Source organism: Buteo buteo, chromosome 27 (assembly GCF_964188355.1).
Source record: "Buteo buteo chromosome 27, bButBut1.hap1.1, whole genome shotgun sequence".
Lineage (NCBI taxonomy): Eukaryota > Metazoa > Chordata > Aves > Accipitriformes > Accipitridae > Buteo > Buteo buteo.
The window spans coordinates 503,683-645,451 of NC_134197.1; the positions used below are offsets into that span (position 1 = coordinate 503,683).

The 141,769-nt window shown below is 54.5% G+C and overlaps 1 protein-coding gene across 1 annotated transcript; it reads right to left on the reverse strand.

The window, feature by feature from the left end:
• Nucleotides 1–4,926: 4,926 nt before the first annotated feature.
• Nucleotides 4,927–70,439, reverse strand: HS3ST4 (heparan sulfate-glucosamine 3-sulfotransferase 4). The gene is made up of 2 exons (XM_075058364.1): nt 69,781–70,439; nt 4,927–5,857 (listed from the first exon to the last, which is right to left on the reverse strand). The coding sequence occupies exons 1-2, from the start codon at nt 70,437–70,439 to the stop codon at nt 5,221–5,223; spliced, it is 1,296 nt and encodes a 431-aa protein (XP_074914465.1). The 3' UTR covers nt 4,927–5,220.
• Nucleotides 70,440–141,769: the final 71,330 nt, after the last annotated feature.

Genomic DNA, 141,769 nt, shown 5'->3' on the forward strand with positions numbered 1-141,769 from the left:
AGATAACAGCAGGAAAGTGGGAGCGGGTAGCAGCTTTGCAGCCAGCTTTCTGACAGCCGCCTGGCAATGTCCAATTAAGAGGCGTGCACCGCCGCTCAGCCCAGCGCGGAGCGCGTCCGGCGCCGGCACGAGGGGCGTCGTGATGCCGGCACCAGGGCAGCCTGGAGCACTGCGTTTGCAGCATGCGCTCCCAAAGGTGGAGGGAGCAGGCAAGCGCTTTGCAGAGCTGCGCCGGTCTTCTGGGGGAGCAAATCCATGGAGGCAGCGAAAGGTGCCCGACTACGGTGGTGGAGAGACAAAACAGCAGCGGATTGCCAGGAGGAGCGATGCTCGCTGGCCCAACATGAAGGGGTGTGCAAAGGGTGGTGGAGCCCTGCACGGAGCAGGGGAAGGAGACATTGCAAGAGACAGCTGGATCTGTCTCTTGCAATGCGGGACTCGCTTTCTCAGGGCTAGCAAGAGAGGAGCACATTGGCCCTGGCCCCGTGCAGGCACCCCTGGGCAGCTCCTCAGGGTTACAGTCCCTGCTCACAGAGGTGTTTTTTTCAAGGGCTGAATTATATCATGCCACAATTCAAATATTAGGAATCTGACTACATTTGAGGTGTAATTGATCTTCTGATGACTTTTTAAACATCTGGTAAGAGGGGACTGCTTTCCAAACAGCAAAATCTACACCAAAATGATCTTGATTTGAATAATAAGTATTCCATCCTTGTTTGGTAAATATACCCAGTGTTAATGGTGCTTAATGGTGCCTGTAATTGGTGTCTAAAGTTATTTAAAAGTAAATTTACTAGAAAATAATTAGCAATTTTATAGTTCACTACTTCCTAATTTTGTTGATAAAAGTTTTTCAGTGGTTTTTATCAGATGACACAATAGGGCCGTGCTGTGAAATAGGTTTTTTCAAACTAGCAGGAAATTATGCACACAAAATAAGATAAAAAATTTTTCCCCCTAATTTCTTTGCCTGGCAGCCAGCCCTCTCTCTCCTTTTATTACCCACTGATTTATCCTTAATCAGCAGCAAGTGAAACTTCCCAGGCATTGCTCAGGGATTTGTTCTTTGTGACCTTGGGAGGTGCAGCCCGAGCTGTGAGGCCAACGAGGAAAGCTGCCCCCCACCGCAGGGACAATCCTCCTGTCCCCCACCGGAGGGGCACATCCTGCTGCCCCCCCACCGCAGGAACAAGCCTGCTGTCCCCAGCTGAGGCAGTCCTGGGTCTGGGGGCCAGTGGCTGGTCGCTGCCTGCAGAGGAAAGCAGGGATTGTGCTCTCCATGGGTCCCTGACCTGATCTCATGCAGGACATCTCTGGGGATGCTGCCCAACGGGTTGGAAACTCCCCCATGCCTGCGACCCTGCAGGCTGGGTGCTGGCCCAGGCGGTCCTGGTCCTGGTCCTGGTCCTGGTCCCGGTCCCGGCTGTGGTATGTGCCTTCCCCTGGCCCTTTTGGCACCCATGGGGCCGCATCCTGCAGAGCAGGTCAGAGCAGCTGCTCAGGGCTGGGCTGGCTGGTGGCGGGTCATGGCCAGTGGCCGCCATGGGTCTGCCACTTGCTGGGTGTCGGTGCTGCTGGCGGGGCTGGGAGAAATGGAGCAGAGAAATGCAGCTGCTACAACGTTTTATTGTTAGTGCTGTGGGTTCAAGTGTTCAGTTCAGGATTTTCATACTGTTCAGGTACAGAGTGACACCGACAGACAGAGACGCGTTTGGGAGGAGGTGACAGCACAGCAGTTTGGTTTCAGAAAAGATTAACTCTCCATTTCCAGTCTCTGAACCATAAAGTACCAGCTTTTCCAGAACAATGAATCACCCAGTCTGTGTATAAAATTAAATATAATTTATGCTTTGTTAATTGAAATCAAATACAAAATTCAATTTCCTGTGTATTCTAATGCTGACATTTGAATAGTTTAAAAAAAAAGTGTTATTAACCTGACTCACTCTCATTTGGCAGGCCACTCTCCGGCCAGATAGAAAATAATTCCCCTGTCAAGCCCCTGCATTAGCACGGCAGACACGGGGCGCGTTTCAGAAAAACAGAAAAGAGAATAAACGACCCCAGAGGCCCCCCCTGTGCTGCCCGTGCCCCCCACCCGCCCCCAGGGTGGGGGGCTGGCGCGCCCCGCTCCCTTCCAGCGCTGCGAAGGGGCCGGTGGTGCCGCCGTGGCCCCTGGGGAGGCGAGGGGGTCCCGTCCCATCGTGCTGGGGCGGTCGGTGTCCGCGGGGCAGCCGCTCAGGGCTGGAAGAGTGGGGCCTCCTCTGCCGCCAGGCGCTCGGTGGCTCCTCCCGAGCTGGAGATTGCAGCCAATATCAAAAATAAACCTCTGAATATATGGCAGAACGAACGGGAGGGAGAGTCCGGGGCAGGCGCAGCACCTCCCACCACCCGTCCCGCTTCTGTAAACCGTCGGGTGGCCCCTCCTGGGGGGCCCGGGGGCCGGGGCCGGCTGCGTCGTGCTCTGGAGCCCAGCGCCGGGAGCCCTCCTGCAGGACCCTCCTCCGCATCCCTGCTCCAGGGCCTTGTTCCAGCTCCAGGACTGGGCCCCAGGCGCAACTGTGCTTCGCCCCAGCGCAGGACGGACGCTCCTGCCCGGCCCCGCCGCACGCCATGGCCTCCCTAAGGGGGCGCTTCACTGGGTCGTAATTCTCAGACAAACAGGCGTTTTCCGACCTCCTGTCCCTCCAGCGAGGGGCACGATGAGAAGAGTGACGGTGGCTTGATGGCAGTCGGGGACCGGAGGCTCTTCCCGGGAGAAGCCAGCCCGAGCCGCCCAGGGAGACAGACACAGGGCAGTGCCCGGGCCGGACCGGGCCAGACCAAGGCTGGGGTGGGCAGGGAGACCTGCTGGCTGGGGACAGGCGTTCTCAGGGGCTCTTTCAAGCTCAAGGAGACCTTGCGCGGTGAAGACCTGCTCCCGGTTAAGCCGTGGATGGGGGCCGAGAGAGTCCAAGCTTTCGCCACAAAGGCAATGCGCAGTGCCACGCTGATGGCCCCAACAGCTGGGGTTGCGCGCAGCCGCCAACCCGCCAGGTCCCGGCCAAGCCACGACCTGGGATGGCGTCCTGACGGAGCCAAGCCCCTCCGGCAGGGAGCCAGGGCCGCCCGTCCCGCCGTCTCCACCGGCAGGCTCCGCTCAGCACCGTCAGGGCCAGCCCGCTGCAGCGTCGGGGCTGCAGCATGATGGGAACAGGCAAAAATTTCTGGATATCCCTCCGGTGAGGAGCCTGGACACTGGGCCTCAATAAGCCCCTCATCCTCCAACTGAATCCATCGAGCTTGCACCAAATTGTGTAACAACAGTTCTCACTTAGGATCTGATCTGACATTTTAATAATGTGTGAAACACTGTAAAATTATTCCTATTACATACTTCCAATTTTCATGTAATAATTTCAGGATTTGTGGGACTGTGAAAAGCTATGTTATGTCAGGAGCTGTTTTTAAATCTAATCAGGCTAATGGGAACTGACGTGATGTTAGCAGGGACCTTGCGGTGCCCCTCCAGCATGGCCCATGGTGTAAATTTTCCAAATGGCTTCAGCTCTTTTTCATCCACTCCAAGGCACCAGCACCACTTCATGGCATAATGAACCACACAACAGGCCATGAAACTCAAAGCAGGTTCAGCTTGTTACCCAAAGTAACAGTGATTTCTTTTGGTTAGCTGGATCAGCAGGGATTTCTTGCCACCTTAATCAAAACTGAGTCTTGGTCCTCCCACAGCGATCTCACGCTGCATCTCTGCTGCTTTCCAACAGCCAGGGACCCACCTGGAAGGGGACAGGGGACTCACACACAGCTATGCTCCACCAGGGAGGCATTCTTACCACTCGTTAAAACAAAGAAAGCGGCCAGCAATATTTGAGTGCCCTTAGAAATCACCCATGCGAAGGGAACATTTCAGCAACAGGAGATCTGCATTCTTCCTTTTGTTCCCTCTCTTTCTGTTTTTCTCTCAGTAATGGAGATGGAAACAGCGCAGCTGTGTCAAAGTGCTGCTGGCCTGCTCTCCACTGGTTCCAGCATGCAGCTCTCATCACGTTGCTGGAGGATCCAGTTGGGATATGGGTTTATTCTACAGTTTCTACCAGGATTTGCAAATTTGGTTGACGTGGTCATTTCCACTAGAAAGCACACATTTTTTGCACAGAGCAGCACTCGCCCTGGGAATTAATTGCTCTTTTGTAATTCTGAAGTAAAGATGAAGGCTGCTTCCCCATTTCGCAAACCTGGCTGTCAACAGCAAGCAGCAGAGCTCTCATTTTCAAGGTGCAAATGAAGGGCAGTGCCAGGGGCTCCGACAGTCAGCCCTGCCCAGACCCTACGCTGGGGCTGTCCCCCATGCCTCTGCCCTACAGCCAGCCCCTCGGTTCCCACCAGGAACGCCTGGCTCCAAACCACGGAGCAGGGCACAGCATGGCCTTGCTGGGGGGTGCTGCATGGGCACACGTGGCTCTGCAACGCACCTCAGCAGCCTGGCTGGGCTGTGAGACCCCGGTTCTGATCTCACTGAGCAGCCCAGCAAAGCAGGAATGACTCTCTTCCAACAGTGGTGATACACCCATCAGTCAGAGGAGAATTGGGCCCATGTGTTTTGTGGCACTTGGTAAATACTAGTTTTAGTGCAACAAGTAATTGAAATGTCTGGTGCAAATGAAGTTTCTGTACATAGTTCCTTTGCAGCATAACTGGCTTTATTCCTTCCACACACAAATACCAGTGTGCATGTGAATGCACGTGTCCTGAATTTACCAGATCTGATGCTGCTGGGCAAAACTAACAGCCAGGGCAGGAGAAATCAAATCTATGGGTTTTTCCCGGTGTTGCGGGGTTTTGTGAGCCACCCTCCCGCTCAGCTAGCCATGGCAGGTGGTGCTGGTCCTGCCTGCCTGGCTCCAAGGGGGACATCAGCAGTGAAATGTTGACACGAAGCATCCTATCACCCTGAGGAACCCTGCTCCCTCTGCCTCCTCCTCCTCCCACCCACCCCCTAATCCCCCTCAGCATCACAGGGGGGACAGCCCAAATGCAACCCAAGGTGACGTGCCACTAAGGTTTCAGAGCTGGAAACGCGGGGCAGCTTTGGCTGCAACCCTGACAGCGCAAGAGTCTTGAGCTCACAAGGCTGAGCCTCTAGCCCCAGTGACTTTTGGGTCTCTAATGATGATTTCCATCTCAAAAGAAAATAACTTTTTTCCTGATTTCATGGTTCTACTTATCACTTTCTTCCTGCTCCCACTGGAAATCTTGGCCCGTCATTTGGTAAAACATGACATTGAAGGGTTTGTAAAACTTCCGCAGTCTGTGGATGACATCTGGGTCTATTTTGGGGTGAGTTCGACCCTTGGACTTGCCCAAGCACCGGGGAGCACTGCTGTCCTCTGGCTTCTTTAGACAGGGGAACCCCTTGGTTTTATTAAAATAAAAATGTTTCTCTGTCACAATCCTCTTGAGGCCTAAGAAGTCCTGGACCTTAGCCATTTCCCCAGCTGGGTCAGTGATGAGCCTCTCGCCACTGACAAAAAGGATTTGGGAGAGGGGGAAGTACTGGAGCCAGTTCTCCAAGTGCAGGGCATAGATCCCGATGCGGATTGCGCTCCAGGAGGCATCGATCAGCCCCAGGGTCCGGTTCTTGAAGGCCAGCACCTCAAAGGTGGGGATCTCTGGCTTCTTGGAGAGCGTCTGCGTGTAGTCCGAGATGGCCCGTGTGACCGGGTTCCTCACCACCACGATCAGCTTCGTGTCCTTGGCCATGGAGTGAATGCGCCTGGGGGCCTCGTTGGTCACGAAGTAGCTGGGGGTCTTCTCCATGGTGATCTGGCCGTCCAGCGTCTTGGGCATCACGTTCCTGCGCAGAAGCAGAGGACGGGTGGTTAGCAAGGTGCCAGGCATGGCCAGACACCTCAGTGTCCCTCCTGCCCCATGCAGGTGTTGTCGGGATGTTCAGAAGGAGGGATGCTGCCACACCTGTGGGCCCCAGGGACCAAAGCACTTCTGGCTTTGTTTCTTCTCGGACCCTGGACATGGTGGGCACCTGAAGTGTTAAATCAGCCTTGGTAACACATTATACAGTCAATTCGCCATAGGCATATGTAGACAAAAGTTAATTGACAATAAACCTGTACAATACCTGTCTGTTCAGCAAGCCATCTGCTTCCATTTGCTCAATTAAGCCTATTCACTTCAGAGCCTTGTACCAGAGTGGTGCAGTTAGGATTACACAAGACCTTTTTGTTATGATGACATGCTTTTAAATGTCTCAGCTAATAAAACTTAATACAGAATAAGATCCCTTGCTTCTAGTACAATAATTAAATTTATTTACTATCTTGTGTGTGAGAAAGAATGACTTTTCTTTTATCTCTAATTCACATGCTCTGTCAATAATTAATTGCTGCTGGGTTTTGAGCTTCCTGTGCAAGCACTTTTATTAGCCAAAAGGAATTTGCCTACTGGATAAATTAGCATGTAGCAAGACTTTCCTGGATAGCATATTACCATATTGTAAAATGAAACTGCAGCAAGATAGCATTTATATCTAAGAAAATGAAGAGGTAAATGCTTGTCCCAGCTGCCCCCAGTTAAAGATTATCATAGCAAGCCGGAAGGTATTAAATGATGTCCCTGCAAGAGCATTACAGCCTCTTTCACACCTCCTTGGCTGCTGAGTGCTGGAGAGGCTGGAGGACAGTGCCACGAGCCAGGCAGCTACCCATCTCCTGCTCCTGCACGCACCGTGGCCGTGGCCGTGGCCAGCCCTAGCCCTGCCGCCGTGCCCCCTGCCCCCAGGGCTCCGCTCCGGCACCCGCTATGTCACCTGCAATAGAGATGCCCGAGTGGGAAACCGGCTGGATCCCAAAAGCTGCGGAACACCCGCCTCGCCTGCCAGCAGTGACCCCGTGCAGGCGCTGACCCGGGCAGTGTGGGGGAAGCGCTGCCAGCCCCCCGCCACCCTTCCCAGCACCGGGTGAGGTGAGACAACGCAGGCGGCCACGGAGCTGCGGCGGCTGCGTGTACAGCCGCGTCTGTCAGAGCGCGCCCATGCAAGGCTTTCTGTACCCACAGTGTGCCTGTTCAAAGGTTTTACAGGCACAGTATTGGGTGCTTCTTAAGTGTGTTTTAACAATATTTTTATCTTAAGCTTCTCAAATACTTGTACCTAGGCACACCCACACGAAGCATAGTTTAACCCGTTGTTGACTAATGTGCCGTGAAGATGCGGTCCCTGATGGTGCTGCTGCCTGGGAGGCATGAGGAGGAGCGGGGTCACTAATCGCGGGAAGCACTGGCGGCAGTGGCCAGGTCTCCTGCAGCAGACACGGAGGATGGTGATGCTCAGGGTCTTACAGGATTATCCCTTCATATTGCAACTATTTTTAGTACCAACATATGGTGAGAAAACAATGTGAATAGGCTGGAAATGGTTCTGTAAGAGCACCTTGGGCACTGTCAACCGCAGCGATGCTGACGTCAAACCGCCGAGCCGCAGGAAACAGCCATTTCAGGAATTACGCAGCTGAAGTCTGCAAGCAGAAGTGGCTGTCAGGCAAGGCCCAGCTAGATTTGCCTGTCAGTGTTGCCTCGTCTTTGTGACTGCTAAATGCATCAGCCTGCTTTAAAGCTCTCCGTAATTTGTGTATTTACTGCTGGTGTAATCCATCCAGCTGGGCTTGTTTTGCCAAAGTGCTGCTGGAGGAGGTGCTGGGTCTCTGTCAAGGCAAGAGCAAAGGTGGGTTTGGTGCTGCCACAGGGCTGCTTGCGTCTTCACCATTCTTGGGTGAAGAGGCCGGTGGGTCCCATGGCTTCCCCTCTCCTGCAGTCAGCATCTTTCCTGTTGAAAAATCTCTAGCTGAGTCCTGGCAATGGGGGTTTGTGGGGAGCAGGGCTGCAGGACTCCAGCTCACCTGTTTCAGGGCCAGCATGCCGGTAGCCAGGCCCTGCCAGGGAGCTCGTCCCTCCAGCGTCGTGCCCTGCCAGAGCTGCCTTCCCAACATGGTGGGGCGTCTGCAGTCCTGCCTTCTGCCCGGAGCACTTTGGTGCTTTGTCCTTGCCTTGCATCAGCCATTTGAGCAGCAGTGATACACAAGGAGCACGGATCAGCTGCAACGATGCATGTTGAGGTATTTTTCCTTTAAGAAAAGCCTGAACAAATTAAGAGGGATGCAAGCACTTGGGGACTGCAGATGCTGCAGAATTACAGACTGGCTTTCCTGGGGGGGATCCAGCACCCGGATTTAACAGCCCTGTGGGAAGGAAGCATCTTTTATGGCTATCCACATCACAGCAAGGCCCACAGAGTCATCAGGGATTGAGTCCTCAGGTGCCCACTGCTGTACAAATAGGGTGCCCTTTGGCTGAGCCCTTTGGTTGTGTAAGGGAGTGATGCACGGGATGTGCACAGAAAATGAGACCGGGAGGTTGAGCACGTGGGCAGGCAGCACTTGCCCCAAGGACGGCTGGAGCAGAAGTGCTCCGGGCTGCTCTCCAAAAGTGTCTGACAGACAGGAGAGCATCACTGATGGCCAGACCAGGGTTTCCCCTCCCCAGCGCCACGCAGTACCCACGCTCCAGCTTGCCGCCATGGCCGGGGGCAGCAGCCAGCCGGGCACTGGCACCACTGGCCGCAGGGAGCAGTGGCTGGGGACCGACCCTGCAAGGGCATCCTGCCAAGCTCCCAGGGCTGCACCGGGGCTGACCTGACTGCTCAGTCTCTGCATGATTCTGACTGGTGTTTGTATTCCCATGGAAATTGCATTCACTCAGCAGCATGTCTTGAGAGCAACCGGCCAAAGATAACCCTCAATTTCAGGATATGACCCACTGCAGAAATCTCCCCGCTGCAGAGTCCCACTCACTGGCCTTGGCAGGCACTGCCTTCACATGCACAGCAAGCTTGCAGTGCACCAGTCCTTTCTGCATTGCCCACAAAATCCAAGCGTGGCTGTGTAAAATTTCCTGTTTGATTTTTTTATTTTTTAAATATCGCTTAACAAACTTGGAGCCAAAAGGCTAAAATTTCTGCATGGAAACTAGGTCTCGCTCTTGATGTGACAGAGTGGTGAAAGGAAGGAGGAGAGCTGGGGTCTGAACGGGAGGAGGGCTGGGGGCTGCTGGGGGTGGCTCCCGGCAGCACTGCTCTGTGCGACCGCTCTGCAGCCCGGGTGCTAACTGCCGGCAGTGGAGGAGGGGGAGCAATCCACCTCCAGCGAGGACGAGGGCCACGATCACAGGGCATCCGTTCCCCACAGCAGCACCAGACACCCCGGGCCCAGCATCGCAGCTGCGGCTCACTGGTGGGACCCAGCCCTGAGCCCGTGCCAGCAGCCAACGCGGCAAGCTAGACTATCTTGTAAAAGCTGTTTAGAGAAACGGCACCGAAGAGCAGGCCAGCAAGGACCTCTGAACAATGACTCCCTTTCCCTGCTACCAGGCTCTGTTTGGATCAGGTGTTTTGCTCCGAACACACTCAGCCGCAGGGGCTCAATCACTCCCCACTGTCACCACCCTCTGCTGCACTCACTCGCTTGCCTGGAGAGGCACGAGCAGCACAGTGATATTGCTGGCTGCGGTTCTCCCCCCACATCTGATCTAGCCCTAACCTGGCAGAGTTCTCGCAGCGCTGCCGCCTCCCTCCTGCTGCTGCGCCATCCATCATCCACCCGGATGCCAGGAGGCAATGCCACTCCTGGCTGTGCTGTCTGAGGTTTAGCCATTGCAGTCGTCTGCACGTTGCAACCTGCTCCTCCAGCGAGCGCCACTCAGGTGTGGTGCTACGTCGATCTCACCAGGGTCCACGCTCCAGCGCTTAGGGCAGCATCTGGCACTGGAAACCACTTTAGCAGTGGCTGGAGGCGGTTTCCAGCCCTGTTGGGATGAGCACTGCACACAGTCTGAGCCAAAATCTCTGCCCCAAAGACCTTCCAGAGAAAGAGTAGGAGCCTGCGAGGAGGAGCGGCAGCCGAGCTGCAGGAGCCAGTGCCTGTGGCTGTCCTCGGGGCTGTGCAATCAGCCTCGGAGAACACGTGGAGGAGTGAGGCAAAGAACAGACCAGGGAATAAAGGCGCTTCCAATCCAGTGACTTTGCCCAGGGCGTTCCTAGAACAGGTTTCTATTGAACCATTAATTACCAAAATCAATGTGTTACTCTTCTGTTCCTTGCTCCACAAAATAGTTATTTTATCATCAGTTATAGCTAGTAATTTGTATGCATTTCCTTTTTAACAGATTCTATCACAACCTAGCTGCAGACCACATTTTACCCTGCTGCTTGCTGTCCTGTGCTAACACCCAGAGCACCTCCAGAGTACCGGAGCTGCCAGCCCCCAGGGACAGAGGTACGGCAGCCTGGGTGGTGACTGGGAGTTTTCCTGCCAGGTCGCCTGTCTTTGACACCAGGCAGTAAATGGGAGCCCCCAAGGAAGGACGGAGAATCTCTCAACCAGCTATGGGATTACTCTGCCCATGCTCCTTTCCTCCTGATTGCTGTCAATCACTGAAGATTTAATGAGTCCTGAAGTAGAAAGTTTTAATATAGCTTTCCAATCTCTGTAGTTAGCGGCAACTCTAGATAAGGTTAATATGCACAGAGGTGTCCAGTCCCTCCTGTGTCTTGCTAAGTTCGCTGCTCAATGACATCAAGCAGCAACAGGGTCCATAGACTTGTTCCTCAGCACTTGGCCAGTGTTTATCCTTCGTGCCGGCTCTATATTCACTGCTGTCCTGCTCCGCAAGGGTGGGAGTACGGAGCTCTCCACCCCCTCCCTCTATCCCAACCTTCATTTTACACCATGGTAAAGCTTGAAGGGGCTGGACCAGCTCTGATGCTCCCTTTGCCAGCTCTCCACAGGAATACCTAAGGTCTCCATTCCCTGCAGGTTCTCCCAAAGCATCCCTTCCAGGCCAGGGGCATGTTTGATCCTGAGCTGGTAACGGAGGCAAAGCTCTGGGGAGGGCCGACCTGGGGCTGTCGTTACTGCTCCTGCGGCTGCTGCTGGGAGCTTGGATCAGTGCTTTGAGACAAGAGCATCAAACCAGACCAACAGGATTGCAGTGAACCTGTGGCGTGTGGCACTACGGGAAACGGGAGGAGGCAGCTCTGATATTTGAGTGAAGAGAGCATCAGCTGAGACAGCAGTGGACTGGATAACAGGAGAAGGAGCAGCGTGTAAAAGTCCTTCTACCTTGCAAATGGTGTTGGACTGTCAGGCAAGCACCAAACACCATTTCCCTGTGGTGTTCAATTACCCTGACACTGCGCATCAGCACCGCACATTTGTTTGTGCTGTCTCAGACAGGATAAGCTGGGTTTCCTATGCAATTGTCTGAGCAGAAGGAGGGACCAGCAAAGGCAGAATTGGCTGGTGTATGCTCCTGTTCTGGTTTTGGCTGGGGTAGAGTTCATTTTCTTTCTAGTAGCTGGTATAGTGTTGTGTTTTGGATACAGTATGAGAAGAACGTTGGTAACACATTGATGCTTTCAGTTGTTGCTAAGTAGTGTTTATACTAAGTCAAAGATTTTTCAGCTTCTCATGCCCAGCCAGCAAGAAGGCTGGAGGGGTGCAAGAAGTTGGGAGGGGACACAGCCGGGACAGATGACCCAAACTGGCCGATGGGGTATTCCATACCATGGGACGTCACGCCCAGTATATAAACTGGGGGGAGTTGGCCGGGGGGGGGCAGATTGCTGCTCAGAAACTAACTGGGCAAGTGGTAAGCAATTGCATTATGCATCACTTGTTTTGTATATTCCAATTATTTTATTATTATTATTGTCATTTTATTATTATTTTCTTCCTTTCTGTCCTATTAAACTCTCTTTATCTCAACCCACGAGTTTTACTTTCTTTTCCAATTCTCTCCCCAATCCCATTTGGAGGGGGAAGTGAGTGAGCGGCTGCGTGGTGCTTAGCTGCTGGCTGGGGTTAAACCATGACAGCTCCTCAGAATCAGACACCCTGGCAGCATGCAACAGGCTGTCAAATGTCAAAATATGGCAACTATGAGATGCTAAAAGCTCTGCTAGACTTCAAGCAATGGACTCTCAGGCAATAGGGCTCGAGGGGACCATTGCTGTTGTCTGCTCTGACCCTCTGCATCGCAGAGGCAGACCTGCCCCAGCCCACCCGGAGCATTGCCTCCACCAGCACATCTGCTCTGCAGCAAGGAGCTTGGGGAGCAGAGGGGCCGGGGGGAGCTCCCAGGCTTAGTTATCACCACTCGCTGCTACTTAGCACCTCAGCTGCAGTGTGAATTGGTCTAGCCACAGCCACTAGCTTATTTTTTTTTTGTAATACATCTTTGTATCTGGTCTCTCTCCTAGCTGACAAGATGCTGTTCTGCAAATAAGTGCCTGTGCAGTCTCAAACTAAAAGCTCAGAGCAAATGGGGGCTGGCTGGACCCTTGCCCCTTGTGCCAATGCTCTGGCTGTGCAATGAGACCGGAGGGTGTTACTGATGGTATTTGTAGTGCATTTGATCCGGCTCCCCCCAGCCAGCATCTCCCTGGCACTGCGAGCTGTCTGCAGCCCCTGGGACATTTGGGCAGGTACCCAGGGACCTGGTGCTTGCACAAGCCTTCCTTTGCTCTGTATTATGGATTGTGGCTGTGATTTGTGGGTTTTTAGACGACAATGCTTTAAAAGAGATAAAAATTAATCAGAATTCAGAGAAAATACTGCTGCTCTCCTTCACCCATGCCGCCGCGCCTGCCCATCCTGCTGCTCGCAGGGGCTGGGTGACAGCCAGGAGCGGGGCTCCCTCTCCTTCCAGGCACTGCCATGCCATGGCAATAGCTCCTTCACGGACAGTTTTGTAAACAAGGATTTTGGTCCCCTCTGTCTTGCCTTTAATATTATACTTACTTAGTCTTTACTTTAAATTATGGTTTCAATAAGCTGTTGCAAAAAAAACCCCAAACCTCTAAGCCTTTTCTCTGTGGTGGGGACACTTCAGACAATACACTGGAAGCAAGTGTTAGTGGCTGATGTTCAAGTATAAAACAAACACACCAGGGGTTTATAAAAGAAGCATGAACAAACTATTAATTACAACAGCCCCTTCAGATGATGTTATCACAATAAACAGGAGCCAAGAAATTGCAGAGCTAATAATCTGAAAGTGTTGCCACATTTAAGGACTGTTTAATTCCATGCACAATAAAGACAAATGGATAGATAGGTTGACACTGAGAAGAGACAGCAGGGAAGTAGCGATCAAGGAAAAGAGGAGGAAAAGCAGATTCAGCTTTTGCTGTACGGTTTTAAGGATAACATTGGGAGCTGCAGTGTGTCCTCGAGGCACCCCGGCCCTGCAGAGCACCAGAACTACTGCAGCTCTGGGATGCACGCACAGAAATGCTTTTTCCCAAATTCTGCCTTGTTTCAGAGTTACCTTCTGAGTGCTGCCTTTCCTAGGCAGGCATATGGACTGCCTTGCTGAGCTCCCACTGTGCAAAGGCAGCTGTGAAGGAGGCTTGAGCCTGTCAGCCCCAAGAACCAGCGCGCCCTGCACATGTCCTGCTGCACACAATAGCTGTTGCCAAGCGCGCAGCAGAGAACAATACACGGCACCACCGGCTCCTGTTGTCGAGAATAACAAGGGTGTTAAACCTGGAGCAGCCGAGTCTCTGGCACGGCACGAGTACTCCTCAGAGCAGTTAACCTTCACAGAGCTGCTGCCATGTGCTCTGGCCCTAATTGCGTGCGTGCCGACAGAATGCTAACCAGCTCCGCGTGCTTGGGCAGGATGCGACGCTCCGGATCGCTCTCCTCCGGTGGCTGCTGCAGAGCAATTTGCAGTGCTGCGCCAGGGCTCTGCTCCTGGAGAGGACTGCACAGCCTCTTGGACACGCTTTGGCTTTTCTTGCAGCGTTCCTTCCCCTTTCAATGCCAGGCTGGTTGATAAAGAGGCACCGCCACGCTGCTGACCACGCCTGACGCACCTCTGCAGAGCAGCCCTGGAGGTAAAGCGTTGGAATGGGACACGGCTACTCATGGCCCTGCCACTGGCCTCTACTCACCTCCCGCCCCTCCTCTGTCTCCATCGCTACCCATCTGAAAAAGGGGGGCAATGACAACAAGCCACTGGAAGGAGTTCCACCGCCATCCTGCGTTAACGACTCCTTTGCTCGGTTACAGGGATGGGCGTCATTTCTTCATGCTTGTTGGTAGCAGCATCTCTGTGCTGTGCAATGTCAAAATGAAACTTTTATTGCCATTCCTGGGCTTGGATCCAGGAATTACCTGGTCCTCCAAGCAGATGATCAAATATGTATTATTGGGTGCTTGCTTGGGCTTTTGATATTTCTCTCCTTTCCTGTTCATTCCTCAGTGCTGTGGCCTGGCGGCTAAGGAGGGCCACGCTGCTCTGCGTGCTCCCCAGCACCCCCACCGCTCCTGCAGCTCCCCAGTTGGACAGGGGACTCGCTGCGTCACTTCTTCAAGTTTTTTTCTCTGTGCATAAAACTGGCACCCAGCGGCTGTGCGGCGATGGGCAGGACATCTGGCTCCCACTCTCCTCCGGTTTGTGGCAAAGGCCAGCTCTAAGCCCTCATTGGGAAAATGTGCTGTAGTAATTGTTCTTAACTGCTGGCTTCAGACAAGCTCTTTATTTTCAAAGGATACATTTTATAAATTTGTGAATTTGCATGTTGCCAAAATCCCCTTGTGGTTTATTTAAATCCAGATTATCTTGTTTATTCCTTCAGTCACAGCTGTCATTTATCTCTGTGTAGGCAGCTTGTTCACGATGTTGCAGGTTTCCTGCAATCCCACTCAAAAGGAGTCTTTGTTAACTGTATTTTCATGTTCTCAACAAGAGAAAAAAAAGTTCACAGCAACTCCCAGGGCTTGGAGAACCGCAGAGAAGGACATGGATTTGCACGATTGCTATCCAAAAGAGGCAACGGCCAGGTGCTGCAACAGTGTCACCTGCCCATGGAGCTCATCTCTGCTGCTCCTCAGGGTAGAGCAAACATCTGCTTTTGTCTTCTGAAAAGACAAACATGAAGTCATTTTCCTTTTTATTATTAACACATTCTGGTATAATCGCTTGAGCTGTCAACTGTGACCTACCAGTAATTCAGCAGGCGTGGGACTTTCAAGGGGAGAATGGCATTGCAACCGAAGACTGCAATACGCATTAAAAGCAGAACCTATTTGCTGTAAGCCCCCAAGTCAAATCTCTCGTTGAATTTGTTCAAACATAAATTTACAGCTGAATTTACATAGGTTTAATGTTTTATAATCTTTTTGGTCTGTGAATCTATATTCAAGACTGAGTGCATTAGCTTAGAAATATTGTGCTTAACGCTGAAAATAATTTTAATCTCTCCAAAGTCCAATCCTTTGCACATCACTAAACCTCAGAATCCAATCCCTTCTAATAAGAGACACAAAACTTGCATCTGTCGCTGCCTAATAGATTCATACTGCTCTAATTCAAATGGCTTGCACATGTCGGTTAAAAAACATTAAACGCAAATTGTAAAGCACTTTCAGAAAAGTGGGTGCCAGTTCAGACTGGGGCTAAAGCAAAACAAATCTCCCCCAGGAGGCCCGCTGAAAGAGTTTAATGGTTTGGAGGTGGTGGCTGTGGGAGAAGGGCGTGAACCACCCTTCTCTGTGACTTGAGCTCTGCTCTTGCAGGACTTAATACCCCAAATTAAGGGCTGCCTGGGGACCATTGGTTTCCCTCTCCAAGATGAGCAGCTTTCCCTTGTCCCAAAGTTTGCAAAGCCATTTGGTGTCCACGCAAAACACTCTCATGAGGGGCAGTCTGAGACTGCACGGACACTTCCTTGCTCCGTGTCAGCCACGTCCCCGCTGAGCTTCTCCCCAGCGTCTCCCAGGCCGCTGCAGGACTCGGGAGCCCAGGACACTACGGCCGGAGCAGGGGGCAGCCCCGGCTCCCGCTGCAGCCAGGGGAATAAGGAGCAGCCCGGGCTTGGGAGCATCTCACCGCCCCGCAGCAGGGCCAACTGTGCCCCCAGCGCTGCCGCTGCCCTCGGGGGCCGCCTGGAGCCGTCCCTCCCGCAGCAGCTCAGCCAGGATGGAGAATGGTCCTGTGTTGCCATACCAACGCAGGTGCTAACGCGGTGTTGACTGACGGCGAGCTGATCTGATCAGAGAATGGCAGCATCGAGTTGCTACGGCAACCAAAACGCCAAATTGGAAATTGTGTCAATAGCAAAGTTATCCAAGAGGAGGCAAGCGTGCGTAGCGGGGCACAGCTCAGGACGCCGCAGAGGCTCGGCTGCATCCCAGGTCCAGCCTCGGGACCTCCATTTCATGGGACACGGCTCCCCAGCTCTCTCCTTCCCTCTCCTGCTCCTCCACCTCTGCCTGCCTCGCAGACAAGGCCAGAGGGGTCTGTGCCTCTCGTTGCAACAAACCGCAAAGGACAGGGCTCCCCTCCGGCGACGGTGCAGGCAGCCCGGGCTCGCAGGGCACCGCCGGCATTGGCTGGGCACCTGTCCGGAGGAAGGATGCCGCACCATTCGAGCCGCCCTCCCAGACGCTGAGGAAAATGCCATTGGAGTACAGTCTATTTCTAATGTGATTTTTCATCGTCTCGCCCAGTCTGGAGTCCAACAATCGCAATGAAAGGGATTCTGTGTCTCCACAAAATGCAAAATCTTTAACGACTCATTGGCATGTGCTTAAGTTGGCCTGGATAAGAAGTTACTCCTGAGAGCCTGCTATTGATTCTGTCAGGGATTCAGAGATTTTATAGGCATTGCTCAGGATCTCTTTAGTACTTGTACCTTCTTAATGGCTCTCATTGCCAATAGAACTGAAAACATCCCCGTGTGCACTGGGAAGCAGATGAATCCATGCCAGGAGACAGCGCTGCACTGCTGCCGTGGGAGCGTGGCTGCCCTCCACGGCCAGCCAGGCAAGCCTCCCAGGCAGCCCTGGGGAGAGAACCCTTCCGTGGTTCCTTCGATGCATTTTAGGAGGCGAGGGAGATACTGGGGCTAGGGAAAGAGGTGGGTGAACCTCACCCAGGAAGGCTCCTCTCCTCCTACCACTATGCAACAAAATCAGTGGGCAGCTGGCTGAGTAGCAGACAAAAATATAAATATGCTCTGATTTCACTGGGACCATCTGGCTCATGCATGATAGGCGGGTAAGAATGCTATAATCATGGAGCAGAGAACTAAGCTGATCCATTAAAGTCTTTTAGCAGAAGCAACTATGGAACCTGTATTAATCCAGCAATGCTTTGTGAACAGACATCACAAGGTTAGATCCATTCAGTTGCAATTAAAAATAACCCTCGCTGTTCAGGCTGGCTTGGATAGCTATTACAGCATTGTGTTCCCCAAAGACTCTCATGTATATAGATTGTTGATGCTCGCACAATGCAATCTGAAATTATGATCTTAATGCTAAATCTTGCTTTCTTCTGTTCTTTGCTCAAGTGGATCTCCTCTGGGATATGGCTGTTGCCTTGTGCCGAAATCCCTTGCCCATCTGACTGCACAGCTCACACACAAATTGGACAGCCTCAGATTAGACAGTGCTGCTATGATTTTACCGCTTTCCTAATGGGGGGTGCCCTTAACCACCGCCTTCCTCACCAGCAACCACGGTGAATGCATAGGGGTGTCCTGACTCCTGAGCTGCCTGGCCTGGTCCAGCAGCCTGCCTAGAAAGAGCCACCAGAGCTCTGCAAGCTTCTGGCACAGCTGGAAGTGCTCGGCACATCTGCACCGGCACACACCATCTCGGGTGGCTCACAAGCACGGCCCTCGGCACCACTTGGCTTCGACTGTGCAAAGCAATCTCAGTCCTGTGGATGGAGATGCGTGTTCGGTGTGACATTGGTTTTACCAGGCATAAATTTGGCCCAATCTCTCCAATTTTAGTGTAAGATTTATTGTTGGTCGGTGCTCACCCATGAAACAAGTTGTGAAAAAAGCTGGAAATGCATATTTCTAACACCACTGCAGTCAAAACTGTTTTGACGAAGCCTCACTACCGTTCTCTCCAGAAGCGCTGTGATCCTATTCACTGGGAATGTCTCAGTGTCATCTACCAGATTTAATTACTGTATTAATCACAGTTATAGCAAAGCAGCACTAGTCTGAGTGCCCTGCCTCTCACACACGTGCTGGAACCGGGGCTTGCTGACAGAGGCAGTGGTGAGTCCTGCCTCCTTTCACTGAGGATGTTCACGTCAAGGTAGGCTGTTCCGAGTCCAGGTTTCCCTTCAATGTATGGGTACATGTCCCTTGAGTGGTAGTTCATTCATTTTTCACTGTCATAGGAGGAAGGGAAAAGACCTGGACATCCATGACTTGGTATAAATCCTAGGGCTAAGAAAGCAAGCAGCCATCCCAAAAAGAAGCATGCCCACCCTCAGGACCGTGTGTAACCATGGCGAGCTCCACACTCAAGGGAGGCTTGGTCTTGCAGAAGGAGTTCAGATAGTTTGGGGAGCAAACAGCAGCTCTTTAATGAGCAAATAAATACAAACTAGCTCTGAAAAACTTGGGGCGTCCCAATACCACGTCTCAGTCACAGGCAGCTTGCTCTGCCAAGTGGGTCCTCCAAAGCACGGCGGTGCTCCTGTTTCTCCCCGCTCCCGTTCCCCTGCCTGCTCAGAAGACGTGGCCAACCCGAGGGTGTCACCTGCACCTCCAGGCTCTGGGAACGCACGTGCTAATGCTCAGTACGGGGCTGAGTGAGGACAGCAGCAGAGCAGAAGGGAGCAGGGTGGAGCGCCTTCCCTACACCTGCTTGGAAAGTACTAATACAGCTGGAGTGGGATGAAAACCTCCCGGGGGGGGGGAAAATCCCTGACACAAGCGAGCTAACCTCACTGCCTGTCTCTGAGATCAGCCGAACCTACTGTGTGCTGCAGAGCTGTCACCGCCTGGATCGGCCTGGAAAGCCGTCTGCAGCCCCCGCTCCCCGAGCTCGGGCAGGAGCAGCCCCTGCCAGGGGTCGGTACCCGGGGCTTGGCAGGGGCACGGGGCTCCCTCCGCCTTCCCCTTGCACGCTGGTGCCCAAGCAGGGCTGAGAGGCCAGCTAAGCTGAGGCACGTACAAGCACGCACGTGCTCCCCTGGCTGTCCCAGTCCGCTCCGCAACCTCGGGAAAGCCGCAGGACTGCAGCCGTGCCTGCCCACGTGCCAGTCCCCAGCACGCCCGCAGATAAAACGGGCGTGAACTACGTGAAATGCCGATAAACGTGTTGGCCTATGCCTGCAGGACAGAAATCCTCTCCGAAACACTAGATCCAGTGCACGCTGTTGGCAGCAGGCCATCGCAGACCTTCCCTTCCCACTTGCTTGGGAAGACCCATTCCCAAGGTGGGAACTCACCTCAGACGTGCAGCAGGAGCCCCGGTGCAGCTGGCCACGTCCTCCTGCCCCGAACGCGGCTGGCAGGCGTCTGTGCGGAACTGCGCAGGCACCCACGCAGAAGCATCTCCATCCAGCTTTGCCTTGCTGACTGCTAAGTAATATCTGTGGAAGTTTCAAGACTGTTGATAATACATGCTATTGATATTGCTGGCTGCGGTTCCTGGAAAAGCCAGTTTGATATGGAAAAGATACAGCTGAGGAAGAGAGTGCTATACACACAGCCCAGTTCACTTTAAATACTGATTTCACTCAACTGGGCAGATCAAACCACTCCTGTTTCCCAAAGATCGGCCCTTCCTGAGAAGGAAGGCCATGAAAATAGAATATTAAAATGTAGTAGTATGGAGCTATACATTGCGAGGAGTCCTTTTTCATCTTCTGGAAAATTTACTTCTACCAAGAAAAAAACCCTGACAATAACAGCTGCCTAAGTGAAAGTACTGCTGCTGTATCATGCTAAAAGCTTTTCAGGGAAAAACAGTAAATAAATTCCACACTTCAGATGTATCTGGATGTTATCCTAACACAGTGCCAGAGTAATAGGCGAGCCATCAACAGCTAAAAGGCTGGGAATTGTTACGGAGGGACAACAGAGGAACGATATCTGCAGAACAGGTTGAATAACAAAAGTAATTGTACACATCCCGCTGCTGAGCTCCTGCACCGCTGGCAGCCAGGGGAAGGAGAAGGACCCTCAGCCCACCAGCACAGAAAGGTCTGGCACAAAACCACCAGTAAAGGTGGCCATAGGAGCTCCTGGCCGGTCAGAAGCGCAGCCCCCCAGTCTTCAAACGTGTGCAACTACTTGTCTTACTTCTAGTTGTAGACAAGACGGGTCCGTGCAGGCCCACTGGTGCCACAGGCAGAGCGGCTGAACGCAGGGGCAGGCGGGGAGGAGGAGCGGGCTGAGGAGGACGGGCTCTGGCAGGGAGGCGACAGCAGATGCTGGAGGTAGCAAAGCCAGCCCCAAACCCCTCCACATAGACACTGGGGGCCAGGTCTTCCCGACTGCATTAACCTCCCAGCTGTCCAAAACACAGTATCCCGCTTTTTAATCTACAGCGGGGCAGCGTTCGCATCCAGCCCCAGGCGCCCAGCACATGCCCTGGGCAGAGCCCCGCTGCCCTCCCTCGCCATTACCAGGCAGCAGTGAACACCACCGCCCCGGCCCCCTTTACTGCCTCTTCCCTGCAGCCCCCGATCTCTCCCGCTCAGCACCCCAGGCAAGCTGGCTGTGTCAGTTCTGAGTCCCCAGAGCACCCTCGAGGCCTTGAGAGGTGACGCTGCACCACCTTGGTCCCAGCATCAGACAAGCCCCACGGTGGCCAAGGCATCCCCCAAAGTAACCACCAAGGACCGCACAGATCCGAGACTCCTCCGTTCCCATCCAGGAGCTGCTCTTCTGCCCCAGGAGGGAGCAATGCCAGCCAGGCTGTTGCCGAGGGCACAGCTATTTATTATTTGCTTCTGCCGATTATTTTGGGGTTTAAGTTCATTTATTATGTATGCAAAAATGGTAATACACTGGCATATGAATGTCTTTTAGGCATACAATATCCTTATTATTCAAAATGTTTTTTCCTCCATAATTGAACGGTTTACCTTATTATTACTTTATGTTAATGACCCAGCATTTCCATTTTTCTATAGGATGCTTAATTGTAAGCAAAGTGCAATCAGAATCAGAGATGCCAGCTGTAATTGACAGCATCATAATAACAGCCAGCATCGCAGGAACAAAGTACTAAAATAAATGGCAGTAGGGAGAAAGCCGCCTCTGAAAATACCCAGGAAGCTGTTCTGGGCTGGGACAGAGCCCCATCCACACAGGATCCTCTCCCCAAGCAGTGACAGTTTGGGCATTAACACAGATAGAGTGCTATTTATATCAGTTTGTACATTTAATCAGTTTTTTGCAGTTTTCAGCGAGATGTGAACTATATCCCTGTCCAAGGCATTTGGTTCAAATCAGCTGAGACAGAGAATAATCAAGATTTATGATTCTCATTCTGACTCGGATCACACAGTCAGTGCAATCGGTACAGCAGAGCTTCCTCTCCGAGCCCGAGTGACATCCCTTCACTCTCCCTCGCAGAAGTGATTTAACGTCCATCTCGGGAACTGTCAAAACGCTGCTGCAGCTCCAGATAACAGCGACTCTGGGCTTTCCCCCCCGTTCCCCCGCTGCACGTGGCCACACACTCCCCTCCCGGGCAGCAGCACTGGAGGGGCACCGTGACCGAATTAGGGGTTGTTTGGCAGAAATCAATAAAATAGCACTTTGCAAAATAAAAGGGATTTCATCTTGTTCTACCTCTCAGTACAGCTTAGAGCAGCCAGGAGAAGGAGTAGCCTGTGGCGCATGTGACCTTCCTCATACAGAGCATCCTTGCTGCAGGAACGACATCGCAGGCTCTGCACAAGCCACCAGCGTCTGTAAGTCATACCTGCCCCGCTGCAAGGGGAAGGGGTTTGGTAACAGAGCGAGCCCTGGGTCTGCAGCAGGGAAGGTCCCTGGGAATGGCTCAGGAGGCAGCTTCCAGCAACCCAGAAAGGGTTGTCAGCGCTTCCAGCAGACAGCTCTATTTCCAGGGGCTCAGAGCTGTGCTCTCCAAAACCTCAGCTGGGAAGCAAATGTTTAGATAAAAATTAAATGATCCAAAAGCAACTCTATTAAAAAAGAGCCAGGTGATGGGAACAGAGCAGCGGCAAGGCTGTTTCCAAACCATTTTGAAGGCAGCCATACCGTGCGCGCAGGCTGGCCATGGTGTGCTGCCACTGGCATCGGCTCTCAGGATGCTCCAGTGGGCTCTTCCCCAGACATCTGCTCCCGTCAGCGCGAGACGGACACGAGCCTGGGCCAGGCAGCTCAGCAACAACTGCGGAGGAGGATCCTGGCACATCATACGCTTTCGCGCCTGGGAGAGACCCCGCAGGCTACGTCCACACCACCTGGCAGACCTGGGCAGGAACCCTCCTTGGGCAGCACAGCCCGAGCATCTCAGCTGATAAACCCCATCTCCCATGTCTGGTTCATGAAAACAGAGCACTGTGACCCTGGTAATGAGGGCTTGGCAGGGTTGGTGGATTCATCCAATAAACGGGGTGACGGGAGCTCTGTCTTGATTGTAGCAGGCAGTGAGCTGGGAAGGGGAACACAGGCTCATCTTCCCTTATGCACACCCTCAAAATGAAGGTAGAGAAATATGCCAGCCACAAAGGGAAAATAAACCCATTTACTTGCAATACTGAAATCTCCATGTAGTGACTTCGTCCATATAGGTGCCTGTTAATGTTTTGTCTTCTTTAGGGTTTGTTTAGCCATCTTTTCCCCATACACACTATGCGCAGCATAGCTTAGGCTTAGCCAGGACTCTCCGTTAAATTCACACATGCGGTGTAACATTCAAGTAAGTGAAAAAACAGACTGATGCCACTCCAGTCAATAGAGTAAACAATTCATGGTTTGGATAAACAGAATTACTAGTGCTGAAGAGCCCTGGGCAGCACTGCACACTCTGATTAGTGTAAATGCTAAACACAAACCAATTAACACTCTCTAAGTCTGCTTATCTCATGTCACTTAGTGCTAAAATAAAGCCTAACACTAAATACACATATTGATTTAGCCATTAAATCTAGCATCACTCAAAATAGCTCATTATATTACTGAGAAACAAATAAAGTCACCTTAATTTTCAGAAGCTACTGTATTACGAACAATGACTTAATTGCTCCATCCAGCATCAGGGAGTTACTACTGGTGCTGAGAACAGACTGAGACTACTTAGGCTAAAAATTAAACCTAGTAGGACCACAGGCAGAGGTGGCAAGAGGGCATCCCTGTGTCACCTCAGGTAGCTTCACTGTGGAAGCACGTGGCATGCTGGCCTGATGCTGTGCCATCAGCTTACGGAACCAGGATATAAACATCCCCATTGCTAAGGATACTATTGCTCCACTGGTACCAGACACAAGTCAAGGGCACCAATTAGCTCCTCTAAGGAAGAGGACAAGACTTACCACACAGTCCTGGCAAACACTACCAACTACTGCTGCTGCCCTTTCCTAGAGTGCAATCAGCACTGACAAAACACCAATCTCAACCTTTGAAGAACTAAAGCTACTTTTGACTTGATTTGGGGTTTATATGCCTGTTAATTTAGAAACTACTGGAAGCTGGTGTGTAGGAAGTTGATAACGGGAAGAGCCCGGCTGGAGGTACCATGCCCTAACGAGCACCAGGAGAAGGCAGGGATGGGACATGGGGATGTTAGCAGGCAGTGTGTGATGTTTACATTCCTAATTACAAGAGCTAATTCTTCAGTTTGGCCAGGTGTCCCTTCTGCAGACAAGGTTAATGGGATGTGAGAGGCCACAGCTGCCACAGCACCAAGTGAGGAGGACAGGCAAGGGACAGCAGTATTAATCAGCCAGGAGCAATGCAAAAATGGTTATCTCAAGCTGTTTGGAGGCACGGATTAAAAATAAATCTCCCTGAGTTTAATATTCTGCCAGTCAGCTCCTTTTTGTAGGTGGAATCTATTAAAAAATTATCTTTCTGCTAAAATGCTAAAGTATTTCTGACATTTAACAGCTTGCTTCAAGCAAAAAAGTGCAATAAATACATGGGAGAGCTAATTGGCTCCAGTACACCCGATATCCAGTCCGTCATGAAGCAGCAATGCAGTGCCAGCTTTCTGATGGCTCCAGCAGACCCTGAACACCTCCTCCTGAGCAATGGCACATCTGCTCCAGTCTCCCCTGTTCACCCAGCATAACTGGGAAGTTCCCACCGTGATCCAGCAGCAGAACAAAACCAGCCACAAACTGAACTTTTAGACCCAAGGCTACTGGGGTGGGGGGGGGGGCACATGCTTTAATTTGGTCTTACCGAAGTCTAGGCTTTACGGTACTTAGTTTGCTGCAAGATGCAGAAGGAGCTGCTTGGCAATGTAGTCTTCTCAATAAAAATTAATGCTTTAACAAGAAGCCAAATAGCTACAGCTAATGTACTTCTGAATGAGATCTAAATTTTATTCATAAGCATCAGTGTCAGGACTAAAATAACAGTTTTATGGACACTATGAGCATAAACAGCTCTGCTGATTCAAAAACAGAAACTGCACTTCTGAATGAATCAACTCATTCATTTGGAACAAAAGCATCATTTTAAATGCATGCCTCGAATAAAAGAGAAAGCCAGAGACAATATTCTTCTTGTGAGCCTGCTTCCAAGAGATGCACTGCAGAGGAAAAGGGAGACTAGCTCCTGGCAAGGGAATGGTGATTGGGAATGTGCTGGGGAAAAGGAGCAGAGATCACTCAGATACTGCCTGGGACATGGCTGGAGGTAGGGTGGGATGGCAGTCCCACCTTCTGAATCATCTACCTGTGGAAAAGATTCCCAGATGGGAAAGAAGAGTTTTATGGTGCTGCGAAAATCCCCACTGAGCTCCAGCATTCAGGACATGCTGGCTCTGGTGCCTGTTGAAATGGCCTTCATTTATTTGGGATGGATTGCACCATGTTTAGATATTTTTCTGGACTCCTGAGTACCAGATATTGGGAAATCAGAAGAAATTTAAAGGAAAAAAAAATCTCAGGGCTGCGGATATCACTCACTGATATGTGAGAGGATGCACAGAGCCTTTGAATGTCCTTCCACATGGATTTGCATGGGTGCAAAAGCATCTGCATGGATGGCTGTATCCATGCTGCCATCATATGGGATGCAGCAGTGTATGATACAGCAGCAACTATGCTAAATTTATGTTGCTGGAGAAAAATAATATAAAGGAGATGACCCTGTTTCCTGCGGATGTTTCCAACAGTTACCGGTCCCTGGTCTTCATGCTCCACCTCTGCCTGTGCTGTTTTCCTCGCCCTCTCCCAGTGTAACATGTTGTGGTGGTTCCCAGGAGCTGCTGGCCATAGCACGTGCTGGAGGCAGGGCAGCTCAGGCACGTTCCTCAGTTTGGGACCCTTAGTGCTGCCTTACCTGTCATTTCCAGACATCCTTTAAATGGTGGTGGCCTGGGAAGGGCCCCATGGTACCCTGCATGAAGGTCTCTCCAGAAGCTTAGTCTGGATCTTGATGTGAATAATAACACACAGATATCCGTTGCTAGCCCAACAAAGCAGTTACAAATGCAAGTTAAAAACAGTGATAAAATTGGAAAATGTGGAGAGCTGTATAGCTAGCAGCTAACTGGTAAAAGATTTTTAGGCGAATACATCTTGGAGACTGCACTCATTACAGACAGAAAAGTCAGACAGATGTCAGGAAACCCTCTGACATAAAGAAAACTTTATAGGCATGCATGACAGAATGAGAAAATGACAGTCATCTGGACTGGTGGCAATTCTTGTGCCTCAAGGCCTGAAACGAGGAGCTGCGCAACACAGCCGGTTCTGCTGAGCGAGGGCAAGAGTGCCCGCAGGGCACGGCGAAGCCCGGGGCAGCAGAGGAGCCGCGGCTCGGAGATGGTCACCGGGGCGGTTTGGCTGGGCAAGGGAGACCGAAGAGGGACAGTGACACAGGGGATGGGGCTCACCGGGACGAAAGCCAAAGCCCTGAGTCCGCGCTGCCTCCTCCCCTCGCGGTGCCTCCAATGGACGTCTTTGCGGAGACGGGGCTTCTCCCGGCCACCTTCGCCAAGCCCCACCAGAGACGCCGACAGGCGTCAGGTCACATCTCCTGACGGTGCCTTTGCAGAGGATGCCGAGGGCACCTGCCCTCCCCTGGCACGCGCCGTGGCCTGCGTGCCCGCGCCGTGGCGCGACCATGCCAGCCAGAAAGACTCCAGAGCACAGCCGAAACACCTTGGGTATTCAGTGACGAGTCTGTTAAGTCGTCCGGCTCCTAATGAAACCGTAACAGCTCTGGACAGTTTGTTTATTTTACAAGGCCAATTACGGGCTGTGCAAGAGGAAAACTGCCAGCTCCCAGCACCCCCCCTGCTCTCACACGCTTTCTGCAAGTGCAAACAGGACCACGCAATTGCAGTCAATACTGAAACACCCCCGGCAAAGCGATCCTCGTCCACCCCTGAGCACCCAGAGCTCCCGGCTGGGACGAGGCTGAGCCGAACCCTCCTGCACCGGGCAGCTCCTGGTTCCCTGACAGAGCCCATCAGCTCGAGGCGCTGCGGGGCAGCTCGCCCCGTGCCGGGGCTGGGAGCGCAGGCAGCCCGGCTCTTGCCACTGCCGCGTTTCCCGTAACTGGGGTAATATATCTGTGGCCACAAATGAAAGATCAATATTTATTTAACACACACACACTACCCTTTAGAGGCCCTTAATTGTAAATTAATCATCATTAACTGACAGTAATTGAACATGCTGAAAGCTCCGATCACGGCTTTCCCCCGCAGCGGGAGCCCCTGGCAGCGGAGGGGAGCGGGACGGAGGTGGAGGCAGGAGAGGGATGCGGCAGGAGGCGCTGCCAGCCCCACGCACCCACCCTGCCCAGGCAGCAGAGATGCTCGGGGGACCGCTGCTGCTCAGGCAGCCGAAGCTTTGCTCAGCTCGTAGCAATCCTGCGCCGGAGGGACAGAGTTCTGGGCTGGGCTGAGGGACCCTCAGCAGACCGTGACAAAATGCGGGGTGCCCCCAGGAGCAGGCAGGCGCCCCTCACCCTGCTGCAGCCCCACAGCCCCTGGCAGGACACGCTTGCGCTTCAGCCCCAGTCTCACCTCCCACGGGGAAAGGCAGTGGCCTCCAGAGTGGACAAACCCCCACGGCCCGTGTGTCCAGCATGGGGGTCTGCGAAGACGCATGTGAGGAGTGATGCTCACATGGAGAACAAGTGCACCGGCTGCGCTCTGCCTGCTGCCCTGGGGCGGCAGATGGTCCCAGGACGGGGAAGCACCGTTACGTTAGGCAGCTCACCGGCTCACCGCGTGCTGTCCTGTCCGCCGGAGGCACAGCTAGTGACAGGCTCTAAGCCCAGGGGGGATGCCTTTCCCTTGGGAGGGAGAAGCCGCAGTTCGTTTCTTTCCAGAGTTTACAGAAATACAGACCAGAAGTGCAAGTGGCAGCTCTTCCTCCCTTGGCTCCTGGGTCAATCAGGTGCGAGCCTGCCCGCAGGGTACGGCGGGAGAGCAGCCGCAGGGAGGCTGGGGGAGATGCGCGGTCACCAGCAGAAGTGTTTTGGAGAGTGCTGCTTTTTAGACAAACTTGCACGTTCGAGGGCTTTTGAGATATTGGTGCACGCTCTCGTCTGGGAGGTTAGAGCAGCTCCACCCTCCATTCCTGGTGTTACAGTGATTAAGCAACAAAACATAACTTAGTCCTTGGTGGGGAGTGCAGGAGAGTGTGGCTGATCTCCAGTGCCAGCAGGCTGTGCAGAATGAGCTGGCAGAAAGAAATGCAAATTCCCTTTCTGTAAGGACGACAGTGGCACGAACACTGACTTTATTAAAATGCAGAATTATTTCAGGGCCCTTTGTTTAGCTCAGAGCCTGGAGGTAATTTATGCGCAAGGATGGAGCAGTGAGGGCTGTGCTCAGCTGCCTGGCGCTGCCAGCATTTCTTGGCTCGTGCTCCTGGTGTGAAGGCTTTCCAGCTCTGGAAGGAAGGTCTGGGAAGCCCACAGTCTCCCTGCTTGTTCTTGTCGAAGAAGTTTTCCTGTCCCCACAGCTCCTACGTACAGCTCCTGGGGACTGGGCCTTTAACATAGAGGTTAATTAAGTGCTCACTTATCAAGTAGGCTGGTCTGCTGCTCCTCCATGCCTGAGCCTTTCCCCCTCAGCCTGCCCTTCTCCTGCTGCCCGGAGAACAGCAGCCTGACTGCACTCACGGCCTGGAGGCTGCTGCACGGGAGATGCCATCCCTGGATGCCGGTGCACGGCGTCCCCATGTGCCTTCCTACAGGTCCCTTGGGACAGAGACGAGCGCATCGCCCCACCGCAGCCTGGCAAAAGAGTCGTTTGAGTCGCGGGCAGCGAGGAGACCCGCTCCCTGCCCCGCTGCTGGCTGCGGCTCTGCCACGCCACGGGGTGCGAGCTGCACCTCTCACGTGGGAAGTGCGGAAGCGTTGACCCTTGCAGCCACCAGGCTCGGCGTCACCGCTGGATCTGCCCCAAGTGCCCTCAGTTGGGCAGTGCGTGGACTTTGCAGCCCATGAATTCTGTTTGGATCTGGGGACTCGTAGCTGGCAATACGAGCCACCGCAAGCTCTGATCAAAATTTTGGGCTTGGTCGGCTCTTCCGCAGCTTTGGCCTCTATAGTGAAGGGAAATGGGCAGGCTTTGGCAGAAGAAATCCCAGAACCTGGCACAGAGATGACAATTAGTTTCTTATACGATGAAATACTAAAACTCAAGAGGGATGCAGTTCATTCGCCCAAGTCAGGACTCCAGCACAGCTCAGAGTAAATGTCCCGGTCCGCAGCAGCAGACAGCTGGGCGAGTTCCTGGGAAGGGACCTGGAGGTTTCCCATGAGCCACATGAGGTGGACAGAAGAGAGAGGAAGATGCTGCCCAAGGTCTCTGAAAGGCAGCAGCAAGCACGCTTGCCCATGACCACAGTGCTGGGAGAGGGTCCAGCCAAGTCACCGGCGGCCTAGGGGAGCTGGCAGAAGGCTCAGGCCGGTGCGTTTCGGAGGAGCAGGTTCAGCTGGGGGTGCTGGGGGGGGCAGCAGCACGGCCTGGGAGCACAGAGGGATGCCAGGGCAGAGGCAGGGGCTGGGTGCTGCTGAGGCAGCAGAGCAGAGATGCTCTCGGGCATGGGGACCGGTGCCAAGCACTTCACCTCTGCCTGAACATCATTGCTAAGGCAAACAAAGGCTCCTGGAGCTTGTTGACAGGGAGGTTTATTGAGATGAAATCTTCGCATCAGGTTGTGTGTTCTTGTTTTGAGGAGCTTAAACTATGTCCAGGATCAGGCTAGATTAAATCCTTGACTTCCACTGCCGTCCAGGAAGTCTCATCTAGGCCGATTTGCATTTTCATCTGCATACTAATGCTGGGCTTATAATCAGCAAGAAAACCTTCCCAGCTCCTTGCTCCAAAGGTAAATGTCTACAATGGAGAGTAAACAGGGAGGAAGGCTCCTGCCGCTGTGCTGCTCAAACAGAAGCCCCCCCCGTGCCGCACGTACAGGATTTGCCGTATCCTGACTGACAGGACATCGGGGGCTCTGCCGCCTAATCCTGAGCGCTGCATGTCTGGCATTAGGATGCGCACTGCCGGGGCTGTGTTTCGAGAATATTACAGTGTGTTTGACACAAAGTCTGGCTTCACTGAGCCAGGTTTATCACCTGATAAAAGCTGCTACACCCAGACATTACAGGCAGAGCAGAGGACCTGCTATTAACAGGGGAAGGAGCTGGTGAATAAATCCAGGACTTGCTGCTTTCATGCAGGTGGGGCGCAGATTTAGGTTGAAGAAGAACCGTGCTCTCTGTGTGATTCCTAAATTACACCGAGGCCCTGCATACATTGATCACCAGCAGCTGGTAACAAGCTGCGGGTTTGCCGGCACCAGGAGAGGAATGGGGGTGCCGCGAGCGCGCAGAGCCGAGAGGCTGGAACCAGCCGCCCTTCTGGGGGGAGAGACTATTCTTAGGTGGGTATTTGGACGCAGTTCACTTGTCACACTTGAATTCCTCTCCCCACGGTGGCACGGTGACAGAAGCCTTCCCGTATGGCGCTGTGGGAGGGAAAGCTTCCGCCCGCCATTGTCTGCGGCGGATACCAAACGGCGCGCTGGGCGCCTGCCATCGGCAGCGGGCTGGCGGCCGCCCGGGTCGGTAGCCCTGAACAGCGCTGGCTGCTCGGCTGTCAGCGAGAAGCCCCGTCCCTGCCTCGTCCCCAGCCAGGAGAGCACAGGGGGCACGTGCCACACACGTCGCGGGGACCCTGGCTGCAGACCACCATTTCAAGGCATTTGAACGCACCATTTAACTTCCCCAAACACTTCACTCCATTAAACCTCTTCGCTTCTAGCTTCTCTGCATTTTGATCTCCTCATCACACATCCTGCCAATTACTATGCAAAATAATCATGTTAATTTCCAACTCCGTTAGCAAACAGCCAATAAAATCTCTGGTGCTTGCCAAGACCGGGGGCCCCGGCGCCGGGAGCGCGAGCGCGGTGCTGCCCGCGGACAGGCTGGGCCAGCAGTGCCAGGGGAGCACCACCGGGAAGGAGCTGGAGAAGCCCCAAGTTGCATGGAAGGAAAACGGCCGCAGCCTTGGCAGCAGGTGGGTTCTGTGCCGCGAGCAGCTCCATTCCAACCAGCAGTGCCGCCGTGTGCCGCCGGAGTGCCTACTTGTGCCCTGTCCTGCCCAAGGCAGCCGTCCTGCCACACTGAATCCCACTGCAGCTCTTGCGCTGCCATCGCAGGGCACCGCCGAGTCACCTCTGCCCCGACCTAAGCTCGTGCCTGCCCTGATTCCCGGCTGACAGGGACAACGTGAACAGGTCTGGTTCCAAAACTGGGCACTGCGTTCCCACAAACTTCCCTAGAGTACTTCCGTACTTCAAAGTTTCCAGCAAATTGGGGTTACAGTAAAGCAGAGTTGGGGTCGGTCTGTCCTGCACCACAGGCAGACGTGCAGCCCCGCCACGGCGCACAGTGGTACGAAGAAACTAATCACCATGGCTCATCTCCTCTCCTGCCACTGTGTCACAGCCGCGCCACCCTAATTATGCTCATTAAGTGGAGTGTCTTCCTTGCACTTGGCTGGGGCTGCGGCCACTTCAGGTAAGTCAGAGCCTGGATCAATGCTGTTTGACAGGCGATGCACCCCCAGCCAGCCTGTTCATGGGGCCTCGGGGTGTCACCGGGTGTTTGCAGTGCCCCGACCCCTGAGCAGCGAACACGGCACACCGTGTGCCCCAGAGAGTGCTCCTGCCCAGCAGGGAGGGAGTCTTCCCGGAGCTGAATGACCCAAATGTCCCTGGTGGGCTGCAGGGAAGGACATCTCCAGCGTGGCTCTGCGCTGCCCTGCCAACACCACTTATCTGCACCGCTCTCCCCACGCAGCTTTTGCTGGGAAGACACCAGCCTTCCGGGGAGACTTGTTGCCAGGAAAGATAAACTCCAACACTGTCCCAGCCCTTCTGGAAAGGCTGTTACTTCTCTTTGACTCCCTGCCCTCTGAGAGGCTTTGCCACAGAGGACTCTCGGCGGCTCTGCCCTTTCGTTGCTGCACTTAGCACGGGACAAAGCCGCCTGCACATTTAACGCTTAGGGCATCGCAGGTAATCCCAGCAGATGTTTCTGTGTTATCTGACTGGTCACAAATACCTTGCTCTAAGGAAGAGGCGGCTCTGCTGGCTGCAGCCAGCAATGCTCCGTTCGAATCTGGTCACCGCTGCCTGCGGGCAGGCACTCACACTGCATCCCAGCCGGCGGTGGGCTCGGGAGCAGGGAGAGGGCTGGGGAGCCGTGACCAGTCTGAGCACACATGCTGGTCAGTGGGGCCACGAGAGACCCAGCGGGGCAGGGACACCCTTCCCAAAAGCCACCGAAGCCCCAGGCACTAACGGTGACCCTGCTGCTGACTGGCTGCCGAGCCGCCTGGTCCCAGCAGCAGCCCCGGTACCCAGCAAAGGGCAGCCCTGCCAGACCCCGGCTCTCTGCCGCCTGCCCCACGCACGCCCTGCACCCCTGGGAAATGGCAGCCTGTGGGGCTGGGGCCGAGCGGCTATTCCCGCTGTCACCCGGGGCTTTTCCAGACTCCAGGTATTTGCTGTGCCTCCTGCAGCTTGCAGGGACGGGCAGTGCTTGCTGGAGGCAACAGGACAACTTCCCTGCCTGAGATGGAGCTCTGGGGCAAAGCAGTTTCCATCAGCTCCAACCTGCTCGGCTGCCAGGCACCGTGGGGATGCTCGGCAGACTCGCCCCGTGCGGACGCATTTCAGACCAAATGCATCTCCAGGTTGGGAGTGCTTGGGGACCAGCAGTGATGGATGGTGGTGGTGGCTGCCCTGGGCAACCTCAGGCTCATATGGAGAGATGTCTCCTTCCTGTCAGAGAAGAAAAAAGCCATAATCCGCCCTAACTGCTGCTGTGATTTTCTTATCCATCACAGTGGCAGCTTATTTCTACCTGCCCGGGACCCGTTACTGCTCCAGCAGCAGAGGAGAAGTGGGGCAGCTGGCAGGAAAGCAGTGGGAGCACCTGATGGGCATCCCCTGCTCCCCGTCACTGCAGCCGGACTAGCAGGACCAGCAGGATGAGTCCTGCTGACCAAAGCCAGAGGCAGGTGCCCACAGCTGAGGTCCCAGCCACCCTGCGGAGGGGGTGCGGCGCTGGCCCCACGCACCCCCAGGGCAGTGGGAGGCCCAGGTGGGTTCCGAAAGTGGGAGAGCAGATTTGGGGAGTTGTCACGGCAACAGCATCACTGACTGTCACGCTCCACAGCCTGGAAGGGTACGCCAGGGCAGGGTGGGGGCTGCTTGCTCTCCGTGTTTGCTAGGAGTGGTGCAGGATGCAGGCAGCTATCAGCACAGGGGGCAGGGGAGGCCAAAGCAGGCAAGGGGGGGTCTGCACCGCCGCACGGCCCCACTGTGCCCCAAGGCACGTGAACAAAACTTCACCGCGATTCTTCCCTTCCTTGGTAATCAAACCCGGGGCAACACATCTCTGAATTCAATGCCTTCCTCTGGATTAGCTCCAGAGTGTACCGTACCGCCTTTGGGAACGTGCAGCGTTTTCCTGTAAATCTACAAATTCTTGTTTGTTAGCTGGTGGTGTGACCAGAAATGCCATGCTCAGTGTGCTCATCTGCTGACAGTGTCTCTGCTTGCTATCTCCATCTCATCTCCTGAGGGGTTAAACTAATCTTGAGGCTGGGAAATGGTGCATGCTAGGCAAGATCTGAGGAGCTGAGCCTGGATCTTGGGATGGCTGTGGGGCCTCGGGATGCCAAACAGACTGTCAGACTCCAAAAGATACGCGTGGGGAGACTTGTCACCACAAAGGAGCAGTAAACGGTTTCAATATCGGGCTGAAGTTTTAGAATCCTCATTTTACAGTGGGGGAAAGTGTTCCTGTGTGTGTTTGCATACGTCTGCATGTCTGTGCCTCTGATGAGAGAGCTAACAGCCCAGCAGCAGCAGTTGCTAGAAGATGCACAAAGTGAGAGCATCCCCGAAGGAGCGTATCCAGCTTCGGGAAGGCCCTCTCCCTGCGCGCCCTTCCCTCCCTCCCTCGCTGCTGGCCTGGCGGCTGCGGAGCCACAGCCTCCCTCTGCTTTCCCCACTGGCAGTGCGAGGGGTGGCCCTGCAGACCCCAGGCAGCAGGACCTCTTGTGCACCGGGATGCTTTTGAGCACCCGATTAATCCAGCTGTCTCTGATGGTTTTCTGGAGAGCGGCCGACCCGCTGGCCAGGGTCGGCGCTGGAGATGCGGGTCCCAGGGCTCTGCTGCTCCCGGCCCCAGCGGGGCTGAGGGGCGACCGGCAGCTGGTGGCTCTTCCCTGCCTCGACACTGTCCTTCAGCGCAGCCCCCCCCGGGAAGCTCCACAGCCTCAGCTCCATGCAGTGATCCTCAGCTGGGCAGCAACAACCTGTGGCGGACGTGCAGCCCCTGCGAGGAGCAAACCTTCAGCTGCGAAGCATCCGCCCTTCGCAGCCCAGTTACCAGTTACGCCTCCTACACATCTTCTCTCTATTTACAGACATAAATCCTCGGCATATCACAAGAAAAGGTTCCGCTTTGCCAGCCAGACTTGTAAACCGCTTTACAGTAGCCCACGACTCTGACATAGACAATTTAATGTGGCACCACTGCACGCCGAAGCTACGCTGGAGTCGGCAATTGCCACGCGAATGCCCTGTTTTGGGGCTTGTGGCACAGCCAGGAGCCCTTCACAGCGGGTGTAGCTCCCTGGCTCCTCACTCCCCCTGCAAGACCCCGATGCAGCTGGGGGGTTGCAGCCGTCCGGGCTCGGGACTCCCAGCCAAGCCTCAGGTCTGCCCTGTGGTCCGGGGGGGCTCAGCCGCATCAGCAGGAGCAGCTGAGCAAAGCCCCAGGGGCTTTCACCCTGCCCTGGGAAGCGAAACAGCAACTTTTAAAAAGTCAATTAGCTCTCTGTCAATTAGCCTACGCTGAAGAAGGTAATTACCTTATCACTTCCAGTACTCCCATCCTCCTGGAGAAGGCAAACATTCCTCCTCCCTGCCTGGCGCAAAGGATCCCCGCACTTAACCGCCAGCCTCACCGCCCCGCTGCCTGCAAGGCGACGGCCAGCGCTGCCCATTTTTGGTGCCCCCAGCCCCAGGCACAGCATCAACGTGCCCCAACCCGCGCTGTTCCCCGGCAGATCAGGCTTTCAGCACTTGCAACAGTCAGAAGAGTGAAAACCAGAACTGCAGCGGGACTCCCCGCTCTGCTCCGCGGCAGCAGGACGAACCCCGCTGGCTCCTGGCAAAGGGGGGGCTCACGGTGGGTCTGGGCCGGTCCTGGACGCAGGCTGTCCTGAGTCTCTTGCTCCAGCACCTGGTTCTGCTCTGTGCCCGTCCTTGTTCCTCTCCTGCTTTTCTACAGATGCTTCTCCACGCCCTCCCCAGGGCTGCTGTCCCACAGCCTGCAGCTTAATGGGCTCTGGGTGAGGAAAGGGAGGGATATGCTGGGTGCTCCCAGGTCCCAGCAGGATGCAGCGCCTTATCCTGGTCGGCAGTGCCTGGTGAGCTCTTCTTTGGTGCTCGGCAGAACGCGGCTGTTCCCTGCAGCGATGGCTTGGCAGACTCGCCACAGAGACAGTCCCAAGTTCATGAGCTCCATCTCCTGAGGAAGACGTTCTCCTCACGGTGCCTCGCCTTGCAACATCTGCGGCCGAGCAGCATATCGCAGGCATGTCAGGATAGGAAATCTTCATAAAAAATGTCCACAAACAATAAAGCAAAATAAAAAGGTTCCATTGTAATCCTATTAATGTATCCCCACACAGGTTGGTATCTCCTGAAGAACACTTCCCATTAAAGAAATCAATTTAGTATTCAGCTTTCTTCCTGTGGTGCATATTGAAGTGGGATTTGACAATGATGGAAAACAGATTTGTGTTAAATACTGCCAATAATGTCTCATAGCTCAAGGTTACAGCTTCTCATGAGCGACAGACGCTCGTAATCCAAAGCGTTGAAAATACTGCACTCCACTATCAATTATCTGGAGTTATTAGGTTTTAAAATAAACTGCACATCCGGACTTCAGGCCACACGTTTATTTTACATTTTCCTTGCAGTTGCTTCACCCTGTTCTGGGCTTTCTGAGGCCGTCTGCCGCCAGCCCTTGCAAAGCGCAGGGCTGCTCTGCAGCACAGCTGGGCCCGGCTCCAGCTGCAGACCCATCCCAGCCCGTGGCCTGGAAAACCCGCCCGGTGCAGAGGCTGCATCCTTGGTGCCCCTGGATTTCAGACCCAGATGGAGCTCCAGACTTCAGAGAGACTTAGACCAGAGAGGTAATCTCCTGAGCCTCTTCTATTCAGCTAAACACAAACTGCGGATTTCAGATTCACCAGTTTAGTTGGGAATTTCAAACAACTCGTTTTCTTCCTCAGGTTTCTCAGAAGCCCCCAGCAAAGCAGTTTGCTTTGTGCCCTAAATCCCGGCTTTGATGCTTGACAAAAGCTTTCTATTCTTTGATAAACAGAAATGAAGCTAAACATTAATGGATCCTTTTCTTCTCACTTGAGAAGGCAGGGGAGCCTTGCAGGGGAGTCAGAAGACCTTTTGGAGCATCTTTTTATTTTGAGGCTGCAGAAGCATGAGCCGAGCCGGCATCTGCCCCTGTGAGCTCCCTCTGCCAAGGAGATGCCCAGGCAGAAGCACAAAGCGACACCGATCTCACGGCGGCCGGGTCCCAGCATCACGCGTCTGCTGCCCAGGGGTGCGCAGGGAGCTTGGTTTCAGCAATGCCACAAGCTAAAATGGGACAATCTGGGAAACGCACAGCAGGGGCTGGATTTCAGCCCCTGCTTGGGGATGCACAGCATTACGTGTCTGCGGAGGAGGTACTGCCGAGTGCCAAGGAGCAAAAACAACAGCCAGAGCTGGGGAAACAGAGACATAACTGACAGGTTCATCTGACAGGTAGGAAGTGCAAAATGCATGCACACTTGGGTAGCGGGGCCAAGGAATCTGGACCCCTACACGCTCACTGCGAGGCATCTTCACAGTGATTTTTTACCCTAGTTCACAAGTCAGTAAAGCCATACAGAAGCCCCGTCCCATTTCTGAACTGCATTTTTGAAGCAGTGTTCCCTGGGACAAACTGTCTGTGGCATGAGTCCTTACGGACATCACTTTGCCCATGCAATGGCAGCAAAGTCAACCAGCTGCGGAGGAGACTACAAGGTTGAGCAGAAGGCTTGAGCTAGCCCAGTCTGGTTACAAGGTGATCATAAACTGGGGCACAGCCAAATCTTTTGCAGACCACAAAGATGTTAATTGGTCCTACAAAACCCAGGATAACAGTGAATATTCTTGATTTCTGTCTATCAGCACTTCATTAAGCAATTACAGATCTACAGACATTTCTCTTCTATAAAGTGTTCCTGCATCAATGGCAACAGACTGCAAATATTCTAGAGGCATAAACAGAGTAATTAATCAGGGTGCTGTAATGGCAAGAAATTAACATAAGGAAAACACAGACTGAATATCGGAGAAAGTTTTCTGGCAGCAAACCATGTTAATCAGAGAATTGCCATCCCAGGGAAAGGGGGAAACTCCACGGCATGATACAGGTCAGAGATCCCTGGCAAATATCCCAGAGGGAATGCACAAATGCTGGCTCATGAGATGGACAGGATGACCCAATACATGACTTGCTTTTCCTAATATCAATCACTGAGTGATTTCTAATGACAATTCACTACTCTGGGTAAAGGCGCATTCATTCATGGCTTGCCTGACAAGCCAGCAACATACTCACCGAGGCCTCCCCCCTTGGTGAGAGCATTTGCTACCCAGGTCTCTCAATGCTCATTCTGCTGCAGGTTATTCCTTTGCAGCAGGTTATTCCAATGCAGCACGCAATCCTTCTGCACGTGCCGTCAACCTGTGGGCTCCCCCGGCGGGCAGGAGCAGCCCAGAGCATGTTGGCTGCTGTTTGCTGAACCCAAGAGGAGTGAGGCACTGCCAGCACTGGTTTCTGGTGGACTGGCTGCTCCCAGGCTGGGCATGGCAAATGCTGCCTATAGCTGAGTGCTAGAGCTTGCAGCCGCTGCAGCCCCCTTGCCTGGGGATACGGCCCCTGTGCAGGTGCAGCGAGCGTTGCTGGCAGACTGCAGTACAGGGAGCTGCCTGGGAGGACACTGGAACTGGCTGGACTGGGTCCTAGGAACTGCTGGTCCCACAGAATAAAACCAGTTGAATAGTTTGGATTGCTTTTTGCACATATGTTAATATTCTGGGCAGAAACAGGGGTAATTGCAATTCTATGGAGGAGCGACAGCTGCAGCCTTGCCTGGGAGTGGAGGCTCACAGAAAGTGCAGCGGGACAGGACTGGTTCCAGGCAAATGGTGTGTCTGCCTGACAGCTACCCGGAGCATCCCGCAGCTCCGCATCTGAGACCCGCTCCGGCACAGCAGCTGCGAGCAGGAACGCTGGGCTCTAGCCAGCCTTTGAAAGAGCAAAAACTGCAAGGTGAAAGAATAAAAATGCCCCAAGTCATAAATTCTATTTTTACAGCAGCTTTTCCAGAAATTTGGACGCACTGTAGTGAGTGCAAGAGCACTGCTGTACCTGCGCTGACCTCCTCCTAGGAGACCCCTGTAGACACAGTGAACCCCATTGCTGAACTCACAGATCTCGGCTGAGGTTGAAACCCACCGGTTGTGGTACCTCACCTCTCCCCAGCTCATGTTGCCCACAAAGCCTACTTGCTACGCACCACCATGCACTTTCTGCATTTTTCAAGATGACAAAACGTGCCCAGTGTTCCTCCCAGCCTTCCTTTAGCCACAGAGGCTCTGCTGTCCTGCACCGTGGTGCCCGTACACGGGAGAGCCAGAGCCCCCCGTTTCCAGGTGTGCTCTGCAATCACAGAAGCCAAAAAAGCTCTCTATAGCTGTGGCAAATAAATTAATCCAAAGGGTTGGGACATATTCATCTGCTGCTGGCTGCTCCCCCCATGCCTCCAGAAGACTGTGCCCTACCTGTTGTGATGCTGGAGGTCGAAAACAGTGAAGACACCAGCTGATTTTAGAGCACATGCCAGGAACTCGGTGTAGTAACAAGTGTCGCTAACACAGTCTTGGAGTGCGACCTGTGCAGCTGCAATGGATGGCAAGGTTACCTTTACCTGCCATCACAGGGGAGGCAGCCGCTTGTAGGACGTGTCCCCTCGAACACTGACAGATCATTTGCTCTGTGCGTCCTGTTGCAAACAGATGTCTCTGTGCAACAGAGCAGCCACCCGAATGCTAAAGCAGTTTGTTCCCGGCGCTCCATAAAGATGTTATATTTGTTCCCAGAAGTTAATCTTTAAAGATTTTTAGAGCGATCAATAACCAACCAGTGGATGTATGCAGAGCAGTCTGAAGCAGCATCCAGGAGCATCTCCCAGTGCAACAAGCACCCGTGCTGAGCCCAGCGCCGGATGGTGGTGACGGTCCCCCACAGCTCGGGACTGGGGGGCCCCGCAGCACTGCAGGGCTCGGGGGACTGGGACGCTGAGCCCGGCGGCACTGGGGGCTCTTGGCACTGAGCCCAGAGGCTGTCAGGGGACGCGGGCAGCACGAAGCCAGGTCAGCGGTGGTGGGGGTTCCCAGGGCACACCACGTCCTGCTGGGACGGGACTGTAGCTGGGGGCACGCCGAGCCCCGACTGCACCGTGCACCGCAGGCTCTAGCTGCTGCCCGCTTCCTGGGCAGGCTCTGGGCACACAGACGTCTGCGAGGAGCAAGGGGAAGTTTAGCTTCAATCTGGCAGGCAGATTAGCAGGGAGAGGAGCGTTCAATGCCAAGAAATTGGAAAACCACTTCATTTGCGTTGGGCAACCAGCGGGATGCTGGGCTGTGCTGCTGGCAGGGACGACGCGTGCTGAACGAAACGTGCCTGTTTCCACAGACCGTGTGGTACATCCCGGTCCCACAGTGACTGCTGGAAAACCAGGTGCCTTTGCACAGCCACAGGTAACACCTCGTCACCCCCACAGAGCTCCGCTAGGCGCTTCCTTGGGCCCCTGCTCTTCTCCTCTTGAGAAGGAACGGGCCCAGCCGCTCCTCGGTCCCTGCTCCAGACCCAGGGAGGGCTGGGCGCTGCCTGTGCAGGCGCTTGCCCCCGGAGTGGTTTCGGACCCGAGCTGCCCATCACTTCAGCATGTGGCACTCGAAGAAAGCCAGGATGTGAACATTTCAGGAAAACACCCCAGGTCCCAGCAAACCCCCTTCCACCCTCTGAGAAGAATTTCCATATTCATGAGTCTTATCGCTCCCCTCAAGCTGCTGTGTGAACGCAAGCAATTCAAAAAGCAGCACCACACAAAGACAGGTTTTGAAGCCGTCGGGGAATCAGTAATACAGTTTCTCAAAGACTCACTCGCCCTGCGCCTGTCCTGCCTGATTTAAGCTTATGTTCCAGCACCGCTAGTCCCAAGGCGGTGACTTAGTCCCAGCAAGGCCAGTGGAGGTCTAACGTCCCCCGTGGCACTTCTCGCTTAGCGGCTGGCAGCAGGATAAGTCCTTGTGCTACCTGCAGAGTGAGGCACTCGGACTTCCCTCAGTACCCAGGAGGGCTGGCTCCTTGCTAGAGGAGGGTAGGAGCCGGCTCCTGGTGAGGTGCTGGAGGCGACGGGTGCCAGGGCGTGCGCCGGCTGAGGCAGAGCTGGGACAAGCCTCCAGGTTGCCAGATCAATGCTGTGACCGGCTACAAGCCGCTGCAATCAGCCGGCCCGTGGCTGGCCTGCCTGGGCAGCGCTCCCAGGCTGTGATGGCCATGCAGCCTTTGCTGTTTGCCACTGTCAGCCCTGCCAGAGGGTTGCATTTAGCTTTTTATTAAGGAGAGCCATTATCATTTGAAAAAACATTCCAGACTTTGTCAGTGCTTATCCTTGTCTGACTCCGAAAAGCTTGTTCGCGCTTTTATCTCTTGCAGACTAGATTACAGTAATGCCTTGCAGCTTGCCAGCTTGCCAGGAGGACTGATTACCAGCCCTCAGCCCCGCAGGGCAGTGCCACAGCCGCGCGCAGACCGTGGCTACCGTCAACCCAGCGCCTCACCCCAGGGCTGGTCCCTGGCCGTTTTTCCTCTTGGAAAGGTCTCGAAAGGAGAGTGCTCCAGGTCGTCAGCTTTAATGAGCGCTCTTCCCAATTAGTGCTCCTAGTGCCCCTGTCGCCCTGGCCACAAAGCGCTGCGGGGGCTCTGCAACCATCACCGCTTCCATTTCAGGGTTTGCCGTCCCAGAGGAGCCTTTGGTGTTTCATCGGCTGCCTTTCCGCTGCGCCAGGAGGGCGGCTGCTCTTAACGGCATCCCGGTTGTTTCACTGCTCGTCCCATGCTGCAGGCAGCGATCGCGCCTGACGCTGCAGAGTAAAACTGTTCTGGCATTCGTGGGGCCAAACATTAATGCTGTTAATGCTCCACTGGACTGGTGTAAAACTGCCTGGGAAGCGACTGCCAGAAACCTCCTCCTCCCAAGAAAGGTCCAAAATGCCACTTACGCCTTCAAGCACGGACTGCAGCCGGGGGCACCAGGGCCGGCCGCGCTGCCCGACCCCTCCCTGCACGTGCCCACGCAGAAAGGAACGTGCCGGGCCCCACGCTGCCCCATCACGCCCGGTCTGCAAAGCCCACCGCCCTTCGTGGGGCCGCCCGCCTGCCGTGCACGCCGGACACGCACCCGGCACCTGCCGGAGAGCAGGCGGTGGCACGGCTGGAGCCGCGCTCCTGGACCATCCCCGCGGGACTGAGCTGCCGGCTCCGCTGGGCTGGCTGGGCAGCAGCAGGGGAGCGGCGGAGCTGGGGAGCGGCGGAGCTGGGGAGCGGGGCTCCCGGCAAGACCTGCGCTCCCAGGCTCCTCCGCTCGCAGTGCTGCCAGCTCCCCTTCCCATCACACGCCAGCTCCCGCGCAAACAGCCGTGCTGCTCTCCCTGCGCTGTTCTCCTGCAGGCCAAATTAATTATTTCTAATAAACCCATGTTTAAATTACAGAACCAGGCAGGGGCCAGCTGATTTGAGGGCTTTTCGCTCCATTAGCCTTACTGCAGTCAGCTATGGGCCAGGCAAAGCCCTCGACTGCACCCTCTCGATCTGCTGGGACGGAGCCCCGCAGCCCCCCCTTCCTCTGCTGGGTGGGCTTTCACGCCTGAGGACCTCGGCCACCTCTTTGGGCCTGGGGACAGCCCGAAGGGGCTCACCGCATGCCCGATCACACACCTCAGCTCTGGGACACCAGGAGCAAACACCTCATCTGGTCTGTGCCAGTGATGGATAAGATGTCCCAGGAACCAGGCAGACAGAGATGAGCCCTCTGATAAGGGCTTGCAGCTTTTATTTTGGGGAAAGTGCAAAGATAAGACACACTAAGGAAAGAAAGTGAATTTATAGCCAGTGCTGCTTAATGAGCAGGTGTTTCCAATAGGCAGCTACAGTCAGCAGGATTTGCAGAGGCAATGCTGCTTTGCAAAGGCAGACACTGGGACAGGGGACACACCACGGGGGAAGAGGCTGAAGCACCTGGGTAGGATTTACCCTACCCCGCCTCGGGGTATCTCAGCTTTATCAGCCTGAATGCAGGGAGGCGAAGCAGAAACGCTTACAGGCAGCAGGTTCATTTCAGCACGTTGCAGTCGGTGCATCTAAGCTTGTCTGGCTCCCCCCCCAACTTATCTGAACTCTTCCCAGATGGCTTTTATCTTTAAACTCCTGTACAGCAATACAAAAAAGACAACAATAATTTAAGATCCTCTTTGACTGCAGGCTAATACCAATTCACTCTGTTTGCCGAAGGATGGTACTTCCCCTTCTTTATAGAGCCTATGTGATTTTTTCAGCGTATGCAGATAATCTCATGCTCCTCATAAACACAGCCATAAACTTTCCTCCCTCTGCCCCCTCGGAAGTGCATAAAACCTGCAGAATAACCAACTTCATCCCAGGAGGCTTCTCTGGGGAGGCAACAGCTAACATGGGGCAGCAGCAGCTGGGCAGGTCTCGGGGGGAGCTCCCAGAAACTGGCACCCATCCCTCGCCCCCTTCACAAGCCTGAGCAGAGAAGGGAGGACAAGCGCAAAGCAACGGAGCCTGAATTTCTGCACATTAAGGGCTCTCTGCAGCTGCGGCTGCCATCTGAGGAGGTCTCCACGGGCAATGCTCCTGGCTGGGCGTGTGCTGGGGAGCATGGCACCTCCGGACACAACGGGCTGGCCGGCTTGAAATCAGCTCCTGCTCCCTCTCAGAGCCTGCCCGGTTCGTACAGACAGCTCTCGGGCTGGCTGGCTGGAAGTCCTGCTTACAGACCAGCCAGGAATGGTTCTCTTCTCCTGAAGAGATTTTGAAACATAAAAAGCTCTTCCCTATTAGTTTTGGGCTTTTTTCACATGCTAGGTCTGAATTAATTAAGCCTTCAAATTCTGACTCATTTTCAACCTGTTCACTAGAGCAGCTGAAAGAAGGTGTTCTGTCAACAATGGAACTTTTCCCCCAAACACTTTAAAATCTGAAGGTTCATCAAAATCAACTTTAGTCTGCAGACTGTTTAGGTTTTGAATTAGCAGCTTTTTTGTGGCAAAAAGAACGGTTAAGAAATGCTCCCAGGCATCTCTGCTGCAGATTCTGGGAGAGCAAAGGGGGCTGGCACAGATCTCTGATCCTCAGCCAACTTCTCCAGCACCGGATTATAAGCATCCTTCTTCCTCTTGCTGGAGTGCAGACAAAAACTGCATGTTCTTGTAAAAGCCTCCAGCCATAAAGAAGACAAAATGGTGTAATGTTTAACAGAGCATGGGCTCCTGGCTATGGCTCCGTGTCCTTGGGGTTACGCATTGTCAGCATGGGCCATTGCTGGCCCCCATCACTCTCAGGTACCCCTGGGTGTGGAAGTACATCTCTGTCTGAGCAGCGGGAAGATGCCACCATGGGCATCTCGGTGCATTGTCCCCAGACACCAAGTAGACCTTTCCATGTGAGCAAAATAACCCGAGCTTCCCTGACAGCAGAAACCTCCCGACTCTCCGCTGGCTGCTCTTTCTCAATTCTTCACTGAGAGCAAGAATGAAGATGAGCCCTTGGATTTTCCCTTGGCCTCTGACGTGAAACTACCAGAAGTACAGACACCTCACGCTGCTGGGAAAGGGTGCTGACACCCAGGGGCTTGGGCTCAGTGCCGACCTGGGCTCCAGGGTGCCTGGTCTGTTTTGACAGTGAGACTTAAGGTTCTTCAGGTTCTCTTGCAAATGTCATGCTTGACCATCCCTGTCCCAGGGATCGCCCAGGACCTGTAGGTTCAGTGCTGCATGCACAGCTCCTTCAGCAAACTTTCCCAGTTTGCTCCCCCGCAAGAAGCAGGATCTAGTTTTTCCAGGAGTCGTCTTGCTCATTACAGGTGCCTCCATCCTGCAGATGACAAATCACTCCCTGAATGTACGGGCTGCACAGCATGTCTCTGGTTGAGTTGAGATTTCACCCAGAACCACATCCCCAAGAGTTATTATCGGTTTCATTAGATTAATGATTGCAGAACCACCAGCAGCATAGCAGATGAGGCATTTACTTTTGCATTCGTGTACAGTAGCAACCAGTTGCATGGCTTTGCTTAAATCAGGACAAGAGACTGACTGGAGACTGACACAGTGAGACGTGATTTCTTGCTGGCTTTAGCAGCAAGGAGACAGATTTATGATGCTTAAAAAATACAGACTGGACTGGGAAACAGACAGAAATCTTCTTGGTCTGTGCATAATGACGCACAAAACTTTAACCTCTTGCATACTATAAACTTCTTCCCAGTCTATTCTCAGATTAGACTGGTGGTAGAACCCCCCCTAATACAATGGGGTGAAGAAAGCAAATTAGAAAACATCTTCTCACTGCCTAGTCTGTCATCTGTGCTGCTAATAGTCATGAGTAGACCACATGGTGGGCATGCTGAGATAAAAGGAAGCTAAGAGATTGTTTGTACCGTTAATACATCTCATGATAAATGATGTGTAAAGTTTTACTGCAAGTTCTTAAGGAGGCTGTGAGCAGGGAACACCAGCTGAGGGAATGCCAATTTGGGGGAAGGATCGAAAGGCAAATCTGGGGAGGCTGGGGAAGGGCTGGGAGCAGCCTGAGCCCAGAGAAGAGAGGCAGGGAAGGTTTATCCTGTCTCCTCCAGGTCCGTGTAATACCCCAAAGCCAGATGCAAGGTGCTGAGACGCCAGATCTGATGAGGGCTGAATGAGGGAGGTCGGGACATCACATCCGCACTGGGGAGGTGAAGTTGAAGACTCCTGCGATAGCTGAAACACTGAGGCAGCCAAGGCTAATCCTGGTACCTAAATATGCTCTTAGTGGGCTTCCTTGCTTTATCTTTTAAAATTTTTTCCTATGTTATGACACAGTGTTAAATGGAATAAAGCCATTTTTCATCCTGAAACCTTCCCTGAGCTCTCTGGACCCTCCTTCCCTATGGGAACGGAGAATTATTAAAGAGGTTGTGCTCTGCAAAGTCACGGGAGGCCGTTCACAGCACGAGCTGCAGAGGTCCCTAGCGCGGGGGCTGTGTCCGCAGGAGGTGCGGGCGCTGGGCAGGGTGGGCTCCCCGGACCACTCACACTGCGACTCCTGGAGCGCCGTCCTTTGGAAATGGCCTAGCTGCTCCTTAGCAAACATCTGTGAAACGCAGGGCTGTTACTGGTGTCTGCCAAGGTTTCCTTGAAGCAGCAGCTACGTAGCAGCAAGAGATGCCGGCACAGTCTACACTTTCCGTGCTCATTCAGGCTAACTCTTCTGGTGCTTTGTGCTCGGCTCGTGGCTGCTGAGAAGCAAATGGTAGGTCAGCATGCCCCAGTGCACTGGTGAGCTGGAGCGAGCTGGTCTCTGTGCCTCTGACTGAAGCCTGTGTTTGAGCCTCTCAGCACTGCTCCTGGAACAAGCCTGAGGGTCCCTGGGAAGCTGCCACCCACCTACATCTGCTTCTCCATGCTGCATCTATCGCTACTAGATCCTGCTGTGCGGGTCCTGATGCCAGCGGGGAGTCCTGTGAGTGGTGACACTGCGAGCCCCTCTCCTCAGCTGGGGCTTTGTCAGAGTCCCAAGGCAGAGGATTAATGCCATGGCTATCTCATAAATGCCATGCAAACACGAAGAGAATTGAGCAAATGATAAAATGGAGATGAATTTTTGGGAGCAGAGAGATTGAATGAAGAAACAAGGCATCAAAATATGCAGTTTATGCACAGGAAAGATATATCTTGACAAGGACTAATATTTTATGTGGAGCAAATAACTCACTAGTAACAGATATGCCCATTTAAAAATGTATTAGGAAGAAAGTCCTGGCTTCCTCTACTTCTCATCAGAGCCCCTGACAAGTACAACCTCCTCACCCTGCACTCAGCATTGCCTTGCACTTAAACATCCTCCTCTTCCCTGCCCTTCTCCTTCCTCAGCAACTCTCCTCTCCCCGCTGGAGCCTGGCGTGCTGAGATGGGCTCATTGCTCCAGCTCTCCAGTGCAGAGGAGCACTTTCTCCCAACGACCGACACTGACAACCCCACGCGCAGACTTTAAGTGCAGAAGTGCCCAGCCCACGCGCTCCGATCGCCCCATCGTGCCCGATGCTGCATCGTGCCTGCTGCTCCCTGCCGCCAAGGGCATTTCTCTCTACACAGGGGATGCTCTTCAGCTCAGCAGTGTTAGTTATGCTTGTGCGGTTACCACGCATTGAGACTGTTTGAGTGCACCCCAGAGGAAGACAGCGTGCTGAGGGACTTGTGAAAACCATGACCTGTGATGGTGGGACCCAGCCCGTGGTGTGACTGGGAGTCGGGACTCCTGTTACGCTCACCTTCGTGTCTTTAAAGGACTCTGCCACAAGGCAATCGGGACGCCTTTTAGAAAGTGCGTGTTAGCAGGCTCCCAGTGTGCTTTCTGTGCCAGACCATCTGTCTGTGCTCCCCATCTCTCCTTGCCACAGCCAGAGATTTGCACAATCGAGCACATTTAACTGTCACTGGAATCTTCCTACCTGGCGCGAGGGCTGTAAGCCTTATCTGCATTTAGGAATTGCGCTAAGCCAGCAGATCTCCTGCATATTTGCTCTTTGAAACCACACTATGAAAAGCTCTGGCAGGAGGGCCACATAAAGGGAAAGCCCTACATCTCCAGCCTGCAGATAAAGCTTTGCACCGTACAAGACATTCTGATATTTTATGCTACAATTTGGCACTGCTCCAGAAGAGCTCTGAGTTATCTTAAGCTTCGTAAATGCAGAGCTAAAGCATTAGCAGGGGAATTGTTCCTAAGTCAAGGGCTAGAGGCGCACAGCAAAAGGGTTCTTATGGGGTACTCTCCCACTGGCTTTGGGGGGATAAGTGCATGCTTACACCCCACACACCCCCCCAGGAAAACCACAACACGCTCACCAGCGCTAAGCTGAAGGCTTACTGAAAAACTACAGCAAACCAATTCATCCAAGCTCCTAAGTACATAAAAGCATCAAAAAGTAAAAATGTATTTTAAACTATGGTGATTAATTAGGATGATGGATGGGGACACAAATCTGGTTACGTTGCCTCTTTTGCACAGATGCAGAAGCTGTTCTGAGCAGAGGAATCCGAGATGTTCAGAACAAGATGTTGCTCTGGATGGTCGCAGCTTGCACAGCCGTGGAGAACTGCAGGACGTGAGACCGCAGCGACCAAAAACGTGCAGGAGGTTCCCGCCTGCATTAGCACAGCTAGGAGGGTGGCAAGTGAATCAGGTCTGCGTTTGTGCCCACCCTGGGTTGCCCACTTTTGCAGGAGCGGATGGTAGGAGCTGAACAGCTAAAATAGGTGGTCTTGAAATAATCTTGAGGGAGAGAAGCGAGGCAGCTGCTCAAAGGCATGTGCCAGCTTGGAGCTGAATCTCACTTGGGGAAAGGTGCCGCAGCAAAGGAGACCCTGTGTCTGATCAGGAAGCACAGTCAAGAGCTGGAGCGTTTAAACAGCAATAGCAAAGGAACTGGGAAACAGAAAACAGGAAAGAGCAAACTGCTTTTAAACAGTGGAAATGTTCTGCTATGGAGGAGGAGGAGGACTGAAGAGGGAGGATTAGCCAGCTATAAATACAAGCAGCACTGAGTTAAAAGGCTAATTAGAATAGCAAAAAGAAATACAGCAGCACATTTCAGAGACTATTTCAGCTAACAAAGAGTTTTTCAAATCTGTTTGCAGGAGTGAATATGAAAGAGAAAATTGGATCCCTATGAAATGATTTCAAGAATTGGAGGAGGAAAAAGGTGATGGCAGATCTCTTAAACAGCTAGTCAAGCTCCCTGACATCTTCATCTGTTGCAAAGGTAGAGGGAAAGACGACAGGCCTCAGTTTTCATGTCTTGGGAGGAAAAAAGAGCCGGTAACAAAGGATGGGTTTGTGAAGATATGGGACACAAAGGGAAAGGCCAGGCATTCCTTCCCCAGCAGGCTGGAGAGAAGCAAGCAATCTAATTATTTCAGGCTGAACTGGAAGGGCCTGAGCCCCAGGGTGCTGGGGGTCTGCAATGGTCCCGTGGTGCTGCGCATGGTGGGGGGCACTGCCTCTCCCCACAGCCCCGCTGCCATCCCCAGACCTGGCCCAGACTGCTCCCGGGGGGGCTGCAAGTCCCAAAGGTGGCCCCAGCTGCAGCTGCACAAGAGGCAGCTAACGGGGCATCAGAGCCAGCACAGAGCAACACCACGGTCTGTGGAAGTGAATCACTGAGCCCTCAGTGACTTATTACCTACAGCCTCAGCATGTGCCAGAAAAGGCTTTTAGCTTCCCCAAAGCTGGAACAGGTCCTCAAGTTCTAACCTATTAAATATATACATACACACACACATACATACATGTACATTCACATATATATCTATAAATATACCCCCCCCGGCCTCACCCTGCAAACACGCATGGCTGGGCTGGACTGCTGCAAAGCAGCGCTGTGAGCTGCTTCACTCCCCAGCAATGCACACCCTGTTCTCCCTCTCCATGACAGAGTTCTTTAAATGCTCCTTGACCTGACAGCACTTCTGGCGAGGCAGGCATGCAGCTGGCCTTACGGCAGCCTGGTTTGCAGCCCTTACCCAGCTTAGGTCTTCTGGCAGAAATTGTGATCCACGTGTGATACATCCTGCAGCTCTTCCTGGACTCAGGGTGGTGCCAGCGTGGCTGGGAGGAACGATGTCTCTCTCTATTGCCCAGTACACTCTGATTTTCCCCAGTCTTTGGGACACGGGAGCATTTCAGCCCTACAAAGAGCTTGGAGCTAGCCTGAGATAGACTTTGTCCCGCACATCTGCTGGGCAGAGTCAGCATGGAAAAAGGAGATTGTCACCAGAGCAGAGGGTGGTTTGGATTCACATCCTTCATCTGGGCTCCCAGTAGCTCGGGCTCTAGTACAAGGGTGTCATCCAGACCCCTCTGCAGCTGGAGAAGAGGGATTGGCACGGCCACAGCTCACATTGAGGTAAACAGCGGAGGATAAATGGGATGACTTTTATTCTTCATGTGTTCATGGTATCACTGGTGGCTGCTGTGACCAGAGCCACAGGTCACGATGACATCAGGCCATTAATGGGACAAAAGGGCGACAACTGGGGATGATTCAAGAACCAGGGATGGGGCAGGGGGTAGAGGTGGTCACAGGGAGCAGACGCTGAGTGCTGCTGTCTCCTCCCTGGTAGACAGCGTGAGCTGGCTCTCTGTGAGCATGCACATGGCAGCGTGCAGACAGGGACAGGGCAGTGACTGGGGTAAGGGCTGGCTGGCTGGGAACTTTCTGAAATTAAACTAATTGCATTGCCTAGCAAATCATAACAGCAGCTATGATACTTTGCTCTTCTCCAAGGATGCAGAGTGGCTTTATGAGCATTAATTAACTCAGACTCATACGACACGCCTGTGAGGCAGGTACAATTAGATCCACAGAGAGGGAAGCCAGTAGCCGTAGGTCCCACGGCATGGCAGCGCAGAGGCAGCGCACACAACCCGGGAGATCTCGCAGTACCCACAGGACCAGCACCCTCCCCAGAGTGCGATTACAGCCCAGGAGTTCCCACTCCCAGGGCTCCACTCTAATTACCAGCTCCCCGCACACTCGCATCCATATTCATCATGACTTCCTAGAACATAAGGCAAAACCATGAGGAGTAGTTTTGCTAATAAACAGCCACCAGCCGCAGCCCTCTGTCCTGCCCGGGTCCAGCAGAGTCCATCTGTGCTCTTCTCCTGACTCCCCTGCTGTGTCCATTCCTCTGCTCCTGCCTGGCGTGCCCACCCTCAGCAGCCCATGGGGCCCTGCAGCTCCACATCAGACCGGTCCCAGCACCTGGTGTGCGCTGGGCATGAGGCAGCCTTACAGAGGTAGGAGATACTGCACGGGTCCTGGGGATGCTCTGTGTACTTGGCTCTGCGTCCCTGTCCTCTCCCCACTAAGAGCCACAGGACTCCATCCAGCAAGGCGCCTGCGCTCCAGGAGGTGTTCTCTGTTGTATGGAGCAAGGGGGAGAGAAGCAGAAAAATTCAGAGACATGCACCTAAATAAAATATTTTTAACTGAGTTTCCCATGAGGTGCCAGCAGCTCTTTAATATTATACTGCCTTTGCTGGCTGATCATGTCATCACTCCAGCTGGTGGGGAGAGTGGCTGCCAGCTGCCTACAGGAAAAGGAAGATAGCAATGTCTCCTCTTGCCTGGAAGACCTGTGCTGGCTCATCCTCGAGCACCACTCCTGACTCTACAAAAGAATGGCTTCTTGCAACAGGTAGCAGGATGGCAGCAAAAGCGTCAGCAGCAGATGTGTGCAGCCACAGACTGCTGCCCTGTCCCCAATGGGGAGTGGAGCGGCAGGTCCCAGCCACGAGGTACATAGGATTTTGCTCAGAAATTAAGAGCTTTGTTGGTCTCAAAAGGGTGGAACTGGATGCCGCCTCCTGCATCACACCATCCCTCCAGCCCTGCCCAGCTGGCAGGCTGGGATGGCTGCCCTGTCCCTGGAGACCTCTCCATTCCTCCAGCAGCCAGCGGGAAACAAAGAATAAAGCCACACAGTTGCACACAGCTCTGCACTGGATGCTCAGCTGGCCTCTGTCCTAATCCTTGGGCTGAGCATGTCTGAGATCATTAGGAAGAAATACCATACATATTAGGGAGCAATACCCTGTACGTACAGGGATGCCAGGTCCTGCATCCCTGGGCATCCACCTGTGGTCACGGTCAGAAGGCAGGATACGGGGCTCGGTGACCTTCCCCCACAACGACCACTCATAAGGTGTCATGCCCTCCCCACCTCTCCGGTCACTGCTGTCGCTCCAGCAGTGGGAGGCTTTTGTACAGAGCAGGGATGACTGCTACGAATGTCAGCTTTAATAGCAGGCTTCACCTTAGCTGGACAAAAAAGCTCTTTGCCCTGTGGCAAAGCCAATGCAGCTGAGCTGCATAAACTCACCAGGTCAAATCTGGCCATTTGCGATTTGCGCTTTCTTAGCATGGGGAAGAAATAGTTATTTCCCCTAATTACAAGTTAAATGCCAAATAAATGCCCTATCCTGTATGGTAATTGCAATGTCACTGAGTGATTAATGCCTGCTCTACAAGCTGAGAATCTGTACAACATTTGCAAACCATAATAACCCAGCTCCCCTGAGTTTCCAAGCTCTGCATGGCCTTTCTGTCACTGGTCATTTGCTGGGCTCTGGTGAGCCAACACAAAAGGGTGGTCTCCAGACCTGCCAGCACAGGTCTGCAGCAGGTCACAAGCTGACAAAGAAAGGCTGTTCTCCACCACACCAGCGTCACGAGCTGCGGCTATATGCCCGACTCACGACCTAGCCCCAAAGTTACCCCCTGGTCGCGGTGCACCGGAGCGGGCGGCTGCGCCGCGCTGGCTCTGTGTTCTGCGCAGCACCGGCTGCCTGGCCCCTGGCCCGCAGTGAGATGCGGAGGGTGTGGGGACAGCCCCGCTCCCCACGCCTCTGCACAGAGCCCTGGCTGGTTCCCCGGGGCCGGAGCAGCGAGCTCCGCGCGGGCTCCCGGAGCGGTGCCAGACCTCAGCCCCAGCCCCGGCACCTCCGCGTCCCTGGGGTGCGCAGGCGCCCATCCCAAAGCGGAGGCTCCTCGAAGCTGCTCGTGCCGCAAACCGAGCGACCCGTCACAGCGCTGATCAATACGAGGCCGAACGTTAAAATTGATTCTCCAGCTGATCTCACATTCCAGTAGCGAGCAGTGCCCTCCTCCCGATGATTTCTGCAGCCCTGCCGTTATTATTTGTACCCAGCGACGTGGCACGGGAGCAGGAGGGGCCTGGCCCCATCCCACCCCACCGGCCAGCCATGGAGGCCGCTACCGCGGGAGGCCGGGGCTGAGCCGCGCTCCCTCGCCTGCAGCCACTCCTGAGAGGGCAGCTGCTGGGGAGAAGGAAAGGCTTTCAAGTTTGGTTTTATATGTATATGAGGGTCTCAAATGGTGACACTTGCTAATTACATTTTAGAAAATAACAAGGAAATTCTAGAGAAAAGCTCAGCATTTAGTCTTCCTCCCCCGCCACACACAGGTTTTTTCCCTTTTTTAAAGAAATACTCTTTTAAGCATTAAAAAACTCCCCAGTGCTGCTGGTACAAATGCAGTGTAACCTTGAATTATATGTAGCAGGGCTGGCTTTCATTATTTATTAGCAAGATCAATTAGAATATTCTGTTTGCAGAAGAATATAATCCAATATGTACTTCAAGCACTAACAGCTAAATATATGCTTATTTAAAAATCAATCTAAAAGTCAAGGTTTCCTTTGTAAATCCTTACTACAGATTAAGAAAAAAGCTTTGAGTGTTACCACCTGCTGAATGCTGTAGTCTCAAGGAGACAGTTACACATTTTAAAACATCTCACATAGGGATTGATTGTAAAAGGCAAACAATTGCTGACCCCCCCCAGCACAGAGGGCTCACGGCTAGCTGGCGTGCGTGAAGGCTGCGTGCCTCCCACGGGTGGGCACCCCGGGACCCTGCGGGGGAGCGGGGACAAGCACCCCCCGCCCGGGCAGTGACAGCCACCCACCTCCCCGCTCAGCCAGGGAGGGCACCGGCAGCACCTGGCTCCCGCCAGCACCGGGAGCGTGCCAGCCGTGCCGAGTAATTCACCACCCACTCACAGCATCCCGGCAGAGGCTTATTTTTCATTGACTTGTCTCGGCTGACATGGAGCCAAAGCATCCGCCTGACAGCCCGGCCCAGGATCCGCAGTGTCCTCGCCTTTCTCCCCCAAGTCGCAGGTTTCTAAGATTAATTGTCATGTATTATTTATTGACCTCAGCCACGACCTTGGCCCGCCGCGGTTTCCTTCACGAGCGCCTCCGCACCGCGGCGATGGCGGTGACCGGCAGCCGCTCTGGCAGGATGGCAGGCAGGGGAGCACCAGCGGCGCGGGGCGGCCGGTGCTCCCGGCCCCAGCCATGGCGCAGGGCTGCCCCATGGCCCTGGAGATGCCCCGGCTGCTCCCTTCCTGCTCCCTTCCTGCTCCCTTCCTTCCTACCCCCTTCCTACCCTGCACGGCCATTTCCCCGGCTGTGCCAGCGCTCGCTTTAATCTCTCCCCTGCCACAAGCCAGGCGTGGGTGCGCTCAGCGAGCTTCCAGGTTCTCCTTCTTTCTTAAGCTCTTTCTCTTTCGTCTTTCATTTTTAAATCTTATCTCCAGGTAAAGAGGGTATTTGACAGGATCAAAAGCTGACCTTTAACAAGGTTAGCAGAGCCTCAAACGATATCCCTGCAAGTTCATGCACACTCAAGCGTTAAAGGGAACAGTTCTCTGATCTCCTGTTCCTCGGTGGAAAAGTTGTTTCACAAAGATCTCTGCCAAAAGTCCATGCAGCAGGCTGAGAAAACTTTCTTAAAAACCCAACACCTAGAGCTAGGCACAGGATGTCCTCCAGCTTCTGAGAAAGCAATCATTAAAAACTCCTGAAGTATTTCTTTCTCTGTTCAAGTTCCCAGTCTCTTGCCAATTCCCTGGGTCTAACAGATCCCTGACTCTCCCCCATCTTTCACTTCGCTAAATAAAATCACTCAAACGCCTCTTAGAAGCGTCCGCCATGGAGAGAGATCAGATAGAAGCAATCAGGATGATTAGAGGGTGATTAGTGGGCTGGAAACGCATCAAAACAGAGTGTGGGACAGAGACCCCGCGACTGTCTGCCAGGCAGAGACCGTGCAGCGGCACTGCCCGGGGACCCCTCGGACCTTGGGGGAGCGAACAGCCCCCTCACGCTGGGCTTCCCAATGCCTCCTCGGCAGCGGTGTGTCCTGCACGGGCCGAGGTCCTCCCAGCCATGCCAGGAGAGATGAACGGAGGGACCAGCAGCATGAGCTGGGGGATGGCAAATCCCTTCCTGCGGAGAATGGGCTACGTGACCTGCGAGCTGGGGGTCGCTCCAGCCTCGCCCAGGACCAAGACCTGCAGAGCTCTTCTAAGCACCCCGTGGATAAATTCCAGGCGGGTGAAGAACAGCCTGGGCTAAGGGATGATGCGGGCACGTGGTGGCGTGGCTCCTGAGCTTCCACCGCGCCACGGGGTCAACTGGCTGCAGCACCGCATCCCTCTGGGGCCCCGACAGATGAGGAGGGGAGCAGGGAGGGCCGGAGGCCAGGCTGTGCCGGATCAGGAGGGCAGCCCCACACTCTCCGGGGGCAGCCCAGACCCAGCACAGGCAGTAACGGGACCCCCGTGTCGGCAGCAGGGCGAGGGGCCGCACGCGGGCTCCCCCGTCCGCAACGGAGCCCGCCGGTGCCTCCGCGCGTGGCAGGGCGCCCGAAGCGAAGTGGACAGACGGGCGCGGGTGGGCGGGCAGGAATGATACCAGCGTTAATCATTTCCGTGCCACCGTACACGAATGCAGCAGCGCGCAGCCTGCGCCGCTCCGCTGCCAAGCGCTGTGCACGGTGGACACAAGCGCGGGCGACCGGCTCTGCGCAAAAGCTGCCTGTTCAGCACAGCCAACCTGCTGTGGCACCGCTGGCCAAGAGCGGGTCCCCTCCACGTCCCCTCCGCATCCCCACGACGCTGGGGAGAGGGACGAGAGGCACCAGCTCTGGGTGCTCTGGGACGGGACACACCGAGTCGTGCTCCCACCTCCAGCCTCCTCCTGCACACACAACCCTACAGCACCTCGCCGCAGGGATGGCAAAACTACCCCAGGCAGGCCAGCAGCCAAGGGGTTAAAGTGCCTTGTTATTCCTTTCATACCTGGGCTCCACTTATTTGCAGACTGAATTTCCCAGAAGCCAAGGCTTTTTACTAGTGGATCTGCTGTAGAACCATGTTATTATAGATTGCAAGTTCCTTAAAGGTCAGATAACACAATACAATTGAATCATATTAGTGAGCATAGCGACTTGGTATTTTACTAAGAAAACCCATAAAGCAGATTGTTTGTTGCAGAGAAACATACATTGTATAATAAAGTCAGTGTAATTGTCTCCAGAAACAAACAATCCATTTACGAGAAAAAAAACTCCCGTAATTGTGGGTCCTCAGTGCAGCTGCCGCCAGGGCCAGGCACTGGCAGGGTATCGAGTGCAGGTATTTCAAGGCTGTATCTTACAATTTAGGTTACAGTACCTAAATGCATTGCAGAAGACCTAGTAGGGAAATAAACAATTTCCAAGCGTATTGTTGAGAGACAAATATTCAATACTTCATTTAATGTATGGTTTGCAGTTAGCGGTTAATCTAAGACAATGCAGAGCGGGCCGTGTTTCACACTGCTATTAAGGAAATGCAGAATTGATTGTGAGGATGATTGAAGATTTCTGAAGAGCACAATTCCCAAGTCCGTGATGATCCCTCCTTTTTTTTTCTAATTTGCCTGTAATCTACTCAGACAAATCCTTTTATCACGTTTATTTCCTTTCCAAGTTACAACCGGTGTGATTAATTACTTAACTTTGCAGGCCTACTTACCCTGCTGTACGGTCTAATTTTTCTTCCTTTTAAAATGGTTTTCCACCCCAAATAGACATATTTCCTTTTTACGCTCCCTCACTTTGTCCCACTGAAACTCACTGCTAATAACTGATCCTACTGGCGAAAGGTTTCCCCAGGACCTGCCCAGCAGCCGCCCGTCCCACACCCAATTCCGCAGTTCTTTCTGGAGGCGGCGGGCACCATTCATCACCCCGCTTCCCGCTGCAGAGGGGCTCCGGCCTTTTCTGTCAGGAGAGGAAAAGCACGAACGTCTTTCTCCAAAAAGCCGGGCGCTGGTCGGACCCAAGGGGGTCGCAGCTGCTCCACCAGCCTGGAAATTCTCATTTGGTTCTAGATTTAATCTTGTAATGAAAAAGGAATTGGAACCAGCGCAACTGTTTTAACCTTCCCTAGTCACAGAAAGAGAAGGAAAAGTAATTTATAAAAAAAAAAATTGAATACACAAAGCCACGTCTCCTCTCATCCACCTTTAACACCCCGCGTCGGCTGTTCGCCATCCAGGGGGAGCAGAGGAGGAATGCCACACGGCTCCCACCTCCTGCCCCGTGCCGGCTCCCAGCTCCCTCTCCACAGCTTGCCATCGTGTCCCAGCCAAACAGTGGCAAAATGCACACAGAAAAGCAATTAGATTTAAATCTAGTTTCCACTTTCTACCTTGCCTTTCTCTTTTCTCTACTTAGATGTTCTTCAGCATTGTAACTAATATGATTTGTGTTTAGCACAGTGTGAAACAAGAATGATTTATGGGTCTGTTAGCGCTACACAGCTACCTGACGCCATCTCTGCCCCCCGAAAGGGCACTCCAAGAGCAGACTGACGAGAGAGTTCTGGCATTACATGTAATTATTTGTATACCCTGCCCACATAATCACCATTATTCTGGCTCTCACGATGCCTGTGTGTTTTCCTTACGCCACGCTGGGCTCCGCTTTGGGAGAAAATAGGACCAGGACCCTCGACCAGCTCCAGCCCCTGATGCCACGCACCGGCCACTGCCCACGCCGTTCCCATGAACTGATCTGCTGGGTTTAAATTGGTGTTTCAGCTCAGATTAACTTGTGCCTTAGCTAAAACAAATACGGGCTCAGACTCTGCATTTCATTACCAACTGCTAATGCAAAGGCTCTGCGTGCTCGGGAACCGAGCAGACCCAACTCCTTGAACGTGTTCCGAAGCCCAGCATGCCCAAGGCTAGCTCAGTAGCTTGGGTGCCAAAGTCCTACTGAAAGTCTCTGGGATCGGTCAAATTTTACCCGTGGCTCTGAGAGCGGCTCTGTCAGTGAGGATCCTGCGCCTCTGCGCTAGCAAGTGCCCTTCATTAATTCTTAATGCTGCCCCAAGTACATCCAGCGTCCTCCCCGGCTTGGCAGCCCGCCCCTGCAAAGCGGGGCAGACAATAAGCAGAGCCCCCTCCCTTTCCTTCAACATATAACAAGAAGCCAAATGAAATAATGAAAGAAACTCATTTTAATGCCACAGAGGGAATTGTTTTATTGCTAAAGCAGCAAATAGAACTAATTGAATCCGTTGGAAAAAAAAAAAAGAGCGAAGGAAAGGAAAGGAGAGGTGCAGTGCACAGACAGAAAGGGCGAACTGGAGCCTGAATATTCATGGGCCTGGAAACTGCAAATCCTTGAATGCAAAATATCTTCATAACTGATAATACTGCCAACGGCAATGCATGCACAGTGCTCGGAGAGAGGGAGTCAGGAATGTTTGCATTTACAGTATTTTTTTTTAAGTAATATTATGGAACAAATTCTCTGGTTCATTAAGCTGATTTGCACCTCCCTGGTAAAAGGAAACAGCCTAGGAGCGAGCACCGTGGCTGGGGCCGATTTCCACCCAGAGCTGAGCGCAGGGTGAGGCTGGGCAGGGCAAGGCACCCATGCTGCCTGCGTCCTGCCCGCGGGCGGGCAGCAGTGCCCAAAGGAGCTCCACCAAGCCCTGCGGTGCCACATTTGCAGGCAGCAGGCACCCTTGGGGCAGTTTTGCTGCCCGCTGGTGACAGGCAGGTGAGCAGGCAGCTGCCTACTGGATTAGGGGGCTGCGATCCCCCGTCCCTGCTGCGGGCTGAGCACGGTCCCGCGTGGCTGGGCTACAGAGCCAGGGCACTTCACCCCAAATCACTTCCCATTTCAGCTGCCACCAGTTAAACCTGCCACAAGCTTTTAAACTCACCATTTTCAGTGAACCTTAATTTTCAATGGCAACATATATATTAACGTAGGGGATTGCATTTTAATTAAGGCAGCATTCATGTTCTTCATTACAATACTAAGTCATCCAGCAAGAAACACCAAGGATATAAATCCCATTAATGAAGAAGGAGCTACATATTCTGCACTGTATGCTTAAGCACAGAGGCACCAATGTACAAAATGACCATTACATGAACTGCAAGGGGGTGCTCCAGGAGAAAAAATGGAAATGCAATTTATACTCTGACGGGCCACACAACTTTCATTTGGCACCACCGCAACTGTACGCCCTGAACCTGCATCCCAAAGGCATAGCGAGCAGCCTGTTGTACTTTCAATCTACTTTCTCCCCCTAGAAAACAACCAAGGCACAACTAGGCTGCATGGGTTTGCCGGTGGGGTTGCTCAGTGCCCAGGCTCCTCCTGGACCCCGATGCTTGTGGGCAGGAGGAGAAGGTCTGCAGCAGAGACCCTCCGCTGGCAGAAGCCGGCAGAGCTGCAGGAGGAGGGGGCCTGCCCCACCCCGAGGTGCTGCGGAGTGCTGTGCACCCAGCGTCAGTGGGAACCCAGGGCTGAGCTCTCCCCAGGCTCGCTGGAGGACAGAGCCATCGGGGATGAAATCCGCTCTCTGCAGAGCCCCCCCCCCCAATCCCTCCCTACACCAGCATCCCAAATCCTCACCCTCTGGGCACAGCAGAGAACTTCAGGCTCTCCTCTGACTGTGATGCACTCTAAGCATTAGCAAAAGTTAATAGGGGGCATTGGCAGAGCTGCCCTGGGAAGCGCCTCGCCAGGTTACCCTGGGGAAGGACCTCGAACTGGGCAGCAGAAGACTTGCATCCACCGCTGTGCCCTGCGGGGACCTCGGCCAGCAGGAATCCCCGCTCCTGAATACATTACCCCGACTGCAGTCAGCAGCTTTGAACTTAAACATTAATAAACGAGCTCCTTAAACACTCTGGCAATGGGAAAGCACTTTCTCACCGTTGCCTACTGCAAGAAATGGCTGAAGAATTTCCATTCAGTTTTTCCAAATGAACCAGTCCGCGGTAGAGACACGGATGGTCTCCCACAGAGACAGCCACATCCCAACACAAGAGTGTTTCAGAATATTATGTGGGAACAGGGTAATAATAAAACACCTTGATGTAACTTTACCAGCAGCGGCTCTAGCAGAAGATCTGTAATGATCTAATAACACATTTCCCCTGCTGCCACTCCAGCCTCGAGAAATCCAGGGTGGTTTGAGCCTTAAATCTACCCCAGCTCTTCCTTTGTCATTAATTGTTAGCCTATTTGTATTACACATTTTACATACCAAATAGACTCCAACTTCATGGTGGGCTAGACTGCAGAAATGCTTCTTTTAATCTTCTTAATTCTGAAGTAGTATCAAACTTTAATACTTTCTAATGGAGTATACATTTACTCACATCTAACAATATCACTACAATTTAGGAGCAATAAAAGTCAAGCTCCTGTCTGTCTGATAAGCTTGCAGCTTTATTTCCAAAGTTCAATCAGTTAACCTACGAGAGCAATAGCTTCCCTACAATGAGTAACGATGCAGAATAATATTTAGATAGAGATAAACCCTTTTTGCATAGGAAATTGCATTATGATTTGCTGGGTCTTAGAAATTCTCAGCAAGATGCTTTAGTTTACCAATGAAGTTACTGCCTCAGGCATTTCTCCACAGCGCTTTGATTTTTTTCGGGGGTTTCTAGAGGATTTTGAGCTGAGTAAGGAACCTTTATTGTTCCTGATCCAGGCGTGTGCAGCAGCCCCAGCGGCGCGGCCTGCGCGCCCTCCTCCCACGCCGAGGCGCAGGCCGCGCTGACCGGGCGGCGGCGGGGGGAAGAGCATCCCAAAGAGGGGCTGCTGGAGAGGACGAGACCCCCGTCGGGGGCCAGGACTGCGCAGCCCCGGGCTCTCTGCCCCTCACGAGGGAGAGGCGGGTGGGCACTGCCCACGCCGCTGGCCGGGGACTGCCAGGGCTCCCCCGGCACCCTGGGCCCACGCCGAGCGCTTGCCCCGTCAGGCCCAGCTCCGCGGGGCGAACGCACACATGGTTACGACAGCAACTGCAGCAGATGCCTGGCTAGCTTGGATCGCTGTGGTTTGGCCAGACACTTAATTTGCCAGGGGTAGCCACTGACGAAGACTGGCGAGCCAGAACGCTGCCAAGTGCCTCCCCCCCGTCGCTGGGCCCCGGCCAGGTTTAATCCCCTCCTGCCCGTGGCAGAGGTCAGCATCCAGCACCAGCCACCACGCTTCCATCTTCCTTCGCACCCCCTGAAGCACCTTCCCCCCCACGCTGTCCAGCTCCCCTAGAGCCTCTCGAGTTCACGCCCAGCTGTGGATTGCAGCAGTTTGCCTTTCTGTACGGTTTTAACGGCTCACATAAAAAAGGCAGAGCCCTTTCCTGGGTCCCCGCCGTGCATCGCCTGGCTCTGCAGGCCCCCCGCGCCGCGGAGCAGCGGCGGCGGTTGGTGATTTGGGATTCACACAGTTCAAATAAATAGCCCAGAAATTAGCTCTGAGGTGCGAGTGCTGACGGTGCAGGCGAGCGGCAGCGGGATCAATGCTGGTGCTCCCTGGGGGACAGACCAAGAGGGGATGAACCAAAGGCGAATCAAAGACCTCCAGCGGCAAGGACTTCAGGATCCACAGCCTGCCATCGGCATCTCATGAGTCAGCGCTCTGGACGTAAAAAGGGGCGGTTTGTCTTTAAACAAGTGGGATTGGAGCTGAGTAATTCACCATTAACAACCTGCCCAAGTGATGCAGCCCCTTCCACCCATGGCTGAGCCAGGAGGTGAGTCCTCCCCACCCGTCTGGGGGCTCCGAGGTGGGTCCTGAACATGGGGGCGGCAGCTGAGCCCCCTCGGGCCGTGGGGGCATCCGGAGGAGCCCCCAGGCCTCTGGAGCTGGTGCCTCCTCGCAGTCAGCGTTACACAGATCGGGTGGTTTTGTCTTTTCCTTGGCTGGGTGATGGCAGCTCATGCTGTCAGCCGCTGAATCCAAATGCGAATTTAACACACGCTTCTGACGCTGACGTTAGCTTTCCACGAGCGTGCTCACTGCTCAGCTTAATTATATGAATGTCCGTCAAGAACAAATACACAAAGGGCAGAGCTGAGGCTGAAATAAAGTTATTTGCAGATGTAGATGAACACTAATAGAAAGTATATTATATTACTGTACCCCTCTCAATGCAAGATGAAAGGAAATATGCTCTAAAACAAAGGAGAGCTGCAAATTCGGGCTACCAGAGCAACGTTGCTCCACTCAGATCCAAAATGATTACCCGCTAATAAAGAAGGGGGCCGAGTCCACTCCAGCCTGGCTCTGGAGGGAATGGAAAACAGATTTTGGCTTGAAATGTGTTACAGCAATCTCCGTAATACAAAATAAAGTCTGACAGATGGAGTTATTTTTATCCAAAGCCAGTTCTGTTTAGTAGGTCCGTGGCTATAGATGATGTCCCTTTGCTATTTCCTCTTCGCCCACCGGTCCCCCTGCCTCAGTTTCTCCAAGGCACTGACGAGATCAGAGCAGACAACCGCGGATGTATTTTGAGAGGATCCTACATTACTTAGCTGTAAAAATCAATTGTGAATTTTGCATCCACCCTCAGCATTTGGCCTGTTTATATTACCAAATAAATTCTTTAAAGAAGTACTGTACTTCACAGGAGAGCTTGTCAAGGTAAATACCTTCATTTACATAAAATGTGACTAGCAATTGAAATGTTAAAGCCATAAAGAGCAAGTTTATGATCCATCCTTGATGCTTGGATGTATAATATGACAAGGGGGAAAATAGTGTGCCTTGCAACATTTACTAAATTGGTGTGTTGACTCTGGGGATGGAAATGGGAGATTTGAAAAAACAGGTTGGAGAGTTTTTTTGAGGTTGGGTTGTTTTTTTTCTTTTTTCCATAAATATGAATCCTTTCCACAGCCTTCAAACAGTTGGCTTTTAAATACTATCCTTCAGCTTGGAAACAGCAGCTACCTAAATAAACAAACAGACGGCTGGGCAGGGACCTGCGTGGGAAGGAGCTACCTGGCATGCGGGGCTCCCCGGGGGATGCTCGCCTTGGGCCACAGCGGGGGGACAGGACCCCAGCAGGGGAGGGGGACCCCAACAGGGGAGGGGCACTCCAGCCACGCGCTCCCACGCACCGGTGTCCCCCGAAAAAGTGGAAGCGGAAAGTGGTGCCCACGTGCCATTGAGCTGCTTCTCAGACCTCTGCTGTACACGCCTGCAGCCCCGTTGCTCGTGGCTGGCTTCGCCATCCACAGGGAGGCTGAGCTGCTCCCGGCACGGGCCACGGGGACTGATCCTGCCCGGGCCTCTCTACTGCCATGCCCAGGAGCAAACGCAAGGCCACGCTTTGCCGGGGCTGACCCCGTGCCCTTGATCTAAACAGTAATTTCTCACTGTGATTGGAAAGACTCTTACAGTTTAGGGGTTTTCTTTTAAACTTTTTACAAGGGAGGGGGAACCAATTTAAACCACTTCAAATCCTAAATAATACTTTTTAGAAAAGTGAATAAAAAGGATAAAATGGACTGGTGCCTACATACATACCACAGTGAAATTATAATATCCACACTTAATGCTCTGGAAAGTTTGATAGGACGCGTTCCTCACCTGAACTCAGTACGAACATTTCAGCCATTCATTCACACTCATACCCTTCTCAATTCATTGAAACCACTTCAAGCAAAAATCATTTGAAAGAAATTACCTCTGTGTATTACACCACGAGCAGTGAGAAATGTCCCACATGAGCCTCTCCAGCCCCCAAAGCAATAAAATTTCTGCTGAAGTGCATGATATAATGACTCAGGGAAAAGAAGTCCCCATGACAACAAGAGGTAAGAGAAATCCATGAAAAGCAAAAGACTCCGACCTCTCTCCATACAAGGTGTCACCAATTTGTGCTGGAATTTTCACTTTGAAAATCAAAAGCCTTTGTCCATACCTTACTTTGAGAACCTGCTGTTCCTCCTTTGCTAGTCTGGGCTTCAAACAGAGCAGAACGAGCCTTGCTAAATCAGAAACCGAGCAGGGGTCAGGCTCATCATTTAAACCCATGAACACAACCAACTGACTCTTCGCCTTTCTCTTTTCCAAGGGGGCTGTTTTTCCCCAGGCCTGTCTTTGGGTTCTCTGTAGCATCTACATGCTCGAGCGATACTGCATTCACACACAGAGCAAAGCTCACAAGCTTTGACGCTACAAACAACACTTAAACCATTAGCAGCGAAGCACTGTAGTGTTTACTTAGCGGATTATTGAGCAAAATCCTAGAGAAAGAGTGTTCTTGAAAATACAGTGCAACAGTTAGATTATTTCAGGCCTGGCGACACGTGACAGTTCCCTACGTGCTCCAAGGGATGCTCCAAAAGTTACGGGAAGAGGCACCCCTGCCTTGTTTGGCTGGTTTTCCGAGCCCCGCGTTCATAACCCTCCCAAGCGCTTCTGCTGGGAGGTGCTGGGCTGCTCCCGCTCGCAGGGTCCGGACGCACGCTGGGGGAGCAGGGCAGGACCCAGCTGGGTGCGGTGGTGGGAGGCAGCCCCGGCGCATCCCCCCCTGCGCTGCCGAGCGAGCGGTGCCAGCCGCGTCCCTGCCAGGGCTGCGGGGGCAGCTGCGGGGGGGCTGCCGAGGGGCTTCGGCGTACGGCCCCGTTTCTGCCCCGCTCCCGCTGGCTCTCTCTGCACTACGTGCCCACCATCGCCTGCAAACGAATACATTTTACCCAGAGGCAGAAGCAGCGACCAGCTCCGCAGGAGCGGGCTCTCCAGAGCTCTCCCCTGCCAGCGTGGTGTCCCTCGCGCTTCTCTCACTCTCTTTGCAAGAAGAGCAAGCACAGTGCGGAGGGGCTGCGGGTGCTGAAAGCAGCTGCCATTCCCATGGCTACAATCGAGTAGCCTGTAAATAACCATCATCAGGTGATAAAACACTGCAAAGAGTCCCGATTCATTCCTGCATCCCATCCCTTGAGCTGAAATTGAGCAGAAAGGCTGGGAGAAGACTGCTGCCCAGCAAGGGTGCAGGGTGGGCTCCCCTGGCCCAGCACACAGGGTGGGGGCAGAGGCCAGGAGACCTCCAGCTCTGGCACATGGTGGATTCACTCTGGCAGCTCTGGGTGCAGAAGAAAATCCGTGCCTGATGCTGGAGTGGCCTCTCTCCAGCCCCCAGACAGGCAAAAACACAGGGACCGACCAGCGAAGAGCCTGGCCCTCTGCTCAGAACCTCTAGCCTGCAACCCAGGTCAGCCCAGACCCTCCGCCAGCTTTACTGAGAGCCAGACCCAGGCATCAGTGGGAGGTCAGTGCTGCACGCGTGTGCTTGCTCTGCTCAGAAGACTTGGGCTAGGAAAAACAGTGCACATGTAGGATCTAACCCAGACCTAACGGTTTAGGAAAGGTGAAGGGGACAAGGTATTGAAAGAGCTATGTTACATGGAATTACTCGTACAGTCTTCAAGCCAGATTAATCCCAATGCATTGGATCCACAGAGGAAGGCAGGCAGCTGAGTCACTACATTTCAGCAAAAGCCAACTCACAGCAGGTCCCAGAAAAAAAAAAATCAATACACTTTCCCTAAGTTACCAGAAGTACAGAGGGCACAGTATACTGGGAAGGCCTTTTGCAGAGAAATACAGCAGTTACCAGGCTTCTGCAGCAGTGCCTGTCATTAGCGGCAAACCCCGATCTGTCCGTCCACCGTAGGTGTTCCTCTAGTGCCCATCAGCACGGACTCACAGCGCTGATGGAAGAGGTTTGATTTTCTGAATATCCTGAGCTGATCGGAGAGGCGCAAGCATTACTCAGCAACGCAATTACAGCTCACAGTGAGGGTCACACTGTGTGGGACCGAGGCTGAAATGGCCCCAAGCTATTGCTGTCCAACAGCTGTTAAGGGATGCTGCTGGGGGGTCTCGTCACACATCCTCGGACACAACCAGCACTGTTTCTGCCAGCAGCTGCAGCGGCAAGAGCCGGGCACGCCGAGGTAGGATCAGCCCTGGTACACACAGAGAGAGCCCCACCAAGGCAGGCTCCAGATCAGCGCAGCAGGAGGGTAGGTGAGACAGCAAGCAGCCCCCGGGAGGAGCAGAGCCCGTTACAGCGATAACAGTGCGTGACAGCCGCTTCCCCGGTACAGACGAGTTTAATGTCCACGGGGACACGACTGAGAGTGTTGGCTCTGTAGCCACAGCCAGCTGCTCTTTGGAACCGCTGGCTCGAGAGCACATGTTTATTACCGGGAGAAGAGCTCCCTGTCATGGTATTATTCATTATTTGTATGAGGGTAGGAGCTCACAGAATAACACACGGGAGACCGTTAGGGAGAACGCTCCAAAAAACCCAGACAGGCAGTGAAAATAGCATTAGACATGCAAACCATTTCATTGCCTGTCATGGTGACTGCTCCCTGCAGTGGCTGCAATGGGGCCACTCCACGCATAAAGCTACACCCCTGTATAAGTGCTTAACGTGTGGAGGCCTAGGGCAGAGTGAGAGGAACGTGGTCTAATTACAGAGACATTGCTGCAGCTTCTCTGTGAAGGCTCCACTGAGAGGGAGGCAAGGAGTAAAGTAATGTGCATGTACACTAGAATTTAACTCACGATTATTTGGAGCAGGCTTCAAATCAGTGAACTTTAAAACTCCACAATTTAAGTTCACCACTATCAGATATTCTCTTTGCATTGTAGAGATCGTATTTTTGTTAAAACTGCAAATTTGTTTTCAAAATACTGTTATGAGTCCCCAGTTTTCTGCTAAACAGAGGATGTCGAGACAGGCTTGAAAGTGTGAAGGGACAAAACCGAACCACCTCACCGTGCTGAGCCTGCGGGCAGCTGGGAACGGTAGACTCGGAGCACTGGGCTGTTCCGCTCAGCTCAGGGAGCCACCAAGATGTGGAAATGCCGAGGTCTGCTGTGCTGGTCATTCAGCAGAACGACCCAACCAAAGCACCGTCTGTCCCGGTGCAAAGAAGCCCCGCTCTCTTCACACAGCCACCCAAAAGCGTTTCTCCTCCAACACCTCCAGACAGGTCACCAGCAGCATCTGAGCATCCGGAGGCATCGGCATCTGCACACGTGAAACCATCCCACCGCTGAAACCGCTGGCGGCGGGGCAGCGCGACAGCTATGCAACGCCAACAGGATCGCCTCCCCTTCTCCTCCAGCCACATAAAGCCATGCGGCACCACAGCGAAGCCAGGGCTCCCCCGCAGACCCCAGTTCCAGCCCTCCGGCACACGGCCTCTCCAACGGCTGTTGCAGCAGGCAGCAAACCAAGGCTTCCAGCACCGCAAGCTGACAAACCTGCCTGAGTGTCGGACACTGCGGGCAGTTTGCAGTTCCCGTTATCCACAAAATCCTCTCGTGCTCATGCACCCTTGTTTCATGCCCAGGCAAGGGACTCGGGCATACCCCAGATGCTGCTTCTGTTTGTGCTGGTAACGAGCATTTGTAGATGTAAGCTGAATTCCTTCCGTGCTCAGAGGCCTCCAAAGTCTTCCCGTCGTTCTGCTGTCCTTGCTGCACCCTCAAGAAGGCTCTCACAATTCATTTCCAACTGCAGGATAGCTCGGGGCAGAGCTCACGGCATGGGACATGCCCACTGAGGCATGAGGATCACGCTGGAGAGAGCACATTGCCCATGCAAACGCCTCCGGTCCAGCCTGGCCGCGGGGGCCGTGCAGGGGTTTACCCTGCGCCTGGGCTGAGTGGGCAGCAAGAGCTGCCCTGGGCGTGCGAAGGAGCAGAAGGACACTCAGGCACTGGCTGAAAGTCAGTCAGCTGAAAGTTCCTACAGGGAAGGATGGCACATCCTGTAGTTTAGAAGGAACGAGCAGGTGAAAGAGAGCCGCCAGCGACTTCCAAAAGAAAAGCAGATACCTGCTCCTTGCCACAACCTTCATCCACGGTGGGACCAAGTTCTGGCATATTGTAAGGGATGAAGTCAGCAAAGTTCATCACCAAAGATAGTATTTACTGCCAGGTATCAGTGTCCTGGACTTAGAGAGAGAGAGAAGAAGATATACAAGTAATACATACACTAGAGAGACGTATTGCCACACTGTTAACAAAAGTAAAGGTTGAAAGTCACTTCCCACTCAGCCGTTAACACACTGTTCAATAGCAGTCAAGTTACATTCTGCATTAAGGAAACAAAAAAAAAGAGCAAGCTAGGAAATTTATCAACAAAAGTTAATGTACATGGGGGTATTAAGTGCAGCTTAAGGAAAGCTGTATCGTGGAACTTGTCCTTCAGACAGCCCAACATTAGGATGTATGGAATCACAAATTACAATTACACGAACAATTCCAGCAGCGTAACACTAACCAACCAAAACAAGCCTTCAACTCAGTTCGCATCAGTATATGTGTAGGAAGACCTCAGTTCGGCAATTTCTACATAAACTTTGACTGCAGAGCTAAAGCAATCGCAGACAGCACAGCTTTCCCTAAAGGTTACCAGGAAAACAGCACAGACTGCAGAGAGCTGGTGTAACAGGCTTGCCACACTGCACCAGCCAACAGGCAGAAAGCCATATGCACTAACTTCAGCCTCTCTCTACTGTCCCGATACAGATCCTGGACACAGTGTTTATAGCTGACTAACCTCAAGGCAGCAAAGACATGAATAATGCAGCATGGGACACACACAAAAGAAATGGTAGCGTTCAGGTGCTGTCTCCATTTTACAGGCGGAGAAACTAAGGTGGGGAAACTGCTTCTCTTCCCTACAGCTCTGCCGGACTAGAAAATATTCTCATGACAAAGCAAGGAATCCTGAGGTTCTGCTGTTTCCTTATTTCACTACATAAGAAAAAACTTGACAGTATTAAAAGCTAACAGTTTATAGTGCGTAAAGAGAAGTGTTATATGCAAAATATAAACAAGTGATAGAAGTCACTGTAAGGAGATGCTGGTATAAACACTTCAATAGTTGCTTCTTTGCTTAAAGAAAATTGACATTTCTGTGGATAGGAACAATCTCCAATTACTCTACCTGGGACACAGCTGCAAGCAGTCAGCCTTCTTGGTGCACTCAATCAGGTAATCTCAGAGAAGGTCAGGAAGAAATAGCTGCTAGTGTGGATGGCGATGTTTCGCCTCTCCATTTTTGCTTAGTATTTGTACGGCACCAAGCACACCAGCCTCCCGGTCTGTGACAACAGCCTGGTACCAGTACAGCACTGGGGGAACCCTGTCGCTCCCGCTGCGGTGGGGATTGCCAGTGCTGTGCGACCTGTCCTGTCCCAGCAAGGCTGAAAAACTTTTGCAAGGAGAGAGGAGAATAATGTTGTTTGGGTTGGGCAGGTGTGAAGATGGCTTTAGGTTAAAAAATCAGGGCAAATCCTCAGGGCCACAATGGCAATTAAGCAGCAGTTTAATTTACTCATCCCATGACCAGAGAATTAATCCCCCAGCCTACTCTGCCCAGGAGCCTCACAAATCAGCTCTGACCCAACCTTTCCTTCTCCCACTTCTCTACCAGGGAAGCATAGCACCAGTGCTAGAAATAAGCTAAACAAACCACAGAGCTTCTGCAGGGATGAAAAATTTTAAAATGCATTCTGCAAATGAAAGCCTGTGTGTGCCTTTTACTGCACGAGAGGAGTTACACCCACTCTCTAGCCCTTTTCTTGTAGCATGACTTTAAAGATGAAAAAGCAGCTGCTTGCCATATTCAGTGCTTGATCTTCTTCTGCCTATTTTGAATAAACCGAAACCTTTTTATATGCCACTTTCTAGCCTCTTCAAGTAAGTTTCTAAACTTATTTTTCAAGGCAAGCCTTTCCTGCAGGAAAATTCAGTAAAATAAGAAACTATGTCTGAAATTATATATATAAACACAATAACCACAGTCAATCCTTTATTCCTTTCCCACGTTGGTACAGCACACTGAAAACACTCTGAGACAAATGTGCTTTCCCAGGGCTGATCTCCACTTTATTGAAGTCCCTCAAGAAAATCCCTCAGCATTTTAACAAAGCCAGGTGGATGCTACACCAAATAAGTGTTATGAAGACTTTGCTTCCACAATTGCCACAGAAAATTGCCTGGAGTTCCTCCCATTTAAATGCCATTGACATGAAGACGGTGTGCTCCATTTTAATAGAGTGACCAGATAATCCAAGCAGTAACTAACTTGCTGCCTCTATTTATTTTTTCCTTCCCTTTCAGAGCAGCTAAACAGCTACCATACTAAGTGCAATAAAATGACAGAACTTTGTCAGCTTAGCCACAGAATATTTCTTATGAAGAAACTAGTATGGGTTGCTTTTAACGTCAGAACTACTGGTAATTTGCAAGTTCCACTGATGTACTGCATTTTTTTGGGGGGGGGGGAGACCCTGAGCCCTCACAATTCATTGATTTGCTAAAGCTGCCAGGGCACTTAACACTTCATTCCCGCAGCCCAGTATTTTCTAATAATCAGGACTTCCAGCATAAGATTCCTTTGAAATGTTACCCTACGTCAGACAACAACATTTAGAGACTTCTTCACGAATAGAATTAGATCTTGTCAATGGGAGAAACTTTCTGACGTGGAACTTGTTGAATAAGGAGTAGATCTTATTTGTGAAGTGCACCCTGCAGCTTGTGTGAAAGCAGGCATCCTTCTTCACTTCAAAGCCCCTAGCATCACCTGGAATAACTTACAATCTTGTTTATTTCAGTAGTTACTGACCTATTTAGACGCGTTTTACGCCAAGCGCAGCTGAACCGCTGCGGTCTGCTCAGGCGCTCTCTGCACGGGGGTGACAGAACGGGGATGTTTTTACGCGTTGTCTGCCTCCCCCCCCCCCCCGACCGCCGCGTTTTGAATCACCGCAGCTCTCAGGCGAGGCACCCACGCGATCGCCCGGCCTGCCCTGACAGCGCGGCTCGGCTGTCGGGCTCCGCACCCGCCGCGGCCCCACGCCGCGGTCGCGGCCCCACGCCGCCGTCCGGGGCCCCGGCCCCCGCCGCCCGGCCACCCCCCGGCGGGGGGCACCGGGGACCCGCCGCCCCGGCGCGCACCCTCCCGCCGCGGTCCGCGCCCTCCTCACCTGTACCACTCCAGCCCCTTCTCGTAGTTCCTGTCGAAGAAGTGGGGCTCGGTGCCCACGGCGCGCACGTCGGGGTGCGCCCGGATGGCCTCCAGCAGCGCCCGCGTCCCCCCCTTCTTCACCCCGATGATGAGGGCTTGCGGCAGCCGCTTCTCCCCGTAGTCCGGCGTGGTGCTGCCGCCGCCGCCGCCGCGGCTCCCCGGGCTGCCGGCCCGGCTCAGCTCCTCGTCCGTGGTGCTCGACTCCTGCGGGTCCCTCTCGAAGGCTCCGCTCTGCGCCGTGATCACCTCCCCGGGGGCCAGCGGCGTCCGCGGCCAGGCGCCCGCCGCCCCTTCCCGGCTGCCGTTGGAGGCCCGCGTCGGAGCCGCGGAGGGGGCCGGGGCGCCGGAGCCGCTGCCCGGCGGGCTGGCGGGGGAGCGCGGGGCCGCCGGCGCCGCCGTGCCGGGGAGCGCGGCGGGGGAGCGCGGGGCCCCGGGGGCCGCCGTGCCGGGGAGGGCGGCGGGGGAGCGCAGGGCGCCCGGGCCGGCGCCCCCCCCCATGAGGCTGTAGCACAGGTAGGTGAGGCAGAGGGAGAGGCTGCACATGCAGAGGAGCTTCCGCGCCGGGGGCACCTTAGAGCCGCGCCCGCCCGGCACCCCCGGCTGGGCGGGGGGGGACATGGCTGCTCCCCGCTCCTCGCCCCGGGCACCGGGCGCACATGGTGTCAGCCGCCGCCCGGCCGCCCCAGCCGCATGGGGCGCCGCTGCCCTCCCGCCCCGCCGCCGCCGCCGCCGCCGCCGGTGGGGGGGAGCCCCGCATGGCACGGTCGCCGCCGGCCCCCGCCGGGCACCGGGGCGCCTGGGCTCAGCGCGGCTGCGCTCCGCTGCCGCCCCGGCGCCGCCGGCTCCGCACTGTTGCCGCCCGAGTTGCCGCCGCTAAACTTTGTGCCGGGTGGGAGGCGGGAGCGCGCTCCCGGCGCGGGGAGGGCCCGCCCCCGCCGCCGCCGCCGCCGCCGCCGCCGAGAGCGCGGGGAGCGCGCCGGGCCCCGCCGAGCGCCGCGCCGGGCGGAGCGGGGCAGCGGCGGGGCGGCCCCGCGGGAGGCGCCGGGGAGAGCTCGGAGCCCCGGCGGGGGCAGCAGCGGCCCCCCGGCCGCCCCGCTGCTCCCCAGACCCACCCGCTGGGCCGCAGCCGGGCGCCGGGAGGGCACGGGCCCCCAAGGGCGGGCGGCAGCGCCGGCCGTCCTCTACCGGTCCTTCTCCTTTCCCTCAGCAGGAATCACCGTGCCGCAGCTCCTTGACCCCTTGTCCCGACCTGCTCCCCTCCGCCTGCCCCAAAGGGCTGTGTTGTCACCCTCTCGCCCCGCTGCCCCCGGCCCGCAGCTCCTGCCCGGATCCTGCGGCTCCCCAGAGAGGAACATCCAGAGGGGTCCTCTGGGATGGCCCCGTGCAGCAGGGCCGAGGTCCCCTGGCTCTGGCCCTCTGAGGATCTGGAGCAGAGTGGATAGGCGTCGCAGGAGAGGTGGCAGACCCTGGGCAGGGGCCGGCAGTAGCTTCTTTGCCGGTACAGTGGAGCTAAGGGCCATTTGGGGCGAGGAGGGTTCATAGTTTAGGTGCCAGGAGCTGCACTAGTAGGTGAGGCCAATTACACCCTCGCATGCTGCTCTTCCAGGAACTCTGTCCCCAGCCGTGGTGGAGCAGGCTGGGGCTGAGAGACTCCCTCCTCACAGCTTTTCTGGAGCAGCCACCACCTCTCCCCAGCTCCACATTTTGGCACTTCCCACCTCCAGTTCTCAGCTTTGGCTTTAGCAAGGATTTTGTGAGGGAAAGAAATGCTTTAGCATCTCTCAGCTTCCTCCTCTCCCTCACTCTGGGGTCTGCCAGGAGTGTCTCCCTCATAAGTGTTGTCCTGTGGCATTGGGGCACGTCACACAGCTCTTGGCATCCTGGCCACCATGGTCCCCCTCAGCAGAACAGGGCTGGCATTGCCATGGTACAGAGATGAATTGAGGAACACAGTCATTTCCTAAAGCCCTCACAAGTGAAGGAGCAGCAACCCAACCTTTTGCACCTGAACTGCTACCCCCAAACCACCCGCGCTATCTGAATGCTGCACATCGCCCAAACACCCAGCACCAGATCCAGGTGGCAAAAGCTGCAGAGCAGCTGCACGTTAACACATACAAGGGCCACAGCTGGGCTTCTGAGCAAGCGCTGGAAAAATTCAGAGTACATTTACAGCCCCGCGTGGCTGTGAGTGCTGGGTACCTCATCCTGCCCGCAAGCAGGAGGAGTGTTTGGAGGCAGTGAACCTTCTCCACTAGCCTCTGCTTTGGGAAACTGCAGAGCTGTGCATCCCATCAAGCAGAGGTGCTCTGGGCAAGGGCTGGATGGGAGAGAGCTGGCGGAGCTCCCTCGTGCTCCTTCAGCTGACGAGCCATGGCCTAGATTTTACAGGGGAAGTCCAGGGATTGCTTCAAATCTTGCTGTTACTGTGTGCAGCTCAGTGGGGAGCATAGAATCATAGAATGGTTTGGGTTGGAAGGGACCTTTACAGGTCATCTAGTCCAACCCTCCTGCAATGAGCACGGACATCTTCAACTAGATCAGGTTGCTCAGAGCCCCGTCCAACCTGACCTGGAATGTTTCCAGGGATGGGGCATCGACCACCTCTCTGGGCAACCTGTGCCAGTGTCTTGCCACCCTCACAGTAAAGAATTTCTTCCTTATATCTAGTCTACCCTCTTCTAGTTTAAAACCATTACCCCTTGTCCTATTGCTACAGGCCCTACTAAAAACTTTGTCCTCATCTTTCTTATGAGCCCCCTTTAAGTACTGAAAGGCCACAATAAGGTCTCCCTGGAGCCTTCTCTTCTCCAGGCTGAACAACCCCAACTCTCAGCCTTTCTTCATAGCAGAGGTGTTCCAGCCCTCTGATCATCTTTGTGTCCCTCCTCTGGACCTGCTCCAACAGGTCCATGTCTTTCTTGTGCTGAGGACCCCAGAGCTGGATGCGGTACTGCAGGTGGGGTCTCACTAGAGCGGAGTAAAGGGGCAGAATCCCCTCCCTTGACCTGCTGGCCACGCTGCTTTTGATGCAGCCCAGGATAGGGTTGGCTTTCTGGGCTGCAAATGCACGTTGCTGGGTCGTGTTCTGCTTTTCATCCACCAGTACCCCCAAGCCCTTCTCGGCAGGGCTGCTCTCAATCCCTTCATCCCCCAGCCTGTATTGATAGCAGGGGTTGCCCCAACCCAGGTGCGGGACCTTGCACTTGGCCTTGTTGAACCTCATGAGGTTCACATGGGCCCACTTCTTGAGCTTGTCCTGGTCCCTCTGGATGGCATCCCGTTCCTCAGGCGTGTCAGCTGCACCACTCAGCTTGGTGTCATCTGCAGACTTCTGAGGGTGTGCTCAATCCCACTATGTCACTGATGAAGGTATTAAACAGTGCTGGTCCTAATACGGACCGCTGAGGGACAGCACTTGTCACCAGCCTCCATCTGGACATTGACCTGTTGACCGCTACCCTCTGGAGACAACCATCCAACCAATTCCTCATCCACCAAACAGTCCACCCATCAAATCCATATCTTGCCATTTAGAGAGAAGGATGTTGTGGGGGACCGTGTCAAAGGCCTTACAGAAGTCCAGATAGGCAACATCCGTAGCTCTTCCCTTGTCCGCTGATGTAGTCACTCCAACATAGAAGGCCACTAGGTTGGTCAGGCAGGACTTGCCCTTGGTGAAGCCATGCTGGCTGGCTGGAATCACCTCCCTGTCCTCCATGTGCCTTGGCATAGCTTCTAGGAGGATCTGTTCCATGATCTTCCCAGGCACAGAGGTGAGGCTGACAGGTTGTAGTTCCCAGTGTCCTCCTCTCTACCCTTTTTAAAAATGGGTGTAATGTTTCCCTTTTTCCAGTCACCAGGGACTTCACCTGACTGCCATGACTTTTCAAATATAATGGATAGTGGCTTGGCAACTACATCGGCCAATTCCCTCAGGACTCTGGGATGTGTCTTGTCAGGTCTCATAGACTTCTGCATGTTCAGGTTCCTCAGGTGGTCAATGAACCTGATCTTCTCTTGCAGTGGGAGAGACTTTGCTCCCCCAGTCCCCATCCTGCAGTCCATCCACTCAAGAGGTGTGGGAAGAGAGACTGCCAGTGAAGACTGAGGCAAAAATGTTGTTGAGAACATCAGCCTTCTCCCCATCCCTTGTTACCAGTTTGCCAGTCTTGGTCATCAGGACGGGTACGCTTTCTTTGACCTTCCTTTTCTGGCTGGCATACCTGTAGAAGCCCTTCTTATTATTCTTTGCATCCCTTGCCAAGTTCAGCTCCAGCTGTGCCTTGGCCTTCCTGACCCCATCCCTACACAATCAGGTGACATCCCTATACTCTTCCCAGGATCCCTGTCCCTGCTTCCACTGCCTGTGCATTTCCTTCTTGCCCTTTAGTTTGACCAGCACATCTCGACTCAGCCATGCTGGTCTCCTGCCTTCTTTTCCTGATTTCTTACACCTGGGGATTGAGAGCTCTTGTGCTCTATGGAAAGCATCCTTAAAGATCTGCCAGCTCTGTTCTGCTCCCTTGTCCCTGAGGGCAGCTTCCCAGGGGGTCCTATTGACTAACTCCTTGAAGAGCTGGAATTTTGCTTTCCTAAAATTCAGGGTCCTGACTTTGCTCTTCACCTGCCCCATATCCCTCAGGACGGCAAACTCCACCAGAGCAACATGCCATTGGAGTCTCAACTATGCTTGGTCTCATGGCAAAAGCAACATTTGAAAAAAAAAAATTAAGTGCCAATATTAACTAGATACCCAGAGCTGAGAAAAATATTCATTGAAAAAGAGGAAGAGCACAGACTTTTCCCATAATGAACAAAAGCTCAATGCTGCTCTCAGCTGGACATGTGTTCTCTCTGTGCAGCTACAGTTCCGATAGAGATTATTCCTTCATAATATATTTTTTATGGTACACATGAGACCTCTGAAATGCAGTGTCTTGTGTCCTGTAAATCATTTCCTGTAACTCGTAGATTCCTTTTCAACTGCATTACGGTAATGTGAACGTTAAGGGACTAACTTGAACTGACAGAAGCAAAGCCTCGCATCCCTCACTCACGGCTTCCTGCCCCGGTGCTCAAGGGAGGCTGTACAGCCTGTGGCCAGGCAGCAGGCGCTTGGCCTGGGGGTGTTCCCTAGAGCTCTGCGGAGCCCACAGAAAGGTTGCTGCAAATTTAGCAATCAGACTTGAACCTTAAACGAAAATCCCAAGTAGGTGCAGTTTGGGTCATGGTGGGGAGGAGCACATGCTGCAGGACTGGGGACAGACTGACATTCTTGGGAAGCCCTGAGCACAGTGGGTTTGCTCTGCTGCCCTGCTTAGCTCATACGTATGTCCTTTCACATAATTGTTTTAATATGTATCGATCTACCTTGAGAAACATGAATCCTCTTCATACACGGAGATAACATTTATTGCAAATTGGAGAACCCACAGCGAGTCTGCTGGCATCAACAAGCCTGCTCTAGAGTTTCCCAACATCACACCAAACAAAAAAATTGTTTCAGTTCCACAAATATAAGATAAACCTCAAAACAGACACCATTTAATGAAGAGTCACAGTGCTTTGGTCTTCCTTATACCGGGCACACATCTAAACCGCAGTGCTTAGCAAAATGGCCTCGTTTGACATCCTTGTGTCTCTTCCCCTATGATGTGCTGCACAGAAGACTAATAGGATTTGCAGGCAAATCATACATAACTGAAAGACTATTTCTTCTAGGGCATCAGCTTCCAGCCCAGAGGAAATTTTACAACCAGAATGTAAAGCCCTCTAAAACAAATGGTTTAGCCTTAAATGCCTGCTGCCTGGGCTCTGACTCTTTTTATTCATCATAAAATGTGTATTTCTCCTGTATGGATGTCAAACCCATCCATGAGCAGATCGGAGTGTTATCCAAGTGTCTGGTGGTGTTCAGCCTGTAGATGAATAGGAGCTGATGGAGTGGAACACTTTATTTGACAGTTCTGCTTTTAAAGGCTTATGTATTTACACTGCCTACCTGCACACTTCTATTCACTTTAATTAGCAGTAAGAGTGCTTCCCAAGCATTCAGTAAGTGTCAGTCTAGCGAGGCCAACTGATGCTGTTAGCCTGTGTGGGAATTGCTAGGATAGGTCAGTCTGGTGGATCATCTAGTTCATGCCCCAGATCTTGGCAGGGATCAAGACCAGTTGCTTTGGAGAAAGGTGGAAGAACTCTGTAGTGGGCAGCCATGGAGCAGCCTCCCCTCAGATGCAGTTTCTGCTAAGTACCCATCATTCAGTGTGACTTGTGGCTGTCCCAGCCTGGGGGACATGCCTGTGATGCTCTCATCTCCAAAGGGACAGCAGCGCTGAGATTTGTGCCAAAATCTTGGTTATGGGGATGTGTGACAATAAGTCATAGCAGGCAGCTGGGACCCCTTCCCTGCACCAGCTGGTAGGGCCTGACTCTGCACATGAAAGGCTCTAATTAGAGCTGGTTTTCCCACATAATAGACTGGAAAGCCCTTTCTGAGATGTTGCTGCACCTCCAAGCAGCACAAGGGTCTCTCATGCCTGGTTGGGACCGTGCAAAGGCTGGTGGCCTGGCTTGTGAAGGGGAAGCAGAACTCTGCTCCGAGGCAGGGACAGGTGAGGGTTGGCTCATTCGCTGTTTAGACATGGGAACGTCCATCGTTCTCATCATCACCTCTGTTCCAGGAACATAAACTGGGAGAGGAACAGGGGCAGAGCCAGACTCCAAGGACAACCTCCTGACTGAAGAGCCCATCTGAGGGGACCTAGGCATATTTAGCCAAGCGAGAGGAGGGCTGGGGAGCATGTCCCTGCTCTTGAAATGCACAAGCAGATGAGCACCAAAGAAGGAGGAAAATGGCCTCAGAAAATAGGCAGTGCTGGCGCGAAACCAAAGAGGTATGAATTGGCACAAATACATTTTGGCTGGAAATCAGATGGTTTCTAACTGCAGGAGAAATGTTGTTTGGGAACAGATTCCTGAGAGAAGTACTGGGGGCAAAGCATGCAATTAGTTTTAAGATTGAGTTTGAAATGGACTTTATAACATGGTTGCCAGCAATTGCAGGGGAATGGGATTTGATGGCCCAAGCTGTCCCTTCCAGTTCTACGCTCCTGTTGTGATTCACAAGCACCAGTCTGAGAAGATGACCTCTGACAGGAAAGGGCTCTTTAATCTATCAAAGGCTTAACAAGACCCATTGACGGGAAGCTGGAATTAGACACATCTGAGTGAAATGAGAAGTGTGTTTTAACAGGGACGGTAATTGCCTTTTGCAATAATTTGTGAATGAATATGGCAGGTTACTTCTCTTGGAAGGCTTTACGCTGGTGACCTGAAGTCTTTTGAAAGAAATGGTCCTCCTGGACCAAGATGTAAGCTGGGGATGTGGTCCCTGTGCGAAAGTCTCTGGCCTGTGAATCTCTACATGCTGCTATCCCAATTATTGCTTCTGCTAAGAAGTAAGCTTCCAGAGATTATCACCTTTATTTCCTGACTTTTACAAACACTAGAAATATATTTTTCAGAAAACTTCAGAGCTTAACCTCCCATAATTCCTCCTCATTATTTACTTGTCATCAGAAGCAGTGAAACACCTTGAAAAGAGGTAGATTAAGTCACACAGTGCTCTACCTCTTTCAGGAAATTAATGAAGTTTGTAAATATATACTGAATAGAAAATAAACAGTAAAAATGCAATGACATTGAAACTCTAGTCCAAGAAGGCACTCAAGATGTTTTGCCATGGCATTCCACGCTGTCAAAACATTTTCCCACTCATGGAAACAGCTTCAAGTTTAGAATAAGTGTTTGTTCTGATTGCATTTAGTAGTGGCTCCTGTGACCTAAACTATACAGCCTAGGAACCTACATCCATCTTCCTTGCCTAAAATTAACAAAAGGTGGAAGAAGAGCATCTGTGGGCAAGCTGCTCAGAAACCAACCCCCCTGTTTCACTGATGCATTGTTCACAGTTGCTATAAAAAAGGGAACAGCTCTTAGACTTGGAAAAGTGTATGTGCCGCAAATATGTTGTGGTACGTGATTTATACAGTGAATAGTCCTGAAAACATAGCCCGAGGGAAAGGCATTCAGTCTGAGAGGTGCATGCTGGCAGAGGCAATAGAAGAGGTTAGATAAGGGGCAGTCACGGGTGACACAGGCATAGGAATGAACTAGATGGTCCCTCAAGGCCCCACCAGCCCTTAAAATCTGTTTCTGTACCCTCCGCGTGGCCAAAGATCGTAAAGGCCCCTGGCTCCCGCCATATGAGCAATGGGAGAGGTTGTGGCAAACGCTGGGGGAAGCAACGGCTTCTGGGCTCTGTTGTTTCTGCTGTCACTGTTTTGATAAGCCAGCCCTTAGGAAAGCTGTGAAAAGATTGAAGCCAGGAATTTTCCTTCCATTGCTGAACACCTGAATTACATATCTGCTCCCTCTAATCCTCCCCGTGCTTGCAGGGCTGGGGCTCTGCCTCCTCCCCCTCGCTTTTCCTACAAGCAGCCTGCTGCTGACCTGGATCCGTGCGGCACTATGGGGAGAGCCAGCCTTGCTTCTCCTCAGCAAGGAGCCTGTCTGCGGGAGATGCGGATGGAGAATCATGAAGGCTGTGGCCAGCACGCTCACAGCAAGCCCAGCCTGGGGCTGCCGGCACCCCCAGAGACATGGCCCCAAGCGGCGAGGCTTCCCAGGGCTCAGCCTGAGGAGTGTCCCGCTAAGGGGGGCTGCACATCGAGGTCGTGCCATGGCCAGAGGCTCAGACCTCCCACTGCTCCTGAGCAACCTGCTCCCACTCTGCGAGTGAGTTATTGCTCAGGGCCGAAGCCTCCAGTTCCCCTCACAGCTGCCCTCGGTCTCACTGGTAAGCATGGGAGCTGGCTGCTCTCCCGGTAGGAAGGGTATTGCGGGACCTATCCCATCTGTCATGTACTTACTCAGTGGAAGTGGGTGAGTGGCTCTATCTGCACATTATCAGGAGATAATCTCCTGTTCTAATCTCGGCTCTTGCAGAATGAGGACCAGGGCTTGCAAAGCAAGCCCTTCGCTGATGGCGTGACAGGATGACATGGCAAAGCCACGCTGAACACAGTGTTAGCTGGCTGCCTCCATCCTGTGCTGAAGTTGTGATGATGGTAGGAAAGGGGAAGGCAGCAGCTGCGGAGAAGAAGCCACCTCATATTTGTAAGGTGGCTGCGTACATTATCGCTTGGCTACAGAAGGGGAAACCGAGGCAGGGAGGGAGGAAGAGATCCACCTGTGGTCACAAAGTGACTTTGATCCCAGTCTTGGGAGGCACATTGTCCGTATCCCAGCCCTGCTGCGGCTGCAGCATAGCCCTGCTGCGCGTCGGCGCTCGGGGCCGGAGGCTCGCGGAGGCTGGAGGCTCGCGGAGGCTGGAGGCTCGCAGAGGCTGGTAGCACATCACAGAGACCTGGCCCCGGCTGCCGACGCTGCAGCTCTGCGGACGGGGCTGCCTCCAGGGCGGCGTGAGCTGCGCACGTCTCCGGCCGCTGACGTGGACTGCAACGCTGCTGGCTGCGGTGAGCTCATTCTGAGCCATCGTGACATGATGCAGCCAGCCAGCCGAGGATGAGAGATTAGCAGGACAGCCAGGAGACCGCCTGGCCTCTCCACCTCGCCATCGCTGCTGGTGCCCTGCTCTCGTGGTGCTGGAAGAGTGTCTACAGCACTGGGGCGAATCCTGAACTGGGAAGGAGTGGGACGTACCTGCCAAACAGCGCAGAGCCCAGGGCCGTGGATACGGCTCATCCGCACCACGGCCTGCTGCCGGCTTTGCATCAGGAGGCCGGATTAGAAATGTTTTGCCGACATACACCGTGCTTTCTAAAATGCCCTTCACCGGCTGCATGGTCCACTGCAGGAGAAGAAGGAATGCACCGGCTGGGCGGCTTCCTTGCCCGAGGAGTGTGCTGGGCCACTGTGCTGCAGCCTTGCAGAGCATCACCCCCTCCGATGCAGGACATCTCCTGCGCTTGCTCATGGGCCAGGGATGACTGTCTATGGCGAGATGCCATTGAATCAGCACAGTCGTGCCAGCCTCCCAGCTCCACCTCGGGTAGCTGGCTCACACCGAGCTCCGAGGTGCTCCTCATGTGTTACCATAGCAATCGCATAGGCTGCCTGGAGAGGGAACGGCCAGCCCAGCCTCTGCAGCCCCGTGTCCAAGGAGGTGCAGCTCCCCCGAGCCCCAGCCCAGAGCCCTACCAGCCGAAATGCTTTCTCTCTCCATCGCACACTGATGCTTGGGCCGTGGAGCAAAGACATTGTCACCTCACTCATTTCATCCCTTCTCTGCAGAAGACCTTCTGGTAGCCAGCAGTGATGCCAGTTTAAACTGTTAAACTAGAGCGGACAAACCTGTACCGGCACCAGAACCTGATTCTGCGTCATAACCTGCAGCTCCCCTGCGCTGCCCCAGACACGGCTCAGCACCTGATGTCTCTGATCTCATAGCGCAGGATAGCCACAGAGACCTTATGGCATCTGTGGCTCATCGCTGCGTGGCTCAGCCCTGGCAGTAGTGAGTGCTCAGCCGGGAGGGCTTTCACCCTACTGCCATGGTACAGTGTTGCCTCCCCGAATCAGCACCAGGTTTTACAGGGACCCAGCAATGAGGCTTCCCAGGACCTGCCCGTTATCTACTGCCCTTCGCTGGCAGGAGCAATGCCCAGTGTGAGTCTTTGTAAATCATCCGTTCTTACTCATCCTTTCCCTTCCCTACATGGTTCTTCCTCCCCTCCTCACTTGCCACTCAGCCAAGCCTTGCCAATTTCAGTCATTTAATCTCTGCTCATTAGATGGATCCTCCACCTCCCTCATCATTTCTGTAGCTCTTCTGTGAGCTGCCTAATTTATCACTCTCTGCCTGGTAACGAGGTACCCAGCATGTTCCCTCTAAGATTTATTCTTCAGAAACACCCATGCCACCTACTCTGCGGGGCTCTGCTCTCTTGACTGCTTAGGGAGTCTTTCTTTTAGGATTTTGAATTATTTTACTTGGGATTGAAATAGAATTAATAAATGATCATGACTGTTCATTTACTATATTTTAATACCACATCTGCCTTCCTTGGTTCTGGTATCTTCTATAGTCTAGAAAAAGAAACCTCTGCTGATGTATCCCTAACTGCTGTGACACAAATAATACCTGAATTTCAAGTGGGGAAATGAACTATGCTCCACGCCTTATACGACCAACTAGACAGCGGGCTCTGAGCAAGATAGCAGTTAATGTTGTCCGGGATGGCATTTAGTGAAGTCTGAAGTAATTTCTTCTCTATCAAAAATGAGAAGTTTTTGTTCTCTCATGTTAGAAATATTGTTGAGATGTTAAATTTTACAACCCTGCCTGTTGTTTCATCATCATCCATCTACCAGCTAGCTGCTGGTGTGGGATCAGAGCGTCACCTGGCCAGCAGCACCGCAGACAGCCCAAGACCTCCCGGGAGCCGGCTGCGGCACAGACCCAGTTCCTACTACCCCTCCTTCACCGGCTGCAAACCAAGGAGGGTCACCGCCTGCCACAGAAGAGTGAGGTGACATTGCCAGTGTTTGCCAAAATTGGCAGTGGGATGCAATCCTCCCCCCCACCAGAACATCCCGCAGAGGTGGAAGGGAGAGGCAATCACTGTACCTCCCTGTGGGTGTCTCAGAGCATCTGAGCCTTTGTTAGAGGCAACAGAGAAGAGAGGAAGCAGGAAGGGAGCCAGAGCTTTTTGGATAGTTTAGTTCAAATGAAACCCTTCTTGCCCACAAGTACTCAGGACTCCTGCCTCTGGAAGCATTCCCTGGTGATGACAGTCCACACCCCATAGCTGCAATTGATGGAGCAGTCCTGCTCTGGAGTACAGAATATCAAGGGATTAAGAAAAGGACCAGGAAACAAAATGGGTGTTTGCCACCCATTCAGCAATTGGCATGCAACCCTCTCTGATAAATTTTGCAACCTGAGCTTGTCCTCTGCTGTGCCAGAATACAGTAAATGTATTCAGCCTGTAATTTAGTCTAGCTGTAGGTGTGATTTCTAGGTAGAACTGACTCATGTAAAACATTTGGCTTCATCTGGGAGCAGAAAACCCCTGCAGTGTGCCAAGTGACTGACTTTCACGAGCTTGTGTCACTGCATGTCAGCACAGGGCATTATCTACAGCTAAAGTGCACAGTCCACAGGGAAACAGTCCATGTTTCCCCAAATTACGTCCTCTTGAGGAAGCACAGCAGGGTTGCACTCGCATCTCCTGGGCTGCTGCACTTCGACCATGCTCTTCTCTGTACCTTCTTCTCCCTTGGTACCCATCAGCTTGGAACAGCAGGGCTTGGCCTCACTGGGAGCCAGTGATCCCCAGGTTCTCCCAGGACCCCAGCAGCAGGAGCACGCTGCCCACCCACAGCAGCCCTCACCACCCATCTATCTGTGTCTCCAACCCTTCCCTCCAGCAACTGCTAACGAGACGGCCAGCATGGTCCAGTGCTGTCCTTGCTGTGGCACTAGCTCCGTTCCCAGGACCTCTTAGATCTACAGGGGGGATGTGGGGGGCTCCTGGGCTGGCTCCAGACTGGAGGCAGTGACCAAGAAGGAAAGGCTGCTGCCTCCTGCCAGGGGCTCAGGACACGGCAGGGAAAGGGTGGAGGACAGAGCTGGAAATGCCTGTGCAGGGATCATTGGACCCTTTTGCTGCAAGGATTTCCCACCCTGCTCTCCTCGTCCCCGTCCTGTCATTGGCAGGAGCTGTGCTGGGGCCCAGCTCTTGCCTTCACATCTCCCGCCTCGGTCCCCGTTTCCACATTTCCAGCTGTGCAGCTTTCTGTCGCAGCTGAGCAATGCGACCACTCCTGGCCGGGTTCAGTTTTTCTTCCATGATGTGAGAAGTGACAGCTCATAAACTTGAAAGAGTATCTGAAATGTTTGAGGAAAGGAAAAGTAAAAAAAAACCACAATGCCAAAGCAAGGGGACTGGGTTTGGATATCTGGCATTTTGTGATTCAGAAATCCACCGTGCAGTGAACTGAAAACAAAGTGGCTGCCTAACTAGCTGCTTAAACAAACTTCAGATTCATCTGAGCAGAGTTTCTAAAGATTCAGGTATAAAGGTCAAATAGTCCTTGCCAGCGCATGAGCCTTTTTTACAGCGAAGAATCAACTACGGCCCTCGTTATGGAAAACAGTCAAAATAATACAGTGATGCTACCTCCAAGAGAAAATAGATAGTGCAAGTTATTCCGTCTTCCCTTTCAGCGATATCAGTTTAGAAAAAGCTAGGCTATTTACAGAGAGCATTTTGCTTCCAGTACTTTTGAAGTAAGTGAATTTTGAATTAGTTTAAGTGCAGGATAAATCAGTGAAATAGGAAGATCTTTACACTCCAATAAGATGCTATTACTCATAAGCATATTGCACTCTAGCTTGTGGACTAAAACTATCAGTGCATGACAGGACACCAAGGGCATGAAACACAGGGGATCCATGAAAATTAGCAAAGCACCTTCAGTATGAAGAGGTAATTTGGGATATTGATTGGTGATGATGGCAGTCCACTGCTGAGATAATCTGGCCAGATCCTGTGATCCTGGGTGCTCCAGATAGGTGTGAAAACTCAAAAATCCCTTCCAAGAGCAATCTATATTTCTTCAGATTTTACATCAGAGGCTGAAGCAGAAACACAGAATTAAATGTTGTGCTGTTGTTAAGGTCACTGTGTCCACCGTTACTCTTGTTTATCACATCCATCACACTGGCATGGAAGAACCACAGGCAGAAGCTCACCCCCTTGCTGGGCACACCAAAACCACGTCTGGTGGCAGGCTGTCCTTAATGAGTTTTTAACCTGGGTTAGAGCAGGGTGCATAGGATGGTAAATACACAGAGATGGAGAGGAAGGATGGAGTGGAGGCTGCTGCAGAGGAAGATGGAGCATCACCACAAGATGTTTGAGGAAATAATAATTTTTCTTTTTTACATCTATGACCTCACTGTGTGTGGACCCCTGCAGCTCAGCACAAGGAAACTTGGCATGGGAAACCCTGTGTCCTGCTCCCCACTGCACAGGTCATTCTGACCGTGGAACAACATCGGGGATGCCCTGCTCCTGGCAGCACAGCATGGAGCTCTTGGTGTCTCCAGTGTCAGTTTGTATGGTACAAATATGATACACAGTCAGAAAGGCAGACCCGGAGGGCTCCAGGGATGTCCAGACATTATATTGTGCTACATGCACACTATCAGCTCCAGAGCAAGATGCGCAGCAGAAGCAGTTGTGAGTGGCCCTTATCTTTGGACATCTTTCCAAGGAAAGAGCCTCCTTGGGTTGCAATTCCAGACAGAAGCTGGTCAGAGAGGAATGATGCTGAGTCTTCATCATCTACAGTCCCAGCTGGATTCAAGCATGAAAAGAAGAGGGTGAAGAGCAGAAACAGCTTTGCAATTTCCACCATTTCTCTCCCCCTTCGTGTTACAACGAGGAAGGAGAATCTGAGGTGAAGGCATTTCCATGCCTTGGGACAGTGGTCCCTCCTTGTGACCCAGCCATACCATATCAAAGCAGCATGCTGATGTATTTTGTGCTGAGATATCCACTGGGTTCCCAGCTGCTTTCTGAAGACTCTCCAGCTGACTTTCCATGGGCTTGTATCTGGCTCTTGTATTTCCAGCTCTGCAGAAGAGGAGTCGGAGACCTTTCTGGGAAATGAAACACAGCCATACACTGGATGCAGAGAGGCATGGAGAATCTCTCCCTGCTCCCTTGACATCTTTGATCCTACTCCTCACAAGCTGCTTGGATTTTGTGTCAAGAGGGTGATTCTGCAAATTAAATCGGTTCTTGTCTCCTCTTCGTTGGCATGGCAACCTGGGAGGATAGATGGCACAGCCTTGCTACAGCTCTCATGGCTGGAGACGCATCCCAGCTCCTTCGTGCCAGTGCTCCCGCTGATCTGGGCAAATGGTGCAAAAATCCCAAGCAGAGCAGCTCTGTGGGTGACGCTGGGCCCAGCTCCTGGGGCGGCTGCCCAACACCTGGGCTCGGATTCCCTCTGGTTGAAGGGTTGAGCTCAGCTCAGGGAGAGGCAGGAGCAAACGCTGGTGCAGGAGCCTGGCACCGGGGCCGGCAGAAGCTCCGGAGCCTCCGGAAACAACCGCAGCAAGAGCTGCACATCAGCACGGTCACCTCCCAGCTCTCAGACCTCCCAGTCCTTGGCAGCCATCCGCTTTTCCCTGCTGTCTCAATAAATGAATTTAAGCATTTTCCAGCTCAGCAACTAGAGCCTTTGCTAGTCTTGCATTTATGTTTGATTAATGAGATAGCCAGTAATTTAAACATCTCTTGAGGTCTCTGTCTTTCCTGAGTAATTCTGAAGTTATTGCTGTTTACATAGAAGAAAATCATATTGCCTCGCAGAGAGCATTACTGTGGTGATAAGAGTGGAAATTGATCCTCAAGGAGCAGAGGCAATGGCACTTCCAAGGAGTTTCAGTGAATGCTCATCGTTTCCTGGAAGAGAAAAAACACCTTCTGCAGGCTGAGAGTTGCCCACCCAAAACCGGGGAGAGGCTGGGGCCATTCCCACCGCATGGATCCGAAGTGCCTGAGACTGACTGCTGCTTCCTTGGGGGAGGCACCAGCAAGCCAAGAGGGCTGGGACTCACCACCATAAAAACCCCTGTACTGTGGATTCCTCCAGGCTGGAGTTGGGAGGATTAATTTCCACGAGCAGACTGGTTGTCAGACCCATTTGAGATAAATCCGTTTGCAAAATTATCATGTTAAAAGGTTTTAATTATTAGGGACACGTTAGGAAGACAGCTGGGATTTGCCTTCTGTTGTTCCCACTGGGCCTGATCAGTCCTGGTTTTTCTCACATCCCAGCATAAATCTGGAATAATCCTCCAGGTCAGAGGAATTAGGCTGCTGTCAAGGCAAAACCCAGTCTGGGAAGAGAGTGCAGACAGTGACGATTTGGGGGATACTTTTTACAAAACCAGGACTTGTTCCTGAGGAGCAGACGTGGGATTAGTACTGATGCTAAGCCACGCAGATTTCTGCATGTGTAACCTTGAAGCTGCTTTGCCTTTGAGGAGACAGCGCTACAGCCAAGCATTGCACGGAGCACCCTGGTCTGGCTGGTTTTCCACGAGGAACTTGGAGCCAGTTCAGATCCTCAGGTCTGGTTAGCGAGAGCTGTCGTCCTGCCTCGGCTGCCATCAATCACAGTCCTTTCCTGGGGCTGCAGAACCACTCTGGGCAATTCCTGAGCAGACGATTATCTGCAGCTTCTGCTCCTTTGCACAGGGACCCACCACCTGCCACCCCCTGCCCACAGCAAGAGGAGCACCCCGGGCTGCAGAGCTGCACCAGGACTGGACCCCAGGTGGGACTGGGCTGAGTATCGGCCACCCGGACCCGCGCTGGCAGTGGCAGGGGACAGAGCGGGGACACCAAGCCCAGCAGTCCTCCTGCCTGCTCTCCCGCAGGGGCGGGGAGCTCCAATGTTTTCCTGCTGCTCCTTTTCTTCGGCTGCCTCAGGAAAAACCTACAAAAACAGCTAAATCCAGTTGAGGCCGAGACTGAAACAAGAAGTGACAAAAAGGACTAAATTAAGACCCATATACTCAATGTGTCCTCTACATTTTTGAGTCATCCTGTTACATCTGGCTATTGTCAGAAGGTCACCCTCCCTCCCACGCAGCCCAGGCAGCCCAGCATGCCCGAATGCTTTACGAACACTGGGTGACGGGGAGCTGTGTTGCCCGAGGGCAGCAGAACTTGGCTGTGCTTACACAGCTCGCTCTACTGCTGAAAGGCAGGGGAGCCTGGTGCCAGGCTGAGCATGGCAGCACAGGGTCCAGCAGCACAGCAGCGACTGTGAGAAGGGGTGGGCAGGAGGTGCCCCCCAGGTTATTTATCACAAGGGTGTCCTGGAGCGCCCCGCTCCACCGCTGCCGATCCTCCCACCAGCAGCCCCACTCAGGACAGCGGGCTGAGCAAGGGCCAGGCAGCCGACATCCCACTCCTGTCTCCTGCTTGAGGCCAAACTTTGCCAGCACTGCAGGGTTTGATACCTCCCTGTTCTCTAACACAGCTTTTCGCAGGCACTCTCTCGTGGCCCTGTATGAAATAATTTCAATTTAATGAGCTCAGTTAGCTGCAGATTAATCGAAAACAATTTTGCACAGGTTCTTTCTTCATTATAATAACATTCTGGTCTGTCTTCTCATTTCTCAAACTGTCTCTCTGTGGTCATCTTCCTTCTCTCCCCTCTTGCTGCAGATACAAATTACCCTTCCCTACGCGGGCTGGCTGTGAGAGCAAAAGCCTCCGAAACTCCTTAACTCCCGCGTCTTCCCACTGGAGGGGTTCAGGGAGCTCCTCCCTGTGCACGTGGCATGTCCTCAGGAGAGACACTTAAAATTCCTGCCATGGCAGGAGGCCGCATTTGCTGCAAAGCAGCATCTCCCCTGCATGCCCAGAGCGCCTGCAGTGGGGCCACAGCTGGCAGCAGCTGGGAGAGCCCTGGGCTGGCGGGGAGAGGGCAGAGCAGCCCCGGTGGGGACGGGCGAGGGAGCTCCTGGCTTCCCAGCCCCACTGACCAGCCTCTCCCAGCACCGATTCCTCCCATCGGCCTCCCGCGTGCCCGATGTCTGGGCAGGCGAGGTGCCCCCAGACTGACCCTTTAATTTCTGTTCTCCTGTACCCGGCAGGCTGTGAGCTCTCCTTTTCACAGCACTCACACTGCTGGGTTTCTGCCCTCCATAAAGGCCAGCTGCAGAGCTTTGAAGTCTCCCGGTGCTTTTGAAGTGCTCTCGGGAAGGAGAGTGTCTGCGCAATCCCACCTCAATGGTCTGGCCAGCCTGGGAGTCCCGCACTCACCAGTTTTCATCCAGGCCCCCAAACTGCAGTTTGTTTCTGCTGCCAGCCGCGTTGCTGGTCCCAGGGATGCTGCAGCCCAAGGGTTTCCAGTGCTGGCACTGCCGAGGCTGCGTGGCACACATTGCAATCGGCTTTTCAGCCCACTGGCTGCCCTCCTCGAAGGCAGAAGCAGCTCACCCAAGGGATTTTATTCACCCTGCAGCAGATGAGCTCTTCCCCACGCTCACACGCTCAGATAAACCCCTGCCAACAGCTGCAATGCCCTCCCTGCGACGGGAGCTGCGGATCCCTGGGCACCCAGCGTCCTGGGGCTCCCGTCCCCCCTCTGCCAGCCCCTGGCTCCCCAGTCTAACCGCTGTGCTACCCAGGGGAGACGGGGGAAGGACACTGGGGACACGGAGCAGATGGATCCCAGCCACTGCCCCGGCGTGCGTATGGCGGCGGGATGGATGGTGTAGTTTTTATCTCTGGTAATATCTCCTCCTCTTGGGGGTGAAGGCAGCTGGGAATTGCCTTTGGTAAAGCCAAGTCTCTGCCCCAGAGAGGCTGGGGTCCTGCGAGGCTGTGCTGGCTTGCCAAGGGAGCAGGTAAGCAGACAGAAGTTTGGGGCGTAATTTTCAGCTGCTCCAGGGGAACAGGAGGGGCGATACCCCAGGGCAGAGCTCTGCAAAGCCCCGCTCCCTCCAGGTGTCGGCTGCTGGCCCGTGGAGAAAATTCCCTGGACTTTGTCCTGCAGATTTGCAGGAATCCCGTGGCAGCATAGTTACAGCTCAGTCAGAAAGGAAATATTAATTATCTCCATTATCTCCCAGCGCATAACATAAACAACCCTGAGCCCTCCAGCTCCAGACAGGGTGTCGAGCCTTGCAAGCAGGGCTGGGTTTCAGCCTCCCCTGCACTGTGGGACAGGAGGAGCTGCTCCCTGCCAGCTCCTCCAGCCCCTGCCTGGGCACCTCGCAGGCTCCTCACCCGCCGGGAGCCGCTGGTTGGGGTGAGCAACCATCCCCTTTGCCACCCGGGCCCCGAGCTGTCCTCCTGACCGGGTGAGCTCCGGCCAAAAGGCACTCCATCTCGCAGCCTTATCGCCACGTGCTGCTCGAACCTGATTTACTGTTATTGGCAGTCAGCAACCTTTGCCATTTATATTCAATGCCAAGCTTCAATTTACAGTATACTTTCTGCTTCAGCTCACCCCGGCCTCTATCTCCACCTTCCACATTAATGCAGGATATGTGCGGAATTCATCTTGGAATTTATTTAAAAAACATCAGCCACGCTGGCTTTAATACGTTCCCTCATCTAAGCAGTACAAAGCTCAATTTAAATGAAAATTAGCGAATTACAGATTGTTACCCAAGCCAGCACCCCGTTCAGTCCCACTGAACTGGCAGCATCCCCAGCGGCACAGTGGGTGCTCCGTGCCGGCATCCCTGCCCTGGGGTGGCTCCAGTCACTTTTGTTGGGAACCCACGTGAAAGAAGGCAGGAGATGAGTTGTAAGCTTGCAGCCAAATAGAATTTCTCCAGTTGTAGAAGACGGCCAGCCACAACGTGTTGCATGTCCCTCTGGCACGTCCCTCAGCGAGCCCAGTGCCCTCCCCCCCGGCTGCCCAGGGACCCCTGCAGCCCTCCCATGCAGGGGACCCTCCACATCTGCCCAGGTGCAGTGACCCCATCCCCACCGCACCAACCCGGATACAGGAGTCCCTGTGCCTAGAGCAGCACATACAATTCGGGTTTGGGTGATGGGGCAGCTGCAGCTAAGCAGCCCCTCAGGGATAACGGGGTGGGTAGGAAGGGATGGTGGACACAAAGGTGAGAAGGATAAGAGCCTCCCCAGCTCGGGCACCTGCAGGTTGCTGGCTGTCCACTCTGTAGATGACTGAGAGGAGCACATGAAATATTTTTGATAGCTGTAAAACATTATACTGCAGCAGTTCTCCCTCCCAGGGGAAGAGCCATCCCCAGATCAGGGCACGCTGTATAGGAATGGAGACCCTGCTCCCCAGCAGCATTTAATTTAGTCTAATGGCAAGGAGCAGCAGCTGGGCATGCAGGGGAAAGCAATAATCATTAATTAGGATAAAAGAAGGAGAGGGCCAAAGCTGCCTGTTGCTGTCTGTTCTTGTGTTTGGGATGGGAGAGGGGAGAATAGCTGTGCTATGCCAGGATCTTCCTTGGAGTATCTTGTGTTGTTTGAATTAGTGGTTTGCTGCCTTGTGCTCCAGCTGTTTGGAGCATATGGGGGTGTTCTGGATTTGGGGGTGTATGGGGGGTGTCTATTGAGACAGCTTCTGCTTTTCGTGGTTCTAACTCCAGGTGTAGATTTGCTCTTGAGGGGGTTCCAGCCTTAATAGGAGGCTCAATCAAGACTGCACTAAAAATTTTGATGTGAGCAGCAACAAAAAAAAAAATAATAGGAGCACTTCATAGGAAGTGCTGCCCTGAGTTTTATCAGGGTGTGAAGAAGAGTGTCCACCTTGACAGTCAGCAAAGCTGGCACCTCCTGATGTGAGGGGCACCCAGCCCCTCTGCTGCCCTGGCCATGAGGAGGAAACTGCCCTGGCTTCAGCCTGAACCTGCCAGCAGCAAGTCTGTGGTAGCTGCCGCTTTCCTTGCGAGAGAGTGGAAAATGGGTTTATAGCTAAAAAATAAATTAAAATACTGAAGCAATAGCCTGGTGGTGAGGAGCATATAATCCCCCTGCAGAATAAGCAGAGCTAAAAAGCTGAAAGCAAAAATGAGTGTAAACAGAAAATCTGCAATTGTTCTCCAAGCTTTGCTGCCTCAAAGCTGTTCTGAAACCCTCGTGAGAAGCGCCTGCAGAGGACACCCGGACTGTGGGCAAGTCCCCTCCTCTGTGCACAGACCCCGGGTGCAGGGGGGATCCTGGCACAGCGGGACCGGGGGCTTTTGCAGCCGGCCAGCTTGGATGGTGGTGATGGTGGAGCCACTGCTTGGCCTCAGAAGATGATGCAGCAGGTTTGTGTGTCTTCTGCAGAGAAGTGCTCTGTGTGGCCCCCCTGACAGGAGGGGAGGACCTTGGGCACCAGCCCGGGAGGAGGCAGGACTGAGCAGAGCTGGCCGAGCTCGGGACGGGCAGCAGAGCGGGCCCTTGCCCTGGGCTACACAGACCCATCAGTTTCCCTGCAATTAAATAAACAGGCTTGGCGGTCTATGGTGTGCCCCGTGCTAGAGCCAGCGGGACCCCGGGCCAGCTGTGGGGTGCTTTGGCACATCGGCACCAGCGGCTCTGCCTGAGTCTGGACACGAGAGGCAGGGTCGGGGGGAGTGCTGAGCTCCTGCCCTGGGGGCATCTCAGCAAGGGTCTTTGGCTGGAAGCTCAACTTGTCGAGTGGATGTGAAGGTTCCCAAAGGCAGCTCCAGCTGCTCCCCACCAGCTGAGGATGGGATGGGGATGGGTGTGCTTGCTGCTGCAGGGAGAGGTTTCTCTGCAGAAAGTCAGGAGCAAACAACAAATATCATTACAGAAAAATGCCGTTTCCCACACTTTGCACCAATTAATATTCTTTTGGAGAGCTAACCATTGCTCCTTTGAGAAAGGGACAAAAGAAATATCATTGACAAGTTTTTCAGCCTCATTACAATATTCTGTACATCAAATGTGCCCAGTGTACCAGAAAATACAGATGTTGCAGCTGTCATTTGGGATAACCTGATTATCCTTTTATTTCTAGCTTTGTTCAAAATAAATTAGCTGTGGTAGTCTGTTCAGAGAGATAATTAGAGTCAGGCTAAACACCAGAATGTAAGAAGCCTTCTCTAGGTCAGAGGCTTGACTGCAGCCAAGCCGGGCTGAAGACCCAGCCCTGCGCGTAAGTCTGCACATCCCGCTGCATTCAGGACCTTCTCTTCTCCTCCCCTCCCGTGGAAAGTATCTGAGGATAATGAAGACGTGCTGGTGGGAGACGAAGCTGCTGCAGGCTGGCGTGTGCTGCTGCCTCCGTGCCGTGGCAGAGCTGCCAGGCAAGGTCTCATTTTGCCAAGTGTGGTACAAGCGCCGCTGAAAAGGGGAGGCCTTGCCTGCAGGTGCTGGTGGGCAGGGAGGTGGGAGGGCTGTGCAGAGCCGAAGCCTTTGCAGGATGCTCCCTGCCCAGCCCCGTGTTGCCCAAGAGATGTCGGAGGCAGAGGAGGTCTCTGAAGGAAGGTTTCCCCTGCTTTAGGACTGGTTTGGGAGAGAGCTGTGGGATGCCGTGGCTGCAGGTGAGCTGGGTCTGGCCAAGGCTCCCTGTGGGTCTCTGACCAGTTCCAGTTGAACATTTAGGCTGAGAACTGCACTGCTTCTAAGGCCCGATTTGCAGTGTAATTAACGAATAGATTCAGCACACACTGTGCACCAATTAAATGCTTCCATTCCAGTTATTAACTCTACTCACTTTTTAACAATAAAAAAGTGAAGACATTTTCTTTTTAAGGCTGATGTTATTTTGGCAGCTGTTGAAGATGTCAGTTTTAGCAGAAGCTAATTCTTCTGAATTAGGCCATAGTCAAATCTGTTTTCTAACTCTAGATACTTAAAGCCCGAATGATTAGATAATCCAGAATACGAATTAATAAAGCCTGAGGAAAAGGAAAAGCAAGCTGCTTTAGTGAGGTCCCATCCCATATGTTCTGACAAAAATAATGCAAATAAATGCAGATGTAGATGTGTGGCAGAAGACCAGCGTGTAACCTTACGGCACTTGGTTCAAATTGTTGGTTTGCCCGTGCTCAGCGCGTTGCTTTTTGGAGTGCTCCCCTCGCCCCCTCTAAAGGGGATCCTTTCCAGTGGTGCCTGCTCCAGGCTGATTCCAGTACAAGCTGCAAAGCGGCAAATTGAGTGAAGTTGCATGGAGCCGGCTGTCATTAATTAGTCTCTCACCTCTGCTAGGAGCCCCTGCTGCAGGTTATTAACGTGGCCGGTGGCTGCTGGCACTGCCGCTGTTCCCTGCCCGGCTGATGGGGATCAATCCCGGCCACCCCGCACCCTGCAGCTGGGTGGTGGGGAGCCGTGACCGCTTCCTGCTTAATGAAATTACAGTTCATAAAATTTGCCGTCTTACAAATCATTAGTAAATACAGGCTGAGCCTTCCCAAGGAGCGTAGCTCATGTGCTTGCCGGGGCTGGGGGAGTGGAGCGGGCTCTCTGCCACCGGCACAGCTGAAGTGAGTTGGGCTCAGCCTCACAGCACCTGGGGACACTGAGCTGCCCCCGGGACCTTCCCTCCCACGGGGCTTTTCAGGGAGGGTCCCAGCCCAGGAAAAGTGAAACACTTGCTCTGAACGAGCACGTGTGAGGAGCTGGGGTCTCTCGGGAGGTTATTGGCGCTGTGGGTATTAGAGGGGGACAGGAGCAGCATCCGCGCTGCCAGCCCAGCATGCCGGCTGCATCCCACGCCCTGTGCAGTGGCTGCATCCGTGTGTGCAGAAGGGCTCATGAGCGTGTGGCTGCTCCAGGTGGCCCAGGAGAGGCTGAACATCCCTGCCTGCAAGGGGATGACCCACGGACCGCACAGGCCTCGCAGTCATCTTCTCCCACGGTTGGGGTTTTCTCTTTGCCAAGGACAGATGCTTCTCGGTTCCCTCCTCTGTTGCCGTGCGTCTCGCAGGTCCTGGATGCCTGTGCCAGCCCCGTGTGGAGCCAGCAGGATGGGTGCCGATGGGCTTCCCCCGGGGCAGAGGTGATCAGCCCGAGAGCAGGAGCTGGATGTCCTGTGAAACAGCGATAGCGTTCCGGGAAATCTCCTGGGTTTGATCAGGTAACGGTGTTTCTGGGGATGCTCGCGCGTCCTCTCGGCAGGGAGTGCGGAGCTGTCAAGGCTGAGCGGGCTTCCCCAGCGCGGTGGGACCGGGAGAAGGGTTGGTGAGGGAAGTAGCGGGAGCACCCAGCCTCTCGGCAAGCTTCTCTGACACTATCGTTCTCCTGCCAGAGCCCACGGTGTCGCGCCGGGCGCTTGCCAGACCCTGGCTGTCGCTGCCTGTCCCCCCGGGTGTTGGCACGGGCTGGGGTTGGCATCGTGTCGGCAGAGGAGCCTGGTCTCCCCGCCCCGACTTGCCCTTTCCAAACTGTGGCTGCCCCTTGGGGATGGGGTCTGCTAGTCCCTGGCCCTGCCGGGCACCCAGCTGGGGAGAGACCCCGCATTGTGGTGGTGCTTGGGGGAAGCTGTGCAATTTGGGGTAAATCCCCCAGGGTAGGGTCAGGGGCTGTGAGCCCCCTGCTCGGCGGCAGGCGCAGGAGGAGGCTTCTGCCAGGCTTCACGTGGCTGCTTGTCCTGGGGGTGCAATGTCCTGTGCGCGGAAGCAGGAGGGCCCCAAGGTTTATTCCTCGGAGGAGCCCCAGCCTGGCTCCTGTTGCCTACTTAAAATCATCTTGCTTTGGAAAAGTCAGGAAGGGAAACTGCGTGATGAGAGTCCCAAAAGAGACAGTTTATGTACCAGGGAGTGGAGGGGGACACCCTGCCTGGGCAGCCCCTCCCCGGGGGGGTCCAGTGAGCGTGGCTGCAGAGCCGGTGCCAGGCGATGCCAGGGCTGGGGCGCTCGTTACCAGAGCAGAGCTGGCTGCCCATACGTTCATAAATATTCTTGATGCAGGCAAGACTGGCTGGGTTTTGATCGTGGTTTTGCTAGAGAGCTTTTGCAAGGATCTTTATCATTCAGTGTCTGTGTAAAACACTTTCCAGAGTCTAAATTCTGCTATAGAAAAACTATTTATCAAATGCCCCCCCCCTTTGCTGATACACTGGACAGGAGCTGCCAGCACGCTCTGACAGCCGGCTGGTGGCAATATGATAGATATGTGGCTAATAATCAATCGATACTTTTGTTTAGGCCTCTGTCTATCAGTCTGGCATTGTGTGAACTAATTAGATGATAAAATGTGATGAATGTGTATTAAAGTCAGCTTCCTCCTGTTAGCACTCCAGGGACCCTTTCCATTTTCTAGCTGACCTTTTAGATCTCAGCTTTATTGTACGTGAATGCAATTAAATCAATTTGTCAGATATTTGCATTGCTCCTGCTAGTTCAGAATTCAATTAGTCAGTGTCACTTTACCGTCCTTGTCAGCCTCTGCACCAGCTCAGGTAGAAAAAAAAAAAAAACAAACAAAAAAGCCTGTTAAAACCAAACCAAATCCTGCCAAGACTCAGCTCCTCTCTCCGCGGCTCATTCCTTCATGGCTCGCACTATTTACTACTGCTGCTCTTCCCTGGGCCCGGCACAGGAGGCTACATCCCTGCTGGCGGGTGCAGCCCTGACACCCAGGGTCCCCCCTGCACCGGAGCAGGGGGGCCCTGGCTGGAGCAGGCCAATCGCTTGGGTCTCACGGGCCAATTAGCAGGCACCCTTGCTACCTCTGCTTTGGCTGTGCTGAGTAGAAATCTTGTCTAGCAAAATTATTCACACAAGCAGAATGAAACTGAAACAGCCATCTCCATGCTACAAGGGTTTTAAACAATATTCAAATGAGAGCCAACCTTGGCAATTATTTTTCTTCCTGCTGTTCTAAAGTGATGGCTCCTTTATCCATATTTTATCAGCCAGCAAGGAGCTCTGATAGTTAAGATTCTGTTGCTTGCTTAGATCCACGAGAGCACATCCTGAAAGTCTGTTTGAAATTAGCATACAGGAATGTGTCTGGCGAGCCAGGACTCGGTCCTCATCCTCCGCACTTGAATTTGGAGTTATTTCTTAATGACAAAGCAGCCGCTCATGACTCTGATGCGCCCTTCTCCCTCCCAGGCCCGTGCCGGGGGGCTTTCTTGGAGGCTGTTATTAGGCACAGGCAGCGGTGGGTGGAATAGGATGAGCCCTTGTTTGCAAAGGGCAGTGAAAGGAACAGGAGTGGGACTGGAGAGCAGGCTGGGGGGCTCTGGGCGAGTGGCAGCAGAGCTGGCAGGGGTGAGAGCTGGATGGATGCATCCCACCTGGAAGCATCCCTGGGGCTCCGCTCCTCAGCCTTGGTGTTGTTGCCAACCCCATCCCTGGCACCGTGCACTGTCTCCACCTTTACCCATGGCTGGTGTGTAGTGAGACAGGCGCATTCGTCCTTTATCTCCTCAGAGGTAAAAATTCAGATGTGGTGGGGTACAAGCACTGAGCCCCCTACCAGAGCGCTGTGTTAGTCTCTGCTCGCTCTGTGTTGGGTTCAGCCTCATCAGCCACCGAGTCCCAGCCCGAGGTCTGACCTGAACCTCCCACCACACCGGACTCATGCTCTGACTCCTGCCCTGGCAAAGGTCTGTGCAAACCCAGCCTCGAAGGGCTTTGAGGGAAGTTGTCTCTGGAAACCACCTGCCAAGGGCTCTGCAGCTGCAGGTGTTTCCAGTGAGCAGCTATTTCTGGGGCTTCCCGAACTGGTGAAATGCCAGCAGGAGGGCACTGGGGAGAGACCCTGCAAGGGGGCTGGAGCAGTGGGAGAAAGGGGAGCTGCTGCAGTCTTGTACCCTGCAAGTATGTGGTGCCTTTGAGCTGCAGCCAAGAGAGAGGAGATAGAAGCTTGCTGGACCTAATGTTTGGATGACAAGAATTTTGCTTGCACAAGCTCACCTTCCTCCTCTGAGTTCTGGCTGGGATATGAGTATCTGAACCATGGCAGGTATAATTAACAGATGGAACTAGCTAATTATGTCCTTTGCATGTGAGCAGAAGACACAACTGTTAATTGCTATTTGCACACTTATTATGCCAAGCACTGGGACTGCTGGCATTTACTGTGACATGTGCCCTGTTTAAAAACAAACAAACCGCACTCCTGTCTGTGCTGTGGTACAACTTAAGGCCTAATTAATATAAGCCGCTATGCTGCCCTGTTGCTTTGAGAGGGTGTGTGGAGGGAGTGTGCTGGTGTCAGTGGCAGACTCCAGGCCCCACAGCCGGCTGCATTGGAGCCTGGTGGCCCAGCTGCACGGTAGGGACAGCTCTGCAAGCTGTGCTGGGAAAACATGCAGGGCTACTTGTAGGGAACCAGCTCTTGCCCCGTTGCCAGCGTTGCAGGGCTGCGAGCTCTCTCAGTGAGCTACGCTGACCTCCAAAAGTGCATCTTCGCATGGTTATTCTGGAGACTACTCAGGAGCCGACAGGCAAACCCTGGACATCAGCAGGAGCACCCTCATTTGCCACTCTGCATCGGCCACCTCGGAGGTCTGAGACCAGCTGCAATTCAGAAGTTTCTTCCAAAATCCCCCTCAGGAGTTTGAGCATCCTTCACACTGAAGCCTCTCCCATTTAAAGCAAGTCCCAGCCCACACCTCATCCCTACCTCTGCTCTGAGATCAGCAGCAGGAGCAAAACTTCCCGTCAGGGGAAGACTCCTTTGGGAGCCTCTCCCAGGCTTGGGCAAGGACTGACCTGCATGGTGAGAAGTGGCTCTGCACACCGGGGTCTGATCTGGGTGCTGCAAAGACCAAGGAGGGGTACGTCAGCGCAGCTCCCTGCTCCCCAGCCGGGCATAAGATGTGCAGCATTGGAGCATACCCACAGCAAACCCAGGTCTGGTCTGAAAAAGACACTTTGCCTCTCTCTCAGTCTCTCTATAATATAATAAGAAAAATAACAACTATGTTTTCAAAAGTAATGATTAAATCTCTAGTCTTGAGTAAGTATTTGTTTGAGATCAGTGCTCAGAGTGCGCCTTAGCTCAGTGGTTAGTTTTATAAATATCAGAGATGAATAGCAGAGGAATTTCTACATTTTCTATTAAAGAGTTGAGATGGATTTCAACAGCCACACTTACATCAGGGGGTCTGAGCTAATATTCTCTAGGTGAAGGCTTTCCTTTGTGATTGGAGAAAGCGTTTTCTGAAGTGCTGTTATTCCCTAGCGAAGCAGGACATATTGCACCAACCTCCACTCCACTATTAGTGTGAGGTGAGAGAGCATCCCCCCCGCCGGAGCTCTCACCAGCACAAAAAGGGTCTGAAACAACCACGGGAGAAATCATAGAGCCTGAGCCCTCCACCCTCGGCTCCAGGAGGGCCCAAATGCCAACCCCAGGGAGAGCGGGGCTGGGGGCATGGGGCTCCACGGCTCACCCCGGTCGGGGACAGAACCCGGAGCCGCTGCCTCTCCAAGGGGCTCTGGAGGCAGGGGAGGTGGCTGCCTGGGCAAGCCAAGGGGCTCCCACTTGGCCACCTCCCTCCTTTTTTCTGGGGGTTAGTCTTTCCTTGGCATTTCCAGTGAAATCATTCCTTTGAGCCCCTTTCCCCGGAGCAGGGGCTGCGCTGGCCCCCAGCCCTGCGCGCAGCTGTGGCATCGCAGCTCGGAGGGGTAGCTCTGGGTCCAGGTGCCTCCTTCCCCCCTCTGCTCGCAGCCTGTGGCCAGCTCCCGATGTCCCTTGGAGGTGACCCTGCGACTGCAGAGTGAGAGCACGTGGCTCCATCCACATGTGGCCTTGGAGAAAAGCATCCTGTGACCTTGGGACCCTTCCTGGCTGTGTCGGAGAAAGCTCTTTGCAGGTGAATGCATTTCTGGGTTCATTAGCAGGAGAAATAAACTGGACTGAATAAGCCTCTAGATAATAGACTGCAAAGAAGTGCCCTGTGCTGCTAGACAGCAAGCAGGGCCGTTTCTCCACCCCCACACATCTCCCCAGTGCAGTTTCACACAGTAAAGCCAAGATGTGTTTGCTGCTGTGGCAATGAAGTGGCCGAAGGTGGCTGAACTTGGCGGCATTCCTTTGGAGAGGCAGGAAACAAGGCAGCGGGGAGATCCCCTCTTCAACAATAATGTTGGTACCTCAAGGCTGTGCTGCTGGGGTCTGAGGGTGCTTCATCTCCAGTGGTCACCAGCCCAGAGTAGCTGCCCCTGCAGCCCGCACCCATAGCCGGGCAGCCAGACTGTCCCTGCCACCCCACGGGAGCTGTGGTGTCGGAGCCCTGCTGGCTTCTGGCAGCAGACACAAATGGCCTTTATTCCCTTTGAGGGCCGAGGAAGCAAAGCCCTCGATGGACTGGTCCAGCAGGACACTGGGTGTCATGGGTGGGGGAGAAAATGCCTTGAGGCAGGGGAGCACTGGGAGGGCATTAGACAGAGCCCCAAGAAAATGAGTCTGGGAGGAGTGGAGGGGAGAGGGTGAAAGCTGCAGGTCTGCAGTAGGACCGTCAGGACCAGAGAGGTGGCTGTCCTACAAGACATCCCCTAAAGCAGGTCTCTTATTTTCCAACATCTGCATTAAATGGCCAGAAAGCCAGCCCTTGCCAGGCATCGTGGGGCTGCAGCAGAGCCATGGCAGACCAGGGCCGGCACTGCAGGCTTGCACTGAGATTTGTGCAGTGTGTTTCGGGGTGCAGCCTGCAGCTCCTGCTGAGCGAGGACAGGAGGTCAGCCCCTTCCTTGGACACGCTGGGGCTGCAGGGATAGTCTGTGGTCAGGGAAGCCAGGCGCCGCTCTCCGAACAGGAATTGCAAATCATTGCCATCTGTCTTTCCCTTCCTTCAGCGTAATGAGCTGTGGTGCTAATATTTGGATGCTTGTGCTGATCATTGAAATATCAGGGGAAGGTCAGGGGATGATCTGCACAAATGCTCACCCAAAGCGCTCCAGCATCTGTGATCGTCCCTCATCGGTGCCCTTCCTCCCTCCTGGCAGAGCTTCTCCCAGGGCCTGCCTGGTGCCGGGGGTCCCCAGGACCTCATCGGGACAGGGCACCATGCAGGTACACAGGGCAGGTGCCCAGGGAGCCCCAGTCAGCCAGCACGAGGGTGGTCACACAAGGGAGAAATTCTGGCATGATTTCTTGTTAGTTCAGCAGCCACCACATACAAATCCCACGGGCTATATTCCGAGTGCATCCAGTATATCGGGTTAATGGAGAAATACAGACACAGAGCAAAGTCCAAAGCCGCAGGCAAGATGCTTCACATGTGATGAATCCCAGCTGCTGCGGTTCGGCTCAGCACAGCGGTGCTGTTGCAGCACTGCCCTCTCGCTGCCCTGGCCCTGCTTGGCGCTGGGAATGACGAGGAGCGTTCCTCCAGAGGCTGTGGGATTTGGTGCTTCTGCATTGTGCGTGTTGCAGGCACTGTACTCCTGAGTGGGCCTGGGAAAAATAAGGGGTACATTTTTAAAAAATCTGCAGGGTATTAACCATCAGTTGAGCAGATGTGTGTGGTGTCCTCAGCAGACTGGCATTTGGAAACCCTCAGGGGTAATAGCAGCCTGGCTACCAGACCAAAGAGGAATAGACGTGGGTGTAAATGTATTTTTGCTGGGTATGGACGAGGGTTACAGAGAGGGATAGCCGTGGGCACCTCAGAGCAAATTAGCCATATGTAATGCAATGACCTGTTTGGTGCTAGAGGACGGTCTCGTTCTCTTCCTGCCAGCACCCAGCGGCACACAAAGAAAGCAGAGGGACAAGGGTTGGGTGTGTTTTCAAACCACTCGGCCTCGCTTGAGCAGCATTTCAAAGCGGGTATCTCCCGCGGGAGCCCAGGGAGGGTCTGGGGGACGTGGCACGCACAAGCCCCTGCGCACGCCTGGCATGGGGAACAGGGCTTGCACCAGCGCCCGTTGGGGCCGGCGTGGGCTCAGCCCCGTTCTCCGTAGTCTCTGTTCGAGGAGGAGAGGAAATGCCCAGCCGAGGCGTCAGGCCCCAAGCCTGACTATAAATGATGCGAGAACCTTCCCTGCTGCTCCCGCCTGTGTTCTGCCATTACTGTGCCGCTGCCTTAGAAAGCAATCTTACCAAAACCCTTCACCCGCTGGGTGCTGAGGAGCGGTTCCCGTCACGGGCACCAGTGGTCTGCGGCGCCCGGCAGAGCCGCAGGTTGTGGGGCTGCAGGACCCCCCCGGGTGCGGGTGGCTCTGCCGTGCCCCGGGGTGGGGCTGTGCCCCGCGGGTGCGCAGGAGGAGGCTGGCAGGGTGCTGGGTGCCCAGCTTACGGGAAACCAGGCTGGGGTGAGCTGAGCCGAGGGGACCGCAGCCAGGGCTCCTCCGCACGCAGAAGAGGGCAAAGCCCCCGGAGGCTGGGGAGCGACTGGGGGGTGAGGGGCTGCACGCCCAGGGTGAGCTGCCTCGTGCCCCAGCACCCGTCCAGGCTGCCCGAGCAGGGCACCCACCCACGTCCAGGGGATGAGCCCCTCCAGGCCAGAGCAGGCAAGGCAGCCAGCAGAGTTAATGCCGGTTTGCTTTGGGAAAGGGGCTGAGGAGGAAGGAGCAAGCGATGTATTTATAAGGATGTGAGAGATTCTCCCGTTACAGGGAAGCCAACAGGCCACGCAGCCTCCGAGCAGATCCCTTGAGCACGACGCTGAAGCGCGCTCTGCAGAGCGAGCCGACGGGCCACGCGCGGCTCCCCGCAAACAGCGTGGGTGCCCGACCCCTCTGGAGCAGCTCGCCCGGCAAAAGGGGAGTCGCTGTAGTGGAAGAATGACATTATCGGGAAGTAAAGCAGCGATGCCTCTGCTGAAAGGCGTCGAGCAGGGCTGGGGCAGGTTCCCCCCAGCCCCAGGTGGGTCTCTCCCCTCCGTCCCACCTCGCCACCGCTGGGAGCCAGGCAGCACCCCGGCTGCCAGGCGGACCCAAGAGCAGCCCCTCGCTGCCGTCGGATTGCTGCTGTAAGTAAACACCGTCGTTTATATTAATTGTTTTGTGTTTCCTATCAAGGGCTTGGGCTCTTTGAAACTGCAGTTAACTTTTGTGGGTATCTAATGAATATATTCCATGCCGAATACCGTTGAGTGCCGTTAAACAGCTATTTGGGAGCACCGGGCATTGGTGTACCACGCATTTTAGGAAATACATTAAAATTGCCTGCGTGAAGCGTGGGGACCCCAGGTATCAAAAGCAATCTCTTCAACCTTACCTCAACAGTGAAATTATGGATTGGAAATATCAGAAGGCTAGGAAATGCAGAAGTTAAGTTTCTAATACCAATGTTAACTCAGACCCAATTGGATTTAACTTGTCCATTTTACATAATATGTCTTGATACGCACTTTGTCATCAAACTCCAAATAGGAAATATTTAATGTGCACAAGATGATGAATTTTGCGTTCCTGTTACAAATACATATTTTACATGCCTTTGATGACTTTCAGAGTACAGTTTAAGTGTTGCAATCCTATTTTATATTTTCAGAGCACGAAAAGGGAGGGGCAACATGGAAAAGAAGGAACAAAACCAAATGAATGACCTTGGCATTAAAACTGCCTTCAGAGTTCATATTTAACATCCATTCGGGGCACATTTCCTGCAGGTGTGGGTTAGCAGCTCAGTGCAGCACCTGGCCTGGGGCAGCGGGGCGGCAAGTGGCCAGGGCTGACAGGACCCCAGTGCAGTGATTTTGGGAGGGGGGGGCTCAAGGGAGATTCCTGGTTTGGAGCCACTCAAATCCAAAGGTGGGCTCCTGCAGAAAGGGAGAGGTTGTGGAGCTGGTGATAGGGAGCAGCAAGTGCCCAGGCCCCATGCTGGGATATTCAGGCGTGAAATGTTTAAGCTCTTCTGAAGGAATTGCGTGAAAATATCCCTGTCCCGAAGAAGCAGCAAATGCTGCAACTGCTTCTTTAATTGTTATTTTAAAAATTTCTTTATTTAAAGACTCCAAAGTTGGTCCTGGATACTTATAAATTGATCAGGTATTGACCTGGTGATTTGAAGAAAATAACCACAGAGCAAAGTGGGAGCGGGAGGCTTCTGCTCTTCAAGGAGGCCCTGGAGGGCACGGGGTCTGCGGAGGAAGGCTTCGCCTTGCGAGGTGGGGAGGGCTTTGGGGGTGCTGGAGGGTGGTGGCTGAAGGAGAATGGGGTGAACTCCCACAGGGCTATGAGACGGGCACGGTGACACCCAGCACCCTGGTGCTGTCCCCTCGTCCCCGGGGGGGGGCACGGGAGCTGCCTGTGGGCTCCGGCAGCACCTCCCGGCACCACGCAGGACTGTCCACGTGGTTTCATCTCCTGCCTGTCCCTTGCCTGTGCATCTGCCTTCAGACAGCTCCTCTTTATTCCAGCTGGTCCCACCATGATACACAAATGTTTTCCGGAGGTCAGGTCTAAATGTCCTTTTGCAGAGCTTGCTCCTGTTCATCCCTCCCTGCACCGCTGTGCGCAGCTCTTTACAGCGCTGTGAAGAATTACAATTCTGCACCACAAAAGCAGGAAACAGAGCTATTAATTTCCTTGCAAGTCTGCAGGGCTCTTCCAGGACAGATGCTGCCTTAAGTAAATGTTACCCATTTCAGGAGAGAAGGGGAGATGCACCTCACAGGGCTGGGTCCCCAGCACCACCCTGCACCGCACCCACGAGGGACCTTGTAAGGGGCCACACAAAGTGTGTCCAGGAAGGAGAGGGGAGCGGCAGGGAGAGCTGAGCCCCTGGAGGAGACCCCCCTCCGACGGGGGCCTGGAGCAGGGATGGGTTATGCGCCTGACAGCCTGGAATTCCAGGCACAGGAACGGTGGAAGGCAGGGTGGGTAGAATTGTCTAAACACCCCAATTCTTATAATTGAAGCAATTGTGAATCATTTGAAATGCCAAAATCTTGACAGGATAATGAGTTAAATCCAAGAGTGCGAATTCAATTACGTCTGAGGGTGCTGCTCGGCAGAGCTGCGGCAGCACGTGCCCGGATCGCCGGCAGCACGGCGGGCAGCAGACCTGCCAGACTGGGAGGTCTCCCACTGCCCTTGGGGGGCTGCCTCCCATCTGAGCACGCTGCTACCGCAGATGCTGGCAGTGCTCCCCGGTCCCTTCATGCTGCAGCTGGGGCAATGCAGAGCTGCAGCTCCCTGAGGCCCTGTGCAGCCAGAAATGGTGGGCAGGATCCCCCCGAACCCACCCTGCCCCTCACCCTCTCCCGTGGGCTCTTGGCTGGCCCTTGCTGGGGGCAGGACCTGGCGATGGTCTGAGGGGACCCAGCCTACACCGGTACCCTGTGCCTATAAATACCGGGTGAGGAGGTATTTGTCTTGCTGTCTGCTCCTGCCACAGCCAGGCTGGCTGGTCCCCCAGCTCCCACCCTCTGGGCCCCATCACACCGCCCCAGCGCTGCCATCAGTGGCCGCAGCTTTGCATCTGGCTGGTTATTAGCTGTGTGGTGGGAGCCGGGGATGTGCAGGGCATTAGTCATGCAGTCAGTCATGCTGGCAGAAAATATGTTCACAACTTTCCCTCTCCTCCAGCGCTGCCCCTTCCAGCCCGCACACCAGCAGCATCTCCATCATTGCCTCGGATGGCTGGACGGAACAAGGGAGAGTGTGCCACCAGAACGGGGATGGATCAGCTGCCGGCATTCACGGGAGGGACCCCGGGTGGACAGAGCCCACCGTTCATCTCCTGAGACGCCCTGGCTGGAGGCGGCCTCCGGGGTGGCAGAAACCCTGGCTCAAACATCACTTCAATCAGGGAGCAGTTTATGTGAGAGAGCCACTGCGAGGGGAGAGGGGATGAGCTGGGGCAGCCTCAGAGAAGCGCCCGGGGGGCTATGGGGGGGGTGGGAGGGGGCTCTGTGGGTGGGGGACAGCACTGGCCAGTGCCGGGGCTGCACAGCCGTCCCCCGCGGTCAGAGTGAGCCCTGAGGTTGTCACCCGCAGTGGCAAGACCTGCCATCCCTTTTTGGCACCCTAGAAAAAGTCCCCCCGGTGCACCCCCCACCCGCACCTGCTTCCAACCTTGGGGGGTCCCCTCTAAAACCCACGCAGGTCCTTCGCGGGTGCGCGGTCTGCATGCTTGGGAACTGGCAAAATCTGCCTCTGTTCTGAGGGTGCTGCAGCACTGATATTGCAGGAGCGTTTTTAAAGCAAGCCCCCAAGGTTCTCGCTGATTGTGCTGCAGGGTGGCGGGGGCGTCATCCTGTCCTGGCACGCTCTGGGCTCTGTCTAGGGGCTGCAGTGCCCGAGCCCCCACAGCCACAGGCAGCACACGCTGGCCGTCCCTGGCTGCCATCCCTGCCTGTCCACGCGGTGCAGAGCCACCCCGGAGGCCAGGCCTGGGCTGTCACTGCCACCCGTTGCCTCCCAGATAGTGGGATCTGCATGAATTTTCCATCTTGAAAACTGTCATCCTTGCTTCCCAGCTTTGTTGGATCCAGTGGGCTCTGGCTACTTGAAAACACTGCAAGCTTTAAAATAGAGGTGGCTTTGCAGGATGATGGATTTCAGTGCCTTTCTGCTTCAGCTTATTGAACAGGGTGAATTTTTATGGATATCTCTTTCCTTTCCTCATCTCTATTCAGCCAAGTGTCTCCAGAGCACACACACTAGAGGAGCAGAAAACCAGGGGACATCAAACCAGGGCTGGCCCGATGGAAGAAGGGGCTTGCCCGTCTTTTCCATTGGGGTTAAGTGTGCACACACCAGTACACCGTTTCCAGAGCCCGTGTCCCAGCAGCCGCTGCACGGGGAGCGCTTTGCATGGGGAACGGCGCAAATAGGATTTGTCACCTCGTTAGGAGCGGCTCAAGGGCATCCTTCTGGCAGTTGCCCAGGGCATGGCTCTGGGTCAGCCGCAGCAGGCACAGGCGGCTGCCTTGGGGCTCAGTGAGCACCGATGGCACCGGGCAGGTGCCACGTGGGGACCCAGCACCAAGTGGCTGTCAGTGCTGCCACGACAGGACCAGCCTGTGGGACTGGATGCCTGCAGGGAGAAGCAGAGGAGGCCAGGTCCTCGGGGCAGGGGGTCCAGTGGCACAAGCTCCTGTTCTTCCCCCCCAGCGTGGGGGGCCAGGGCACCCCAGGGGGCAGCACCAGGCTGGGCTCTGCTGCTGCTCGGAGCCAGGAACCAAATGCTGGTGGCAGAGATGTGGCTCAGCACATTGCAGAGGCAATTCCAGGAAGGAACAGCGGGGCTGGCTGTGGGGTGCATGGCAAGCACCCGGTGGGTCCCTCTCCCCTGCTCCAAACCTTCCCTCCCGCACAGCCATGCGAGGCCATCTGCCAAGCAAGTCAATATGAATCAATCAATGTTCGCGCCCTCTCAATAACTCTATTACATCCTCAAGGACAGATCTAAACCACCCAAACGGGCCTGAAGCAGATGCTTTGCTGCCAGAAGAGCAAGCGCGCAGGAGATTGTAAATCACGCAACATTAATATTGTCACTGACAATGAAAATCTCTGTATCTCCGCATCTGCCTGCGAGTGGTGGCCTTCAGATGTGCTTAATAAGCACCCAAGCTCCTGCACCCGCGACGGCGGGTGGGTGAGGGAGAGACGGAGCAGACTGGGGCTGCGGCACCTTTTGCCAGGCAGCCGAGCCCGGGCAGCGGTTTGGGGTGCGCGCAGGGTGCGTGCGGGGCAAGCGCTCACCGTGGGGCTATGCAGGGCTTAGGAAGCGCACCCAGCACTGCTCCCCCGGCGCTCCCCGGGGCTTGGAGTGCGAGCTGCAACCCCTAGGGTTGTGTAAACAAAACCTGTTCTGACATACTTGAAAGAGCAGAGAGCCTTTTGCCCCGTTGCACATCATCCCAGCCCAGTGCTCTGCCCTGGGCACCCAGCCCTGCCCACAGCGCAGGGACGCTTTTGCCGGGCCAAAGCACGGAGCAGAGCAGAACATCCTCGAGATGTCAGGGACCTGCAGAACAGGAGGAGGAAAGGGCGCGACGGCGGCAGAGAGCTGATGGGGACATGCACACGCGTCTCCAGCCTTCGAGGAAGAGAGGGCTGGCCTGATGGATGCAGTGCTGAGGCACTCACCAGGCAGGAGGGAGTTATTTCAGGGGCTGGAGGGGCTGGTGCAGGGGAGAGCCGACAGGGCAGGCAAGCCCCCTTGCTCTCCCTCGGATGTTATGCAAAGCGCCTGGCCGGGAGATTGATCGGGACGTACAGGGACCTGCTGATGGAGGTGGCCGAGCCCGGGCTCGGGGGATGCAGAGGCGAGATGAAGCACTCAGGAGGATGGCAGAGAGGAAGAACCAGCGCTCAGCCTGGCCCAGGGAGCCCTCCCTGCCCACCGCAATGGAGAGCCAGGTGCCTGAGCCCACCGCAGCGGCACTGCCGGCTCTAAGCGCTCCTCTCAGCTGGAGCAAAAGCAGCCTCCTGCGGTCATGCCAGCCCCTCTTGCCGCCAGGATTCAGCCCAGGACAGCATTCCTTTTGGCATTCTTTGGATGTGCAAGACGCTATTAGAGCCGCAGCTCCGGAGCCGGCCCAGCGGGACCGAAAGGTCAGAAGACATTCTGTCGCTTGTAAATAAATAATAATAAATTACCATGTTTGAGCACACTCAGGAATGCCTCTGCGTGCAGAAACATCAGGCTGGATTAGTGCACAGCACTGACATGGGGACGGGAGGGGTGCTGCCGCCGCCACCTCCCCGCCTGCGGCAAAGGGCACGTCCCGCAGCCGCGGCAGCTCTGCCGCAGCTGAGATGTCACTGTCACGCGATGGGCAGCGCGGGACAGCCCCGCTCCTCCCAAATGTGCCTGAGACGCAGACCGAGGCCCACAGGGGCTGCACCCGCGGGATGCCTTGTCCCCACCGGCACTGGGCGCCAGCCGACAGCAGGCAGGTGAGCCATCCCGCGCTGGCCACAGGGCTGCACATGGTCCATCTGGGCAGGGTGGCCCTGCAGCCCCCCCGGGACAGTCCCTCGGCCCCTCCTGGCACAATGGCCCCGTCCCCATCAGCTGCCAGGTCCCGTGATGGGCTCTGCGTCCGACTGCAGCACCACGCTCCTCTACTCGGCTCAGGTCATGCCAGTCACATTGTGCCTGATCCCCTGGCTGGCTGTTGGCAGGGATCCGGCATTTTGGGTCAGTCAGGACAAGGGCGCGGGGTCCCCATCAGCGGGCAGCAGAACGGGGCCGTGCTGGGCTGGCGCTCGGCTGCCTTGATGGCTTCGCTCGCATGGATCTGCTGGCGGCGGGGGGAGCAGGGGGGAGCCGTGCTGCTGACGCCGGCGTGCAGGGAGAGCGGGAGGGAGCAGTTCCCGGGAGAGCAGAATCCGGCCCTGAGGAGCAGAGATGACTGCAGCCGAGACCCGCTCCCTCTGGAGCGAGGTGGGAGGCAGCTTTGCAGCAGAGCCTGGGGTGATGGCAGTGCGTCGAGGAGAGGTGAGGGGCTCCTGCTGCATCCCCCAGGAGAAGGGTCTGGCAGGGAGATGAGCCTTCTGCTCCTGCAAGTTTCAGGACAAGCTAAAACTCAGTTTATTTTTTTTGCCTCAGCCCATAGCTTGCCTCGGCCCTGGCAGCTGCTCCATCTATCGAGTCTGTCTGTTCGGGTCTATACGAGCATTCATATGGAAAAGATCTGTTCCTTTGAGTCATTTTTCATTAGTTGCAATACTACTGAGCAAAGCAGAGCTGGTTTTGTAAATTAAAATGGGTTGCAGTTCAATACAGAATACTTCATTTGCAGCCAAGTTAAATAAGAGAATTGACATAAATATAATGCAATTACTTTTGCTACTTTCATAATGCCTTTATGAGGAAGATAACCATCCACATGAATACATTATCCCACAGTATCTCTGCATCATTTCTGGACTTAACTCTTTTGAGTAGTATCAGAAGAATGGATACATTTAATTAAGTATCTTATTTTAGAAGTCAATTTTACGATGATCAGGAAGCAGTATCTTTAATTTTCAGTCATAGAAGCAGCTTTCTTTTTGTCTCCAGACTTGTAATTTTAAGGAAGCGATCTTGAACAGAACTACTACATGTGTGTCTCTTGCAGAAGCTGCAAGGTCTGAGTGTCCCCTTGCAGCCCCAGACAGGAGAGGGCTCCCGGGGTCCCCCGGTGTGTAGACCGCCTCTCAGTTCCCAGCCTGGCTGCAGTCCTGGGACAGCAGAGGTTGCCCTGCTCGCTCTGCGGGGCTATCCCTTCAAATGGCCAACGCTGGGGCTTCAGCAATGGGGAGTAACGCCCCTGCGGGCGAGGGGCAGCACCAAAGCCGGAGTGCCATGCCCGGAGTGGCTGGGCCAGCAGAGCCCTTTGCTGGGCTGGGCGTAACGTAATGCCCCCTTATCTGGGGTCCTCGGTGCCCACCGGTGAGTCCCAGCGAGCTTGGAGGGCTGGGATGCAGCAACAAGGCTGTAGAGCAGGACCAGGGAGCTGGCACTTTGCTTTGCTGACTCGTTACGCTTACTGCAGCTTTTTTACCTTTCTGCTGCCTTTACAATTAATTCTCAAGTGCTCCAGTGCGGTTATTACCTGCTGCGCCCCAGCCCACCTCCACCATCTCCCTTCATTAGCAGTGACTTCTAATCAGCACAGAATTAATTGCAGGTTTGCTGGGAGAAAGGTGAGTTTGATGAAACACATTTCTAAGGGGACTGCTGTATTTATGTTGCTCTCAGCAAACGTTTCATGTGGGAACCAGAAGAGATGCAAAGGGACAGGGACATGCGATGGCAACGCAGGCAGGCAAGGGACAAGGGAGCAAAGGGACCCCTCAAGCTGTACCTTGGGTGCAGGCAGGAGGGGGAGAGGTGCGGGGCTGGCCCCAGCACCAGCCGCTCTGGGATCCCCCAGGTCCTCTGGGTCCCCATCTCCGCAGGGCCAGCACTGAGGTGCAGCAGCCTGGGCACCATCTCGGGAGCCTGACTTCACCTCAAGGGAAACCAGGCAGCTGCTCTGGCTGGAAACAGCATTCCTGGGGCAGGAGGGGTGTTCAGTGGGGAAAATAAGTTTTATATTTTAAAAAAAAATCCTTGAAAAGCATAAATCTTAGTTAATTAAGAACATGCAGGTCTTACTTAAGTGTGACAACCTCTCATGCTTTTGTTGAAGGCAAATTAACTTTTTTGCTGAAAACAAAGGCATCTTTATGAAACACTGTTTTTTGGCGAAATCAGTATTTCATTAAAAGACGCTTGCCCGTGCTCCCAAAACAACCCTCAGAAGCCACTGCCTGATGCCTGGCCTGGCACCACACGCACCCCCTCTGCCTGCAGCGCTGGAGCCAGCGGTGCGTCGGCCGCTCGAGGCCGGCAGGCGCCGGAGCCCCGGTCCCGCCAGTGCCAACCATCGCTTTCTGCATGAACACCATGGCAACCGCTGATCCCTGCTGGGGGAACCGGGCTCAGCCGAAGCCATCCACCTCCTGTGAGCCAGGATTACTGCTGCCCACTACATAACAGATCCTTGGCTCAGAACACATCCTGCCAGTTTTGTCTGCTGGCTGGTTTCGGAAAGGCAGGGCTCAGCCCGCCCCACTGCTGCTCGCCCAGGGACCATGGGGTGGACGCCCCACTGATGCTGCTTCTGCAGCTGGGTCCAAGAGACTTGAGCGCCTGGTCCTCTGCGGGCAGGGACGAGTCTGCTGGCTGAGGAAGATGCTGCCTGTGCTGCCAGATCCAGGGCACAGGCTGCAGCAGCACTCCTGCCCGCCCTGCCTGCACCCCTGCCAGCACAGCCGCTGCCCCCGCCGCAGGAGCTCACAAAGCCTCAGAGGGCACCCGACAGCAGGAAGAGGGTTCTCCCATTCCGGCTCCATTTTGTGATAGCCCTCACGATTTCTGTCTCCAAGAAAGAGACCCTGAGGGCAGAAAGCCCCCGCTAAGGTCCCTGCCTCCCCAGAGGGACCCGCTGCGGACACCCTGGCTGAGGCTGCTCCGGGCTCCCCTGTGCCAGGCTCCGCTCACAAGAGGGGGTTTGCTGTGTGCGTGATAAAAACCCGCTCATGTCACCCTATCTCACTTCAGTCTTAAAATACAGAGTACAAAGAGAGAGAACAAAATCCCTGAAACTGGATTAAAACCCTTTTGAAATGTGCTTGGTGCCGGAGCAGATGGAATCTGTTTCCGTTGGGAGGGGCCTCTGCAGGCACATTCCTATATTTGCTTTTACATCAGTAGCTATTTTAGACTTGCAATGCCACTTCTCAGCGAGTGGCCAATAAAAATATCCTCCTGGAAGCCATGGGATTCTTACTTTTGTACTTACAGCAAAGCTGCTTGTCTTGAGTGCAAAGTGCCTTCAGCTCCTTGGGGCGAGCAGCATCTTGGGTGGCCGCAAGAGAAGCCCCTGATATTGGGGATGGCCGTGGCACCTCCACAAAGGCTGCTGAGCCTCCATTGCATGCGGTCCCTGCTCCCCTCGGCGTTTCTGGCCGCGCTCCCCCCAGCCCCGGCTGGGTGCAGTGCCCCATGGGGACAGCCCCTCGGCACCGCAGTCCAGGCAGGATGCCGGCTTGCCTTTAGCCCTATGCACTAACTGGACAAGAGGCAAGGCGTCCCCAAAGCCCTCGTGGGCAGGCAGGGACGTGTTGCATGTGGGCAGCTCTGTCTCGCGGTGCAGCGTGGGGACAGCGAGTCCTGCCCAGCTCCGGCTGCAGGAGCACTGGGGGACAAGGACCCCACGGGGATGGACATGGGAAGTGGCCCCACAGCCAGGGTGTGGGTCATGGTGTGAGCAGGGCTTGGGGCTGGCTCAGCCCAGCAGCACAGGAGGGCGATGTGCCCATCTCCTAGGGTGGGAATCAATTGGCGCTCGCTGCCTGCAGCTGCCCTCCGTGGCATTTTAATGCCACAGCTTTTCATCTCAAGGCTGAGCAGCTATGTTTTTAAATATATAATATTAAGGGTTTATGACAAAATCAAACAACACTTGCTGGAGAATTGATTCTGCCCCTTGTTTCCCTCCTAGCTGGTGCCACAGTATTATTCCTCGGTGAACGATATATCGGTGCTGCAGCAGTGCAGGGTTTGGTTTTCAGGATGCTCTTATGGCTGGCTTTTCAGCATGAGGAATAGCAGCCCAGCTGCAGATGGGAGGATAAAAAGTCCCTCTAAAACTCCTCCAGAAGATCCATACTCCATTTCTGGTGGTGCAAAAACAACTGCACAATTGATTGGCTCTTAAGTCCAAATTTGTGAGTTGCAGAAAGTCACTGGCTCCAAAGTCACTTAAATTCCCCATGTGTCCCAGAGGTGCCATTAGTTCTCGGGAAGCAGAAACCGCAGAGCAGAGCCCCTCTCCTGCACACCCACCTGCCTGGAAATCATCTGAGCCTCGGAGTGCTCACATAATCCAATTGCCGGGGAATGGATCCCTGCCCTACACAGGGCAGCTTCTGCGTTTGGTTATGCAAGAGCAGATGAAGAATCCCAATCTTCCCCTTAGTTATTCCTTCCCTACTTTCTCCCTGATTGCTCAGTAGAAAAGCTTCGAGCCATCTTTAAACAAAATTGCTTCACAAATGACAAATAACATGAAAATAGGCTTCATAACCAGGAATAATGAAAGAAATCATTCACTTTGATATCAGGAGATGGTCTGTGTTAAAGGAGCCCTTCAGCCTGAATAGCAGAAAAGCACGTTGCAATTTTCATGTACTTACTGGGATAAAACATGTGACTCCATGGATGCTGCAGCTGTCATTTCATGCTGGTCTTTGCACTTTGATTCTGAATTGCATAGGTTATCTTGACACTTGCTGATAAATTTTACATCACCTCTTCTGCTGTATGTGAGAAGGGGCAGGGAGAGCATATCTGACTACAAACGTTAATGATATTTTTTAGTCCTTGCCAGAGAGTGGGAACAGCCCTGGGGATGGTGTTCAGCATCTCTGAGATCCGCCTGCCACAGCGGCCGTCCCATGTCCTGGGCCTGCACCAGAGCACAGTTGGCTGCACGGGCTCCGCGCAGACCGGGCAGCCAGGCTCGCACGAACACTCTGCAGGTTCGCACGGACAGTCTGCAGGTTCGCACGGACAGTCTGCAGGCTCGCACGAACACTCTGCAGGCTCGCACGGACAGTCTGCAGGCTCAGCCTCCCACCCGGCGCAGAGGCTGCCCACGCTGCTGCGCTGGGGCTGCAGGAGCAATGCCCTCTGCGCGTCCTAGCACCAGGAGCTGGGAGCACCCTGGGTGTCCGCAAAGCCGGCTGACGAGGTGACGGCAGAGTCCCCATGGAGTTGATGGAACTGTAGCATGTCTTGGTTCCCCCTCCTGCATGGCAGGCTGGAGAGCAGCAGGGCACCTCTGCAGCGCGGCGTCCCAGAGCCCGCGGCTCACCGAGCGCGAGCCGGCAGCCCCAAGCTGCCTGGATTCCCGGTGTGTTGCGGGAGTTGCCATCTCTGCCAACCCCCGGAGAACAGCGGCCAGAGGAGGCCGGAGGAGACCAGGGGCTGGCAGGACCCGAGTGGAGCTGGGGCTGACCCAAGCTGCAGACACCACCACAGGCTCTGCCCTCTGGAGCCCTGCTGCAGGAGGGGACCCCCCACTGCCCTTCCCAGCCCCTCCACTCAGCTCCTCACCTACACACCATTGACCAACACAATAATCTTGGTGTAATTAAGCACATATCTGAGGGAAAACTAATAATCTTCCAAAGCTTTTATCCCGGCAGCTATGAAGATAATGGCTAAAAATAGGTGTGCCCATACCGACCGGCAATTAAAACATCATCATTTTGATTCCATCATGTTTTAGTGCAGAGAGGGCTCTGCTGGGAGTTAGATTAGCTTGATGTGGCAAATTTACTCATCAAAATATGTATAAAAAGTGGGGCAACTCGGAAAAGCACCAGAAAGCAGACCCCGGCAGAGCTCCCCAGTCACATGCTCCACACCGGAGGGAGGCAGGCACTGCCGGTGTCCAGCGTTGTGCGTCCGCAGCGTGGGGTTCGGCCATGGGGGCTGGCGCCCGGCTGCGGCTCCCCAAGCGTGGGGCTGCCATGCCCAACAGGACAGGCGAGGCACAGCCAGAGGCAGGGCTCTGCACTAGCAGCGGGGCTCGCAGCATCCCTGGGCAGCACTCCGCTTCCCAAAATCCCTTCTACCGCGCATTGCCCCTCCGGGTCTGACTGGAGCAGCCGCAGCACCGGCGCCTTTTCTCCACCTCGGCAATGCCTTTGCCCTTCTCCCCTTTCTTCCCCAGTTTAGACAGAACAGCTCAGGGTTCAGAGAGGAGTTCGCCCCAAAGAAGTTCAAGTGTTAGGAAAATCTCTAGTGCAAACAGATTAATTAATCTAATCAGACACATCTCTCTAGAGGAATTGGATTAGTGCTTTTTGGATAAGGATTGTATTAAGCTGATAAGATAAGTTACAAATGCAATGAGATGCTGATTTATTGCAAAGAGAGGACTTGACAATTCTCACAGGTTCATGATCTCATCCTTAGGGCTGCAGGTTGCTGCTAGGCAAATAAAACAGCAACGTGCTCCAAAGTTTCCTTCAACATTGCAGAAGCCATGGAGCCCTGTACGGCCAGGGAGTCACCTCTGCCAAGGCACCTGCTGGCACCAGGCTGGCTGCACAGCCAGAGCTGCACAGGCACTGGTCTCCCAACCTCCATACCCAGTGCTGCTGAAAAACTGAACTTTGGGGGTCTTCACACAGCACCTGCCCACACCCAGGGGTAAAGAGTGGCTTGTGTGTGTATTTGCATGCTGTTAGTCACCCTGCTGTTAGGTCTGGGAGCTTTAATGGGGTCGTGATGCCCTTGGGAAGGCCATGGGGGTGCTCAAGGGGGCTGCAAAGTCTTTAACTACCCCACAACATTGACTGCTCTTTCTTGCCAGTTGCAGCTCAGTTCCATGAGGGCAAAGGCTGATGCACCAATAAGGACAGCCAAGATTTGATTTTTTTAAATTTATTGCCAGAACATGAGCATATTTGGAGGAAGATTTTATCTGAAGATACAAAATTCTGCTCCTCGCCTAGCTCACACTTGAAGTGCCAGAAGAGACTTCTCTGCTCTCGTCTTGTGTGAATGCGAAGTACCATCTGTTTCCTCTTGTACCACAAGTCTTGGCATGCAAAGAGTTACCAGGTGCTTCACTGTCTGTCTTCACTCTGAGGCAGAAAAGTCCCCAAGACACGTAATCAGGGCAGCACATCCTTTACAGTATGTCCATTAAGTGACTGTCCATGGGACACCAGACATCTATTGGCCATTTAATCAAGTGTCATTGGTAGTGTCTACCGACATTCAGCATATTTAAATGTACAAGTGCAGCTCACCGCCCATGGGCTCCAGTGCCATTTCAGCAGCTTCCCTCTGTGCCATCTGGTGGCACTGGGACTTGCTCTGGCTCTTCAGGGACAGATGGGAATGTTTCCAAGGTCCTTGTCTCCCAGGCAGGGAACAGCACGGATGCACCATGGCACAAGGAGTTGGGTTCACAGTGTGCCCTGGAGCAAAGCATGGTCTTGGCTGTTAAAGGGAGGAATGGTGCATGCATGGAGGGACCAGCTCACCTCGTGCTTCAGCACCTGGTGACTGGTGTACAGAAGGGGACAGGCCAGGAGGTCTCCTTGGCAGGTAGGGCATGGAGTGGGCAGGAGCACATCAGCAGGGCAAGGTGCCCAAGCTCAGTGCCAGCCTTCATTAGGCGCTCAGTAAGCCATGCCACAACGGCTTTGTCAGCAGCCGTTTTCCCCGCCTCCGGATTTCCCTACAAAGCTGTTGCTTTTCTTGCTGCAGTTCCCTCAGCATCACTTCAGGAGCCTGAGTGAATGTCTCTACACAGCTACACTTGTCCTTTGCTCAGCTCTGTGCTGCCAGCACAGCAAAAATACGGCTGAAACGCACATAGCAGCAGCCGCCCAGGGAAGTGCCATCGGTCATAGTTACAGGGTGCTTAACAAAGTGTAATGAAATGGCAGGTGCAGGCGCTGCGCTTTCCGGAGTCCCATCTATTAGTGGGGAGGGGACATGAATGCTAATCCTCCAGCCCTGCTCCCCCGCTATGCTGTGAGCTGCCACTGCCCCCAGCAGCAGGCCTGGCTCTGATGAGGACGTGGCTCTCTGGGTCAGCACTCCAGGCCCAGCTCCCCATGGGCTCAGGGCACACACTCAGACCTGCTGAGGAAGCCCCACGGCACGTGCTCTCCTCCCTCCTTCACCTTCTCCAGCCACCTGGACAAAACCAGGCAACCCAGAAGGCTGGCCAGACACATCTTCTCCTCCCAAGCCTCGTCTGGGCTTGTTTGTGCCCATGCGAGGATCTTCCGCGCAGAGGCTGCCCCAGCTAGCCCTACAGAAAATGCAGCAAATCCCCCTCTTTTCCAAGCCCCCCAGTTCCCCTCCACAGCCATTCCTGGGGTGACTGTGCAAACTGGGACAAGGCTGAGGAGCCGCCAGCACCACAAGGAGCAGAGGGGATTCCTGAAATTGCTGCTCTGCAGGCCAGTGAGTGACAGGGACGCTGGCTGCCTGCGCACCTCTTGAGTTTGCAGGTTAATTCAGCTGGGAAAGCGTCTTTATGAGCAGGCAGCAAACACACCCGCTCACTACCGCCCACCTCTCCAGCCATGGCCTCTCCTGCCCCAGGAGAAGAGGATGAAAAGTTCACGGAGTGAATTTCTCAGCTGGAAGAAAGGCAGAAACAAACACAACTTGAACTATCACAGCAGGTGCATTGTTGCCTGCTGCTCAGGAATCAAACAGGCAAATGACTGATCTTAAATACAGGCAGCCGCTCCCCAGCAGCCAAGTGGGGCATCCAGGAGAGGTGGAGCTGCCTCTGGCCAAGGACCAGCCTTTGTTTCTCCATCATGGGCACCAAGCAGGGCAGGAGCCTCCTGCAGCCCCAGCGGGCAGAAAGCTCAGCCAGCCCCAAAGGTAGCCAGGCTCTTGAGCAGACACAAAGCTTCTGCCCACAGTCAAGGCAAAGCCTTTTCTAAGCAAGCAGATCCAGCCGCAGTGCTCCTTCTGCTGCTCAGGAATACCAACAGTGGGAACTGGAGACTCAGCTGGGCTGGGTTGTCCAGCTGCCCCGGAGGGGGACAGCAGCTCCCTCCCACTGCTTGCCATTGCTGCTGTCCTGCCCGGGCCGAGGGAGCTCCCCTGGCCACTGGGGCTTGAGAGCCTCTATCCTTCTCCAGGGTTTTTAAAGCACCTTCACCATGGCAGTAAAGTGCTGCACAAAATTAAAGAGCCCAGAACAGAAAGTTGCTTTTCTTTCTGTTCCTTCGGGCAGAGGAGATAAAAGCAGATGTCATTGCTACCCAGCTTTGCTCCACACGACTATATTGCAGCCATATACCCAGGCAGCATGACAGGCACTTAGACTCCACCACGCTCAATCACGCCAGCACAGCGGCAGTACACAGCCTGCAGAGGGAATGGGTCCAGCTCCATCCAGCCTGGCAAGTGCGTCAGGGGAGTTTCTGCTCATAGAGGACTATGCAGCATGCTGCTTTCCTTGGGGACAGGCAGCTCCCAGGTGCTGGGGAGAGGCAGTGCCACTGCTACAGCTGCACCCGGCTCCCCCATCCCACCAAGCCACCAGCCAGAGACCATTTGGCGGCACAGCGCAGGGGGCTGGCGCAGGACCAGCAGGGTACAGACCCGCACCGATGGGCAGCACCTCCGGGGTCAGGCTTCTCTAAAACCCAGAGGTTTGCGGAGCCGGAGCTGAAGTGGGCAGCGCAAGCAGCGGCCCTTGCTCCATGCGGCAGCTGCGGCACTGGGCAGCATCAGGCAGCACCAGTTTGCACTCTGACTCAGCTGTTCCCGGCATGCGTTTGCCTGGGAGCTGGGCAACCCGCATCCCTACTTCCCTTGCCTTTTCCAGCTGTGTGAGCTTGCTAACTACAAAACAGCCGTGTGTTTTCTAGGTAAGACAGAAATCCAGCAGAAGTGGTGATCTTGCCACTTCGGCACAACCTGTCATTGTCCCAGGGTTAACAGAAGGCATTTAATTACTGTATTTCTTTTCCCTTTCCACAAAGGCATCTCTAGCCAGCACAATAGCAGTGCAGCTAAAGCCCAGCCTAATCCTGCTTCGCTCATTACTGCAAAAGGTGAAGGAAGGGGTTTGCTGCTTTGAAGCTTCTTCAGAGGCTCTCTGGGGGGCTGATGAGCACGAGGTGCTCAGTACTGCCGGGAGGGAGGGTCTGATCATTAGCGAAACCAGCTGCTAGCTCCGCAGTGGCCCAAGCGACGGGACTCCCCAGGTGAGCCACACGCAGAGCCGGGCAGGAGGCCATCAGAGAGCTGGACTGCGGATTCCCGTCTTGATAGAAAAGGTTGGTGAAGGAGAGAGACGGGGCTCCGTCTCCTTTGATCCAGGCTTTCTCCAGAGCAGCAGGGCTTCGATTCAAAGCGTTGCAGGAAAGGAATATGCAAACTTTCCGCCCCCCCCCCGCCCCGCGGCAGGCGTGCCAGCCCTGCAGCAGGAGCAGCTCCCCGCCAGCGCAGGCAGCCTTGTGCGAGCCGAGAGCACCCTCTGCTGAGCCACTGCAACACCGCAGCCTGGCCGGGCCTGGCGAGCGGGAAGGCGGCCTGGCTGAGGCCGGGCCCCGCGGCCCGTCCTGCCGGAGCCGCGGGGCCGGAGGCCTGTCCCACACGGGCCAGGCGCAGGCTCAGGCTCAGGCTCCGCGCTGCCCCAGGCCAGCCCTGCAGGCGGGGGGCGGGCGGGCTCCGCTGGCCCCGGGGGCTCTGGGCGGAGGCTGCAGTGCCAGGCCTTCCCCGTGTCACCCCGGGCACTGCTCCCCCCGGGCTGCCGGCCCCCCAGCTGGGCCTTTCCCCGTTCCCCGCCCGCCGTGCGCTCCGCGGCCGCCAGGGGTCGGTGTCGGCCCGCAGAGCCGCGGGGCCCGGAGGCAGAAGCCGCCGGGGCAGAAGGGGGCGGCCGGGCCCGCTGCGGCTCCCGGGCCGGCCGAGAGGCGGAGGCCGGGCCGCCCCGCGCTGCCGCAGGCCTTGGCCGTGGTGGCGGGATGCACGGGACCGGCAGAAGCCCCTCGGGCGGCCCCTGGCACAGCCTGGGTCGAGGAGAGGCTTGGGGGGTTGCCTCCGCTCCCCCACCTCCCCCCGCATTTCGCATTTCGACTGCTGTGCGCCCGGTGCCCGCGCCCTGTGGGAACCGCTCTCCCCTGGGGCAGCAGACGGCCGGGGAAAAGTTATCCCTCGTCACTTGTTCGAGATAGCCATCACTTAACATTTAAAAAATAGCTTTCATTCTTCCCTCAAAGATTTCTGAAGGCCTCCGTGACGATGACTTATTTTATAATCGATAACTGTTGGCATCGTGTTAGACCATAATTCACGCTAAAACACTTGGCCCATCAGTCATCGGGTTACGACGTTCATTGGTCAAACTGCTAAAATACTGCCTGCTGCCTCTGTGGTGGAGCAGGAGAGATGTGCCGGCACCCCTGGCCCGCTGCCCACCGGCAGAAGTTTGGCTCCCACCTTACTGCTCCCACCTCGCTGCTGCAGCACCCACAGCTGAGGGTGTGAATTCCCAGGGCTAACGTGCACTGCAAGTCTCACTTACAGTGCCTTTGGCTGCTCTCAGTGCCTATAGAGCACCCACAAACAGGTCCCCGTCCCCTCAGACACGCTCAAAGATGTTTGACCCTGGCGTGGCAGTGAACACCATGTGTTTGAGTTCTGGTGTGCTGGTAACACGGCAGTTTCTCAGGGCCTGACCAGAAAAGGATGTGGCAACTCCACCACAAAAGGTTGGCTCCCTGTGGCCATGCATAGGGATGTTTGGAAATCGTGTAGCCTTTGCTAACACTCTTGCTTGGAAACTTTTGGCTGAGTTCATGCATTGCAAAAAGCCAGCAGAAAAGATAGGTGCAAATCCCTCACAAGCCCAAAGCTCATGAGGTGCTTTCTGCCTCCAAGGAGAATGCACCATTGCTAGGAACTCTGGGATCTTGGGGACTGCTGCCGGGGGGGGGTCACAGCTTCACACCACAATACATCACAGTGTAACTGGAACATTTGCAACATTACAGCTGACTGAGTTGAAAAAAATATTTTTTTTTTAAAGAAAAACCTTCCCATGTTACTTAAGATCTGACAGACACTTAAAAAATGCTTTGGCTGGATAGAGCCCTGCAGGGCACAAGATAGCATCTTCTGGGGCCTGGGAGAGTGGCTGCCAGGTCTGCAGGCAGGGAGGCTGGCTGGGGTGACAGCAGGCAGTGTTGTTCTCCTTGTTCTGTTTGGACCTGCGCCCAGAAACTTTAGCAGCGGAAGCAAAACTGCAGCCCTGAATACACTGAAAAATAAAATCAGTGGGAGAAGACTGTAGCAAGGAGATTTTTGCACCAGAGCCAGGCAGTTTGCTGCTGTGTCTCTCTCCCTGAGAAGAGCCAAAGCATTCTGCAGCCACTCAGAGTTCAGCCAAACCAGCTGGGCCAGGTTGCCTTCTCGAATGGCGGAGCTGAATTTGTGGCCCTGCAGCTTTCACACTGTATGAAGTCATTTTGTTGACCTCCTCTTGAGTAACTTCCTCGCTCACAACTATTTACCTCTTCCAGCTGCCCTTAAACCCTTTTCTGGGCTTTACGACCCAACTACTGCAGTTTGTTCAAGTGCGGGTGGTGAGGGCTTTGCATTTTCTGTGAAACACCATTTCCATGCAATGTTTCGTTGTCACAAAGCTGGACTGGGTCATCACGCCTACATTCCCACCAGCTGGACTCTTGCTGGGCTCTTTGAGTTGCTATGAGAGACCTATGGTATTTTTCAGGTCATCGCCCCATGCCCCTCCATGCTATCCCAGCGGCACGTGTAGGATGTGCTCCCAGTCAGGGCTCAGGCTGTCAGGGCTGTGTCCTGCACAGACAGAAACACAAGCAAGGTTACTACAGCGGTGCTTGTGCTGCATGTCATTGGTGGGTGTGGGATGCTCTTGCTCCATGGCGTACTGCCCCAGCCCTTCCCCTCCTCCTGCTGGGTGCCAGGCCACAGTGCCCAGTGCCATCAGGAATGCAGATACCCAGCTCTGAACCATGCTGTGGCCCCTCGTGACTTTCGGTGTAAAGGTCCCAGCATTTCCCTCTGTGCCAGTACCTCGGAGAGGGAATTTTGCTTTCCCCTTCTTGTCCTTCCTTTCAGCCTGCAGCGCCTTCCCAGCCCTATAAATACCTGCCGCGCTGGAGGAGAGCTCTGCTGCCGTGCCTCCCTGGCTGCCCACCCCGCAGGCTCACACGTCTCAGCACCTTCGTTCTCAGCATAAACCCTTTAAATCACACCTCGTCTAAAAGCGTGAGGGACTAGCAAACAACACAACTTATATTGGTTCCTGGGCCATCTGGGAACCTGATTTAGATGTAACATTTTCTGCAGTCACCTGGAGGAGGCTCTGGATGAAATATTTCAGGGCTATTGATTTCTATATCCATCAGTCAATCCCCTTTATTCTTCCTTGTTACTGCCAAAGCCATCAGTGCCTAACAAGCCACATGGGCTTCCCACTGACCTAACACTGTTCCCTTGACCGTGCACGGCCAGCCTGTCCCGCTGCCCACACGAGGTGACAGAGCACGCCTTATTCGCTGGTCCCAGAAACGAACCGTCAAAAAACCCCAGCGCGGTCAGTGTGTCCAGCCTGCCAGGGATACCTCCTGGAAAGAATCTCTCCATCATGCTTTCGGCCGGAGAGTTCTTTGGCACCTGGCAGCGCTGCCCGAGCGGGCACGGCCGCGGCGGGTCACTTGCCGAGCGCGGCAATGACTGTGACGTGTGGCCGGTGCAGGTGGCGTGGTCACCGGCTGGGCCTCTGCCGCGCTGGGGTGTGGGTGCTCATGGACAGGCGCCCGGTGCTGCTGCTGCTGGGGAGAGCGAGCTGTTGAGAGCGCGGCGGTGCTGGGCCACAGGGTCCTGCTGCGCAGGCCGGGGGAGCACGGCGCAGGAGGGGAAATCCCAGCTGGCTGCAGTGTTTTAGACAAGGCTGCAACAGAAACGAGTACGATGCGTGATGCGATGCTCCTTAGCGCACACAGATGGCCACGGGAAGCGGGAGTCCTGCTTTTAGCAAACACTTCAAACTGATCCTTCCGTGGTTGCAGCCCTGGCCCTGGGGTGGGGGCAGCCAAGGCCCGTGGGTCGTAGCAGCAGAGAGGGGTGTAAATCCCTGGACTCCTGCAGCAGCACGTGTTGCTGCTCCTGAGACTGGTTATTGCCAGCAAAGTGCTGTGCTTTGAACACTAGAGAGCAGTGGGCCTTTGCAGGGACGGCGCGCCTGCCCTGCCCAGGCTCTGTGCTTCTGCATCCTCCATCTGGGGGAAACCAGCCTCAAGCTGCTTGAGGGGGCTGTGGCTGGGAGGGGGGCTCAGGCCTGCAGGTCCCACGAGAGGTCCTGCCCACGGCCATTCTTGCAGTTGTGGTGGGCACGGACCCCTTCTCTGGCAGCGGCTCCCTGCTCCCCCAGCCCGGTTTTGCAGAGACCTCTCCTGAGGTGGAGGACGGGGAGTTCCCCGTCGCAGGTCCCCCCCAGCCGCCAGCCTTCCCTGTGCTCTGCCCTCCTGAATTGCTCCTGCTGCCCCGGCTGGGCTCTGGGACACCAACAAGCGAAACCAGGGCAAACTTAGCATGGCAAGGCTTGGTTCTCTGAGGCCTCGCTGGCTTTCCCTGCCTGACCCTCAGCTTTCCCTGCTGGAGACACCAGCGACCAGAGGAGCAGGTTTCTTTAAACACGGGAGACGCTGTATACAGCTTTGCACTGAGCTGCTCATCCAACACATACCCAAAGGCTCTGTGTTTATTTTCCTAGATAAGTCAATGACTGAAAAATGAACTTTCTAAGTTCACCTGAGTTACTCTGGGTTGATATTTAATGAGAACAATAACCTTTGGCAGCTGGGGCGACACCATCCTGGCTGTGCATTCAGTAATAGAGACACTTGATAACGAGGGCGTAACTGCACAGACAACAGTCTGGCTTTAACCAAATCACAAGCTCATGCAATTTCAGATGCGCAGCCCAGTCCCTTGTCACCTCTGATTTTTCACTAACTTTTTTGCACATGAAATGCAAAAACCCTCACTTGTACCTGTCTCTCCCCATCTCGCCCTGACTGGGAGGTGTGTTTAATGAGCCCCCACGTATGAAAGGAAGAGAAGAGGAGAGGGAAGAAACTGTTATTTAGCCCAAATCCGAAGGCTGTGACTGGCACTTTCATTAAGGGAAATTGATTAACTGATGCTGATTGTGCTTGTTGCTCTTCCTGGCTGCTGCTAGGGCCAGGGCTGCTGCGGCTGTGCTGCACAGAGGTGCCGGGCTGCAAGGCCTGGCTCATCGCGTCCTGCTCTCCAGGATACTCAGCTGATGTGTCCATGATTCACAGGCACCCAGGGAGAAAACAACAGGCAGCCCCTAACAAACCATGCGCCGCTCTTGAGTGCAAGGGTGGTGCAAGGGGTGCAGAGGCGAGAGCCATGCCTGTGGAGCAGGCAGGGGAAAAGGACCACTTCTTGGGCACCAAAGCAAGAGGCGTTTTAATTAAACGAAGTTGGCAGCTTTTTTCAGTCCAGTAATCTTCATTTCATAGGGTGTGCTGCAAAAGTGTGCTCTCAGAAACTTAATGTTGTGTGAAACTCATAGTTAGGAGGAACGGGGCTAACGTGTCCATCCCTCACAACCTCACAGGGTGCAGATGGAGCTAACCGCGGCCGTGATTTCAGTTCAGGTTCTTCGTTACATGGGTGTCCAGAGCACAGCCTGGGTGAGGGTGGCCCCCCGGCAGCAATCCTGCCCCAGCAACTCGCATGGGCTGTGGAATTGTCTTCAGCCCCCGCTTCCCGCCAGCCTCCCCAGGGGCCCCGCAGCCCCGCAGTGCAGTCCCGGTCCCCTGGAAGACCCAACGGGGGGACATGGCTCAGGTGTCGGCAGCGGCCAGAGCCCCAGCACGCCGTTGTGCTCACCCCCCTGCAGGACACCCGTGACCATCGACCCCGTCGCTTTGCTCCCCCATCACAGCCGGCGTCCTCACCACACTCCAGTGACTCATGGGTTTGTCAATGAGCAGGTGGCATTAGCGGCCAGGAAAAGCAATTTGTGAAGAGAGGGCTCCTGCCTTCGCAGCCACCTCTGCAATTTAGTTGTTCAGCATCTCAAAAGTTTGGCAGTGGCTGAAGCCAGAATGCCAGTTCTGTATGATAAATACAGCATCTGCGTGCTGCTGCTGGGGATAAAATATTGTTGATGACCTTTCTGAATGAAATCTTGGAGCACGTGGAATAAATGTAGAAAAGGTCATAAGTGGAAACTTTTATTATGTGGTAAAGTCAAATGTCATTTCTAATCAGTTAGTAGACACCTGGGCCTGTGGTGCATGCCTGCCTGCCGCCGCGTCCTCCCCGGGAGCAAGGAGAGAGGCTGCCAGGCGCACGCTCTCCTGCCTGCACGAGCCTGCCCGCACAGGCAGGCGTGCTCCTCCAGCCGCCCCACCGCAGCAAGCAGCGTGCTCTGGGGAGTCACCCCCCAGGGACCGGGCTGTCCCACCCCACCTGCTGCTCACGGCTGCAGGGTGTCCCCAATGCGTCTGCAGCTGCAATGGGGCTGAAAGGGACAAAACCCAGAGCGGGCAAAATTAGCCTGGAAAATAGGGGCAGCTCTGGCAGATCTTGTCTTAAAATGAACCCAAGGGAGCATTTGGGGGTTGTTATTATTATTTTGTATTACTTCTAGACAATGTGAAGTGGCTGAAATCTCATTCCTGGATAAAGTGAGATGGGGACGAGGTGCAGCGTGCCACCACGGGACCCTGCCAGGTGAGGATGCCTTCGGGGGGTGCGAAGGGGACCTGCCAAGAGGCTGGGTGGCAATCTGTGCCATACTTGCTGGGGCGGGAGGGTGCCTGTGACCTCAGCTCTGAAAAACTCAAGCGCCTGGCAATGTTCTGACCGTAAAAGCGTTACTCGGAAGATGATGCAAAAGAGGCAAAATCAGGAAAAACTCCTGCGAGTGCCCTGTCCCCTGGGCCCAGCCAGGGAGCGGGAGGGCAGTGCCCGGCGGGGACTGTGGCAGGGCTGGCCTGCTGCCTGCTGCCTGCCTGCCTGCGTTTCCCTGCCTGCGCCAACCGGGAGGGAGGGAGGGAAAGCGCATCTGTGCGTGAGCAAGCAGCGGAAAGGCTTGGTAGCATTCACACAGATGTCTTGCTCCGAGACCGCTGTGGGTGGATATAACTGTGCTTAACACAGGTCTTTAATGTTTGCTTTGGTGTTGCAAACAACTGTTTCAGTTGCACGAAAAGCAAAATGTAGACAAAGCATTTTGTTTTCAAAGGCTCATTAACTGCAGCTGCAAGCCAAAGTGCCACTGAGAGGAATCCTCAGCAAGCTCCTCTCTCGCCAGGTCTTCTCCTGGCTGCATTTCACAAATGTTTCTAAGAATGTGAGTTTACTTTGTATGAATGTTTTAAGAAACAGCGTAATTGAAATTCTCTTCCCAGTGCCGGGGAAGATGACTCATACATCACTCTGTTATTTTCTGTATAATAAACAAGATGGAAAGCCGGGGTTGGAGGAGCTGGACTTAACAAATAGCTGAAGCTCTTTGCATTCAAACAGAAATGACATCAACATTTAAATCCCAAACAACCCTGCTAAGATTACATTTGCAGTCAGTGTAAAGGGCCCAGACAGCCGGGAGCAACGGTGCAAATGTGTGTTTGCATTTATCTTTTGCAATAAATATTTCCAGTTGTGTACATGAAAAATTACGTAATTTGGGGGGTTTCAACATTTTGGGTCTTTAAGCACATACATCAGCAGTCTGCTAGGTTTGGGCCTTTCCATAATGGGCTCGGGAATCAGGAAGCACTTCGCAGCCACGGCTCTTTCAGCGGGATCCCTGCCGTGCCTGATCCCGGCTAACCCCAAACGGGGAGGTGGGGTGATGAAGTGGCTGCAGCGGGCGCAGGGGCGAGGGGCTGGGGCAGGACTCAGCCCGCTGTGCCTCGCCGCTCCCCAGGACCCCGCGCTGCCGCAGAGCCGTGCCCCTCTGCATGGGAGCAGCACGCTGCCTTCGCCTGCCCGCCTCGGCTAGAGGGGCTGCCTTGGCAGGGGCTCGGCCGAAGGCTCGGCTCGGCTGGCTCCGCGCAGCAGTGGCAGGAGCCATCCCACGGTCCGTCACTGCCGAGGCGGGAGGTGTCGTCCCCCTGCTCAAGTCCAGCTCCCGGGATGGTGCCATGCCTCTGTGGGATGGGGAAGCCCACGGGGAGCACTGTCAGGCTGTGACCAGGCCACTTCTGCACCTCCCCAGGCCCCGTCCTGGCCGCCAGCCCCGTCACTCTCCGTTGGCAGCTCCCGCACTACCGGCCTGTCGGCCGAAGAGACCTCGCGTCTGCCTGGCCGTCCTCCCGCCCGCCCAGCTGGGCCCCCCTCCCCGTGCCCCCCAGCATCCCCGGTGCTGGCAGCTCGCTGACAGAGGAGCGGTGCCAGGGCCGAGCAAGCGGTGCCGGCTTTTCTCCTTCTCCCTGTGCAACTGTGTAAAGGGGGAAAAAAAGCGATGGTCTTTGGGCGATGGACCAACGTCTAACGGAGAAATGGGAAGGCCGGACACATCCCCATCAACGGCCGGTCCAAGAAGTGAGGGCAGCTGCCTGCGAGGCTGCAGTCAGCTCCGGCTTCAGCTTCCCCAGAGCCTCCTGCTGTTACGCTCAGAGGAAGTTTTAAAACACATCCCTGAAGGCTCGGAAACAGCCTCCCCAGCCACCCCAGTGCGTTCTTGCTCCCACCATGTCCCCGGCCCGGGTGCTGGGGCTCCTGTCCCGCCAAGGCACCATCCCCGAGCCCCTGGCATGTGCCCGGCAGTGGCAGCTCAGGTCCCTGCAGGGGCCGGGCAGCCCCGGCGCTCGGGGAGCCTCGCCGGCTGTGCTTTCCCACCCGGCCACCCTGAGCTGCAGCCGCCGTGGAGGAGAGAGGGAGAAACCACGGAAAACAAATTGTTTTCCTCTTGCATTTCTCTCTTTTGCTAAAAGCCCCAGCGCAGTAATCTGAGTGGCATTGTTTAGCCAATTACTAATTTACTAGGAATTAACTTTAATGCATTAATAAATGTTGTCATTTTCCTGACAAATTATCATAATAACGCATTTTAATGGGCTGCAGGAGTCGGGAGAATAGTGGGAAATAAATATATTTTAGTATTACTTATTCAGTACATCTGTACCTAATTATATTTGCAGAATAATTACACTGCCACTACTTCCCCGAACTGTGTTTGTGTCAGCAGCACGGGGGTGATAAATCCCTGCCAGGCGGAGGCAGCCCCCCCGCAGCGGTGATTACAGCCCTTCATCACCCGCGGGGGAGGCCCCTGGGTGACACTGTCCGGCCGGGCCCGCCGCCAGCTGCCCTGATTTACTTACCTCTGCGCAGGAGAAACTAATTCAGGAGACGGATTGCTGGAAGGACCCTCCGTGTGAAACATGAATCATTCTTTAATCACAGCCTACCCTGGGCTAAAGAGCGTGGCTCCAAGGTACTGGCAGGGAGAGGAGGGCTCCAGCGCAGCGATGGGTTGGAGGAACCCCCTGCATCCCACTGCGGACCCTCCGCAGCCCCCGAGCTTCGCCCTGGCCAGGGGTGCTGGAGCCCCAGAGCCGCAGGGTTCCTGTGCAGAGGAGGGGGCGGTGGGACAGGGTGACGGGGGGCTGGATGCGCCGGCTGGCTCCGTCAGCGCCTGGCACGTGGCATCAGCTGCCTGGAGAGGGGCTGGGGGACGGGCTCGCATCTGCCGCGTGAAGGGCGTAGAGCAGAAACCGTGACACTCTGGGCCTGGCCAGCCTGAGGGCTTCTGCTGCTGTTTGCGGGTGCTGTGCCACCCCACGGGGCAGGGACAGGGACAGGGACAGGGAGAGAGGCCGGACAGACTGGCAGTGCTGCGGGCAGGGTGCTGACGCGGAGAGCCTGGGGCCCTGGTGCAGTGACAGAGCAGCTGGCTGCGCTCACGGATGCAGGAGGACAGCAGGACAGGAGGACAGCAGGACAGGAGGACAGCAGGACAGCCCTGCCCGCGCTCTCGCAAAGGTCAGCGCTCAGGCTAGCTGTGGCACCGCTCCATCCTGCCACTTCGTGTGGGCTCTGATGGGTCCTGGACAGCAGCGACGAACCACAATTATGCGAGACCTTTCGATCATAACAGATTTATTCAAAACTCATGCATAAATATTAATGTCCCCAAAGATTTTGAACAACTATTTGGCATAAGCAGAGCAAATATTTAAATCAAACCTGACTGCTGTGCATTGCAAACAGACGGGGCAGTTCTGCACACGATGGCACCTCTGGCAAAGCCCGTCTGCGCGCTGGCCTTTCTGGGAGCCCCACAGGCTCCTGCAACGTGCACGGCACGTGAGCCTGCAGCCGCAGATGCCCTCCTCTCCCCTGCTTTCAAGGTGATTGTTTCAGCCGTGCAGGCAGCTCCCGGGCGAAGGGGAGCACCTCTGCCTGCCTCATCCTGGGCTGGGGGACGGGGCAGCCCCCACCCCGCGATCCCCCTCCTGCGGAAGGGGCTGGCACACAGCATAGTGCCCACAGCCAGCAGCACGGTCAGACAGCTGCCGGTGCTCAGGTGTGTTGGCAGTAATTGGCCACAAGTTTCAGCCCCTTTGCCCCGTTCTCACCCCCTCTCTGAGGGCAACGCACCGGGCGTGCAGTACCTGACATATCTGCTGTAATGAACAAAGATGTATGTGCTGTCATCAGACAGCGTGAAAGGTTATGAAATTATAACTGGCTCCTCCTAGCATTGATGAAGCATGTCCACTTTAGGCAAATTGCTGTTTTCCTGGTTAATGGTATTTCAGCTGCTCTCCAGGGAGTTGTCCAAGGGCTGGTGCAGGGCTGTCCCCCTCCTGCTGGCAGCCAGGGCTCCTGGCCCTGCAGGGCTCAGCGGTGAAGGGCACAAGCCGGTGGAGTGGGGCACTGGGCAGAGAGTGGGGAGCCGGCGGTCGGAGGCTGATCTAAAACCTTCCTTGCTCCTACTCCCGCTGCTGCTCACAATGCGGCTATACAGACCCAAAAGCGAAGACAATGGTTCAACCCCCGGTGCGACTGCCTGTGATCTGTCCTCACGGAAGAGATAAGCTCTTTGCTATAGGAAATGCAGAGACTTCGCAGGTCCTGCCTGCTTTCTGATCAGGCTGTGCACTAATGACACAATCGATGCTCATTGATTGTTCATGGCCATAATATCAGGATGCTATCAGCCAAAGTGGCAATTGCACAGACACCCGGTGTCTCTGGCAGTCGCAGTGCAAAGCAGAGATAACAGAAGTCAGCCCATTCAGCACTGATGAAATAATTGTTCAGTCTGTGCCGCGTGGGTGAACGTGCCGCTGCACTTCATGGCTGTCCGGGTGAGCGGTGCCATGCTCCTTCCTGGCCGGGCGTCCAGGTGAGGTGAAGGGACAAAAGAGGTTCCTGCTTCATTGGCATCCCAGGGTGAGCTGCTGGTGTGCAGAAGAAGCAGGAGTCATTCAAGAGGTCACTGAAAGGAAATTTTTCTGCCTCAAAGCATATGGGGATTCTCCGCCTGGACACAGGATGCTCTGCAGTCTCCTTCCGACGGGAGGGACTCGTCAGTGTTTGTCTCTCACCCTCAGCTATAGGAGGTGGGTGAGGTTTTAAGGCAGACCTCAGGGATGCATTTGGGCAGCCGGCATCTCCGGGGCCTGACTCCTGCCGCAGGCTTGAGGGGCAGCTGTGCCGCTGCCCCACTCCACAGCACACAGCCCGGTGCTGCTCTTGTGTGGGGCTGTACCAGGCTCTGGGCATGCTTCTGCCTTTTCCCCTCTTCCTCAGGTGCCTTGCCCTGCTCCCTCTCATGCTCCTGGCTCTCAGCGAGCATTCAGCAAACAAGGGGAGCAGCAAATAGCCTCGTTTACAAATATCCTGGGTATACCTGGAGCTTACACAGAACTGGATCAAGAAAAAAAGTGCCCACAAATGTGCTTTTGGTGTATGATTTCCTTTAGGTTTAAAAAACAGCCCCAGTTCTGTCCCTTCCAACAACAACAACAAAGAGAACCTCTCATAGGTAAGGAGGAGCAGGGGGCAAGTGGCAAATTGCAGCAATTTCCTGTAGAAATGGGCTGGTTTGAGGCTACAGATGTTGGCACCAGTTTGTCTAAAATAAAAATAATTGCAGACCATTAAAATAAAGCAATCTCTTCAGATGAGAAACAATTATGCTTTTCAGGCAAATGTACATGTCTTTACACCTAGTAATTATCAATTACAGAAGATACCTGCTCTGTTATCTCAACAGCATCTCCAGTTATCTTCTCAGGGCTAATTGCAATGGATTTAATTCAGAACTCAAACACTAATGATTTTGACCTTTATGCTTATTCCTGATGTGTGATAACACTTTAAAGGCTGAGCAAAACTGATCTGCCTGTTGTTTGCATTGTGCTTCCCTACCTTATAACACGGAGAACCACCCTCCTGCCCCGGTCTGTCCTTCCTGACCTCTCTGGCCGCTGCAGGGGCTGGAGAGCCAGGCTGGAGAGGAGGTGGCATGCAGCCCCCAGCCCCAGCCCGCCGGGGCGAGCTGCGAGCCGGCGCTGCCTACCCAGGGGATGCTGTCCTGCCCAGGGGATGCTGTCCTGCCCGGGGGATGCTGTCCCAGCCCCAGCAGGTGGGTCCCAGCCTCCCCTGGGGTGTGCGGCCGGGGGCATCCCCCACTGCCCAGCCAGCCCAGGGGCCCAGGGGAGTGCTGGTCTGATGGCAACACCACGCAGCTACAGTCATTCCTAACTCCAGATTATTTACAGTGGAGTTTGTAAGTGTCCCTACAGACTTCCTCAGTCGAGTGGGGATGGAGCGAGGCTGGAGGGAAGCTCTCTCATTGCACTCTGTCATGACCCACAGCGGCCTTTGTTCATAAAGTACTTCTCTTGTCACTATGCGATGTTTAAAAATCACCTTTTAAATCACTTTGAAAAGCATCCATTGAAGTCGGGTCAAGCAGCAGCTTTGGGGAGCAGAACCGTGCACAGTGCTGTGAAAGCTGCAAACAGAGCATCCCGAACCATGCATTTATTGTGTTTCAGTGCTTTCTCTATGCATTAAACATGGGCAAGTGTCTCATGGGACCCCACGACACTCACTCCTGGGCAGCATTTCCCAGTCTCTTCCTCTCGTTTAAATTTTAAGCGGGTGGTATGGGGGGCATTGAGGGGGGCGTGCAGAGCCCCCGTGGAAGATGAACATCCCCAGGGTGGTGCTGGACCCCACAGTCCCTCCAGCTGGATGCATCTGTGGGCACACTGCCTGCTCCCCTGGTGCTGTCCCAGGTGCCCTGGTGGGGCCCGATCCTGGCTGCTGGCACGTCCCTGGGCCCCGAGGCTGCCGGCGCTGTTGGCTGGAGCAGGGCGGCCCCGCGCTCTGCAGACCCGGGGAGGGCTCCGGGCTCTGGTGCGGCCAGGCAGAGCGGCATTCCCTCCTGCCATCGGTGTGGCGGCCATGGGCCACGCATGAGCGTTGCTGCTGGAGGCTCCACGGGAGGCGGAGGTGGTGTTACAGCTCTGTGTGTCTCAGGGAGCAAAACTTTCGCATCCGCTCCTTCTTCAAAGCAGATTTGATCTCCACGTTCAATAAGCACGTGTCCTGGCTAGATCCCTTTTTTAACGGCCCTGATTTCTTTTCTGTCTTTGAGGAAGATGATTCCCTCTTGCCCAATTAAAACCTCATTTCCATGAGGAGCCTTTGGGTTAGCTGGATTCTCTACTGACACTGTCCCCCGGCAGGTCTGCAGCTGCTGCCAGCAGCGGTGCCGGGCTGTGCCAGCCGGTGCGCTCTCGGCTTGGCCGTGCTCGCGTGGGCGATGCCGCCTTCCCATATGGCTCCTTGAGCAAGGCTGAGCCAGCTGCAGGAAGGGGAAGGGCTGCAAGGAGGTGCGGTGGGTGGGCAGGAGGTCCCTGAGGGGCAGGAGGTGCGGTGGGTGGGCAGGAGGTCCATGGGTGGGCAGGAGGTGCAGTGGGTGGGCAGGAGGTGCGGTGGGTGGGCAGGAGGTCCCTGGGGGGCAGGAGGTGCGGTGGGTGGGAAGGAGGTCCATGGGTGGGCAGGAGGTGCGGTGGGTGGGAAGGAGGTCCATGGGTGGGCAGGAGGTGCGGTGGGTGGGCAGGAGGTGCGGTGGGTGGGAAGGAGGTCCATGGGTGGGCAGGAGGTGCGGTGGGTGGGCAGGAGGTCCATGGGTGGGCAGGAGGTGCAGTGGGTGGGCAGGAGGTGCGGTGGGTGGGAAGGAGGTCCATGGGTGGGCAGGAGGTGCGGTGGGTGGGCAGGAGGTCCCTGGGGGGCAGGAGGTGCAGTGTGTCTCTCCCCCTTCCTTGTCTGCTGCCTCCGGCAGCTGAGGAGCAGATTCAGGTGCAGAGGAATGGCAAAGCAGACACATGTCAGGAGTAAGCGTGCAAGAAACCCCAAGAGTAGGTGGATTTCCATCGCACCCTTAACACTGTCATTAGCGTCAAATGTTTTCATTATAAATGAGCTTGAAAGTTCTTCTTTAATCTCCAATACAAATTGTTCTTATTACCTGCAGATGGTGAAAACCTGTTCATGCTGGGTCGAGCGCTCACCCCTGCCTTTGGAGCTGACACGTGCCCCCTTCCCCTCTCCTCCTCTGCATTACATTTGTGAGTTTTAATATTTAATTGGTGTTTTTTGCTATTTTTGTCTCCTGGCACTTTGCCGCAGTTGAGAGCTGGAGGTCAGCAGCCTGTCAGAGTGGAGGGGAGGCTGTGTATTAGTTCATCAGGTTTTTATAATTTATTTGTTATGGATGCTACACCAGGCCTTTCCCAGAACCCTTGGCTGCCTCCCTTACCTGTTATTTATAGGTTTCTCTTTTCCTGCCCCTACATCCTGGGCTCTGGCAGCCTCGCTGATGGAGCCCACATCAGAGGCCCAGGACCCCACAAACCCCGAGGCCAGGAGGAGACACAGGGGGAGACCCGGAGCAAGGGCGGTGCAAGCACCACAAGCATCCCCAAGTGACAACTCAGAGCCCAGGGGGATGGACGCCTGCAGCCAGGGGCACCCCTGTTTTGGCCAGTAGCCCCCGCAGCGCAGCCGCCAGGCTGGCTCGCGGGTAGGGCTCAAGTGCCATGGGGGCTCGTGCCGTGGCCAAGGGCTGAGCAAGGTGCCGAGGGCGGCGCGGGGGCCGCAGGCGGTGACTCACTGCGCTCTCCCCCCGGCTCGAGTCTGCACCGGAGCTGAGCTCCTCACACCAGGCTGGCATTGTGCCTCTGTTGTCTAGGCAAAGGTTTCCATGACACTAAATAAAGTGAAATATGATTTTGCACAGCTGGATTCTGACTTAGATGCAGGTTAGGGGCAAGAAATGTAGATCCAGCAGAGAGCTGTAGGTAGCAAAGTATAAGGGCTGTGAACTGTGATTGGCGACAAGCAGAAAAATACCAATTTTTAGCAGTTATTCATCTGGCTCCCAACCAGACGTTTACTTCCAAAGCCGTGTCTTGTTTGTTGGTCTTGCGTAATTGTCTTATGCCACAAGGAAGGAGAGTGTTCAAGCAATGTCATATAATAAATGAGGAACCGGAGGAGATGTCTATCCATGCCTGGACAACATGCTGGGTACTCCCACCCAGCGAGCTCATGCCATGCCCAGGATGCAGCCAGCAGCCCTTGGCCATGTGCCTGTGGTTGGCAAACCTGTGCATGGGCACCCTGAGCTCGAGCTAAACTGGGCTTGAACTAAACTGGGCCTGTCTGTCACTTGCCAGCACTTTGGGCAGTCTCCAGGCTGTAGTGAGGGCATCCTCCTGGCGCTCCATACTCCCGTGCCTGAGCCCCAGGGACCCAAGGGGAATGACGGTGGGTTCGCCTGCCCTGCAGCTCCTTGCCCCACTGCATCCCCCCCAGCAGCCTCTACCGAGCCCCACCACAAAGGCAGCGCTGATGCACCGGCACCGGTGCTCGCTGGCTCCCAGCAAGGGTGGGGGCAGCCGGCGGCAGCTGGTGGCCGCGCAGGACCACCCCAGCACCTGGGCAGTGCCGCAGGAGATGCTCTCTGGTTGTCCTCCATGCGCGCGGGCTGGTTATTCAGCCCAGTTTGTTAATAGCGGTACCTGAAGATCACCTCTGCCGTGCTTGTGCGCCTCCCCACAGCAGGGTCTGCAACTGCTGCTTGTATAAGGATTTTATTTAAATACCTTTAAGTTGCAGCATCTGATGGGATCATCTCCGTGAAGCTTGGAGGGAAGCTTTACAGATCTTATTTTAAGAGGTTTAATTAAATGTTATGGGATATCAAGTATACTATGTTAATTCGTGTTAATTTGGAAGTTGTCTGAATTCTGGAGACTCAATTAGAAGTAATTAAAATCCATTCTCATTTATTCTTGCATACGAAATATATGCTGCTTTTCCACTCCTCTTTTTCCATCAGAAGCAAAGGGCATGTCTGGGCCTAGGGTGCACCTGACTTTCACGGATTAATTTGGTGGGCAAACCCAGACTGGGAGGAAAAATCAGAATCAAACTGCATTACAGCCTTGCTGCTTAGGTCAGCGGCTGGAAAAGAGCTTGCTGTGGTTACAGCTCAACCGATTTCCACCGGTTCAGGAATAAGCAGCGGCTCCACGTGCCTGTCAGTCAGGGACAGGCTCGGCAGTGGGTGGGTGGGTGGCTGCCGTGGAGGGGCTGCGCGGCAGAGGGGGGGTCTGTGGGAAACCTGGCAGGGGACAGGCAGGGCTGGGACTCCGGTGTGGGGGGGCTTGGCTGCCTGAGGGCAGGTGAAATGGGGGTGAGCAGGCCCCTCAATCCCCCCCTCCTGCCCAGCATGCTGACAAACACCCGATGCTTGCAGAATAATAATGCAAAAGTGAAGAAATAAATATATAACCATAGGAGGCGAGCTGCAGGAATGCCCCAGCAGCTGGGGCTGCCTGCCCACCACCCGGCCCCGCACCAGCAGTGCCAATGACTACACAAGCCATGAAATTGAGACCCTGATGAGAGCTTTGAAATTGGGAATTTGGGGAGAGTTTGTAAAATGTTTAAGAGGCAGAAGCAGCACAAAGCCTCGATTTTAATTATTGCGGTTTTAATCACTGGAATGGTTTTTTCTACCCTGAATGATAAAGTAATTGGGAATGTGAATGGAGTGTGATTATCGTGCAAATTACAAAATCAGAAAGAAGAGCAACCCAGTCCGAAACAGGCTCCTTGCTCCGGGGGAGGGAAGGAGTGCTTCAGCTGCACCGGCACGGGGAGGGGGCTGGGGGGCAGCTGACACAGGGGGGTCAGCGCGATGGAGACGGTGCACTGGTGCTGGCTGTGGGCCAGGGTGATGGGTGGGCATGGGGGCTCCACACCCCTTTTTGGGGAGGTCTGCCAGCTCTGCCTCCTGGCACGGGCACCTTCTGCGTGTTGCCACCCTTGGTAGGCTGGTGGGACACACAAATCTCACACAGATGGCGACGGGCAGCGGGTGGTGGCCGGGCTGCAGGACGCTGTACCCTGTTGCCCACTGCAGGACGTGCTCAGCGGGCACAATGCACTGCAGGGGACGGCTATCCCCCCGAGCTGCCAGCGCGGCTGCCCTGGATGGAGACTGGCTGGACAAGGGCAGATCGCATGCCTGCAGGGCAGGCGGATCGCATCCCTCCGGAGCAGGTGGATCGCATCCCTCTGGGCAGGTGTATCACATCCCTCCGGAGCAGGTGGATCGCATCCCTCCTCCTGGCCTGCCCACCTGGCCAGCAGGGCTGGACTGCCCCGAGGCAGGACAGCTGTAGTGCCTGGAGCGATGCTGAGCCCACCTCTGAGGACCTTCCGGACCAGGAGGAGACGGGAGCATCTTTGTCCCCAGCATCCCGGGGTGCGAGCAGAGAGCCAGCGGTGGGGGTGAGCTCCGGCCGCTGGCAGCACAGCCCAGCAGGGCTGGCCGTGGGCAGGGGGGTGAGCAGCCTATTGGGATGAGCAATATGGAAGTCATTTGATAGTGAGGAAGGGATATACCTGCTCTCACTCATGTTTAGGTAATTGGAAGTAAATAACTCCTTTCATCTTTAAATCGGGTGACTTCATAGACTAGGTAAATGGAAGAAACAAAATCCCGATTTTCGTTCGCCTTCCACGCACGTAGTAAAAATGAACCTTCGTCTGCAGCAATTCTCAGCTAATGAAAAACGAATGAGGTTTTAAATCAACCCAAAACGCAGAGCTCTGCTGCCATAGTCGTGCGAGGCTGCTGTAGGACAGCCTCTATTTCCAAGGCTCCTCACAGAATCCTGAATAATTTTATTAGATTTTGAGCAAGGCTGTTGCCAAAACATTTATTACCGCACCCAGCGAGTGCGGGGAGACACAAAGGGGTGTTTGAGGGGCTGATGTCACGGGCAGTCATGGCTTTCTTTTCTCTTTACAAAGTTTCGAAGGGCTGAGGTCTATTCTGTGGTGTTTGTACATCGCTCATCTGGTCTGGAGTGACCAGCCCTGCCTGATCACTTCTCGTGGAAGGGTCCCTCTTGCGCGGCCTTTAAATCATGTCTGAACACGACATAATTCTCCCATGTGCCTGGTGACTTCTATGTATTTGATCAGTTCAGATTCCATAAAAATGTAAATAATCAAAGCCCTTCTGCTATTATTTATAACGCCTCACTCTGGGCTGTAATTTATGTATTAATTTCAGCTGCAAGTTTCTGAAGGGAGTGAAAAAAAAGATTAATAATCAGATGTGTGGCTGCCACTAAATGCCATTGCTGCCAGTGTCTCCTCCACTGCACACACCCGAAAGCCCCGCAGACCTGATGACCTGCTCCCAGGGGACCGGGGGGCCCATCCCTGCCCTGGGACCCTCTGGTGGGGCGGCCACAGCGTGTCCCCATGGGTGCGGGGAGGGTCCCTGCCAGCCTGTGCAGGGGAAGGCTCCCGCAGGCCAGGGATGCACCGCATGGCTCCGGCTGCTGCCGGGCGCTGCCTCCGGCCGTGGGTGCTCCTGGGCTTCGGAAGCCTCCGAGGGAGCGGGCAGGACCCACTAGGGTGCTATTGCTGCATGGGCACAGCGCGGTACAGCCAGGGGTTTGCTGGCAGAGGATCCGCTCATCAGCACTTATCTCTGATGTGCTGTATAATCTGCCAGCTCATAGACCGAAGATCATGACGGTCTTTAGAGCAAACGATCAGCCTGGAGCTGCTGGCGGGCGATGTAACACGGGTCGGCTTGGGGCCGTGCCAATGGCTTTCCATCGCTGCCCTGCGCACCCAGCGCTGCCCGCCAGCCCACCAGTCACCCGCGGGAACTTGCTTGGGAGCTTTTCCCTGTGTTAAATCTCCTCCGCAGCCCCGAGCAGAAGGCAGGACAGGGCTCTGCTCCCTCGGCCCCGGAGCCGCCTGGCCAAGGCTGGGTGTGCAATGCTCGTAGCTGGCGAGGTGAGCCCCGCGCAGCATCAAGGAGCTCCTGCCCTTGCAGGCTGCTTTTCCTTCACCTGTCACAAGCGGCCTTTCCCTCCCACACACTCGTGCACATCGGACCCTCCTTTAGATGATATCAAAGCAGCCATAACTGGGTTCTGCGGGGAGCAGAGGGGTTGGCTGAGATGTTTAGGATCAGTCCCACCCTCTTCCCAGAGGGAAAGGGGGAGATGAGGAACACGGGGCTGGTTTTGGTGCCGTGCCAGCAGCTTTGGGGCTGCAGAGGGACAGGACAGCGTGACTGCGTGGGGTGCGCTCAGACCTGGTGAACTCATGCCACGTGGGTCTGCCTGGGGTGCTGCTTTCACAGCCCAGTGCGCCGCAGCTCAGATCTGTTCTGCCCGGGAGCAGACATCCCCTGCCAGTCTGGCGAGGAACCGGAGCAGAGGGACGGCAGAGGCAGCCGCTGTGGGACCCCGGCCCTCCTGCACCCAGGGGCTGGGCCATGGCCCCCAGGAGCGGAACCGTCGCTGGCTGCCGGCAGCGTCAGCTCTGCCCAGGCACACTGGGCAGGGAGATGCGAACTGGCCTGGCCACGCTGGCGGTTCCTCAGCCCCCGCTATTAGCTATCTGTTAAGCATCGTATCTGATCCAGACACAGCATTATATGCATTTCTCTGGGAATAAGCTCCTGCTTGACACAGTCTGTGATTGCTTTTTTAAAACCATGTGGGGAGGATCAGTTCCTTCATCCACTGATAAGGTATCAGGTGACAGAGGGATCAGCATCCACCACATAAATCTGCAACTAATCCTTTGGAATCAATATTTTTCATTAAGAACCTGTGAGAGTTGGGCCATTATAGGGAAAAATCTGTTTAGGTTGACACCTTGATGAAGTTACTCAGTTCAGGGGCTTAAGTCATTGAAAGGTAATAAAGAGCAAAGAGCACAGAAAGATCGAGGTGCCGGTTATGAGAGCTGCTGACGGGAATAGGGGCTTTATTGCAGAGAGAAATTACCATACTGATTTATTGTGGAATTACAAGAACTTTAAAAGCCTGGCAGCGCTGCCCAGATGTCACCACTGGCTAGGGACACTGCCCAGGTGTTCCCTCTCACGCCGAGGGCTCTCCCCTCCCGCACGCCACGTGCCTTGCAGTGCGGCGGTGTGCCGTGGGTTTGCTTTGTCCTCCAAATGCGTTGGGTGCCGGCCAAGACACCAGCTGCACTGCCTGAACCGCTGCTGCCAGCATGGGCACTGCTGGCGGCTGGAGGAAGAGGAGCCCAGGACTCCGTGGCCGGGGCACGGGGACCCCCTGGTGCTCAGGAGCTCCGAGTGGCTCCTCAGGACCATCAGCACCGCAGCAAGGCCAGGGTCCAGGACAAAGTGCTCCTCCCGCCACGCTAGGTGCCTGCACCATCCGTGCCCTGCATCCTTGGTGTTCCTCAGCCGTCCATGCCCTGCGTTGCTGGTGTTCTCCAGGACAGGAGGTCTCACAGCCTTCCCACACTGCTGCCAGCGGAGCGCCCTGTGCCATCGCTGCTGTTTCCACGAAGCGCTTCCAGCCTCAGCAGCGATGTCCGCTGGGACTCCTGGGCGTGATTCGCTCCCAGTCGGATCCCTTCCCGGCAGCACAGCCATCCCAGCCACAGCTTCTGGCTGAGCACGGTCTCGGTGTGGGGAGCAGCCCCGCAGCCACAGGAGGGGTGCCAGGAGAGCCGCAGGGGCACGGGGAGCTGCGAGCCGGGGCTACGTGGGGAGCAGCGAGGGGCCTGGCTGGAGAGCAGCGTGCGGGTGGGCAGCGGGTGTCTGCTGTGCCTCTTTGGGAGGAGGGGAGCAGCTGCCCACGGACCCGCCGCAGAGCCCCGTCGGGAGGGCACCCTGTGCGAGCGAACGCTCCTCCTGGCCCAGCAGCGCTGCCGAGCTCTGCCACAGCTCAGTGCAGACGCTTAATCCCTGGATAAACCGTCAGAGAACGGCTGTACACAAGCACGTACACAGCTGGGAGGCAGGACTGCCCCTAACGTGCAGGATGCTGCTGGCTCCTCTGTACATGATATGGAATAGCACGAGCGAGCTGGGGCACTGCGGGCTGCCTGCCGCTCTTCCAAGCCCTGGCTTTAATAATTGAAGAAGTCAAACTTATCCTGAAGTTTTCTTTATAGGTTAATCAAGGTTAATTGTGCACACTGCAAATGAATATGTCTGGCCCATAAATCCCCAAACCTCATTAAAGAGGATTAAATGATATGACTACTTTGTAAATCCCAAAATTTCATGCAAACCTCTCATAAACAATAACATGAGACCCCTGACATGCTCAGCCTCTGCTAATCCTGGTGCTCGCTCCAGGAGCGAGGAAGAAAGGAGCTTCCACCTCCCTGCAGCTTGTGAGGGTGGGCGCTGCCAGCAGCAGGGGCATGGAGGGGTCTGCTGCCCGCACACCCAGAGCTGGTGTCTGCATCCCACCAGCACCCAGCCAGCAGCCTGAGCACCGTGTCTGCGCCCGTGGCACAGCATCCTGGAGGGGCCGGCTCACCCGGGCAGGGTGGGTGCCGAGAGAGCAGCCGGAGGCCTCTGCCGAGCGCAGAGACAGTACCAGTTCTACCCCGGCGCTGAGCACCCTGCTCCAGCTGAGCCAACAAATGGAGGCAAATTGTAATCCCTCAGATCTGGGTAATGCCGGGGAAATTCTGCAATAACTACCTTGGCTCTGAGCCACGATTGATGCGTTTTGTTCCAGAAAGATTTTGTTTTGCAACTCCTTCAGCAATCATTTGTTTCTATCCTCACTGACTATCCCTAACCAACACTGAAATGAAGCAGGGAGGGGGCAATGTGGAGAGCAGCACCCGAACCAGAGAGCAGCACCCAAGGCGAGCTGAGCGGGCAGAGCTCTCCCGGCAGTGGGAGTGCTGCTTGCCAGGAGGAGCTTGGGTTTGCTGGCTGGACATCACCACAGCCCTGCAGGGATGCTGCTCCTCTGCCATCCAGAAAAGATGTAAACCACCCAAATCTTAATGAGCAATTATAAGGTAATCAAAGGAAAATCTGTCAGATAAGGATTGTTGTGTGGTTTTATACTTGGCTTTGCATCTGTTTGTGGAACAAAACTTATTGTCAGTGAGATTTGTAGCCCTGAGATTTGCATTGTGGTTCCTGGATCCAATTCAATTCAGAATTGATGGGTTGGGAAGGATGGGATTTTTATGTTAACAGCAACCTTTATCTTAGATTTAAGCTAACTGCTACGTGCTCTGTAAATACGTGCAGGTGCTAGACACTTTTCCTTAATTTATAATCATGATGAGAACTGCTATTGGTTCCTCTTGTCTCTCCAAATGTTCCCTTTCGCCCAAGCACTGGAGTAGGGATTTCAGTGTCCTAAAGCATGGCTGGGCCCTGGCTGTAGGACCACTTGGGGCACTGTCCCCCCACCCTGTCCCTGCCTTGGCTCGCAGGGGCTGGAGTTGCCCTCTTTCTGTCGGTGGAGACGAGCTGCCCTGTAATGGTGGAGCACATTTCAGTATCTGTTTGATTTTTATTTTTTTAATGACTTTAAAAATATCTCAAAAATTTTCAAAAGAAAAGCAAATTTCACAGGCATTTTCATGAATGATCTCTCTTGCTCTTTGCCAGTCGCAGAGCTGCTTTAGCGATGTTTTGGCTAAATTTTACACTTGGGAAAGGAGGGAGAGAGGGGTTGGGGTTGGCGGTGCCCATGCTCCCAGCTTGGAGTTCGTGCAATCCCTCCCCAGGCTTTTTGGACCACCCCGAGGTTTGCAGGGCTGGCGCATCCTCACCCCATGGGGCCATGCTGCGTGGCAGGGGCTGGGGACAGCCGTGGCCCCACAGGCAGCCCGGCAGCACCCGGCCGCAGGCTCTCGGGCTCTCGGCAGCTCCGGGCTCCCCAGCAGCCCCAGCTCCAGATGCTGACCCAGGACCTCCCGGGTGGTAGATGCATCCAGCCACCCGTGTCAGCCTGAAACCCAGGGACACAGGGGACAATTGCTCCCTGCAGCACTTGGGCTGCATCCAGCTGGCTCTGAAAGGTCTGCAAATGGTGCAATCCCAGCGGTAATTACTTGCCAGGCGGGGAGCTGAGACCGTCTGCATTATGCACAGTTAAACGCTCGGTGATTCCGCCCTGAGCCTCTCCGCTCCACTGCAGGCCACCCGCCCTCCGGTCACCCCGATTAACGGATTACGACATTCCCAGTTCAGAAGACACTTGTATCCGCAGAGTTTTGCTGAGCAAATGCTGCTCTCGGAGATCTGAATAGAAACTAATTGTTCCAAGTGCCTTTCACGTTCCTGATCTATTGATTAACCACTGGGAGTGGGAATCCCTCTAGAAATACTCTCCCAACTCACTCAGTCCATATCACTCCAGCTTCTTAACTAAATCCCTTCCAAATCCTTGCAAAAATCTAATTGAGAGCTCATGCTGCTGAGCGGAGGTGCTGCAGCCTGACTCAACCAGTAAATGGCGTGTGAATAAGAGGGAGCCTATTGTTGCCTAACATGGTCCCATCAATAATAGATACCAGCAAACCTCTGAGGGAGCTAAAAATTTCTCCTTTAGGTATGAATTATGGATGCAGTTTAGTGTAATGTAGATGTATCTCAGAGGTTTTTCCCAGTTTATATGCTAGTAAAAACTAGCAATTTGCTTGTGTTCCACCTATAGGGTTTTTTAAAATAAAGAAATTCTCTCTTCTGCAATAAATTCCAGCATTAATGAAGGTAAAGACAAATTGTTAACATGCATTTCAAGCACAGAATGAGCGTGTCCAGGTGGGAGGTGGCAGGGCTGCCAGCTGTGCTCCAGCGCCAGCAGTGCCCCAGCAGCACCGGAGCCACGTGCCGCAGGCAGCTGGGGGCCGAGGTGTGCGCAGGACCGGAGCGGTCCCAGCCCCACGGTTCCCATCACCTCCTCCCCAGTGTGGGTGGGTAGGGAGGGTCCCTGGGCTCGGCGGTCTCTGCCCCCCGGTAGATTTTGGCTGCGGTGGGGCAGGGGAGTTGGGTGATCCCAAAGGGTGCTCAGCACAGCCTGCTCCCGAGGGGCTGCCAGGAGCGGGGGGACACTGCTGCTCAGC

Coding starts and splice junctions, on each gene's coding strand:
- HS3ST4 (XM_075058364.1), bottom strand. CDS start 70,439: ATGTCCCCCCCCGCCCAGCCGGGGGTGCCGGGCGGGCGCGGCTCTAAG. Junction 5,858..69,780: donor AAGGGGCTGGAGTGGTACAG/GTGAGGAGGGCG, acceptor GCTTCTGCGCAG/GAACGTGATGCCCAAGACGC.